Consider the following 115,445-nt stretch of genomic DNA (forward strand, 5'->3'; position numbering starts at 1 on the left):
TGCAGAAATGATAAGGGTGTATTTTTTTTTTTTTTGAAACAACATGCAATAATTGACTACTCGCATCAATTGGTGCACCTTTACTAACTTCTTTAATAAAAACTTAGCTTTGTAATTTCAACTAATGAATGTGACTTCACCTATTGAAAATCTCCGAGTAAAATAACAAAGTATACAAAACCTTGACATCAAATCTTAATCTGGATGACAATTGGTGGTGGTACTATATTGATTAATAAGTAGTGAAATGGATAAGGAAATATCTTCTTCTTAAATAATAGACACCTCCAAACAACTTAACATTAATGATTGGGTTAAACAAAGATTAAAAAAATTAACCAATAATTCAAAGCCCGATACTTCCTCTTACTATAGTTACTACTCAGAGAGAGAGAATCATTCAGCAGATTGTTTGTGTGAAGAGAGACAGAAAAGAAAGAAATTGAGTCAAAGAGACAATGAAATACTAACTTATATGGGTATTTTGATTTTGGCTCTTAAAAAGTTTCTGAATTTCACCAACTTCAGATTAAGAAGTAAAGTAAGGTAAGATCCAGAATTATTATTATTATCATTATCCATTTCATATGCTGAAAAACAAAAAAAAAAAGTAGTAGTAGTATATTAATATTATTTGATTGTTTTTAGTTTTATATTTTTTTCTGGAATTTCTATAATTGTGGTTGATTATGCTTGAAGCAACATTTGACTTTACTCCTTGTTTTGCCTCATTAATTTCTGAAAGTAAATGCTAAAATTAGTTGAAAGATTTGATTTTTATTGTCTGACATGCTGATTTCCTGATTAACTGGGTAATTTCCTTTTGTAGTTTTAGGGGGAAAGCAATTAATGAAATCAGGAAAAATCATCATTTTTTTTTTGGGATCTCTTTGAAAAACTGAATTAGGTTGTTGTTGCAATTGTGGGTCAGTCTCATGATGATGGTTGTGCAATGGAATTGATGGGGAGTGTGAAATATCCCAGTGATTTGCCCCTCTTGTTTAGGCAACTTGAAGGTCCCTTCTTTTCTGGGTGCAAAGAACCCAAAATGTCCTCATAATTAAACAATTGTCTTTTTTCCTCTGCCTCAATCAGATTGAGGTGCAATTGCAAGTAGTACCTGCAATACTGGTGGGACCAGCTTAACTGACCCCCCCATCTTCTAACCATTATTGTATTGCGTTTCCGAAAGTTCTTCCTACTTTGACCAATTCGTCTCACAAAAATATTCAAATAGGAACAACAAAAGAAAGTGGAGGAGGGAGTATAAAACAAGTGTTTTGTTTGCTCCCCATTTCATTTTCTGATATAAAGTTCTAAACCCAGTTTAGAGTTAACCCACCTCCTTTCTCATCATCCCTAAAATTTCTAAAAATCAAAGGATTTGTGATTGAGGTGATTTTTTTGGGATTACTGTATGTTTTTAAGTTGAGGATGGAGGTAATTCTTCTTATTATGTTTCCTTTGCTAGTTAATTGTCGGATTTTACACTACACAATGGTAATTGATTGATTTTTTTTTTTTCACTGGGTATGCCGACATTTGAAAGTTATTGATTGAAATTTGCTGGTAATTAATTATTGTTGAGTTGTACAAGGGAAATTAGAAAGAAGGAAGGAAGAAATGTAGGTAAAACAGTGGGTTTGTGGTTGAGCTGTCATGTTTTCTGATACTGATTTCCTTGTTTTGATGTTTTAAGGAATTAATTATTTCACTTTAGAGAGCTGAACTAGAATTGGAGATACAAAATTGTAGATTAGGTGTCTTTTGCTTAATGGTAGATGCTATTTTGAAAATGGGAATGTGGGAAAGTTTTACCTTACCTTTGCTGTTTGATTTGAGAATTGAGATCTGAGAGAGTATTAAGTGTAGAATCATGCTTCCCTTTTATCCTGAAACAAAGTAATTTTGAAAAATTTACTGAAAGAAAGGGATGGTAACAATCAAAATGACAGTAGAAAGTTGAGTGGGCCTGTAACTATACTAAGTGCTGTCATTTTCAGGTAGGAATTGGTTGTTGTTGGACCCAAAAATGGCATTTTGAGCTCTTTATTTTTTTTAATGAAATTAAAAATATCTATCTTCGACCTACTGGCTTCTCTGTTTTTGTATTCTGTTTCTATACAGGTAGCACTCCAATGCCCTAATTGTGTCTTGCCTAAAATTCGATTACTTTGTTTATGTTTCTGTTTTTATTTGAGTGAGCTTGACACCATCTATTACTTAATTCCACCTGTCAATAATTGTATCTGTGAAGTCATTACTTTTGAGATATTGTCCAAGGCATAACGGAAATCTGTTTTCATTTTTAATAAATAGGTCAGCAGTTCACATGACTCCAATTTTTGAGCTGTAGTCTCAGTCATCTTTGATTCTTCCCTCGCTTTGTTTGTGGATTTCATGAATCTGGTTGGATGTAGTCGCTATTCACTGGTCAGCTCGAAATCCTTTGAGTCTGTCCCTTCCGTGCTTATGTATCTTGTTTGAAACATCTGATTCTCATGGTTCTAAATAATCATTGGCATTGGTTCAGCTGAAGTAAGTTTATCTACCTATTTCTTAGTTTCTGGATCTCGTGTTTTCAAAGACCATATCGGCCCTTGTGTTGCTGCAATTGAGAATAATTATTCAACTATACAAGCTGAATGTTTGAGAGTGGATTCAAGTAAGATTAGATGACTGTAGACGAAAAGGGTGATGGTGGTTTTTGGAGTAAAGAGCAGGATAAGGCATTTGAGAATGCCATTGCTACTCATCCCGAGGATTTGGAAGATCGTTGGGAAAAGATAGCTGCAGACGTGCCTGGGAAGACCGTAGAAGAGGTCCAGCACCACTATGAGCTTTTAGTTGAGGATCTACAGCAGATCGAGTCTGGTCGTGTTCCCTTGCCTTCCTATAGTTCTTCTTCAGAGGGTTCTTCAAGTCTTGCTGCTGAAGATGGTAATGGGAAAATGGGTCAATTTGCTAATGCAGGAACTGAATCCAATCATGGAAACAAGGCATCAAAGGCAGATCAGGAACGAAGGAAAGGGATAGCCTGGACAGAGGATGAGCACAGGCAAGTTTACTACCTGATTGTTGTTTACTTAGTTGTCGCTTGACATAAACAGCTGTTTCTATCTTGCTTTAGCTTTCTGATTATTGGTCTAAATTCAAAGAAATGTACAACCTTTGCATTAGCTTTTAACATGCTTCATTCATACTCTTTGCTGTGACGAGTTGAAAAGAAAGCACTGAAATTTACTTTGTTTTCTCCCTTTCTTATTGTAAAGATATGAACTGGAGCGAATAATTGAATCATGTCTTCTTGTGCATATGAGAGTCATTCGTTTAGCACAAATAAGACCTAGCAAGGGTATTTCATGTAACACTAAAAAATGGTGGAGTGACTGGTGGCTGACCCCTTTTTCTCATCACCCAAAGAAATATGCCCATTCATTTATCCTGGATGACCTGATGTGTGCGAATACCGATTGTTTATGCTTAATTCTCCATGAGAATAAGTTGATGAAACAACTTAGGCTCTGTTCTTTTGGACTGAATTAATGGAAATTCAGTTTAGTTAAGACGAATTTAATTTAGTTTAAGTTAGTTTCCTCTCTCAGATTTAATATAGTTCACTTCAGACAAATTAAGTTCAGTTCACTTCAGACAAATAAAGTGACAAATTAAGTTCAGTTCACTTCAGTACGAAAGAATAGAGCCTTAAGTCTGTAAAGTTGAGCGAAAGGTATATTCATATATGTGTCTGTCTCCAATCTCCATGTGTGCCTGCCTGTCACGTCTTTATAGAATCATATATTCCATTTCTTCCATCATCTAGAAGCTTCCACATGTTTCCACCGGTTCTAGAGAGCAAGAGTAAAGATAGTTGAAGTTTACCCCATACCCCTGTCCTTTTTCTGGCAAAACCGTCGGGGGGGAGGGGGAGGAGAGGGAAAAGAGTCATATTTGTATCACAGAGTAGGTCTTCTTTTTTCTCTTAGTGTAATCCTATATTATCCAAATTTTTTGCAATTCGCTCATGCCTTTACCTGCTGCTGGTCTCTACGGGATACAGTTATTAAAGCACCTTTAAACTCTCCCTGTCCTACAGAATGTGTCCATTTAGAGTAATCACAAAGTTTAAGTAAGACCTGAACAGTTGACTTATCTTGTTAGATATGCATAATTATATATAATAATGCACTTCCTAATGCTGTATTAATTTCTGAATCATATTTTGTGTCTATCATTGTTGTGGGAAATAACAAGGTAGTACAGGTAGCACAACAGCCCAGGTAGTCCAAAAAACCAAAGACAATCACTTTCAGAATACTTTTAGTAAGTGAATACTATTATGAAATACCCAAAACCGGAGGTGGATCTTGTGAAGTAAGGGAATATACTAGTTAGCTACCGGAGAGCTAAAAGCTTAGCAGTGGATTGGATAAACACTGGATTTTTAAGCTGTCTGCACCCAGCACTAAGAACATCGCTGAAAAACTTGAGGCTCTAGCTATTAACCATAAAACATAGATAGTAGCTAATAATTAATTTGAAACCTTTGAGGTGTTTGAAATGCCTTTTTCCTTTCCCCCCAAAGGTTCTGCAAGTGAAGTTTTAGAGTTTATGCAGTATTGTGTTGATCGGTATAAGCCTCAATCATATTCCAATTCTTTAAAAATTATTGGCTTGTAATTTTCAAAATGCTTGTACAGTTCCTAATCTATATTTCACACTTTCCTATAATTTCATGTTGTGACTGATAAGCTTTATAGTTTGAGCAATCTGGAATATCTCCCTTGTTCTTAGTTTTATACCATGGTACTTTTTCTAGAATCTCGGATTTGTCGTCCAAATCTTGGTTGATAAGTCTGTAAACGAATCAATACCAACCTTCCACAGCATCTCCAAACTTCAATAAGGATATTATGGCCAGCAACTTTCCTCATTTTCACTTTCTTTAGTGCCTTGCATCCTTTATATTCTGATTTCTTTGCTAATAATACTAATTGACTTCCTGCTCCTTAATGGAGATGTATCCTGTAGCACTTATTTCATTTCCATTGAACAAATCAAATTATTCCCGTCATCTATTCTAGGTCTTCTCCATCTTGGACCATAGGCATTTGGTTTTCAACCTTCACACGTATTACCATACAAAGATCCTTGAATCCTTGTTCAACATGTGTCATATTTTAATTATCTTATAGATATGTTTTTCACCATCACTCCGAGTCTAGTTTTTGTATCTCGTGTACCTCTAGATATATCTGTGACTTTGCCTATCGGACAAATTATTTTGATGTCACTTTAGCATTCTTATGGTTCACTATACTTTTTCAATTCGTACATTTTCCAACGGCCAAGTAGCATTTACTTTTCTTCTTAGCCTCTATTTCTACTTCCTCTCTATAACATGTTGTGCCCTTATGCACCAGTCTATTTGTGTTCACTATGCTTTTCCCATTGATTCGACTAGCCTATCATCAGTAAGCTACCAACTTTTTTGTATTCTTTATCTGCTGATAAATTTGGCTTTTTCTCTTGTCCATTTAGTCGCTTGAAAATCCAAAAGTTTTGCATCTCTTCTCTTCATCACTTCTATCAACCTATTAACTCACCTGGAAGGACTTTATGTTCCAATAACCTATACACAACTTAGTCTTAATGTACTTCTTTGATCCCCCTTGCCTAGAACCTAGAAGCCCTTGCTCATCTAACTCGAAGTATAATGCGTGAGTGAGTATGGAAAATACTCAAGAAACTACCATATTGGTTTATGCTCATAATATGACAAGTCTTATGCAAGTCGTTACCTACCACAACCCTCCTCCGTTCAAGGTATGAGACTGGCAATATTGGATACTCGCATGGATTCTCCATACAATCACCTTTTGCATTTATCCAAGAGTTTTCACTCCTTACTCTATGATTCTTCAACCAGACATGGTCTTAACCATTTTGCCTAAAATCACTTTTCTATAATTGTTCATCATAGATAATAAACAAACCAATGAGGATAACCTTTTTAAGTAATACATGAATCTCGCATCAACAAGGGAAAACTCTCGCTACGAATTATATTTATATGAGCAATTTAGTGCATTGATTTTGTAACGGACAAGAATTTGTTGATGGCGCATTTTGTTTGTGATTAGTTGTAATGAGGTTTCTTCTGGAATTTTGCTTATGTTGGAAGTTACAGGAGCCTTAATTTACTAATTCATTTGATTACTTGATTGGACTATGTGAATATGTAGAGTTGCCTTACAAATTTTATTAATAATAATTTGATCTTGTTAGTTTAAGTTTGTCATCGTATTAGCATTTAATGGATAAGAAAGGAAAGAAGTGTAGAAAAAAGAAATTTATTAATGTTGGCTATATCATGTTTGCATTTACTTCATGATGAAATGATGAGGGGAGATGAAAAGAACCAGTAGGATGAAAATCTCAACGCAGAAGATGGATTGGGTTAGTTGGTTAGCATAGATCAATATCGGGTGTTGTTGCTGTGAAGGATGCTGAATTGTGATAAATTTTTTGGAAGTGTCTGGATTTTATTTTGGTTTGGTTGTATCATGTTTGCATTTTCTTCACAATGAAAAGAGACTATCAGCTTCACAATGTTTGTCCTAGTTGACCTTTCACAATGATTAGTGAAGTGGAAAGGAATTTATGAGATAGGATTTGTCCACTGCAGGTGTGTTCCCAAGTGCCAAACTCGGCAATTTTTTGAGAATTTTCCATGATTTTGGCCCAAAACGAAGTGTCGAAGTGACTATACCTATGTTGAAGTGTCATGAATCTGACACGGGTACTTAAGATGAACTGAAAAGTTTGAGTAATATCGATTGAATGCATAAAGTGAAATCGATTTTTATTTTTTAGTATAAGCAATATGGGAAAATAGTAAAACAGTAGGAGAATCATTGTGAGAAAGAGGGAGGATCAAAAGCTGTAAATATGAAACTGGATGCAAGAAAAAGATAGTGGAGAGGGTATGTGGCAGGTCAGAAAGAGGAAGAAGCTCAATTTGGATAGGTGACATAGCTAGGTGCTTTTAAATGCAAGAAAAAGATAGTGGAGAGGGTATGTGGGAGGTCAGAAAGAGGAAGAAGCTCAAGATGGATAGGTGACATATCTAGGTGCTTTTAATCTTGGCCTCCTGATTGACAAAAAACCAGAACAAAGAGAAGTATAAATCATTTTTTTAATGAGAGGTTCCAAATCAATTGTGAACATGCAGGAATATGGATAGATAGCCAGTATATTGCTACTAATTCCTCTATTAAGTACATTGAGGAGAAAACATGTCAAGGCACTAAATATTATACTTCCCCCGTTTTTTTTACTTGCAACACTTTTCCAAAAGGGAAATAATTAATTACTTGCAACACGTTCTACTTTTGCTTTTCCTTTCTCTCTATCTCTCTCCAATCACATGGGGATTTCTCTTTTTTCCTCTCTACCTCTCTCCTCCACAAATTTTGCATAGTTGATGAAAAAAAAGTGTTGCAAGTAAAAAAAACGGAGGAAGTATAATAAAGGAGTCTAGGAACTGAAAAGGGCAAGACACTAGGGCTTTGTTTGGTTGGATGTAAAGCATTTTCAATGTAATATGATTTTTCATGTAAAACATTTTACAACGGAAAATTCAATTGCAAAGCTAATTTTCCTTTGTTTGGTTCAATGTATAAAAAGCTATGGAGAAAAGAAAAATGGAAGGGGAAGGGAGAAGATGGATAAGAAGAGAGTAAATGGTTGCTATAGAAGGGGGAGGCAAATGTTTTTTCCCTTCTTTTCGAAAGGAAAATGATTTTTACCTATACAAGAGCTCTTTCCCTCGATGGAAAACTTATTTTACGCCCCTTACCAAACAAAACAACGAAAAATGAAGGGAAAACGAAAACTCATTTTCATGGAAAACATTTTACACCTTACCAAATGGAGCCTAGATTTGTCATAGTTCTTCTCATAAAAAGCATTTGTTTTCATTAGACAAAAAAGCATGATAGGCATCATGCATCTTCACTAATATCTGTAGTGATTCATGGAGATTGTAGATGCGTAGTCATGATATCACCAAACATAGTCATTAATTCTGGGAACTAGAATTTTATTTGACTGAAAAAGACTATGAATCATAAAATTGACGAAAGATCTAATAAAGTTCAAGATGGTTATTATTGTAGAGATTTGAATGTGGCTCAGCCAGCATGTATATAACTAGGATGTAGATCCAGTCTTTCTGTTTATTGTTCCACAAGTGCTTAATCAGAATTCTGATCTCTCTTCTACATGTGGCTGATCTCATGAGTTAGAGATGTGTGGATTAATGACAAGAAACTAAGGGAATGCTTAGCTAGGAGGAAGGGGAAGGAAATGGATCAAGAAAACCTCAAAATTCTTCGTGTTTGACTCAAGAGGAGAAAGGAAACAAATTGCTTTTGTTGCTATTTGGTGTAGTACAGAAACAAAACTCCAACCTTCTCCATTGAGTTGCCTCTCTTCCCACCACCATATATTTTTGTTCTCCTCCACCGTTGGCACATGTATTATTAATCGCAATTCCACTGCAATCTTCTACCGTAACTTTCCGATTTGCCACCATGACCACCCACTTCCACCTATGGCATAGCATTCCTCCACCCACCAGCAAATTTAGTGGTGAAATCCTCTGATAGAAGTTCTAGATGTAAAGATTAATGGTCGATTTTGCCCATTACGGCAAGTTTTGGTGGTCCATCGGTAGGCCATTCTCTCTTTCTCTCTCTCACTTTTTTTTTTTTGGGTGGGGCGGTCATGGGGTGAGGATGATAGATTGGTGGTTCTGGTGGTCGTGGATTGAAAGGGGATGAAAGGATTCGTGATTGGCAAGGTTGGGGATTATGTTATACAGGGTAGTTGGATCGAGAGGGGAGTTGAGTGGTGATATCGGCATTTGGGGCTGTGCATTGTGTCATTTGCGCGATTGGTGGTTTTGTGGCTGCTGCAACAGTTCGGTGGATGGTGGCTACTGTTGGTCCTTTGGTGGGGATGATAGGGGTGGTGGTGAGGTGAAATATTGCTGGAGGTGGGGTTAGTGTGTCTAAGGTGGTGTGTAGCGAGGTTCATAACAGTCTAGTGGGAACTCGGTCCAAAGGAGGGGTAGGAAAAGGGGAAGGGGAAGGGGAAGGGGAAGGGGAAGGAAATCATGTTGGAGGAGTTTTGGGAATTCCAAAATTCAAATAGAAGGGGGAAAGGAAAATAGAAAATCCCAACCAAACACGATTCAAGGGAATTAAGGGTACTCTTTCCCTTTATTGACATTCCTAAACTGAAGAGCCCCCTTAAAAGTCCTTTTGCCTAACACACATTCATTTCTATTTGAGTTTAGTTGTGAGATCACTTTTTCTCCTTGATAAGTGCCGTTTACTAGTTACTTGCATTGTTTGACAAAATGATGGGGAGTCGAAGTTCTATAGTCGCAAGGAAGTTCCATTGAAGCAGCATTTCCATTGTACAAGTAAGCTTTTTGAAAATCAAGCTTTGCACAAATTGTTTGGTGGAAGAAAATCCATGTTAACCTTTTGAATCCTGGAAACCATTGTAGTTAATACCCAGTTTGAGGGGTTGGCTCACCGTGGAAGAAAGCCTGATGCTGATGTTTCAATGAATTAGCCGCCTTGATATCTGTCAGCCGTCTGGTAGTAGTTCAGTTACCTTTGAAATCAAAGGTCTTGAGAAAGTTGAAGGATAGTGTGTCATTTCATATTATAAATTCTGGAGTAACATGTTTATTTGAAGTAGTAGCTTTATTAACTTGTAGAAACAAAGTTGAAGGAAGCACTTTTACAGTTTATATGTCGCTTATATTTGACAGTAAGAAGAGTAGTGATTGAGCATGAAGCATGCTTATCACTCTTTTTACGTTTGGAGAGTTCTCACTTAATGTGTATGCTGGTCCCTTAATTTTCATTTTGTTAATTGTGATCTCACATTAAAGTGTATGGTGTGTGATTTGTAATGTAATCAGGTTATTTCTTCTGGGGTTGGAAAAATATGGAAAAGGAGATTGGCGTAGTATATCCCGGAATTTTGTGGTGACAAGAACACCAACGCAAGTGGCAAGCCACGCACAAAAGTATTTTATCAGGTTAAACTCTATGAATAAAGATAGGAGAAGATCGAGTATCCATGATATCACTAGTGTAAACACCGGGGATCTTTCAGCAGCCCAGGGGCCAATTACTGGTCAGACAAATGCAGCTGCTTCTGGTGTTCCATCTGGAAAATCTGAAAAGCAGGCTGCTCAGCCTCTGGCGTCTCCTACAGGAGTTGGCGTGTATGGTACTCCAACTATTGGACAACCGATTGGTGGGCCGTTGGTTTCTGCCGTTGGAACTCCAGTGAATCTTCCTGCTCCTCCGCACATGGCTTATGGTGTACGGGTCCCAGTTCCGGGGTCAGTCGTTCCTGGTGCCCCGATGGGCATGGCTCCTATGACATACCCGATGCCACATACATCTGCTCATATGTAAGATAGATGGATGATCAGCTCTTCTTTAGATATACAAAAGGAAAGAATATGGTTGCCTTGCCTGGTAATCCCAGTTGTCTTGTTGTGTACCTTTTGTCACTTATCTCATTCTTGTACAGACCTAAAATAATGCATAATTGCATAGGATTGTGAAACTTTGTAGGGGTTTTGTTATTTTATTTAATGTATAGTCAGTTGTAGGTAATTGCTGTTTTGAGGTGGGGAACGATATTTGTATTCCCAAGTTTTACAGAGATTGTCATTGAACTGTAGCTATTAATTAGCAACTAATTACTGATAATAGTATGGGAAATTCCCTTGGCCAATGTTCAATTATGTTGATTGTTTGTTCCCTTTAGACGTTAACAATCTGATTGACAACAATATCTTATTGTAAAAATTATTAAAAGAGACGGTCTAATTTTAATATAAAAGTAGACCTAATAACTAAACTCGTTTGCTAAACGCCGTCCTGAAATATCCTATTAACGCCCTGTATAAATACATATACTTCACTCTCCCACTCTCACTCTCATCACCACTCTCCCACTCTCTTTCACTCTCTTCACCTTCTCTTAAGGATTTTTAATCAAGATCTCCGGTAACGAGAACTCCGGCGACAAGAATTCCGGCGACAAGGATTCCGGCGAGGAGAAATCCGACTTTCCGGCGGTAGTGACTTAGGCGCCACACCACCACGGCACCACCACCCCCTTCTCTCCTGATTTTTCTTCACTTTTTTTGATTTTTTTTTTAAAAAAAGGGAGGCATCCACCATGGACGCTCCACCGGTGGTGGAGGCGCCTGCCATGGGCGCCTCCACCGGTGGTGGGGCGTCCATGATGGACGCCTCCTTTTTTAAAATTTTTTAGTTGCCAGTTTTCAAAATCATCATGTTTCTAATAAATTTGACTATTTTTTTTTCCATTGTAAAACATTTATCATATAATTTTTAAATACAGAAAACCAAAAGACTAAAAGTCACAATAACACCGAACGAATCCTAAGTAATTTGATAAAAATAACACAATGTATAAATCCCATATAAAATTCAGGCTAAATCGTCTTTCTAAACATATTGTAGTCAGGGGCGGATCCAGGATTCTAGACCAGGGGTAGCGCAACTTTACACTACTAGAAACTCAAAAAAAAAGTTCGTAATTACTAAATTCAAAATGTTACAAAATCCTAAATGTTACAAAATCCAAATACAACCTTGAAATCAATAATAAAAGAAAATTACAATTGTTCACGTCGGGTCCTCAAATTTTGGAACCGATTTACAATCGCATCAACTTCAACATCACAAAACAAATCTTTTTCAAGAAAAGTAACTAAACAATCATTTCACAAAATTCAATCAAAATTCAACCTCACAAGTCACAATCAAAATTTCAACCCAAATTCCACAACAATGAACAACCAAATTCCACAACAATGAACAATTCACAAACTACTAATTCCACAAATCCACATACCACAATTTCCACAAATTCTGAAATTCAGCCTAAAAGAATAAAAAAAACTGCCAACAATTTTAGAGGAAAAAGAAAGAAAGTTACCTGTCGCCGTCACTACTGTCGCCGAACTGTCGAAGTGCAACTATGTGTCTACGTCGCTACTGTCGCCATCACTCTCGCCGTCGCCGTCACTATGTGTCTAAGTCGTTCGTCGCTACTGTCGCCGTCGCAAACTATTTCTGGAGAGCCGACTGCCGAGATTCCGAGAAGAAAGAAAAAAGAAAGTTAAGACTTAGGGGATTAAGATTTAAGAATCAAAGTTAAGAGGAGACTCTAATTTAGGGCTAGATCTAGATTCTAGTTTATAATTCGCGGAACAATAAACATACCATTTTCTGGAGACCTCGGTTTCTCCGACGATACGACGACCGAGACTGAGTACTCCGGCGACTGGCGACTGGCGACTGGAGAAATTCGATTTTCCGAATTCCGACGACACATCACCGAGAATGGGAGTTGAGAGTTTGAGATTAGAGAGAGAGAGAATTGAGTTTGAGGAGGTGAGAGAGTGAAATTTCCAAATGAAACGCGGTCTTCTTTTTTTGCGATTTTTTCCGATTTTTTGAATTATTTTTTTTTAAAAAGCAGGGGTAGCACGTGCTACCCCTTGTTACCACGTGGCTCCGCCACTGATTGTAGTGTAGGCTGTAGCATAGAAAAACATGGTCACATGCCTAAGCATGTAAGCTAGAAAAATTAAATGATCATAGTTGTAAAAAATGGATAAGGTACATAAGAAATCTTATGTGGATTCTATGAAAGGAGGTGGGTGGCATCAGAAAGTTGCTCTGCCAGCACAAAAAGCTTTAGTGCTGATGTTAGAATGATTAACACAGACACACAGTAATACAATTTATCCCAACTCACTCCCATAACTGCCGCAAGTGCTTTTACAAATTTCATGCAAAAAGAAATACTTCAGATCTCTTTATAGGAGTAGCATGCATGCATGGAATCTACTTTTATGTCAACAAAGATCATCAAGCTTTGCTGATTGTCTGTTCGTAAAGTGGGCTAGACATGACACAGGCCTAAACATAATGTGAATATGAAATCTTCACTTGTCACTTTGAATTTCTTTTCCCTATTTATATTTGAGTCACACTTTGCGCTTTTGAATTGAATTAATGAAAATTCAGCTCAGTTCAGATAAATTCAGTTTCGTTTAGACAATTCAAGTTCAGTTCAGTTTAGTTCACTTCAGTCAGCAGTTCAATGCAGCTCCGACAAATTTATCATCTTCTTACCCTCCTTCTCTTTCTTTAACAAGGAGTTAACTCCTGTTTAGTCATTTAAAGGAACATTGGTATATTTGTCTGGTGTTATATGCGCAAATTATCTGGCAAATATCTAAGGCTTTTTCTTATTCTTGAAGATACAAAGCTGATGTGATATGTCTTAAGATTTCAATATTTATCAACCAACTCCTTTTGCTTTCCCTCTTATACATATGTATATATATACCTCCTCCTGACATGTTCTCATCCTCCAGTACCCATCAGAAAATATTTCCTGCTCTCTATTCAATCAGTTGCACAAAACTTTTAGATATATAAACAGCATAAAGTTAGAATAATGAATGTTCCTGAGAGATTCACTTCAAGAACTATGAAGAGTTTGCTTCAAGATACCATGCATGGAAATCAATCATCAAGACGAACAATGTACGACTACGATCAGAAAAAGAAAACACCCACCATGAAATCATTACACGGACCTTCGATCCAAGGCCACGAATCTTCGAGATTGGCACAAAGCAAATTGGTAGTTAGCAAAATGAGAAAACAGGGTGAAAGATCCCACAGATTTGCAAATGGCATTAAAGAACATGGTAACCATCCTTTTACTATATGATAGATCGTTACATATTTTTCTTTAGACAAACTATATAATATATGTGCACAAACAGCTTTAACTATGCTCAATTTTCTTTGAACAATCTTAACTCTTGATGACCTATATTAACTTGCTATACATGTCAGAAAAGTAGATCACTACTACCTCATTCATTTTTAAACTGGATGCACAGACACTCTCTAGGAGTCAACGTGTCGCGTTTCCGACACTTTAAACGTTTCCAACACTTCAGGACACTTTAAGACACTGTGAATTTTTTTTGGAGATAAATAATGGTTAGAGATAAAGTAGGATACTAAAAATATGATAAATATCTTTAGGATATATTAGTACTTAGGATATAATTATATATATCCTAAAGATATTTATCATATCTTTAGTATCCTACTTTATCTCTAACACCGATATAGTTTTTTTGTTAGTAGAAGAAATGTTTTTCCTTTCAACCTTACTTTTTCCTTTCAATATCTCTAAATCTATCAAAATATAGCCTAATCTACTATCAAAACTGTAAAATATCGTGTTCTCTAACTTTTCCCCCGCATTTTTTCACTTTTAGAATTTGCGTTTTCCCGTGTCTACGTGTCCCCGTGTCCGTGTCAGTATCCCGTGTCCGTGCAACTTGATGTTATGTCATGCGTGACAGATTATAGTTGGATTGAGTACTGTCAAATTCAGTTTATTGTTGTTGATAATTAACGATTCGAAGGACTAATAGCCCTATTTTTAATGGAATTGCAGTGAAGGGAAAGCTTAGTTTAGGAGCAAAATTACTAAGACTAGGGAGTATGGAGAAAGTGTGCAAGCAAGTTTTCAGTGTAAGAGAAGGCGAGCGATTGTTGAAGGCTTCGCATTGCTGCTTGTCAACTACAGCCGGTCCTATAGTCGGCCTTCTCTTCATCTCGACAGAGAAGCTAGCATTTTGCAGCGACAGATCGATTGTGAAACTCTCTTCTCCTACAGGAGAGTTGCTTAGATTTCGTTACAAGGTATATTTTACACGCACATTCAATCTCTGTTCGATAGTTTTTGCTATTACATTATACTGTTCTTACATAAAAAGAGAAGTGTTTCACTTATTTCGAAACGTAGGAAGTATATTATTGGATGCTGATGACAATTCTTTGTTTTCCATAAACTATGAATATTACAGGTTGTTATTCCATTGAGAAAGATTGAGAGAGCAAACCAAAGGGAGAACACAAAGAAAGCGTCTAAGAAATACCTACAATTAAATACCACTGATGAGTTCGAGTTTTGGTTCATGGGATTCCTTAACTACAAGAAAATGTTTAAGTGCTTACAAGAGGCCATTGATCAAGCTCTGGATTATTAGCATACAGAAGACTTAGAGCTCATCATGTCGGGTCGAAGTACAGGGCTGGGATAGGGCGGGTCACATTTTAAGTCCCCCCAAACCTGGTAAAATGAGATGGAAATAGGATCACGATTGGCCTAATGGCGGTGAGGCTCTCCTTACACTTCTATTCTATGACAGGGTTCGATTCTCACCCCTTGTCCCCAATCGCTTCCCTGGAAAAAGGACAGTGTATTGAGTAATTTAGCACAATATTGTGTATGTGTAGTATAATCTTGTATAGTTTATTATCAGCGTACCACACCCTATGCTGCTTTAACACATGCTATGATGATATAATAGTTTTATTTTTTTTGGCAGAGGAGTGATATATAAATAGCTTTCAATGAATGTGATTTTGCAAAACTAACCAGTTGATAATGTTATGGCTAGCTTTATTAAGGAAATCAAAAAAGGTCCTTAAAATTTGTCAAAGTGAAGGGAAACTAAAAAAAATTTTTTTTTTTTTAATGTTATCTCAATAGGTAAATACACAAACAATTTTTGATCTTTTATGATATTGACCTTTACTGTTTTTTAGCAACTAGTTAGAGTTGATAAATATTTTTAATGTCAGTACCTTACTTAGAATTTCCGGTCAAAATAGTCAATTATCGACATTGACTATGTATTTTGCTAAATCTTGCGCGTGAGTTGCAAGTCTCAATGAAAGTGAACACAATGGCCCTGTTTGGTGATTAGAGTTTAGAGGTTAGAGTTTATAGTTTGTGGTTAGATGATTACTTTTTTGTTCAGAGGATTTGACTGCTGATTTAAATAATTATTGTGTAAAGGTGTTTGGCAACACTTAGCCGATTGTTTAGAGTTTTGTACTTTTTAGAGCATGTAAAATGACATTTATGGACATATGTTTTTTTTTAAAACAAATTTTAGTATTAATTATATGGACAAAATAGTCATTTGTTTTTTCTCTCTCCAAAACTCTCATGAAAAAGCTCCTCTACCCAGCTTTTTCAAAAGAGAGTTTTGATCAGAGTTTTCGGTACAAAACTCTCTTTAATCCTCTCTCTCACCAAACACCCAAGTTAGAGTTTTTACTGGTCAAAACTCTAAACTCTCTCTAAAACTCTCTCCCCCAAACACCCCCAATATATACCACTCACCCCTTTTGAACCCTCTCGTTTAAAACGCAAACTTCCCATCTTATTCAAATTCTCTCATCTCAAAGGCAGTTCAGATATGGTGAATTGAGTTTCAAGGTAAGTCAGCTTCAATTTCAAGACTCTGTTTCCTCAATTTATTTGTGTTTTATAAGAAAGAATTATGGCTGAATTTGTTTTAGTTTAAATGGGAGGGAGTGACTGACTCAGTGGAGGGAGGGGGATGGTAAGGAAATCTCACCCCAAAAAGCCCGTAATGAGATTCGATCCCATAACCTTGAAATTATAAGGCCAAATCTTTACCACTAGGCCAAGCTTTATGTTTTTTTATCTTCTATACTCATAGTCTATCCCTCCCTATCTCTCTCTATAGTCTATCCTTCTCCTATCTTTTAATCTTTATTAATCATTATATATATTTCAACATTACAAGTATTATATATATAAATGAGTTCATATGAGAATGCATACTTATATGAGAAATGAGAATGGATTTTACACGCTATAACTCTTATGAATAAGTGATGTAACTCTAATGAAAAAGTGATATAACTCCAAAAACAAAATATTTGAAAAAAAAAAATTAAAAAAAAACAAATTTGTTTTTTGAATTCAAATTTTTTTAGAGAGATATATCTCTAATGAATAAGTGTTGTAACTCTAAACCAATCGTGTTGTTGAGATTCATTCTCATTTCTCATGTATCATGTATGGAGCATTCTCATGTGATCTTGCCTCTCTCTCTCTCTCTATATATATATATATATATATATTACCTCTATTTTTTTTAGTTGCAACATTTGCTTTTTCACATTTGCCGAGACGATTCTTTGAACATTAATATCTCTTTGGGTGTAAGTAAAAATTATAAAAATTTGATATTTGGAGTTGTCGCATTGAGACGAATTTAACAAGACCCCACTTGACTATGTTTTTTCTTAGAGTTCGTATTGTGTCGGACTCGTCCGACACAATCAGCCCGTCGGACCACTTCACTTGAGTTTCAAGTAGTCTTCATTTTTTTTTTCAGGTAGTCTTCATTTTTTTTCCAGTTAGTCTTCATTCTTTTTCAGTTAGTCTAAATGAAAGTAAGTTACATCTAAATGAAAGTAACTTAGGTCTAACTGAAAGTAACTTAGGTCTAAATGAAAGTAACTTAGGTCATTTTTTTTTCAGGTAGTCTTCATTTTTTTTCAGGTAGTCTTTATTTTTTTCCAAGTAGTCTTCATTTTTTTCAGGTAGTCTTCATTTTTTTTCAGTTAGTCCATTATTTCTTTCAGTTGGCCCATTATTTCTTTCAGTTGGTCCATTTTTTGTTTCAGTTGGTCCATTATTTGTTTCAGTTGGTATACATATTACGAAACAAAGTCCAACTGAAACAAAACAAAGTCCAACTGAAACAAAACAAGGTCCAACTGAAACAAAACAAGGTCCAACTGAAACAAAACAAAGTCCAACTGAAAAAAAACAAAGTCCAACTGAAACAAAACAACTTGAGGTGAGAAATGTGAAAATGAAGGAGAAACCTGATTAATATGGTTACAAGATCTGGGAATAATAGCATTACCAAGTCCAGGTTGACACTGAACAAGCTTAACATTTCTCCAATTCTTACACAACAAAGTCACATAAGTAGCCTTCACTTTAGTCCTCGAAGCAGCAATTTCGATACTTATGCGCCTATTATTCAATTTTGTTGTGTAAGAATTGGAGAAATTTTAGTCCTCGAAGGAGAAACAACTTCATGTATCAATTACGCCGTTGTCTTCAGCAATTTTGATATGAATTGCGCCTATTATTAAAGACCGTTCTGGAACTCAACAAATGGGCCCACCGACGGCGAGTCTCCGGCGTCGGTGAGGGTGGGTTTTTTTGCTGCGTTTTTTGAGTCCCATTTTTTTGGGTTGTTATGGAGGAGAGAGAATGTGGGAAAGTTAGGGGTTTTGGGGAGGTGAAAAGTGTTGGGAAAATGGTGATGATTGAGCTTTGTGAAGGGCCAAAGGAGACGGTGTTTTGAGGTCACTGGGTCAGCCCGTCTGACTGTAAGTATTAATTGGTCAGACGGTCTGACCCAATACTTTCACTTTTTCTTATATAATAATGCGAGATAGTTCATCAAAGTTAGTTGATGAATAGTGCCACAAACCAAATGTTGCAACTAAAAAAATACGGAGGTAGTATATATATAATTTAGGACAACATCCGATAACTACTTAAAAGTAGATAATATTTTGCACACTACTTGAAAGTGACCTTCATATGTTCATTCAAGCATATAGTAGAGTTGGCCATGGGTCGGGCCGGCACGAGGGTCGGCACGACACGACACGATTTGAGCCCGGCCCAGCACGAGCCTGCTATGAGCACGGCACGGCACGGCACGACACGACACGCTGGCACGAGTGGTGGGCCATGGTCCATGCATGAACAACATTCTAAAAGTTTGGCACGAACCCGGCACGAGCACGACGGGTCGGCCCACAAGTTGGCACGCTTATTTTGGTTAAAATTTCATAATATAAATTAAAATTTGTATAAGGCACGATGGCACGACACGAGCCCGCCCGGCACGGCACGTGGGCCGGGTCGTGCATGGGCCTTAAATTTTACAACTTGGCACGAGCCCGGCACGACACGAGCATTTCTTGGCCCGTTTTGGCACGAGGCACGCGGGCTTGGCACATGGGCCGTCCCGGCAGCCAAGCGGGCTTGGCACATGGGCCGTCCCGGCACGGCCCGTGGCCACCTCTAGCATATAGTATCAGACAGTTTTGTACGTATGAAAAAGATATAAGTGCCTACAAAGGCTCTAGCATACTTACCTATGCATGATTGATTAGTACATACATCACTTATGACCCGTTTCTGAGTTGATTATAAATGGTGATAATAGAAATAAATTTGTGTGCAAATTTATAAAGAATATTATTGTCTATTCCCATAGTAATGCTAATTTATCCTAAAGTGTCTACTTTTCTTCTTGAATTTGCATTCCCATCCAATACCACCTTGTAGGTGTTAATGAATGGTAACGAAAATTGCTTCCTCGTGGAGACAAAAACACAAATTTTGGGGTGAGATTGCTTGTCCATAAAGAAAAAATGTCTCCCCATGGAGATTTTAAGGGTGCTTACCTAATAACATTACACTTAAAATTCATTTCCATTACAACAATTTATTAACGACTACCAAACGAGCCGTTAACGCCCACCAACGTTACTCGCTAACTTTTAGTAACTACCTACACCCGATCATCCAACCAAAGAAAATAGATTTAATCCCGCCATAGAAGAAAAAAATAAATTAAAGTGTTAAATATGGGCCTGGGCCGCGCCCATCACAAGGAGAGAGAGTCCACTTCACAACACAAAGGAGGTTCCACCTTAAAATCATATGGTAATAAGGGGAGTAACCCCTCTGCATTATAAAGTGAACTCATCTCTCTTATCTAATCAATGTGGGACACTCACATGTGGTGTGCGCTATACATCATAGTTTCAACACTCCCCCTCACATGTGAGGTCCCTTTTTCAATTGGCCCAGAGTAATTAACGGACCCTCTGTGGGACTGGCTCTGATGAGATAGTCCACTTCACAACACAAAGGAGGTTCCACCTTAAAACCATATGGCAATAAGGGGAGTAACCCCTCTGCATTATAAAGTGAACTCATCTCTCTTATCTAATCAATGTGGGACACTCACATGTGGTGTGCGCTATACATCATAGCTTCAACATAAAAGGAGACAAAACTTTACTAAAGTAGATTATTTGGATCCACAAGATGCCTCTTTATAGAAAGCCAGTATCATCTTCTTGAATAAGAAATCAAAACGGTTGATGATCCACAAATGACTCATTATTGCATCTAGAAGATTCTTTCTCCTTCTTGCTTCCATTCTTTCCTATATAGAATAAGGTTAACTACAAGTCTACCATAGGCATCCTACCTAATGGCTTCTCATGTCTATAGTAACTCATATTGTATCTTGCAAAAAGAAAGTTATCGAACTCCGATCTAATCCTATAAAGAAAAAATGGATGGTGCGCGCAAATGCTATCAAATACATATGATGTATGGCTGAGGATCAATTTGACAATTGACACAAATGGGCTGTCTAGATTAACAACAAACGATCAATATAAGCCTATGAAATTATCACAAGCAACATCTAGCCATTCAATCGAAATAAATCTGAATAATATGAAACAAAGTAAAAAAATCTAGTTACGTATGTCCGACTAAGTACTCCCTCTTTATTTATATTTCTCTATATATTTTATACTATATTTATATTTTTCTTTTAGCCCCTATTGGGAACTCCTTGGTAAGAAAAAGAACCTTATTGGACCAACACCTCGCTCAGGTTAGTCAGCCCAGCTACACATGTCAACGCTTAAGAGTAGAGGTACATAAGGGAATCCTTACTCCCAAACATAAGTAGGCAGTGGGGTTCGAACTTGTGACCTCCATGCTCCAAGTTATAAGATGAGTTCCCCATCACCTCCACCAATCAAGTTTGGTTCTATACTATATTTATATGCATGCTTGTATATTTATTAATTTTATCAACTCACATGCTTATTTTGCTAAATACAATACCTAAATAAATATTTTAATGCTAAATTCGGATAATATGGCACTAGAGGAAAAAAAAACGTCAAAGACTGCAGTTAAAATATCTCCAAAGAATGCGTTTTTGGCCCGCAACCCTAGGGCAAAAAGAACCGCATCCCTTAATGCGCATAAAGAGTTGTGATTTTGACCAAAACTGCAACCCTTAATGCACATAAAGGGCTGCGGTTTTGACCATGACCAAAACCGCATCCCTTCTGACCCCAAAAAAATAAAAAAATTTTTTTTTTTTTTTTGCACTTTTTGTCCTAAAGTATCATAATCATTCCATAGTTCTGTCTTGCATGCAAAACTTCTTCGTTAAGTGCGTAAAATGGATAGTAGTTGTATATAGGCCGATAGTCGAGAAGATTAGTCAAACAGTAAATAGGAATATATAGGTAAAAAATAAGGTCCATGATTATAATATTACTCCATACATCTTGTGTGTTTCTTTTGTAGTTAAAGAAATTAGTGGGTGGCATCAGAAAGCTGGAGTGCCAGCGCAAAAGCTTAAGCGCTGATGGGATAATTACACGTACATTTGACCCCAACAACTATAGGCGATGAGCCGATCATACTATATTTGCGTCAACCCTGCCGACAAAAAGACTGATGTGCCGGTGTCAAATTGACAATATGAACACTTGCTGACGAGTTTTGCGCGCCTAGAACTTTTATTCAAAATAAATTTATTTATTATAGATACAATAAAGTACTTCCTCCGTTTCTAAATAAGTGCAACATTTCTTATTTTCACGTTTGCCAATGCATTATTTTAACCATTAATATCTTCAATTATTAATAAGTAAAAATTATAAAAAGTTGATATTAAAAAAATTCACATTCAGACGAATCTAACAAGATCCCACATGACTATATTTTTCCTAAAATGTAAATCACCAAAGCCACTTAAAGTTTAAACTGTGAATAGTCAACACTATGCAAATGTTGCACTTATTTAGAAACGGAGGAAGTATTATTTATGAGAGTAGTTGCTTAGATATTCAGTCTGCTGCTCTATTTTTTTTCTTAGTATAAACATGACTAGAATTCCTAGTGCTCGAAATGTTGAATAAAGTAATTTGATGTCGGTAATAATGTTTCGAATTTTCCGTGGAGTGTTTGAGTGACATTTATTAGAGTTTTTTTTTGACAGTGACATTTATTAGAGTTAACCACTTGTAAAGTATCATATTCGATTATCATTCTTGAAATGTCTTGACTGATTGCAACTTGGAGATCTTTCTAAAGTGCTAATGCTTCGTGCCTAAAATACAAAAGTATATAATCAAAGATCAAAACTTCGTTCTTTCAATAATCAAATTATCTAAAATTCTAATGCTTTGTATAAGAGTTTTTAAGTGAGAAACGAATTTGATCAAGTAAATCATTCACCAACATGTATCAACTCATTGCTCTCGCTTGAATTTTACTTTGTGGAAATGAAAGATTGCGACCTCCACTTATCACCTAAACACGACCCTTTAAATTAAAATTGATTCTAATATATGTTATATATAAAGCCTATTTCAAACTCAAATTTCGTTTTTCGTTGTTCCATAAATGTTTCATCATATGTACTTATGGATTATGTTAGTTATGCCTTGAATCCGGTCAAAAGTCATTTTCGTCGGCTCACTCAGTCTGGTCGGGCAGCCTCGCCCGACCAGGCTTGGTTACTCGTTTCAGCAGTTCGTGAACACAAGGCGTCTGATTTGGCGACCGTTGCGAATTACGATTGGGCATATGTCGCCGGATCGGGCCCGATACGTTAGCTGGTTTGATGAAATTGGTCGTCCGTTCGGGGGGATGTCGCCCGACTTGATCGGGTGACAGGGAATTTGACGCGGGTTAGCGATTATCTTTCATGATTTTGTGCGGAGTATATTTTAGGGTTTTGTTTGGGTTTCTTATGTTATAAAAGGAACCTCTTGGTGTTCATTATTGACACACACAACTTTAGCCATCTAGAATTTTAGGTTTCCTTGTAATTATTCTATCTGTTTTTCTCCATCATAGTGAAGAAGCTCTCGATTCCCCCACCTATGGACGTAGGTCTATTTTAAACGAACTACGTAAATCCCTGTATTCTTTTGTTTATCTTCTTTATTGATTTTCTCGTTTTTATTATTATTTAATTTGTTTCTCATTAACTAAACACTACACCACCCTTTCCTAACATATTAAATTTCCTTCTCTTAATGTTTTAAATCTAAGACCCAAAAATGAAACTTCTTTTTTGCAACCAAATTACCTAACAACAGCATGGTGTATTCTCCTACTATATTGGCTACTTTCAAGCAGATAAGGTTAGTTATTATATACCCCCGCGGACCTTTATAAAAACCTTTTTCTGACCTGGTCAATAGTGTCAAAAAGATCGATCGTGGGTGCATGGCATCACAAAGTTTCATTGCCAACTCAAAAAGCTTCATTGCTTACACATGAATGATTCACATGATATCCTACCCCACTTTCTAATCTCCCTTGACATTGGATACAAGAAAATAATAACAAAATTTATAAATCAAATTATTCCATGTTTTGGACTTTATTTTTACTCTAAAAAAGAGGTATAAATCTGCTTTCTTATCCCCAAAATGGAATGATAGATATCCACTTGGTTATGTTAAAAATTTCCCTATTCTACATTCTGATCATGCAGCTATCTTTTACCAGACAGAGCCACCACCCCAAGTTCATCGTCGGCCATATCAGTTTGAAAATTGGTGCCTCATACACTCTGATTTACCTTCCATTATTTCGTCTGTATGGCGCATTCCCATAGCTGGGTCAACAATGTACCGATTCACGAAACATCTATCCATCTTTCGCACTCAGATCAGGCGATGGTGTTTGGATCATAAAGTTGTATGGGGGATTGATTGGCAAGAACTTTCTACAAAGTTAATGGCCAATGCGACTGGAATTTCTTCTCTTCCTCAAGGGAATGCCTTTATGCACCAACGTCAGCAGGAGTTGGATAAATCTGCTTTGGCACACTCTTATTGGTCGCAACGATCTAAAGATAAATTCGTTCAAATCGGAGACCTCCCAACCAAGTTTTTCTATAATAAGATGCGACAAAAACAACGCGCAACATATATATACCTACTACGGATAGCAGATGACCAATGGACAGAGGATGGTCCTACCATCGTGAATACTATTTTACATCATTTCAAGGATGCATATGGGCCGTCTCAGGTGCCTCTTGCCTCTGCCCAGGTCCAAGATGAGGCCATTGATTTAGTACTTCGCGACTTAAATTTACCTCATCTTTCTCCTTCTCAACAACAACAGCTCATTCGACCCTTCTCTAAGGATGAAGTGCATGAGGCCATGTTTGGTATTGGTCAGGGCAAATCTCCTGGGATGGATGGTTCAACGGCCGAGTTTTTCAAACATCACTGGGTTGCCCTCGGAAACGAGGTGTTTCAAGCTGTTAATCACTTCTTCACAACAGGCTTCATACTTCATGAATGGAACCAGACGCTGATTGTTTTGTTGCCTAAAGGACAGAATCCTGAGGATGTGACACAATTTCGGCCAATTAGTTTATGTAATACCATTTACAAATGTGTTTCGAAATGCCTTGTCAATCGCTTACGGCCATTGCTCTCTAATCTTATCACGGAATTTCAGAGTGCCTTCATACCGGGAAGGCATATGGATGACAACATTTTGATCAGTCATGAGTTAACTCATGTTCTTAATAAACATCGAAATGGCAATGTTCATCTCGCGGCTCTCAAAATTGACATGAATAAGGCATATGACCGGGTTAACTGGAGGTTTCTCTTAAAAGTTCTTCAGGCCTATGGATTCCCTGCCCAGTGGATACAGTTGATTAGTCAATGTATATCTACAGTGAAATATCGCATCCTGGTTAATGGACAGGTCACTGAGTCCTTTCCTTCCCATTGTGGACTCCGTCAGGGTGACCCACTATCTCCATATCTGTTTTTGTTCTGTATGGATATTTTCTCTCGTATGATGATAATGGCTACGGATATTCGACTATTCGATGGAATTCGAGCTCACAGGTACGCTCCTGCTATATCCCATCTGTTTTTTGCTGACGATGCTCTTCTTTTCTTTAAAGCGTCGACTACTTCTTGTACGAAACTGTCCAATCTACTTGGCCGTTCTGCCATATTTCTGGTCAAATGCTCAGTGTGCGAAAGTCATTTGTTAAATTTAGCCCAAATGTTTCCGAGGCCATGGGTCAGGAATACAAAAGTATCTTGCAATTGAATGCCAATGTGTCTCTAGGCACATATCTGGGTACTCCGGTGGATATTCAAGGGAAGAAAACTCAGCACTTCACTTTCTTACTTGATAAAATTTCTCAGCGTATAACTGCGTGGAATTATTCACCAATCTCGCAAGCTGGGAAATTGATTCTCATTAATTCAGTTCTCATTGCTTCCATAGCTCATATCCTATCCGTCTTCTTAATTCCAACAACAATCACTAATAAGCTGGATGCGATGCTAGCACGATTCTTCTGGTCCAATTGCTCAGGTAAAGGAATTGCTTGGAAAAGCAAGGAGCTCTTGCATTTGCAAAAAGGTGCTGGAGGACTTGGATTACGGAGTATTGCGTTGCACAATCGTTCCCTTCTGCTTAAGAAAGTATGGCGTATTCATAGGGATTCCAATGGCCTCATCAGTAAAGTATTTGCCAATCAAACTTTGCACCCTGGTTCTTCAATAGCTACACTGCGGCCTATGCGGAGTCAATGTTCTTGGGGTGCGCGCGGGTTACTTCAAGCTGAGAAGGTGCTCCTGACAAATTATAATTGGAAAATTGGATCCAAGTCTAGGTTACGTGCTTGCAATGAGCGCTGGGTTCATGGAAGGATTCCCCTCTTTCGGGATAATGTCTCTCTTCACACTGCTGCTACTGTTTCCATTGCGTCCCTCTTGTTGCCACACCAACAAGGATGGAATGTTTCTCGGCTTCATTCACTTTTTCATTCTAGCACAGTTCGTGATATACGTGCTCTTGAAGTGCCACGACTCACAAACCAAGAGGACCTTTCTATTTGGCCGTTTACTACTTCGGGCCAATACACTACCAAATCTGGTTACTATTTCCTCTCTCGAAATACCGATATCTACAGCATGAACTCCCCTCTCAATTCGGAGTTCTTTCGAATTTTATGGGGATTGCGCATCATGCCAAAATGGAAATTATTCCTCTGGAAACTGTACCATAATGGGTTAGCAACAACAGCTAACCTTTCGTACCGTGGTCTGGCTAGTTCAGATGGTTGTCCAAACTGCAATTTGGAACCTGAGACATGCCAACACCTTTTCCGCTTTTGTCATCTATCCACCTTAGCATGGCAAACTAGCCAACTGAGTATTAATTCCAATGTAACTCCCCTTGTGAGCTTTAAAGACTGGCTCATTGCATGGATACACTATTTCTATCAGCAGGATGGATATAATGGCCATCGTCTTCCATTGTTTGTGGCTATTTTATGGGCTATTTGGCAGGGACGGAATCAAAAGGTTTTCAACGGAACAATACCTGATCTGCCTCTAATCCGTTCACTTCAGGACAAAGGTATCCAGCAACACCTTACCTTTCTGGCTACTCCTACTCCTCAGCTTAAGATCTTACATGAGGCACCAGGTCCTCCAGGGTTTCTTTTTGCACATTTTGGGTTAACCTTCTCCGGGGTACCACAGTTACAGATACAAGTGGATGGGTCCTGGAAGAAGTCTTCTCCTTTGGCAGGTATTGCCTGGGTTGTTGATAACGTTAGTAATAACGCAAGGGAGGGCCAAGGTAGCTGCATTTATGCTGAGTCAGGCCTGGTGGCTGAAGCCCGGGCTTGTCTGGGGGCCTTGCTTTGGGCTCAAGCTCGGGGTTATTATCAAATTTTGATCTACACAGACTCCGAAATCTTGGTAAGGAGTTTGATTCATCAAGCCACACAACCTATTTCAATTGCCTGGACTCTCAACGACATTCGAATCCTGGGACAACAACTCCGATGGTGTCGGATTATCAAAGCTAATCGGCAACAGGTGCAGAGGGGCATGAACTGGCCAATCATGTTCGCCTAGGACAGATACCAATGGCCACCCTGTAGATGGTTAATTTGTTTATGTTTTTGTATGTTTTACCGATGTCCAAAAAAAAAAAAAAAAAAAAAAAAAAAAAAAAAAAAAAAAAAAAGAGGTATATCATTAGATCTCTTCGTCATTATTTTGATACAAAAATTATTAAAAAAAACAGTCTAATTTTAATATAAAAGTAGACCTAGTCACTAAATGAATTAAACTAGTCACCAAAAGAAATTAACTTAGTCATTATTGCGCTAATTTTCTTTTTTATATTGGGGCATACCATTGCTTAATTTTAATTTAAAAGTACGCGGTCTTAGGGTCTGTTTTCCCCAGCTTATTTTCAGTTCAGTTTAGTTCAATTGAGGTCAGGTCAGTTCAGTTCAGATCAGTTCAGTTCAGTCCAACTCTTGACAATACTTTTACTCTCACATATTACTATTCATTTCAGTTCAGTTCAATTCAGTTTAGTTCAATTCAGTTTAGTTCAATTCAGTTTAGTTCAGTGGTTTTATGCCGAAGAGAACATGCGCTTACAAGATAAACTTATTTTGATAAAGCAAGACAAATATGTATTGATTCATCAACTTACTTAGCAAGAAATCTTGTCTGGTGGCCCTCAAATATAAAAGATAATAAAGAGTTATATTTTCCTTTTGCTGACCCATGAATGACTCATTCTTTCAAATTCCAAAAGTTTCCACGAAATTCTCAACTCCTTTATACGATTTATATATATACACCTCTACTCAAGACTCTTCCCACTACCAACCACCAAACGTTTTTGCTATATCTTTAAGAGAATTAAACTTCTTGTATCAAAGAGAAATTCATCATCATAATTAAGCAAAAATGAATGTTTCAGAAGCATTTAAATCTAGGAGTATGAAGAGTATGTTGGGAGATCATCTCCTTAGAAACGGGATTTCATATGAACAAACAAGAAAAACATCTTCGATCAAATTACTTACTGGACCTTCTTCAGGTCAAGTTGGTGATGGGTCATTGATCACTTCGAAACAACGTAAAGTTGATTCAGTTTTCACCACCATGAACAAGCTTGGTACGTATATATATAATTTACTACACATTATTAATTCTTTAACGTACATAACATTTTGTATGATTTTCACCTAACCTACTACCTATATAATATACTTCCTCCGTAATAGTGACACTTTTATTTTTGGTAAAAACTTATCTCTATCTCTATCCTGTCACATGAGACTCTTTTATTTTCTATCTCTATCTCTCTCCTCTCCAAAAATTAGTTAAAAGTCCGTGATTTAAAAGTGTCACAACTAAATTGAAACGGAGGAAGTAAGTATAGATCAAAGTTGAGTTCTAATGCATGTTATATCAATATAATGCAGTGAAAGGAAAATTAAGCTTCGTAGGAAAGGTTGACAAAGTTTTCAGACAAATCTTTAGCGTACGAGAAGGAGAGCAACTGTTGAGAGCTTCTCGTTGTTGCTTGTCCACCACAGCAGGCCCCATCGCTGGCCGCCTCTTCATTTCGACAGAGAAACTCGCCTTCTACAGCGATAAACCCATCGCTAAAGTCTCTTCACCTGCCGGAGAACCTCTTAGGTTCCACTACAAGGTGAGACAACTACTCCCTCCGTCTCAAAATATAGTTCCCATTTCATTTTGCACAGTCTCCAAGACGTACCATTGACCTCCGATATCTTTTATTTCTTATTAGTAAAAAAAATATAAAAAGTTGATATTACGAATTTACACATTGAGACGTATCTAACAAGACCCCTCATGAATATGTTTTTTGTATAAATTATTAATAAGAATATTTGGTCAAAGTTTTAAAATTTGACTCCTGAAATAGAAATGAAAACTATATTGTGAGACGGAAGGAGTATTAATAAATGCCCTAATGAGTAGTCAACTAATGATTACTAGCGCTCTACATACGTGATTTTTATCAAAAGAAATTACTCTTACCTATAAAATTGACTAAAACTTACTTTTGCTTATTCGAACTGTCAAAGGACCAACTCAAGTAAAAATTTAAGCTGATGATTGAAATTCCAAAAATAGTTTAATATTGTATCACGAATCGATTTTTTTTATTCTCTAGTATTTGACCCTTATTTTTGCTGAAGTTGAATATAACGTAAATTATATATTCTTGTACATGCAGATTGTGATCCCGTTAAGGAAGCTTAAGAAATTCAACCAAAGCGAGAATATGACAAAGCCGTCACAAAAGTATCTACAAATAGTGACCACGGATGAGTTTGAGTTTTGGTTCATGGGATTCGTCAGTCATAAGAAAACTTTGAAATGTTTACAACAAGCAGTCTCTAAGAGCTTAATTTGCTGACTGCAACAATATTTACTGTGATTAGGATTTAATTATAGTTTAGTGTATGGTAAGTTTTGTAAATACGGTGTACTATAGGATGGAAAGAAGTTTTTCCACTCAAATCCTTGATTATATAACAACGAAGCTTATTGTATATTAGTGATTTGTTAATTCAAGACAATTATGCCTTTGCATTATGTTAGAAATATTATATGATGGATCGGAACAGTTTATGGCTAAGATTCAACTATCTTTAGTAACTTAATATAATAGCAATTAATTAGCTTCAATGGTATTTCAATACGTAAAATTTCTAGCCACTATAACAAAATTCAAAGCAGATCATGTATTTTAAGGAATTAAACCCAACTTACAGAAACCAACCAGAGTTGTCTGAATCCTCCAGAGTTGTAAAATAACTCTACAAGGTAGAGTTTGAGAAATATCAACCATTAAATACAAAATCAATAGCTTATATATTCTCTTTCCAAAATCCCCCTATTTTTTTCATCAAAATCCATCCCCTACTTTTTCTCTCCCACCAATAAGAGCCATTGATTTCAGATTTGACTCTACCTTGTAGAGTTTCACCAAAACTCTAGAGGATCCAAACTCGAATAGGAAACTGAATACGGGGTGAAAATGATGATGAATAAAGGAACCATCAAGTGAGTGGAAGGAATCATCAAGCTAAGTCAGGGGGATAGCCTGAAATTCTCCATCTCGTTAAATAAAGGATAGTTGGTAATTTCAAATTACTAAGCTCAAAATTGCAAAAAGAAATACCATGAGAGATTTAATAGCATCAGTAACTGAATCCAACTTGTATCATAATAATAGCCTAAGTCCAATCAATTTGAAGTCAATAAAGACCTTTTTCCATACAAAACTTCACACAAGAAAAAGAAATACCAATCATAGTTTTGATCTGGATCAATCAGTAAGTCCAACTAGTTCAAGAAGTAACAAAAAGTGCACCCATAATAGCATTAGGTTCTCAGTTTCTAGCTATTTTTTGCTCGGGTGTACCATGCTCATAGTACAACCGAGTGTATGATAAAGATTGTACATTTCTTGCTGTTGAATTTTCACAGATCTCATTTCTGGATTTCTTTGCTCCCAGCCCCCAGCCCCCAGCCCCCAGGCTAGATTTATGACCATCAATTCCCAGTGTCAAGATGCTTGTGAGACTGGACAGTGCACGACACTCCATGATTCTTCATGCACAATGCAGAGTGCAGACAGTAGAGCCTATGTTCTCTGTTAAACTTGAGCCATCTATGTTACTCTAGTCTTGAGTGGCATAAAATTATGTACACAAACTTATACATTGCTCAATAGGTTATGCTTCAGCCATATGCAAAAACAAAGCACTTCCTAATGGCATTCTAGAATTTACACTCCCAGAGATCTGCAATCAGCACCAAAATTTATTGTTGCTTAAGATAATTAACTTCATATTCTTGTAACAACGGTATGTATTAACTTCATCAAATAGCAATGCAAATGTGAGTCTCATAAAAACCTCATTGCCCCACTATCAACAAAATGATAAAAGGGAGGAAAGTCATAAACTCATTGTTAAACAGATTAGAAACACAAAAGTGGAAGAATGAAAGAAAAAAAGACATACAGTAAACAGTATCTCCATATCTTGCTGAGGCAGAAAATTAACAGCTACCAAAGGAAAAAGCAAAGTCTCAATCCAATTAAACTGTGACTCATGCAGGAGAAATGTCATACTAAGATCTCAATTATATGGCGACATACATAACAAAGGATAGCAATAGCAGTGAAGTACAGAAATATGTTTATAATTCTCTAGTTGTAGCAATTTGGAAAGAGCAAAGATATTACCTTGAGAAGTTTAAGACCAAGAATGTTCACCTCTAAGATATGATACATTTTGACGATATAAACCCAATGCTTCTATCTATCCAAATTTCGCCAAAATGTGTCCAATAAGCTGGTATGAATCTAAATTTGCTTGGTCACAAACGTCTTGAATGGCTACATAACGATTTCTTTGGTACACAGACATTGAATTTTGCTTCCAGCAGTTCTCAGCAAGGTTCAAAAAATCCACTGCAGCATTGTTTGGAGGATCTTGTCTGCTCATAATATGACCATTAGTCCATTACCCTGAAATACAAATGAAATAAGAGGAATTGAACCATTTCCTAAGAGAGTGCATTTCATTTCCATTAATCGTTAAATCCCCACAATCATGTTCATGAGAAAAGCTTGTAGCCCGAAAGGATGAACTAGAAGGAAGTTCTTCAGAATTTCCAGAATTCTCTTTGTATGCAGATGTGGCTGAACTAAAACTAGCAATTGGCATGATCTGCTTCTCCTGTACTAGCTACCTCTTCACTGAAATCGTCAAACCTAATCTGAACCACATCCATGAAGCATATAGGCAGCTTCTGATCATAGTCGTCAAAGATATCTCCATCACCGCTTTCTTCAAGTTCTTCCATGTATGCATTGGCAAATTCTTGGTCAAGTTTATCAGCTGGAACACAAGACCATTAAAGATGCTTGATATGAGCACCCACATTCAATGCACATTCCACCTCTTCTTCAATGAACTCCTTCAAAGAAAACCTACATGTATTGCTCGACTTTTTATTAACTAGACTTATATGCATGCTATGTGCGCGAAATTTTATCAAATTCAACTAATTAGCACCATGATTACATCTAGTAATAATGAGTAAGAGTGATCTACAAAGTTTTCATTCAGGAAAACATTTTTATAGTACAACAATATAATAACAAACAAAGTAAATGAACATCTAAAATATTGGTTTTCAATTGCGTAAATTTGATTTCATGGTGCTTGTTCAACCACATGTACTACTCCACCCAATCGACATACAACAATTAGCTAATAGTATAAGAATGTTTTGGATTAAACTCTCCAATCGGTGGAGGTGACAAGTATGAAAAAACTAACTTTATATTCAAGATAATACATTGTCCATGACTCAACTACATTAACAGCATAAAAGTGTACATTTTTGTTAAACGTAATGTGGACTTAGAAAATCAGAATAGTAATCAATTGCAATGTCGAAAACTATATCGAAAACTATATTTGGATAGTTTAATAGACGGAGAACGTGCTAAAATATTAAGTTTATGTTCGTAGTTGAGCATCCCAAAATACGTTGTGCAAGGTCATGAAGTATTGTAACTCATACGGTACCACTTGTGTCACATATTGTAAGTCGAACCAACAATTTTTTAATAAAATAAGTTATCAGTTCATTGGATTCATTAAATCTTACTTGTTTAATAATAGAGATATTATATGAGATTGAGAACTAACTATAGCTTGGAATGGTTACAACATTAAAAATATCGCAAGACTCACATTTAGGAACTCTTTGAAAAATGGCAACCATTTTTAGCAAACGATGACATGCTTCATATACGATATGTTCGACATGCATTGGGACTCACTCTGCAATATTGTACCTGCAAAGGAATCAAAGTAATTTGTTCATGTACAAGTCTATGTTATTTTAAAAAATAAATACTAAGGATTTAATTATTCACTTTTCTCACGGTATGAAAGGTAGCTAATTGGATTCAATTAGCATTCGAAATACTCCTATCAATGGATGATGGTAAGGATAATGAGTTGAATGAAACCAAACAACCCTTTTTTTTCGCTAATTTGTAAGATTTGTATATGTAAATTTAGGAGATAAAGTTATTCAATAAACATAGTATTAATTTAAAATAGACATGAATAAAATTATGTTGAGCATGCTAGGTAGATAAGGAAATAGTAAAGTCATTCACTAAGTTAACATAAATCCTGGTGTGATATCCTGTCGCAAGATATATCCAACCAATGCTTAGGAAACACATAAAACCACTATCACATATGGTATTGATATCACATTATGAAATATTTAAATAAATTGCATATGGTGATAATTCATGTACTTCAATAGTGTACCATAGAAACTCTTTACGTAAAGACCACATGCAACAACAACTGAATAAAATTTAGCTTCAGTATTAAGATGTTCATCTCCAAGTACGTGTACAAACTCATTCTAAAGGGTTAACTTTGTAACTGTCTAACTGCGAGTGTGAAAGCAATAGTTTTAGGAATATTTTGGTTTAAACATATATAGAGATGCAATGCAAATAAGAGTTATTTAATAAGAGCAGACTTACGTTTTATGTCTTATTGCCAAATCTTTTTTCATCGAGTTTCCTCCCGCAGACTCAATTGGCAAATCCCATAGAACTAATCTCATTGCATTTAAAAATAATCAAAATTGCATAATTAATTTTAGCTTTTTTCAAGATAAGTAAAATATTAATTTAATTTAGATAGATGGTAAGTAAAAGTAACAAACACAATATCCGTACGATTGATATGAACATGCAACCGGTTTAAAGCAACTAATTTTAGCTTTTTTCAAGATAAGTTAACCTTTGAAAAGAATTTGTGCACGTACTTGGAGATAAACATCTTAATACGAAATCTATTTTTTTGTCTAATTATTGTTACATGTGGTCTTCATATAAAGAGCTTCTATGATATACTATTGAACTACATGAATTATCACCATATGCATTTTATCTATATATTTCAAAGTGTGATAACTATATAAGATAGTGGCTTCATGTGCTTCTTAAACATTGTCCAAATATATATCTTGCAACACGATATCACACCAGGATTTATGTTAACTTAGTGAATGACTTTACTATTTCCTTATCTACCTAGTATACTCAACATAATTTAATTCATGTTAATCTTAAATTACTATTTTTATTAAATAATTTTATCTCCTAAATTTACGGATACGAATTCGATAAATTAGCGGATAGGTTTCCTTCAACTCCTTTCTCCTTACAATCATCCATTGATATTTTGAATGCTACTCAAGTCCGATTAATTATCTTTCATGCCATGAGAAAAGTGAATAATTAATCATCCATTGTTTTTCTACGTTTTACGCTTGTGTTTCTTCAATTTCTACGTTTTACCCCAACTTTTTAAAAATTCTACACGCTACCCTCAAGCTTACCTTTTTTAATGCACGATGCCCAAACTACTGATTATATGTCATTAATTTTATTTATTTTTTTTAAATTATTAAAACTAATTTGACTTATACATAGTTTAACCCTTAGAAGGTTATTCACTAATTAGATTCGTTCCGCCGGAATATAAAAAATAGACGAAATTAATGATGTATAATCAGCGGTAGGGGCATTGTCCGTTGAAAAAGGTAAGTTTAAGGGTACTGTGTGGAATTTTGAAAAGCTTAGGGTACAACGTAGAAATTGAAAAAATACGAGGGTATAACGCAGAAAAGCCCTTTATTTTTTAAATAACATAGACGTATACATTAACAAATACTTCATCTGTTTCACAATAAATGAAACACTTTCCTTATTTGATATATTTACAGTAAGTCAAAACCAGCTTTAATTGGTAAAGAAAATCCACTTTTATTACAAATATGCCACCAAAAAGTAAGAGGAGACCAAAACCTATTTGTTTGATCACTCTACTTAATTGTGTTCCCAACTTTCTCTCTCTATGTCCCTTTCCGCCTTTCGTATGTTATTGTGAAACGGAGGAAGTAACTTTGATTCATCTTGCAATTACAATATTGCCAATGCATATCGTCATGAACATGTTGGAAATTTTGTATATGAAGCGTGTCATCGTTTTCTAAAAAAGGTTAGCATTTTTCAAGGAGTTCTTAAATATGAGTTTTGTGATCTTTTTAATATTGTAACCATTCCAAGCTATAGTTAGTTCTCAATCGCATATAATATCTCTATTGTTAAACAAGTGAGATTCGACTTACAATATGTGACTGAAGTGGTACTTTGTAAGTCACAATATTTCATGACCTTGCAAAACACATTTTGGATGCCCAACTACAGACATAAACTTAATACTTCAACAGGTTCTCTACCTATTACAAACTATCCAAATATAATTTTCGACATTGCAATTGAATACTCTTCTGGTTTCTAAGTCCATAATACAATCACGATAAATGTGCACTTTATGTCATTAGTGCAACCAAATGCACGCAGTCCAATCATGGAAAATGTATTCTCAAAACTTGAATATAATGCTAGCTTTTTCTCACTTAATACCTACACCGATTGGAGAAATTAATCCATAACATTCTTATACTATTAGCTATTTGTTGCTTGTCGATTGGATGGAGGAGTGCATGTAGGTGAACAAGCACCATGAAATTAAATTTACGCAATTGAAAACTAATATTTTGATGTTCATTTACTTTGTTTGTTATTATATTGTTACACTACTAACGATGTTTTCTAAATGAAAAATTTGTAGATCATTTCTCTTTCAAATTATTACTAATGTAATTATACTTTTTATTAATTTAATTTTGATAATGATTAGTCTGAACCTATTGTAATTCATCTATACTTGCTTAAAATTATTATACCAAAAACAATGATATACTCATACAAATACCAAGACAACCAAGTACCAAAGTACTAACTTTCAACTTGCAACTTGCAACTTTGATTTTCTTCTTGATAAGGGAGTAATAGAAATGGAAAGTTCCACATTTAGCATCGATATTAAACTATCTTTAGTTCTTTACCATCTTTGAAAACCTTCGATTACTTAAAGCCCAAAAGAGTAAGGTAACTCGACTACCGATAGAAGGTGCTTCACCACTTGGCATTTAAATACGTTTCATCCTTAAAAGCCCAAAAAAGGAAGGAGTGAGAATAATTATCTCAAAGGCTCAAAGCTATTGTCTATTCTAGCACAATAACATGTTCTACACCTCTCCGATGACTTGGGTTGTAATTGACGCTCGTTTAATTTTCTAATCTAGTTTCCGTTTTCCTTCAGTACACATAGTTTTTGTTTCTTCAAATTATGTTCCATTAATTAAGCTTCAAACATGTGATATAGGCCTAGATAACTCATATAGTCATACGAAATTAAATGTACGAATAAAGGCCGGTTAGTTGTATATATATATATACTAGAATTTTTTGAACGCGATGCGTGCTTGAATTTAACAAAAACCCGATTTTTTTCGGCATAAGAGTTAAAATTTGAACATTAGACATATGAAGTAGAATTGTTTTTAGTTGCAAAATTTGATTGGTTTAGTTTCTGTCACTTAAGTCTCTCACCATTTTTATTTTATTTTTTTTTACTTTTCAAAGTTAAATTCTGATTTCACTACAAATACACCACTATTTTTTTTTATCATGACCCACCATTAATTGTGAATGGTTCTTGAGAATAGTGATTTGTAAGTAAATTTTTGTAAATATTTTTGTATGTATTGACGTTCTAGGTTATTAGTTTTAGTTTGTATGTTAATTTTAAGTTTTAATAGAGTTTCCTGATTATTTGAGTGATTTGCGTGATTTTCTCAATTGTATGAGTGATTTGTAAAATTTCTTCTTTTAAGTGATTTGTGAGTGAGTGTTGTAAATTAATTTTCGGTAGTTTTCTTTGAATGTCGATTTTGATTTTGACATTTCTTTTGTAATTTAGAAAGGGAAGAAGGGCAAAATAGGCATTTCAAAAGAGGACACCATTGCTCCCCCTTCCCTTATATAATAGAGATATAGGAATAAGATCTTGTGAAAACCACCTTTGTAACTGAAAACTGAAAATTTGGAGCGTTGATTTTTAATCGAACGGTTCACGTATCTCAATCTACCCTCCCGTAGTCTCGTGTACTCTTTATCTCACCTAACCTTTGCATCTCTACTCTCTTAACTCCTCTGCTTCTCTACTGATACATTCCGAAACAACAACTCCAGCAACACCACCACCAACAACAAAACCAACAACACTCACACACCACATGGAAGGGAAAGTACCTTTAGTACTTTGTCGAACCACCACAAGGCGGCAGAAACAACGCCAACACATGGGAGTCGGAGCAGTAGGTGCACCACGAACACTTCAACGATAACATGTGGATCGAGAGCAGAGAGACACAAGCTTAAATCAATTCCTAAAGTGGCGAAAATAGTAGGTGAAAGATGTCCCGAATCTTTCATAATCCTCTCTTTCTTTTGTAGGCCTTTTTTGGAGTTTTGCCATCAATTCATCATCTCCTCGAATTTTAGGATTCTTCTTCTTGATCTTTCCCTATATTTTGAGTATTCTTTCTCAAATTTACTTTTTCGACTCTTCAAATTATCTTTGTTTTGAATATTTGATTGAGGTTGAATAATTTTTAAGTTTTGTGTTTTCTGGTTTGAGAATTATTTGGTTTGGTTTGATGAGTAATTGTTAATTTTATGATAATTTTAAAGCTGATAAATGAACAATTCAACAGTAGAAATGAGCTCAACAAAACAAATTTAAACATGCGAAAAACAAAAATTAACATATAAGGTTAACCTTTGAAATATATAAAGTTACTCTTAGACATTTTGAAACCAACCACCAACTAAATCTAAGGATTTGGCTTTCCATTCACGTTATTTCCGTTTCTTAAACCCTTTTCCTTTCCTCTTAATGAACCAAACATTCCCTAAATGTGAAAAAAGTTACTCTTATACTCCATCCGTTTCCTAAAGATCTTCCCTCTTTCCGTTTAAGGGTGTTTCCAAAAGATCTTCCATCTTTTGCTTTATTCCTTATTTGGCAAAACAAATTTCCCCATTACCCTCTCATGTCACTATCATATGGTCCACCATTACATTATTAATTCAATTTTACTCCCTTTCTCTCTCCTACTTAAACCCCTTTTTATTTGTTTATTTATCTTAACCCCTTTCTCTCTCATACTTTACTCACACCATGCCCCACACAACTTGATTTTCCTTGGTATCTGTAGGAACAGTAAGTCGGAAGATCTTTAGGAAACGGAGGGAGTAGCATATAAATAAAGTTACCCTAAAAGTGTTAAAAGTTACCCTTAAAATAATATATATATATATATATATAAGTTATCTTAAATTGCTAAAAGTTAATGTAAAAGCGCTAAAAATTTACCCTTAAAATATATACAAAGTGTGTAATTGCTAAAAATTACCCTAAAATTGACAAAAGTTGCCATATTTTCAATTTTCAGGGCTGTTTTCAACAAATCCCACCCCTATATATATATATATACTCATTTTATCTTTTCAACGGATCTGGCCTTTTTGCTCATTTTAGCAATTTTTCGCTCATATTACGAAATATTTGCTCATTTTCCAAACTTTTTGTTCATTTTATGTTTTTTTTTTTTACTCATTTTATGTTTTCATTCATTTTAAGAAACTTTTGCTCATTTTACAAATTTTTGCTCATTTTATGTTTTTTTTGCTCATTTTACTTATGAAAAAAGTAAAATAATGATCAATGTTGCTAGTTTGGTTTCTTAAATTAAAAATGTAACAAATAAAAAAATGTAGAGAGATTATCTAGTTTTTCCCAAAGAAAAAAAAACTTCCAATCTTAAGGGAAAAATATGGGAAACCAGATAATAAAAAGAGCAGTCCTACGTCACTTGCCACAACACATACAGTCTGAAACTATTAATTTCTAAAAACGGCAACCTAGGAATTGCCACACGTCGGTGATCTATTAGTCAGACAACCCTTTTACTTTCAGTAGCCAATGACATGAAATATAAATTGATTCTTATAGGTGATTGAGCACAAACACCCAAAAATAAGTGTTTTCTGTCCCCATTTTAATTTCCATTTACGTATAAAAACTAAACACTTTCCTTTTATAGCTACTAACCACGATTTGAAATCAAAAATCAAGCTCAAAGGGAAGTGAATTCCAGATTGCAGCAAACCTCAATTAGTATTAGCAAAGGTTTCTTTCTTCTTTTGTCTGCCTTTTTACAAGTAAGCACAACTAGTATTTCTATTTATAGCTCCTTCTTTAATTCCCCTAATTTCTTCAGCTGTTCCTCAAATTCCAATCATTTTTGTTCCTTTATGTGGTAAAATACATACTAAATTCTTATTTTTTTTCCATCTACCCCATTCTGTAAGGTTGGTTCGTCCCAATTTGATATAAATATTATTTTCTCTTTTTGATTTTCTTGCAAATTTTCCTAAAATTTTGTGCAATTTTCTATCTTAGGCTGAATTTTGTGAAATTGGTGAACAAAATGGGAAGAGGAAAGATTGTGATTCGGAGGATCGATAATACTACAAGCAGGCAAGTAACATTTTCGAAGCGAAGGAATGGATTGCTGAAGAAGGCAAAGGAATTAGGCATCCTTTGTGATGCTCAAGTTGGGGTCATTATCTTTTCCAGTACAGGGAAACTCTATGAATTTGCTAGCAACAGGTTAGTGGTAACCTCCCCATCTGTTTGAGTCTCTCAATGCTATTGTCTAAAATTACCTCTCATGCTAGATTCCATTGATTAGCTCTATTTTATTAAAGAGTCTTATTTTGCAATTTTAATCTCCTTACGGTTGATTAAGAATAAGCGGTTAAGATAAAGAATTCACTAATTGGTAGATTTTACTTAATTACTAGAAATTTAACACACTAACTTTAGTTCAACATCTCTTTTTTGGGAGTATAGATGTACAAAGATCAATAGGTTTGACTATAAAATTAACCTAGGTATCCCCTAAAACATTACCATATAAGCAACACAAGTGGATCCTGCTTCACAATATTTATCATTTTACTGGATGTGGAAATCTTAAATCATTACTTATTGAGGAAAATCAGGACAATGGCTCAAAATGAAGAACATGGTATGCAATAAAATATTATATTAGGAACTTGCTTGGTTTCCTAAATGATTGAATCGGAAAAGAAAGGGAGCTAGGGAAAAGAAGCAAACAAAGATAAAATGTACTAGACATATCTTTTAACTGATTACTGAATTGCAATTTGTACTGAAGGAATATTATTATCAATTAAGTTTTTTCCCGATAGAAATAAGTAGTATTAATGTTCTTTTTTCATTTTAAGAAACAATGCCAATAAAGATGGAAGTTTATATCTGTATCTAACAGACAATTTATGGTGGATAATAAAAGATGCATTAAATTAGTACCATTTGTAATCAGAAAAAGGAAATAGTACCAAGTTTAGTGTGTATATCACTTTAGCCTTTGGCTACCTTATCTAGGTTAGTACATTGCCACATGCTCTTTCGACAGTGGCAACTTAGGATATAATGCTGGCCCAGAAAAGATGAAGACTATGCTTTTTAATTGGAGTTTGATATGAGAGGGCCCATGCGGCGTCACATACAAATATTGAAATATTAGGTATGATTCTTCTCCTATACTAGAAATTTTAACACTCTAAAGGGAAGCTACAGACATGGGGTTTTCTTATCTTACGACCACAACTGGAATAGGAAGAGACACATCTTGCCAACAAAGTGTTTCATCAACTTTTTCCCAATATAATTTAACAAGGCCATCACTAATAAAGTACCCCAAAAGTTGAAACACAAAGTTTGGGAAGTATTAAAAGTTGTTTGGCTATCTATGTGAAATAGATATGGATTACCACGACACCCAATATACTACCATGTATTGGGCTAAACTCCTCGGAAACTCCACAATTTATAGTCACTTTAGTCTTGAGGTTGAGGTGGTGGAGTAGTGACAACACTTCCTACCTTGTATGTTTGAGGTTTAGAGATCAAACATCATAGGACTCATTTGAGAAATTTCTCTTATTCCTTTCAAGTGAGCCCATTTCATCTTACCTTAAAAAAATAATCGATTTAGCCAGCAAAAAGAACTTGGTAAACATAGACAACAAATCAAAATTCTTCGCAATCAGTTTGAAAGAAAATGTAGCTAGAATAATACAAACTTTGATCGATTATTCCAAAATAATACAAATTTTATACCTACTTTTCCCTAACTATGTCAAAATTGAATGCAACATGATAAACAGAAAAACACAATTAACTTCTTCCTAAGCATATCGAGTGCAGCGAAAACATTCAAGTTGTTGATAGTAATTGACCCCTCTTTCTTCATGCTTCCTCTACCCACCATGTTTCTCTCTTCTTCAACATTTCAAAACAATTATACCCACAACTTTTTAAGCTAATTCAATCACCTAAATAAAATGGAACAATTGTTCAAGATATTTTTTTAGGAGCAAGTTTAAATATTGAGAGATTTTCTTTTCAGTGAGATTATATTATATTATGGTTTTTTTCCGAACAAAGAACAAACCCAAAAACTATTATACAAACACAATAAAGAAAACATAAAAATATTTTTCGATTTTAAAACAATCATATAATTGGGTAAAAACTTGATTTTCAATTTAAGGAAAGTGGGATTAATTGTGAAGCGATTGAGGAAGCAACGCAATAAAATTGGGGGATTCGCTGTGCAAGCATTGCAAGCATTATAGGGGTGCTGGAGGGAATGGTGGAGGTTGACGAGGGTGGGGGACTTAGAGCTGATCAAGAATCAAGGTCAAACCGGAATATGGAAAGTTGATCAAGGATCAAGGTCAAACCGGAATGTGGAAAGCTGATCAAGGAACACGGTCTAACCGGAATACCAGAATGAACCTGAAAAACCTATTTCGGATTTCCGGTCCAGCCCAAACCCAGAAAATCGATCGGCCCCGGTGGACCACAATTATGCTCTTTTAGTTTAAAAAAAGATTTAAGGTTAAAAAAGTTTCAAAAGTAGAAAGCTGAAAACCTATTCTTTATTGCCTTAAGAATTATTATTGTTAGAATTATTAAATTCTAATGTATCTAATTCATAAACATGTTCAAATCTAAACAAAAAAATTCTTTTTAAATAAAATCAATATTCCGGTCCAACGGGTCCAAAATTGAACAGGACCGAAAAAATTCATGTTCAGATCGGACCTGATCCGGTCCTGGTCCGAAGAATTTCCAAATTCCGATCCACTGGTCCAAGTGGTTCCGATTCGATCCTAGATCGGTGGTTTATGGGGTCGACTATAGGGTTTGATGGATTTCGAGGGTAGGGAGTGGAACGTGGTGGTTTTGGAAGTAGAGGAGAGGAAAGGGTGGTTTCAGGTGGGTGGGAATGGGGTGGTGGAAAGGAGGGATGGTTTCCGGTGTATGGTCGTGGGGAAAGGAAGGGTGATTTCCAGCGGGTGAGCATGGGGAAAGGAGTGGTGGTTTCCGGCAGGTAGGGGTGGGGGGTCCGGGCGGGGGTGGGGAAAGGAGGGTGGTTTCCGATGGGTGGGTGTGGGGTAAGGAGGGTGGTTTCCGATGGGCGGGTGGGGGAGGAAAGTATTTTTTTAGATATTTTTTTCCTAGTTTTATAGGTTCAAGGTCAAACTAGGTCACTTAGTTTGAATTGTTGTCTGAAAGATGGGAATAAAGTTTTATTTCTAGGAAATAATCCAAAGATTGTGTTATTTTGGGAGAATCAGCCAATGTTTGCATCAATTGTCACATTAACCCAACATTCATAATAAACAAACGAGTCACTATGATTCCCCTAGATACCAGTAAAAAACACTCGTCTCCTTCCAATCATATCATCACAACAATTTTTATACATTCACTTAGATGAACATTTAAAAGATGCACATCATTCTACTATGGCTAATAATTGTGAACGTCAGCTTCCAAGTATACTGACATTAAGCAGGCAGATTTTCATGATGTAAATGTAGGGCAGCATGGGTGCAAGTTGTTCATGTGGGTTGACGAAGGTGACTAGAAAGTTATGAGCCATCTATGACGAGATTCACGACTTACCTCCTAGTCCACTGAGGATGGACCACCACATGTCGGCCTACTGCTTGTATCCACTCCATTATCCAAACAATATTACAGATTTAGTAGCTAACAATGAATAGACCTCATGCAACTAACTCCACCCACCATTTTCGACATCCTCGTGTTTACATTCTTTCCCATATCAGGATTCTTGACATACCAAACTCAAAAAATCTTTCATAACTAAGCTTTACTTCCACCTTGACAACCTTCAAAAGGTTACCTTAAAATAGCTAGCAATGACTAGACCTCAAGCAACACCACCCACCATTCTTGACATCCTCGTGTTTATATTCTTTCCCATAGCAGGACTACATATCAAGCTCAAAAGATCTTTCATAACTAACCTTGACAAACTTTCAAAGAGTTGCCTAAAAATTTGACCAAAGTATACTTGATTGCCTCTCTGGCCTCTGTTCTCAAATGACAACCTACAGAAAACGGCAATGGAGCCACTCACAACAGATCATACTCCCTTGTGCTTTTAATATTCCAAGCGCACCCATTAACCTATAGCATCCACTCAGCTTGCTCAGCTGGATAGATTAAGAAAAATTTCTCTTAGTTTAATCCTATGGAAACCGTTTATAAAACTAAGGGAGGGGAAAAGTCATGAGAAACTTCATTCCAGATTGCATTCCCTTCAAGTGTTGGTTTCATCCTTCTCTTCCTATTTCTCGAACTTTCCCTAGTCAAACAGTCCAAAATCCAGTACTCTTGACACAGTTCATTTCTAAAACACTTTTTGTTTCAAAGCTATTCTCATGACTACAAGATCAGATCCACAAAGCATAAAACCACCGACACCATTGCCTAACTTCATCTCAACTTGATTATCACCACGTTGGATTCTAAGTAGTCTTTTTTTTCCAAGTAACTACAGTCTACACATAATTAAGGACAAATGATACCTTTAGTGTGCCCATGACTTCATTTTACGAAGTTGTTGTAAGAGTGTCTTGCACGATAGCCCCTCCACTTGTTTTCACACATCGGATTTCTTCCTTGCAATCGTATGCAAACCTGAGAATCCTAAGTTTCTCCTCATTCACCACAATACCCTGTTTTCCTGAGCTTAAAACAAGTATTTCGCAACAAACAATTTTAATCAGCAAAAATCATACTGTAATTAGCAACAAGAACTTTTAACTTCATTAATAAAATTAAATTGAAGAAAAGTTCCCCAAACTAGTTTGAAAGAGAAATCTAAGATTAAACCAAACAAAAAGCCGAAGTTCAAAAAAATGAAGACACACAGGAAGGACAAGATTTGGTCCACAATGAATGGTCCAGTTTGGGCTAGTTGGGGACCTGAATTTACATAGCCCTAAACTCAACTGACACTACTAGTGCGTCAAGACGAAACTATTCTTCCCCACTCTAGCCACCACAGCCAACCCGACTTCACCACCATCACCCTCTTTACAAGCAAAATCCACAAAGCACCACGCCAACGATGATGGCTAAGCTCACATCCAACAAAGACGAGTAGATGCAACAATATAGTAATATGAAACAACACAGTAAGCCTATGAAAAGACAGGACATCATCCAAACATAAACTACTAGTAGCCAAGAATGACGCCAACGACTAGTGAAGCATTACCTTCTGTGTACCAAATGGTTTGAACAATCCCATCATGTTCGAAAGATGAAAAAAAGGTATTGAGCAATCGAAACTAGCGATGGTCCATCATGCCTATTATCTCACTTACACTTTTCACGATATCCCTCCATGTACTATCAATTATCAAATTACCTAATATGACACAACATTATCCTGCTTCTTAAATCATACATCTACCACCAAGGCTATGAGAGATGATCAATAACTTCAAAAGAACCATTTGACATTATCTCGCTTAACATTAGTTCCTCAAGATCTAGGACATGTTCAAAACATATGTAAAGGATTCGTCGAGTATTTCCCAACAGCAAGATATTGTAAATGGGATATCACCAAGGCTCTTTTCCACTCTTAGACACTTCCATAAATTTCAAGGTCACTTATGCTAAAACTACTCCAAATAGTAATATATTGTGATGAATGAGCAAAAGGAGAATCTTTTGAAAGGGGAATTCATACTTAAGAGACTGTTCCAAACCATTATGTGAGATTACAAAAGGTAGAGGGAAGAGGGTTTGATAAATTGACTTTTCAACAAAACACTTACTTTCATTTCTAGGGACAGAAAGAGGTTTAGTGAGTTATCCTTGTACCTTTGTTTTCAAACTCGTGGTCAATTCTTTTCTAGAATTAAATTAAGGATTAGTTAGGGACTCTATCACCCATAATCTGAAGACGAGATACACCAAAGAGGGGAAGATTTGGTGTCTAGCCTAAATTATAAATACACCCTCAAATATAAAACAATCAAACTCAACTTTAACAATTTTTTCAAAATAAAAAACAAGGCCAAATTACACGGCCTTTCAAATTCCAAGGCAAATTTAATTTGCTTTCGCACGTATCGCGTGCATATAAGATTGTATAGCAATAGTTAAATGGATAATGTTATAGCATCTCACTTTAGGTTAATGCACGTTTTAGGAGTTAAGACATATTAATCTACAAAATGTCATAGTAAGCGTGTAAGCCTAATAGTTCAACACGAGACGACCCCAAAAACTCGAGGTGAGTTTGATCATTGTGAAATAGCGAAGTTAAGGCGAGAAGGAAACTGGAAGATAGGAAATATCGTGACCGATGAGAAAGAGCAAGAACTTCTCTATAGGCCCGCATGTCTGTGCACACCTTCACACGTCCTTGCAAATGTGAGCTTAGTCCCCATAACAAGGATTTGCATTTTATGTTTAACACTTGATTGCGACAATTGTCAATATCCTAAATCCTTCTAGATTTTAGCATTTTATTCCAAATTAAATGTTTTACTAGTTTAGGAATATTATCATTAGGATTTTAGGCTATCCTAAAAATATTATTTAGGGGTAAAACTACCCCATGTTAGAGTAATGGTAGGATTCCAAACTTCAAATAAATAGGGCTTGAAGTTATTATTTTATTATAGGACATAAGAATGGGTGAAAGATTAACAAACATTCACAAAAGACTTGCCAATGTTCCTCATAAGGATGGTAGTGCTTTACGAGAAAAAGAACACCACAATAATATTGTTTTATTCAGATTGAGTAAATTTCTATGTTTATACATCGCCTCTTTATTTTAGCGCATTAGATTTGTTCATATCTCATTATTGTTGTCCATGCCTACCTTTACAAGTGGTATTAGAGCCTAGGGTCGATCTTAAGAAGGATGGACAAAAGTTAATGCGCTAAAAGAAAGAGGTGATGAAAGATATAAACATAGAAAAAGTTAAGATAGAGTTGCTTTCACGATGAGAAGTGCACTCAAAACCCTTTAAGGATGAGTGAGAATTATTGAAGTAAAACCAATTAGATCATGGGTGTTAGATTTGAGATACTCATCTTAGGTTTACTTGAAAGAATAATAACTTGTGTTTTTTGGGAAATGTGGACAAGAAATTGTGAATCTACCACATACAGAAATGGAGAAGGGCTCCGCATGACCATGCTCGTATCTTCTAAGAGAAATATGTCAATGACAACTTTGATGCTAAGCTACCATGGGGAGCTATTATGATTCTATAGCAGCGAAAAGATCCAAAAAGCAACACCACACGCAAGAAGCATCTTTGTTCAGAAGCACACATAAGTACTAAGAGGTCTTAGCTTGAGGGGAGACATTATCACACAGACAACAATGCAAAAATCTTGGTTGTTCATAGAGTGAGTCGAGAATTTTAATTGTTTAAGCATAAGCGAAGGTAATTGAGTAATACGAGGTGGGCCCTCTTTTATGAGTTTGGTCATGGAGAAATAACAAAGGTAAGGCAAGAAAAGATCATATTTTGCACAATAACTAGCAAAGAGCAGCACAAACTCTTTCGAAGGTGTGGACATTTAGAGAAATTTTCGCACGCTTAAACGAGGTAAAAATGGGCCACAAACGTAGTTTATGCTGTTTATTGATTCCTTACGATGATCATTGAAGTATCCTAGCCCAAGATACTAATCTTTTACTCCCTCCGTCCCCAAAAGATTTGAGCACGTGTTACGAGACTTTAAGGTGATAAGTTGTAGTGTGATTATCAAATGTTATTTTATTGAAATAGTAGATGTGATAAGAGTTTGTGGGATAATTTTTTTGAATGAGAGAGAAAGTTGGGTAACTTTTTATTGATAAAACAAACGTGTGGGCCAAAGGAGTGTAAAAGAAATAATATAGTAATAGTGAGTCCATGCCAAAAATGGAAGTGTTCACACTAATTTGGGACAAACATAAAAGAAAAGTGTCCAGATTGTGAGATGGAGGGAGTATTTTTTATTTCATTTATGTTGGTTTAGGTATAGATGTATATTATTAGTTTCTAGTTCATCGTTGAATATATGAGGCTAGAATAATTTCTTACTTTAGTTTGGGTGAATCTTAAACCTCTACGTGAAGAAGGGTTTTGAATCATTGTTTTGTAAAGCACACAATAGAGAAGAAATTGCAAACACTCTTATAGATGTCGTGTAGGTGAGTTACTAACACTCGTTAAATTGATTAGTCAAACGAGAGTACTTTAGGTAAAATGGTTTAATTTTACATACCAATGGCAATATTAGCTCACATAATACAACAGATGAGCGGGATATTGTGCCATAGTAGCTTACCTCTAAGGTTAGAGGGAAAGCTTTATAGAATGGTTGTCAGACTGATGTTATTACATGTGTAGAGCAAACATATAGGAAGGATCATATTAGGTAGATAGGGGATGTAGAGATGTGTATACAACAACAACAACAACTAAGCCTTATTCCCAAGGTGATTGGGGTCGGGTCGGCTAACATGAATCGTCAACTGGAATCGTGACCAGAGGAGATGGCATCGTCAAGAGTGATAAAAGTTTTTTTTTTTTAAAACAAGGTTTACACCAAAAAGTGTTTAGAAAAGGTTTTTAGCAAAAGGTTTTAATACCAACACAATTGAGAAAACAAATAAATGCAGTAATCAGACCCCTTCCTCCACTAGATACTACCCCTCCACCCACTTCTATCCAACGTCATGCTCTCCTCAATCCCAAGTAACCTCATACACTTTCAATTACCCTCAGCCAAGTCATCTTAGGTCTTCCCCTACCCTTTACAATTTGATTACTCCTCCACTCTTCAATTCTTCTCACCGGTGCATCTCCTGATCTCCTTTTCACATGACCAAACCATCTTAACCGATTCTCCCTCATCTTTTCTTCAATGGATGCAACTCCAACTTTTTCCCGGATCACTTCATTTCTTAATCGGTCCTTCCTTGTGTGGCCACACATCCACCGCAACATACGCATCTCCGCCACGTTCATCTTATGAACGTGGCATTGTTTCACCGCCCAACATTCGGTGCCATATAACAAAGCAGGCCTAATTGCAGTGCGGTAGAACTTTCCCTTCAATCTTTGGGGAATGCCGGAATCACAAAGGAATCCGGTGGCACTTTTCCACTTTAACCAACCCGCGTTAATTCTATGCGCCACGTCTCCATCCAGTTCTCCATCCTTTTGGAGAATGGATCCTAGGTAACGGAAGACGTTCGATCCTTGAACCACTTTGCTATCCAAAGTGACCGCCCCCGCCTCGCTGCTTGTAACCCCACTGAACTTGCACTCCATATACTCCGTCTTACTTCTGCTCAATCTAAAACCACGGGCTTCTAATGTATGCCTCCACAATTCCAACTTACTCTCAACACCTTCCTTTGTCTCATCAATCAACACAATATCATCCGCAAACATCATACACCATGGTATATCATCTTGAACTGACCTCGTTATTTCGTCCATGACTAGAGCAAAGAGAAAGGGACTAAGTGCAGAACCTTGATGCACTCCGATCGTAATAGGAAACTCTTCTGTCCTCCCCACCGTAGTCCGCACACTCTTAGTTGCCCCCTCATACATATCCTTGATGATATCTATATATTTCAGTGGAACACCTTTTCTTGCCAACGCCCACCAAAGTATGAGGTTCATCAATGTGCATCAAGGCCATCAACTACAAATATAAACATACACATGATACCTAGCATGGGTTATGACAGACCGAGAGCTCCACTAGTATGGTAGCAGCCATCACAAGAGATGTTAGCAATACGAAATCGCCAAGGTGTATTTCAATGAGGCTTCAACTTCCTATTGTGCGTAGTGGGATGAAAGACCAGCAAATCTAGTTTTGCCTATAAGACGAGGCATTGAACAAACGAATAAAAAGATAACATTTAACACATTATGAGAGAATCTGAATTAGCTTCAAAAAAGGAAGTACAAGTTATATATGAAGAGCTGTTGCTTAATTCAGAACTTTGTAAATTATTCTTTATCATATAGAGAGGGACTCTCTGTCCAGAGATAATGCTCATTATTCAAGGATAAGGCTCTGATACTGGTGTTATTTCTTCACCATCAATGCTTCTACTTCCCAACAACACTTAAGGATAACAAGCACCTTGAGACACTAGTAACACAAAGATCTAAGTAATCCTTACTGCAGATAAAGCCATTGTGTACAAAAACAGAGCCCAATGCAGATTAAACTACGACTATTATTCTCATCCAAATTAATGACAGAAAGCATTGTGGATTTTGAAAAATATTTGACAGAGGCAAAGAGCATACCTGGAGACATATATGCATATAGATTTCAGCTTAAACGATATTAGGGCCTCCAGATAGTTCTGTTATGAACTGTTGCAGGTAATAAATTTCTGAATAGAAATTGCTGACGGCTCTTGTGTTTGCTTTGCCAGCATGACATCAGTAATTGACCGGTATAATAAAGCTAAAGAGGAAGAGACTCAAGTGGCGAATCCAAATTCTGAGATAAAGGTACGCTTCGCTATCTATTCTTGTTTTGGATGCAGACAAAGTGCATTCAACAAATAGGTACACATCCTAATTATTATCATATGTGCAATGCCAACTGACCTTGCAAAAACTCAGTAAAGAGTTCTCCTTAAAGCAATGAGCATAATATTTCTTTCCAGGGGAAACAGAGAATGCATAAATTATATAAAATATCATTTCCTCCTATTTATATGCTCCCACCGAAGTGAAGGCATAGTTATCATGACTCATAAATTCAGCAGGCGATCATTTAAAACTTGCAGAACTTTTAGAGAGTTGCAAGTTATTAGACCAACCTTACGCATACCAGAAAAATGTAAATCACTAAAGTTATCTTCCAGACTCCTTTAAAAAAAAAAATTGTCAGAGATATTTAAATCTTTCTGGAAGTATCATGTACAAAAAAAGCAACTTTTGAAAAATATACAAATAGAATGAATTTATGTTCTTCTTTGATAGGATACAGATCCAGGTTACTTGGCTATTGAGTCATATTCATCCTCTTGAGTTTCTTCAACAAGCACAAACTACTAACCAAGACAGCTTCTTGGTAAAAGAGGCACATTAGAAAAAAATCTCACAGGAAAGCTCATTTTCAAACCACCCTTACAACTAGAAAGACAGAAAGTGCAACTACGACCAAAAAAAAAAAATCTAATAGACACAGTATTTTGATAGATCCCGCTGAAGATGGGATTGAGACTTGACAGATGTCAAATCTCAAGATGTAAGCAATCGCGCCTTAGATAATCAGAGAGGGTTTTTGCGACGAAAAAAGTTTCAGTACTGCACAACAAACAATAATGAAGAAAGGTGAAAACAAATGGTGCAAGTAATACAAAAGGTAAAAAATAAAAATCTGAAGTCTCTTAGTATGAAACTACAGTTGAAACTGAAGCAAGGCCCAATCACCAAGAACTGCATGTATTTCTCTTCTAATCTTCATATTCACCCTCTATCTCCATTCATAACTAATTTCGCCTCCCTCTTCTATTATGACCGTGTTTGGTATAAGGATTTTGGATAACGTTGGCTTTTTGCTTAAAGGTAATTGAACTGATCATAATGATATGTTAGGTAAATGGATTTAACAAAAAGTTTGTTACTTCTACTTCTATATAGTAAGCTATAAGCCAAGAAGTCAAATTTTTCATAACTAATATTGAAACTGACTACAATCTCTAACTACAGAGTTCAGTTTGGGCATGTAATTGGTTCAGGGATCAACCTCTAAAAGCTCAAATTCCAGATTTGTCCAGATTTGCCTTAGCTAAAGAGGCTACCATCAACAAGGTGTTAGATTGGAATGGTAGCCATAAGCAATGAAATGTTACTTTTTTGAGACTTTCTAAAATTTAGGAAAAAGATTCATGCCCAAGATTTTCAGAATGCCGTTGGGTTTGAGAGGCGTTGAGGAGGAGAATGATGAGACCACTTAGGAAATGTTACCTTTTCTGTTAAGAGTTTCTGTTTCTCCCTTTGAAAAAAAATCTAATATTAGGAAATCAAAAGCTATATTAGAGCTTGTTTTTTCCAGCAGCCCCCTAGTGAGGATGTTCTAAGGAAGGAACTCTACTAGTAATTGCAGTTTGTGCCTTCGAGGAGAATTCTATAAATCATTTCCTCCTCCTTTTGTCTTGGTGTTCTTTTTCTTTGGTACTAATCTTTAACTTTGTCGGGAATGAGCTGGGTCCAACCTTGTTCAGTGAGACATGTTCTAGTTGTCTGGCAAAAGAAGAGAAAAGGTTGGCTTGCCGAGCTCTGAAATACAAATCTTTTGGCACTTTCGGCACACTTCGAAGGAAAGAAACCAATGGATTTTTGAGGGTTGAGTTTCAACTCATGGAGGTTTCAAGTTCCAATTTTTGAGACATCTGTACAGCTGTAGTCAAGTTAGTAAGTGAGCATCACTTGGCTTCTCCAGATTTTGTAGATAGATTGCTTCACGATAGCTCAAGGGTTGCGCAATGTGTCGTTATCCCTCCTTTTGTAAATGCGCAATACCCACTTGGTGTCTTTTTAATCTACTTGTCCAAAAAAAAAGGGAAAAAAACCTACTACAAAATGCAAACAACGACCTGGTCAAACAGGCAAGTGAACCAACTAACATCTACCAAACACCACAATTTTTCCTAACCATCAGTTCTATAACTTCTGTCAAGAGCTTCTGTTTAGGACAGCATCATACCAGAATATAAATAGTTGTAAAACAGGCAAGTATGATTATCTCCCTTCTAATCCATCCTCATTTTACAACTTTCAATATTTTCTGCTCCAGAACTATTTAATTTCTTTGTAGTATTCATCAGTAACTTTAGTCATGAGATGTCTAGATTTCCAAGTAGAGCAGCTTGTCCAAAATGTTAAGCTTGTATGTTTTAAAGTTGTGCTCTAGCCATCAGGGATGTTATACAGCTCAAACAAAACATGCTAAACTAAAACTTTAGTGGAGAAAAGAGATGCAGGAACAAAATTTTATGTGACAGTGGCATCCAAAATGAGACCAGTCGTGGCACCCCCTAGATAAATAACAAAAAAAACTTGAATGGACCGGGTTCACAATAACTTATTGTGTACTGAAACCATATGATATAGTCAGTTTTCATTGGATATAGTCAGTTTTCGTCTGATATAGTCAGTTTTCGTGTGATATAATCACCTTTTATAGTCAGGTTTTGAAAAATAGTCAATTTTCGTATGATATAGTCGGGTTTTTTTTCTAATACAGTCAGTTTTTGTATGATAAAGTTAATTTAGATTCACAATAAATAATTGTGAACCTGACCCACCCAAGATGTTTTGGATAAGTAAAAGGTCAGCTTCTAATTGACTAATCACTACAGCAAACTTACAAAAAACCTAATCAAAATAAATTCTTGTTACATTACACTTTCTAATATTGATTTTGTTTCCAAATACTAATATAAATACATGCATCTGAAGCAAGAAGTTTGCAAGAAAAGCAACCAAGAGTATCAACATAGATTATCTGAATCAAGACCCGATCCCTAGGGTAAAGATTACAAAGTAATCAAACAAAACAGAAAAAGAGAGCAAAAATAAACAAAAAATTACATCACCTTTCACCACACATCTTCCGTCGAGTGCTCCAACAAGGTAGAGTAGCACAGGAAAAAGATAGGGGTCCAAGTGTATGCAAGAAAGTTTTGCAACAAAGTAAAGAGGAAGAAGCAGCCAAAAAAGGATAGGGTAAATTTTTTGAGACAGCCCAAAATGGAAAATCGAAATATAATTTGGTGACACAATGAGTAATATTCTGATATTTTGCAAGAAAGCACCTCACTGTTGAGAAATTTGAGAATAGCTCAGATTCGAATAGCCAAAGACAGTATACCAAATGACCAACTTACTGCCTCAAAATCTGGTAAGAAATCTAATCCCCTTAAAATAGGTTGCTATCTCCACACCATGCTTGAAAAACATAAATGAGCAAGCTACTTTACATATCAATAAAGAAAGACAGTACTCCCTAAGTTTCATCATGTTTGCCCACTCCGTACCCTATACCTCACGTTGGGTTACAGATTGAGAAGTGGCAGAACATTTAGGATAGACTGAACATTTGTGTGCAAATTTATTATAATATAAATCCTAGAAAGAACCATGAAAAATGCCTCTTACATTTGTGTTGAAAAAGGGTGCACCACATAGCAATTATCCCATATCTTTGGCTTATTTCATCAGCTTTTTTCAGTAATATCTAATAGACAGCTATTTTTGGTAGTTTTGGCAAAAGGAAGTGGCAATGTTAAGGCAGCAGCTGCATATCATGCAAGAAAGCCATCGGTATGTTTTCTCTCCGAAATAGATTATCTACTTAGCATTTGAGGAGGCAAAACTTACCTTGGATCCCAATATGACATAAAAAAATAGGAAAATTTGTCAGAATAAACCTTATAAAATGTCCACTTCGCGAAAAACAACCTTATGAAAATTTTATAGTGGCTTAGAACCTTTAACTTCATCTTTTTTCCAAATGAAACCCGAGGCTTCTTTTCCGGCGTTTCCCGTGACTTTCTGGCATCAACCCATATATTTCCTCTTTTTCTCCCCTATTTGTCCTCTTATTTCCATCTAGACTCATTAATCCAACAAATCCCTCAATTCTATATAAAATAAAATCCAAGTACATAAAATCCTTGATCCAAAAAATATGACTTATTTCTAGTCTTCAAATTGCTAAATGATGTTGAACTTACTCCCCAAAGTAGAATACTGAGCAGATCTACCAACTGACTGCACATAAAACAGTAAAGACTCAGAAAATCCCTCTAAGCAAGAGTACAAAACGGAAACAAAGCGACCACCCATCTCACAAAGAGACTCGTGAGGGATGTTCCTACCAGAAATGTTACTCTCTACATCACAGAATAGTCTGAACACTTTGCCTTTTCGTTTGTCCTAAATTATTTGGACATTTCTATTTTTGGCACGGCTCCACAATTATTATATTAGTTTTCTTACACCCCTTTGGCCCACATTCTATCTCAACCAATAATAAAGTACCCAACTTTCTCTCTCTTTCAATAGAAAAATACCCGCACCAACTCCTATCACATCAACTCTTTAATAAAGTAACATTTGATAACTAAATTATAACTTATCACCTTAAACTACATGATGCAACAAGTGTTCAGATCTTTATGGGACAAAGGGAATATATTATTTCTTTCCAACCACAACACCCGCAATATAGACAAAAAAGAGAAAGGCCAAAAGGATCTATTACCCATGTTTCGAGTTTCAACCGTCACATTAAAAAATACAATTACAACCATGAAGTTGAAGTATCCTCCCTAAGAAGAAGAATGAGAGCAAATCTACCAACTGACTATACATAAAACCATGAAAACATAGGATAGGCCTCTAAGGAGTACATAGAGAAACAAGGAGATAACCCATGTCACAAAGAGACTCATGAAGGCTGCTCCCATAAAAGATGTTATGTGGCTTCTTTTGAACCATAACACCCACAGAATAGACAAAAAAAGAAAGAAAGGTTGTTAGTATCTAATAGGTTCTACCTCGGGCCTCCAAGGAATGTGCCGTCCTATCAACCTCAATTGCTGCACCTGCAATAGGTCCATGCTTTTAAAAAAAAAAAAAGAATTGCAAAGCAGTTTGGACAGGAATAAGTTTTCTGCTCCAATGAATAGGAAAGGGCTTTATGTAGCTTGAAGATCAAGGCAGGTATCCACGCATGACTATAGGAAAAGAGAAAGTTGCTATTGTGATATATATTAACACTAAATACTGCTCCAGACATATCTTAAATGATATTATTTCTACAAGGTCAACCAATCAAGTTATATGGATTAACCTCCATGGTCATACGCTTCATTGGATGGAGAAAAAAGACTATTCATCCCAAAAAAGCAAGAAAATATGACTTGTTCTCCATCTGATGCTGTAGGCAAATTATGGGTGAAGAGCTCTCAGGTCTGACAGTCAAAGATCTACAGAATCTTGAAAGCCAACTCGAAATGAGTTTACGAGGAGTCCGAACGAAAAAGGTACTGAAGCAAGCTCCCTAACATCAAAATTGCTACTCCACTTTAAAGGAGGTCACTCATAAGTCTTTCTATTGCAGGATCAACTCTTAATATCCGAAATACAAGAGCTAAACCAAAAGGTCGGACTCCAAAAATTGCTGTGTACACTTCTTGCTTCACTTAAAATTGATCCATCTTATCATTACATAAACAGTACCTTTGTTACAGAGGGAGATCATCCACCAAGAAAATGTGGAGCTCTACAAGAAGGCAAATCTAATTCGTCGGGAAAACACAGAACTGTACAAGAAGGTAATTGTTTCCTCAGCAGTGTATTACATATAAATAATTTTAAAAAAAATTGTTGATAATATACAATTGAAGATATTGATGGTCCACGACTCCACGTTATGCAATCGGCAAGTGTGCAAAGTCAATATCGTGCAGAGGCAGTATGGATTAAAAAAAAAACTTTCTTCATGGATGAAAATTTAATCCCATGAGTCTCTTTTACAGGTATATGGCAATGGGGATACAAGTGGTGTCAATGGCGCCATGCCTATTGAAAGTGAACTGATAAAAGAGGGCTCAAATGGACCTGTCCATCTACAGCTTAGTCAACCACAGCAGCAAAATCATGCATCAGCAGGAGCCATCAAGTTGGGGTATATGACCGAATGCACATTTATCTAACCTAAAGTTCTTATTCGTCTCACAGAAATTTGATCCAAAATTTTTCTGTTTTATTTTGCTGCAGCAGACTACAGCTGTACTAGCAGGAATTTTCAGTAGGAAACACTTATCCTGGTCAAAATTCCCAAGGTCAAAACGTTTTGCTCCTATTACTAATTAGTGGTATAGAACCACAGACAATATGAGATCTAATTGGTTTGTCATGCAGCAAGAGAAGTTTGCATGTGTTGGATGAAAAGCTAGACAAGATGAGAACCTCCCACAAAAAAAAAACCCAAAAAAAAGTTGTAGCCTGTATCATGTAATAAAGAAAAGTACATGGAAGATAATGTATTCCATGCTTAAAATCTTTGATTCCCATTTTTCGATCTCTTTGTGCAAGAAAGTCAACACAATAACTATCTAGCTTTTATAACATGGAGCGAAACAGCAGCATTTAGCATTCCCCTCGTGAATAGTATCCAAGGATATGTTTATTTATTTATGACAGCATCAGTAAAGGCAGTTGCTGAACAGAGACAGGGAGACTGGTGAGACTTAACTAAAACAAGATATGCTTCCCGCGAAGAAATCAGATTGTCATTCATAGTGCACAAATCAGCACGTGTGTTATAGAGACAACTATAGGCATGGCATAGATGACAATAGAAATACTGAGATACTCCCTCCGTCCCAGAAAAATCTGAACACTTGTTGGGACATGTATATTAAGGTGATAAATTGTAGTGTGGTTATCAAATGTTATTTTTTAAAAAAAGTAGATGTGATAGAAGTTGGCGGGGTATTTTTATTAGAAGAGAGAGAAAGTTGGGTAACTTTTTATTGATAAAAGGTAGAGCGTGGGCCAAAGTGGAGTATGAAAGAAATAATATATTAATAGTGGGACCATGCCAAAAATGGAAGTGTTCAAACTAATTGGGGACAAAAAAGGAAAGTGTTCAAACTATTCTGAGGGAGTACTAAAAAGAGAAAGAAAAGAGACCAAGTTAATTTCTTAAAGCATGAAAAATTCTATGCAAAAAGGCATAGGCTTATGCATTACCAGATAACCCCACATGCAACCTGTGACTATAACTTGAGAGTAGCAGACTAAACGACACATATTCTAACACAAATGAGCAACTGTGGAGATTCAGTCTTTGATGGGACAAATCAGCCAAAACGGGAATTCATTGCTAATCCAATGAAAATCATACCATCATACCACAGAGCATGATCATAAAGAAAACTCATTGAGCTTTGTAATTGCATGTAAATACAGAAGGGGACAATAACTGCGTAGAACAACATTATGCCCATGTCACACTCCCACAAAAGTCAAACCTTAGCAGCATCTAACCCGTATAGGGTGATAAATTTCAGAGAACAAGATCTACTTTCATTTATATACAATAGTATATTTGTTTCAAAAGACTTGTATAAATTTAACACGAGCTTGGAAATTACAGGTACATGGTCCGCAACTCCACATGCACAAAGTGTAAACACTGACCAGTGACGAGGACAAAGATCATACGATTTCAGATTTATTAAAGAGTCTGCACGCGGGAATTTGTTCTTAGCATAAGAGGTATGACAGTGTAGCAATGCTGAGCTTTGTATTTAGAATGTTAATAAGTTTCAGGAAAGAGAACTATAATTTTAATATATTCTACTGTTTGTACAAACTTTGCTTTCAGTTGAACCAAGCAAAATAAACACGTTTACATTTCTACTCTCTTTTTCTCCTCTAATTCTTTCTGTTTTGATTACTTTGAGTTGGGTTCCCGATTTTTTGAGTTTTCACAGATCACTACATGGTTCGACAATATCCTCCCAATATAAGTAGGCAAGATCCAGTCTGGAAAGCCCAGTGTACACAAACATACCCCTAGATAGTCCAACTCCAACTTTCAAAAAATAGGGCAATTCCACTTCTCATCATAAGGCTATGTGTTGGAATGGAAAACAATTCAGCTTGTTTGTATATAGAGTGAACAACAAGTACATTTTCATTGCCATCTTATCGCTATCGAGATTACCCAGAGTCTTTTCATTGCCATCTTCCCACAATGACAAATGATAATACAAAGAAGAATGACCTTTGCCTTTTCTCCTCTATATCAACGTCAATCTCCTTAAGACTCAAATAGCAAACGCACAGCCATAATTTTCCATCAAATTACTTCGAGCAGTAAATACAACATTTTAAATTTTTGCTTCAAACGACTCAACCATCATAAACAAATATCACACTCCATAGAAATTTCAAGCAGAAAATACAACCTCCTCTATTAAGACACAGCCTTGAGTCCAACCTCCTCTTACATCTTTGCAAATCCATAACAATATCCACTCTCACTAACCACCCTATAATGTGGGCATCAAAATGACCAAAATGTGGAACCATAGAGCATATCACAATCTATGTCGTAGATCTTAAATTAGACACTCTCATATAGTCTCTTATCCCGTATCCACATGCATGTTACTCCAACTCTTTCTATAACTCTACATTACTCGGACTCTTTATTTTAACTAAAAGACTTGAATCGGATCAGCGATACTTCATTTTTGGCCCAGATCATGGAGATCTTCCGAAAACATAACCAAGTCGGACTCGGACACCTACCCATGACCGACAAGAGTACTCGAGTCCAAGTAACATAGCTTTTACTATGTTTGATATGGAAATTTCACATTTTTCAAAAACATAGCCAAGTTTGACACTTGAATACGAACTCGCGTCTAATATCAATTTCCCATGCGAAGAAGATATTTCCACATCATTAGTTGCTTAGGGTAAATTACATGGTCAATGTCTCCCTTTGTGCTTCAATCCTTTCCGAGGACTGAAGTGTCGGGTATAGGTATGGATCCGAGTGTATGGTAAGACACTTCCAAAAAATCAGGATATGAGGACTTTGAATTTTGGACACGGGTACGGGTATGCGAAATTAATATTTTATAATATAAAATATAATAATGAATCTGGTAATTTAGATTTTATAACTAATAAAATTAAGGTGATTGTTTAAAATGAACAACAACTAAGAAGAGCAAAAACGATAAAGAAAAGAAAGCAAAAGGAGAGAAGGAAAAAGAAATAAAAAGAAAAAGAAAAAAGATAAGAAAAGGCAACAAGTCACGTGTGGACTCATAAAGCCATAAAGGACAAAAAGAAAAAGAAAAAAGATAAGATGAAGTGAATAAATTATTCAAATTAACTACGGGAGATGGTAATTTTTGGTTGGGAAGTGGGAAACGTATTGCAAGACAAATGGAGAATCAACTATAAATAAAAAAAATTATTTTATAAAGTGGCATGCTTGTCCAATTATGTGGCCTCTCTATGCTCTTTAAAGTCAGAAAATCCTCTTTCACAAAGATCATAGATTATATTGTTTCAAGTACATGATATTATCTAGAATCAATGAAAGGTTTTTGAAACCAAAGGTGCACTTTACCTATGGATTGCACGCACCTTCACCTCGGGCATTGTTTTGGCCATATCTCTACTAACAACATCCAACCACCCATCACTTGGCCTCCTTCCACCAATCACTAACAGCATCCTACATCCCAAAATCTCGTCTTTTCCATCAACTACGGCCACCACAAACCCCCAAAATCACAACTCTACCATAGGCAACCCCACGAATCCCATAAGACCAGCAGGATCATCAACCACCTCATATATTTATTTCATTAGTCACCTAACACCAACTCCAATTCCGCAGCAATGAAGAGAGAGACAATGAGATATAGCCAGAGAGAGAGAGAGAGAGATTCAGCAGCTGCAAAGAAAAAGCCACCAAAGATCCAAGCTTGGATCTCAACAGTGGCGATAAGACTGGAGGTGCATTAGCAGTAGGTGGCATGATAAAGAGGCAATGATGGAAGGAAGTAGGTGTCATGGAGTGGATCTGAATATGGGTCCTCGGGAAGTGAGAATTTGCACTGAAGATATTCCCGAGAAAGTGAATTTTGGGAGAGAGGATGAAGGGGAGAGAAAATGATCGAATGAGGAAGAAATATATCTCTCTTTCACCCCTTTCTTTTTACACATTGTTCAACATTTATCTTCTATATTCACCTCCTAGTTCCTACACAACCCTTGTATTACCTCTATTCTTTTTTGTTGTTCCCACTTTCCTTTTTGGAGTGTTTTTCTTGTTTTTCCCACTTGACCTTTCTCCTCCCAACAACTACATGTGTGACACTTATGGCCCACCATTAACCCTTGGAATCTTCCGAAAAGTAATTGAGAAGAGGAAAAAACAGAGGCAGTAATGATTTAAAGAAATAGCAAAATGAATCAAAAAAAAGGAATGAGAAAGGACAAGACAAAAACCTAACTGAACTTAGTGCTTGATTGTGTTTGCTTTAGTGAAACAATGGTATACTATCCTTTTTCCTTTTGTTCATCTCTAAAATTGAAAGAGATAGAAACAACAAAACCTAGCTCATTCAACCCTCCATCCAGAACCACCCACTAAACTCACCCTCCCACTAACAAGAACCTTCTCAAGTTATCCCTAACTGCTGTTTTTTTTCTCCCACACCAACCCTAACCTTCTGTAGTGATGTGGTCCTCTAATGCTATTTTCTCCTCCCTTCATGCAAAAGTTGCCGATGACACCCTTGTGATCACCATCCCATATTCCCCATCCTTAAGAATTATAGTCCAAGCACATAAACAAAGCCCACCACCATTTCTTCCTCTTTAACTGTCTTATCCTAGCTTTCTCTTCTCAAGTCTTCATACCACCCCTACCTCTTCCGGCAAGCCTCAATTTAAGCAAGTGAAGCTTTAATTCTTATTATTCATCGTTTTACACTTTTCTTCCTCGTGTTTCATTCTTGTTTTCTTCTCTCCACCTAAACCTACCTTCCTTCAAACTCTCTATTTGAGATGGTACAACACCTATGGTAAATAATGACCAACAAGATTGAGCTAGGAAAGAGATGCGTGTAGATACCAAGCAATTGGTAAAGAACAAGGATTCTCATGAAGTGGATGGACAATTTAAGTTATTTCTATTTTCAAATAGCCAAAAATGAGTGGTCGAAGACCAAAATTGGTAGTTGCCATTTTCCATGTGTCGGCATGATCCTGCCATCTCCTCCAACCTCTCCTCCCCACCCCATCAACATAACCTTTATGATTGGCAGGTAGAACCGTAGAAGTATTAGATGAGGTCAGTCGGTGAGCCATGGAAGTGAATTTGGTGGTTAATAAAAAAAATTATATGAAAAGAGATTGTGTAGTTTTACTGTTGAGCTCTCCAAACAGCTTGTACAAAAACCTTAACCTAATCTAACCTTAGACTATTAAACACTATAATTGGAGACATTGGAAGAAAAAGGAAAAAAAATTCTACAGGCGTTTATGGAAAGAAAGGTAGCTAGAGATCCATATGAATCTGCCGACAAAGTTTTTCATTCCACGGCATATGAAAGAATGATTTCCCTCCATATCCATAATCTAAAAGAAAATTATTAGTTTTTGGTTTGGATTAAATGGACGGAATTCGAAAGACTCATTTCACTATTCGCAATTTCGCACCCCTAAAGTCAATTCATTCAAGATCAAGTATCAATTGAATATAGCCTCCCCAATATTACATGGGGGTAAGACTGTGTAAAACTAAATCCATCCATCCCTCCATGGGCAAGAGCTACTTTAGAGAAATTAGGGTGATGTCGATCTTGACATAGAAGCAATAAAATAGCAAGCATCAATTTGGATAAGTATTGGATATTGCATCTCTCTATTTCTAGCCTTATCCCATGCATCCCCTTTCTATTTCTCTTTATCTCTGTCCTCACCTCAATTAATGTGCCTTCCCCCCTCCCCCCTCAAATGTTGCAACCAAAACAAAACAAATGAATTATACAATAAACACCAAGGGAGCATCACCCTTGCACCAGATTAAGAGCTAGAACCAAAATATTATGGACAATAGAGATGTGATAGAAACCATGAAAGGTAATTAAAGAAGACAATCGTCAAATCCATGATCTTCCCGAAAGAAAATTCTTATTCGCAAGTAAAGATTTGGCCTTGAATTAACTATACCACTCGCATAAGACCAAAGTTTTGAGGGCTTAAAACTTGATTAAATGTGGGGTTAGATAATAAATTACAAATTATCCATATCATGAGGCAACTTTGACAAAAACGCTCTGTCACTAAGCATTTCATCAAAAATTTCCAAATAGCTTTGCAGCTTTAGGATAGCTTATTAAAAGTCTATCGTACCACTCTTACACCGTTAGACGTATAGTAACCTAGGTTTCAGCTTCCAACAATCTTTAAACTCTAACTTGCAGCTAGCTTATCTATTTCAACTGGTGCATGTAACTTCTCCACTTAACTACCTAACCTTTCAGCTTTTAGCCATCTTTTCAATTAAACCTCTTAGCTTCCTATTACCATTTTAGCTACATTTTCAACTAACTAATCAGCTTCCAGCAAGATTTACAAAATAAATCCTGAACCTACTAACTTGAAAGAGAATCTAATCATGAAGAAAGTGTCGAGCTATTATTAAAACATATAATGATTAAAAACGACGGAGTCAAGAAGCAAAATATACCAAATGCATAAACCATTCTAAGTAATGAAAACACATAAGTCGTAACATTGTAATAGTTGACACCACAAAGATTTGCCCTAAAGACGAAAGAGTAACTCAATAATTTATTATCAGGGACGTAAAACGTGACAAAGATACAGCATACAGATTATCTACTTTTACCAACAACATACGCTAATATGAACATATTTTTTAAACAAGTCAGTCGATAAAAATTAATCATCACATCCATGTTTTACACGAAAATTTCCAAAAGGGGGTAGGGGGTAAGCATGACACGTCATGTCATTGTAACGTACCTCTATCTGTCAGTTTCTCCCTCATCTTCTAACAATCAACCTTGACACCTTTGCTGAACCATCTGCCATAGGTGAATAATAACCATGAAACGAGAAACGGAACATATCTTCAACGGAATTAGATCAACAGTAAATAAGTTAAAATATTCTAGATGTGTAAATTGTTAAAAAAAACATTCAGGGAATGATCATCATTATAAGATATATTATAAGAAATATTCACCATGATAGGACGTCAAAACCATGGGAGATAAATTTCTGCCAAATATCACTACAACAAGACCTTATGCAATTCCCAATGATCATCCAATACATTGGCATAACAATGAATAATGGTAGCCTGCATAACCTTGAAAAGTTCCCACACCTAAAACAGTTCTACTAATGCATGGACGTAGTTATATAATTAAATCCATTATTACCCAAAGTTTCAGCATTTCCCATCAGTGGCACTTAACATTTCAATTCAACAAGCGCATACACGTAGCTCATGATTGTTTCCAGATAACAAGGATCCATATGAGGTAAGCCTATGCCACCAAGATTCCCATTAATATAATAAAACAAACAACACTTAGCAAGTTTATGCGCCTATAAGAGCCAGCGAAGCTCAAAAGTCGAACCTTTCATGCTATTTGAAACAACAGCTTACAAGTATCAACTCAGCAGAATCACTAACTAATTGTAAAGAAAGCATTCCTCCAAGGTACAATGTCCTTAACCCTATCCTTTTAACCATTACATATCTCGACTATAATCAGCCAACGGAAGCCAAAGTATGACCATCAAATCAACAGATCAATTTCAGTTCCACCATCGGGCGGGGGATATCTAGGGTTTGGATCTTAGAGCAATCATTACATTGATTTACTCACAATAGCATTCGAAATACTAAGATATTCGAGTGAAATCATTCATCACAAGATTAATCATTTACAAGAAAATCATCTACGAAGACTCCATTTTTGGAGTCTAAGATATGTTAACAATGAACTCGATCAGAGCCCCCTTAAATTTCTATTACCAGCTCTACCAGCAATCTAATTTCCATATAGGGATGTTGAAGATACTCAATTGTAAGCCATCTTCAATGCAAAAACTATTGTGCTATTCAATGCAGCTCTCACTAGCACTTAGTGATGCTAAAGAGAATGTGGTAAATAACCAGTAAAAATCTTATTGACAATGGTCGTCGCTTAAGAAGCATCAAACAACAATAAATTTTAACATATGGAAATGGAGATGAAGGTAAAGGGCAAAAGTGAAAAACATAAAAATTTAAAGATACGTTCCTGCCATATAGACATCATATGTTCATCAGCAGGTATATGACAAAAACAATCGCTGACTATGATGAAAATCAAAATAAATTATATCAAAGGAGGCACAATCCTACAAACTTGATCATACTCAGGAAATGCAAAGAGAATTATAATACGAAAAAAACAAATAATTCAAAAAGAGAATTACTAGTACTCGGATATGAAGAAAGAACGGGTTTAGTATGTTGTTCCTCGTTATTAGCATATCATCCCACAAGAAAGAAATATCTTACTTTTGTTCCACGGATTTCATATACGCTACAACAATTAGATGAACATATTAATCATTCTTTAACAGACACTTGTGCAGAAGCTTCAGCCTTCACAAAGATCTAAGTGATGAGGAGATATAGCATGCTGAATCAAGGTTCCACACACACATCCTTGACAGGTTTCATACATTTTATAGATTGCTTTCGAATAGCAAATGCATATGGACACATATGTTCATTTCATATTTATAATAAGTGCTGATATATTCATTGAAGATATAAACTATGCAATATGCATGGATAGATCTTATTAGCAGTCACCAAAAATATTCCGAAAATCAAAATTCAAGTGGGATCAAATGATCCCACACCTGCGATGCCATATCACTCCCACTTATTAGTAAATGTGGTTAACCGTTGACGATCCAAAAGGACAATAGGGTTGGCAATTATGTTTCCCATAGGCCGCAGCCAACTATTAGAAAAAGGACATAAAATGGACTACAAAGCTCTTCTATCACGCCGAGGCACCACTTAGAGGGCAAAAAATTGAGCATGCTTGTTGACAAACGAGCTTAAATCTGTGTCTCTAAGCTTGCTCATTGATGAAATACTTCTAAGATAGAAGCAACATTGGCATACAATGGAATTAGTCCCATGAGCAATATAGAGAGCAATTTAAACTTTGCTTGAAACTAAAGTAACCAAAAAAAAAGTTATTGGACAGTAGCAATACCACTTTTCCTAGTCATGAAACACAAAAATCTATTCAAGTTCCTATTTACATTTAGAAGCACACTAAATCCTCAAAACCATATGTACAAAACCACGTAGAAGAGGATGTAAGAGCAACAAAGCAAACCGTAAGAGATTTTGAGGATAAAAACAATCATTCATGAGTCTCCCCACCCTTTACGGCCTTACCACACCGCTCACACTCTTAATGTCCCGCATATTTGGAAAAAAAAACTCACCATAAAGCCTACTTCATATCTACAACTCATGCTCTAAAATTGCCTGAAACACAAAATAATAAAACAAAAAATTGAAGGGGACATCATAGAGTAGAGGCTGATGATGAGGGTTATAAATACATTGTAATGAGCAAAAAGATGATTACATCATAGAGATTCAGAAAAGTAATGGGAGAAAGATGAAAAATTACCAAAATCCATAAGAGAACTAACAATAACCTAATACACATTCCAACCAATGAGTGTTTTAAAGAAGTTAAGATATTGAGTCTGGTAAAATTAGCATGTGGACTATGTACGAAAGACGAGAACTTAAAATTTCCAAAATCGAGGGTGATTAAAGGAAAAAGCACTAGAGGTAGGAAAAGGATAAGAGTTCTTGGGATCTATAAATTATGGAAAAGTTTCAAAAAACTACCTTTTATAACCAACTTTTTTCAAAAAACTGCCTTTTAAAAATTTTCTTTTAAAAAACCACCTTATATAACATATTCCTTTCAATATACTACCATGTTACGTTTATGTTTAATACTAATAATTAAATGACAATCGTCCTAGGTGTTGTTGCCGATGGAGTAGCGAGAAAAGAAGAGAGAAACGATAAGGGAGGAAAGAATAGCAATTTACGGTGACTCAATTATTAGTGATTAAACCCCATTTGTGGTAAAATGGTAGTATATTGAAACAAATTTGTTATATAAGTAAGTTTTCCAAAAGAAAATATTTTAAAGGTTGATTTTTGAAAAAAATTGATTTTAAAAGGTATTTTTATGAAATTTTCCCTAAAAATAATAATAATAATTCATATTAGTGACAACAACTGTAATACTAGCAGTAATACTGTTTTGATAATACTAGTCTCTGAAGCACAGAAACTTCTGGAACGGAAAAGTCCCCATTGCTGTAACATGTTTGCTCCGAAAACCCCTAGCCTTATGGTGCTATGATGCATGACAATGGCTAAAACATATCTGTTTCCTGAACCCCATCCCTTATAGTGCTACATAGATACTATAAATCTTTATTAAGTATAAGTTGGCACCAGTACAGTAAGGATCTCTAAAATATAGAAAAAAGATAATTATTAAAGACAAGGTACCTAAACGGCTAAACGCAACTCATAAGAGAAAAAGGTCGCAAGAAGAATGACGATACATAGCACTCATTAGAAGCAAGGAACCTCAATTGCATGGAGCCATGGATCTGGAGAAGCATCATTTACTATATCTCTCCGACAAAAATTATTATTTATAAGCTTAAAATGGCTCAAAACCCCACTAATGACCTTCCTTATATTCTTCCATTTGGCGGTTCTCTTTCCAATAACCCAAAAAAAATAAGAGGAGCTTGCAAAAGTTAAAAGGCTTGTGTGTCAGGCCCCCATCTACATAGATATAGCGTTTACAACTTCATAAAATCTAAGGTGGAGAAAAAAATTCAACATAGTACATAACAACTTCTTATGGTGAAAACAAAGGTTATATCCATAGAGAAGAGAGGTGAGTGGAAAAAAGAAAACTACCAAAGCTAACATCACCTTAATATAATGAACCAGATGCAAGCATCTCATCCGATGCCCCAATTACAAATCCACGACAAAGTCAAGAAGGAATTATTCTTGGGGGAAAAGACAATATATGTTTTAATTTATCAAGAGTGAGATGCATAAGACACCTAAAGAGCTTAATTTCTCCTAATTCGTGGCATCTTGAAGGCGCACCTTGTTCGTACCATTAAATACTTCTCATTTGAAAATTACACAAACTGATGAGCCAAAATATTTAATTTTATGAAGCAAGGATGAAAGAAAAAGAGTGAATAGAAGAGGCATGGATAATTGGCGAATTTATCATAGTAAAATAATGTATAATATGGCGAATTTATCATAGTAAAAGTTTTAAGATGAGAGAGGGCAAAGTTAACCATATTCTTGTTGGAGATGATATTTCCTTTTCTCTTGAAATGATATGTTTTAACGTGTTTACATTATTCGGAGGTTTTTTATAGCTGGTTGTAATGTTGAAAACTAACAAGGGAAGTGGAGTCTCTAATCAATATGGAGAATTCTTCTCTTGATGAGTTTCCCTTTTCTACTAGTTGTTTTGTCGAAAGTCTCCCTCATACCTACCTTTGATGTCCATTACGAGCTATATATTAGTGTACCTCTTTGGTAGTAGTTCCTCTCCAAGCTTATCTTTCTCTAGAGGGTCGTGCTACCCCCATATCATAGCTAAGATTCCCATTCAGATACTGTTTCACTATTCCCCATGAGGTATGTGATCTAGAACACCAACCATGTTAGACACCGAAGGGCCAACTAACTAGTCACTTAAGGAGACAAGAAAGGTTGGAACTTTAGGAGGTCAAACTAGGACTCTTCTTCGCTGCGTTAGCAAACCAATTTGCATGGACGATTAACTTGCTCAAACTAGATTTTCTAGTGCCATTTTCATGCGTCATGTGCAATCTGCAAACATGATGCAATTTCATTTTGGGTTCAAGGTAAAAATCACATTGAACTACAAATTTCCTTTGTTTCTCTTATCATTTCCCTGACTTATTGGCCCTTCTTTCTTATACATCCTATGTTACATGGACAAGAGAGCGAGTATCTCCCAAACAAATACGGATACAAGTGTCAGGTACATCATTTTCAAAAAAAATTGATACAGGGACACCGTCCTAAATTTGGAAACGGATACAGGGATACGACAATTACAAAATCATTTTAGAAAAATATGTCTTATAGTTTCCATAAATATAATCTTAACTAAATTGTATTACAAGAATCTTTATTCGTCCAAGTTACTATAACGTTAAAATATTTAAAAAATATACGAAGAAAAAAGGACATTGGCTATCTTATTTTGAATAGAACAAAAAAGGCAGTTGAAAAGTCAAAAGCTCCACAAATTATGTAAAATATCAAAAAGAAAAAGTAATAAATGATGGGAGACCCTTTCCCACGTGGTCTACCACTCTACCCCCATCCCTCTCCCACGTTAAAATAGAGTAAAAGACTAAAAAATTCACGGACTTTTTGTTTTCTAGTTTTTGTTCACTCTATCTCTCTCTTATGTATGTCTCTCATCTTCAGTTTTGTCATTGAACTTGTCACGGCGTCGCAAATTCAACCAATACACGCGACTTGTCTTAACGTGCAAAAGCCCCACTATCTCAATTTATAATTCGATGGTTTCACCTTCAATTTACAAATCTAGGTTTTAATACTCAAACCCTAGATCTGAAATAATTGAAGGTCATATTGTTATTATTTGGTACAAATAACCTCCAACTCTATGAGTTTGAAGGCGTAGAGCAAATTTGGTAATAGATCCCGTATTTTTTCTCTATCTGTATTTCTCTTTTGTTAGATCTAGGATTTCTCTTTCTCCCTCTTGCACCTTAGTCGTACGAGTGCAAAGTGATGGATCTGACCCGTATTTTGTTCCCGAATCCATGTCGAAATTGGTACACTAGCCAAAATATCGTGTCCGAGTAACATAGTATACATCTCCACCATATAACTTTATACCAAAAGAGCTAAAAAATAGGATGTTTAAAGTTTACTACTTCCTGAAGTTTGTTACTTCTACCATTTCTACTTTGTACATTTGCCAACGTACAACTTTAGTATTTATATTTTTAATTGTGTACAAGTACAAACTATAAAACGTAGATGTTTTAGAAATACATACCTTAACAAATCTAAAAAGATCTCACATGCCTATCTTTTTTTATATATATAAACAATACAACAAAGTCAATAGGTAACATATAAATAGTGACAAAGTCTGGTAGAAGTAAAAAAAAATAAAAATAAAAAACCATTGAAGTATATAACCTCTGACAAATTTATTGTGAATGTAACTTCACCATCGTAGTAAGAGGGGAAGCACATTAGGAGTTCTAATTTTCAAACTAGTTATGTTATCTGTAATGCTTTAGTTCACCAAATTATCTACCAAATCGAAAGTATTATGAGAGGCTTCCTTTGGTCAATAGGCGGGGAATTGACAAAGCGAACAAATATTGGGAGGAACGTAATATTTAAGCACATGGGTACGCATAGATTGTGGATAATCCAACATATATTGATAGCATGCATAAAGAGAATGATGATGGGAATAGGCGATGATAAATGGAAAATTCTAGTGATTGTATAAGAAGAACGGGAAATATTACCCTCATTTTGGAGGTAATAGTTGTCCTAAAAGGGTGGTACCCCGAAAATGAGGTAACAATTACTCCCTACGTCCCAGAATACTCTTTACACTTTCCTTTTTTATCAGTCCCATAATACTCTTTACACTTCTATGTTGGGATATGACGCACTATTATATTAATCAATCATTCTACCTTTTAACTATTGGCCCACACTCTCTTTCCTCCAAATAAAATAATACCACTCTTATTACCTATCAACTCTAACCATGGCCCCACATTCTCTCTCCTTAAAATAAAATAATACTACTTTACTAACTATTAACTCCTATCACATCTACTTTTCGATAAAATAACAATTGATAACCAAACAACAGCTTATTATCTATAAAACTATGTGCCTTGATAAGTGTAAAGAGTATTTGGGACGGAAGAAGTACCTCTTTCCTGCCTCCTCACACTTACGGCCCAAATACAATCATTTTTCTTATGACCCCATCAATGAGTCTCCCTTATCCAGCCAAACATTTGACAACCTCGAATGAATAGAGGAAATGGCTCGAATATTACACATCCTTATTCCAATCCATGGGAGTTTATACTTCTTCCATAACAAAATTATAAAAAATAGATGTTACACTTCCTTTTTAGGCAATATTCTCTCTCTATCTCTATCCTATCACATGGGTCTCTTTTTTTTTCTTTCTCCCTACCTCTCTCCTCTTTCAAATATTTGCCTATAAAAGTGTGTTTTGAAAAGTGTAACATCTATTTTGTTACGGAGGAAGTACTTTGTATTCATATACCAATTTTGTTCTTTATATCGTTAGGCTTAAGATAGAATGGCTACACAAATAAGATTCTTGATAGTATTTTTAAGAAAAACCTTTTCGGTCACTTTCTCGACCCTATAATCTTCTCACATTAAGTGCTTTCTGGATTCTCTACATGTGAGGGAGTACCGAAGTAGGTAGGGGTTGTAATTGGTCTTTTAGAATCCTCTATAATAATTAGTTGAAATTCTCACCTTAGCTTGTGCTACTTTTGCCGCATGCTATCAAAGGAAAGTTCAGGTTCAAAAGAGGTGAAAGCCTTTGCATGGACAACAACATAATTTTCAAATACGGCAACCTTATAATGCCTTTTCGCTACCGTTCTGATAATGTTATGCCAAAGCTCTGATACATCTTTTCTTCCGGTATGAAGTTGTATAATACATCTACAAAACCGGTTGAGTAGGATCACGGGTGTCCATTTCATCTCTCCAAACTCTATTCTCAATATCCCATATGCAAGACACTTTAGAGAGAAGTTTAACTTTTTATGCCTAATAGTTGGGCCTCGTACCATTTCTTAAGGATCTCTTTCGAAGATGTCAAGAGTGATTCTTACTTTTAAAAAGTGTGAGGCAAAAAGGGTCCAAGGAGCTAGGCAGAAGATGCAGGCGAAGGTGTGGCATCCCATAGGCGTGGTACACCTTTTTTCTCCTTTTTGCTTTGTGGTATTGGCTTACAGTAAATGGGCCCAAATCCATTTCAAAACAAAAAAAAAAAAAAAAAGCATGTCAAATACTTACTAGTTCAAAATGAGTGATAAAGATAACAAACTTTAAGCGAAAGCCTTATCAAAAGTCAAAAAGAGAAAAAAAAAATATATAGAAGTGGGAGGGACTCACACGTGACTAGCTTACCATGAAAGCAAAAAAGAAAAACAAGTGTGTAGAGGTTGGAAAAATAATTGAGAAAAAATAATAAAGAGATTGAGGTTTATCCAAGGTTAGAGATCGAAAAGGAAGAGGGAGAGAGAAAAAGACAAGAACGAAAATGGTTACTAAATAGGATGATGAAGAGAGAGAAAGAGTAACAAGAGAAATCCAGAGAGAGAAAGGCCAATTGAATAAAGAGAAAGTAAAAGCATACTTAAAGACGCATCACCAACAACAACCATTGAAGGCCTCGGTGGCGAATCTCTAACCTCTATCATAACCCACCTATTCGACCTCTACTCAAATATGCGAACTAGGGTTTTTGTCCAAATTAGGATTTTTGGCTTAGACATGGCAAATGAAGATATTAAGCAACTTAGTGAACGGTTTTGTCCAAGGTGGCTCACGCACTCAACCCAAATTTGCTAAAACGTTTCTTCCGCTTGAGTTCACCTTGCATGTAGGTTCACATTTTCAAAAACTAAGGCATCATATTTACTTATTGATTTTTCTAAGGACATCTTTTCCTTCACCGTTGCAGGTTTTCTGTCTTTTGTAATTTTTAAGCTAACTAGTAAATTTGAGTCTATAAGATAGTATTTTCTAGAGTTCATATACATGATAAGCTGAATGTTTCACTAAATTACCACTTTACTCCTTAATTATATCTAGGAGAAGATTCGGATGTGTTTGGAGTCGAAGTAAGATGGAAATATGCCTCTTTGCAATTGTACGGTCAAGACAAAAAGAACTTGTATGCAAATAAGCAAGAAATATTGCATTCATCTAATACCCTTACCCCTAGGCAACAACAACTGAGTTATGGAAGGTACACACATTTTTTTCTCATAAAGCTTTACACCTCAACCTTTCTTACTCCGTGTATCTAATGTTTGCACTTCCAAATGATTACAAAGTTCATAACTATTGGTATCGCCTTTTTTGTTCATAACCTTTTTCCTAAAGTCTATTCATTCACCATCTTTATAAAGTTTATAAATTACGGTGATACTTTTGTTTTGACATGCATAATATGTGATTCAATATAGAGCATTTGTGGTTTCGTTTATATCTTACACTTGTTAAATATACAACTAAAAAGTGTTGTGAACAAAAATTGTTTATATCGGTTATGTACTGCACATTCCTCGTGATTACAATATTTCGGAGCAAAAATGAGCACTTTGAGAGATGTTTCGTTCCTAACTGGTCATAGAGATTAAGGGTTGAATCCTTCATTCGTAAATTATTAGTTGCAATATCTACTTGCTACGGTCATAAATGTACAACTTGGATCATTAATATCTTTAATTATGTATCATTAGAATTAAGAAAATATATTTTAACTATTAACATTAAAATAAATCATCCTAGATCCCACATAATAATATTTATATATTTTAGTATATAGACATGCACTCAATATTTGTGAAGTCTAACCACCAAAAGGCAAATGTTGTAACTAATAAAAAAACTTGCATAGGTATCAAATTTCATCACCAAGTCAAGCAAAAACGAAATTCAAATCCTACTCATAGTACCATAGTTTTCATTCTCTACCTCTTATTGTGGAGTTTAATTTAAAGTTTGCAAGTTAAAGGATTAATGTTATAGCATTGTTGTTGTCGTTGTACGGGATCTTACTTAATCGAGATGTTCATTTAATACTCTTGTTCTTCCTTCATTCCTTGGAGTTCTTTTTATTTTTGATTTTTATTTGTTCCATGAAGTTTTTCCTACTTTTGCTTTATTCAATAATTGGTAAAAGTGTCTCTTTTCACCTTACCTTTCCTTCCTTGTTGGACCAAGTTAGACACACGCTTTTACAAACACATTCTCTCTCCTATTTATAAAAGAAAAAAAAGGAAGAAAAAAAAGACTCATTTACGCACTATATTTCTCCTTGCCTTGGTTTATGGATTTATCATAACTAGGAAAGATATGGAGGCAATATATCATTTGATATTAATGTCATAAGAGTATCTTTAGCACCATCATTTCCATGTACATTGTTAAAAGAAGTCAAATCCCTTACTTTAAATGGGGTTTTGAAAGAATTAACATATAGTACATGCTTCAAGCAAGAAGGCTCGACAAGATCTTTCATTTAAAAAATAAGGTCTTATACAAATCGTTACAACATAGTATTACATTGTGTCTAACTTTTTTATTGTTATGCAAATGTACGAATTTATGGTCCGCAATGGCACTATCAGTGGGTGGGATCCCCGGCCAACTTCTAAATTTTCCTAAAAATTAAAAATGTAAAATTTTTAAATGAAACAAGTTAATTTTTAAATTTTTGCCCCCTTTAAAATTACAAATCATATTTTTGGTCCCCTCTAACATATATTTCTGGTTCCAACCCTAGGCACTATGTCACTTCACTTGTAGCCATCAAAGGTAGTTGGTTTTGGCATGGCTAAATATGGGCAAGCCAATAGGGTGTGTGGTTTGAAGAATTCTAAGGTGAATTGACTAAGTAGCACTCTATGTACAAGTGAAACCACTAATGTCATTTCCCTGATTACCACAAAAACATTGGCAAGTAGCTAGGGTTTTGGACACGTGACATTTTAAGAACAAGGAACCTAGCGTCGTAGAAGTTTCCATGCTTCATAGGTGGCACTCCTTCAAGCCCCTCATATAGTACTTTATTATATCAAGTTTCTAATGAAAAAAGTCATTAATCCTACTTTAAAAAAATACTTTGGCTAATCGTGTATAATTATGAAAATGTGGTCGTATAGCTTAAGTTATTTTGTAAGGCTGTCTAAAATATTCAATGGACAATCATGTTCTAAAGTGTGAAAATAGCCACACCGCCACTTTTCGCATGACACGTTATGCCTAAGCTATGAGAATTCTAAAATCGCGCTCTTTAAAACACTAGGCTTTCAAATAAAAAAGAGGGATTAGCATAAAGCAATTATGCACGCCCTGTCACCCTCATCCACGTCTCCAAGTGCAATGACTATATGGCGTCTTTTTGCTCAAAATCTTTGAATGGTTCTGTTAGGTGTTCTTGCTCATACTTCGAGGGTTCTCCGATGGTGTCTTCTGCATTCTCTACATTCAGCCTACATGTGGTTTTGCAGCTTAACTTGCATTTCACATATCTCCATAAAGGAGAAAACTCAAAAATGCACCACCACACTAATACTCCCAAGATTCATATCAAGGTTCCTCTAACCCTTTTCAGTGCTATGAATATAACAAGCCTAGTACAAAGATAAGAATCTAATTCTAACACTCGTTTTAGACATTTGTAAACAATTGGGAAAGTTATAGCTATTTTGGAGCCAAAAAAGGAAAACGAAAAACAATATATATCTTTGTACTAGATATGGAGGTTGATCATCAAAATTAAAAAGAAAGCTTTAAAACTTGTGCACCACCCAGGGAAAAAAAAATTGGTCGCGGGAACGGTCGCGTTTTCGCGGGAACGGACTATAACGGGGAAATAGAACGTGTCGCGGCCGTCGCGGCGTGAATTTTTAAAAAAAATTCACACAAGCTTTGTTTTAACTTTGTTTTTCTTATATTTTATTTTTATAGTATATCATGTCCAAAACAGTTATAAATACACTCTTTGGGGGTACTTTTGATGATATTTGAACATACAATCCATTACAAGAGCTCGTGTATAAGTAAAATGGAAGACAACCACTACCAAAAAGAATGGTGCAATTAAAAAATAGTAAATGTGTGACTGAGGGTGGGAATAAAAAGAAAAAGAGAATAAAAAGAAAAGAGAACAAAAAATAAAAAAAGGGAAGAAAAGAAGACAGAGAAAGAGATATTTTATCTCAATTCTCACATGAATAAAAAGAAAAAGAGAAGAAATAAGAAGAGAGAGAAAAGAAGAGGAAGAATCAGATCGACAAAGAGGGAAATAGATCACTAACCTGCTTCAACGACTACCGCCGTCCACCGGCAGCCACAGGTATGTCAAAGACATTGCTTGGCGTGACCGGCGAGGTAGGGGACGTCATTTACCTCCCACAGGCAATTAGGGTTTTCTATAAAATTAGGGTTTCCATTTTAGACGGCAATGTGAAGTAATTCAATGCAATTACTTTTGGGGTTTGTGTCGAATTAGAGTTTAAAGAAGCCAGGTAAGATTTAATTTGAGAAATTTAAGTCAGATTTATGCTTTTGTTCTCATATTTCCTTCTCTCCCTCGCGTTTTTACACAAAGCGGCCAAGAAAACGTTCTAGAACGCCGCGAATCCGTTATGTAACGGCAAAACGGCCGAGTTTGGTGTGAATTTCCTCGCACCGTTCTAGAACGGGTTTTCTCCGAACGGCAACTCTCAAACCCGTTACAGAGCGCCCGTTCTAGAACGGAACGGGCGAGTTTTTCTTCCCTAACACCACCATCATATAAGTATCTTGTACACATATGGTGTGTAATGGCCTTGTAAATATTTTAAAAGATAGATCACATCGGTATCACTTCAATTATATTCTTAGACTAAAGAAGACTTTTGGATTAAGTCTGTATCCTAAAGTAGTTTGCTCCTAAGAGTAGCACTATTCAGATGTCTATACATGCATGCTTAATTTAAACATATCAATCACATATTAATTTCCATGGGGCTACTTTTTCTTTGTATGTATCTCACTTCGTATTCTTTGTTTACCGCTCCAGATGTTAAGCTCATAGCAAAATGGATGGAATAAAGACTGTTCCATGAAATTCTACCTCAATTCACATATCAACCACATACTAATTTCCATGATATCCTATCACCTTTGAAGAGCATCATATCAATTGTTAACACTTAATATGGATGTTTCACAATAACCTTAACATCTGCATATTTACCTTAGTTGGGGTTTGTTTCCTCTCTCTTACTACATGGGCTACTTTTTCTTTCTAAGTATCTCTCTCCATATTCTTTGTTTGCAACTCCAAATGTTAAGCATATTGCGAAATGAATGGAATAAAGAATTTTCCACAAAATTCTACCTCATTCACATGAGTATAACTACTATAAATCGGCGAATTACTATTTGCTTTATGCTAAGCACCATCAAATTACAAGGATGAATGAACTTTTCCAACACTATAAGAGAGAAACTAGGAAGCCTGGACATATAATTTAAGCAGTTAAAGGAGAATAAGACTATGGCTGGCAAAGATTCCACTAAAATTCATAGAGCCATATATCAAGAAGAGAAAGAACATGCTACTTTTGCAGCCAGTGAATGACATGAGCTAGAGTTTGAAATTGGTTATATCAATATTTTATGCTTTTATCACCAAATTCCCAAATGAGAAGCCACCAAAAATATACAAGTGCAACCCAATGAAGTACTATCAGCAATTTCATTTTATTCACATAGTACATAGGAATCTAAACCTTCAAAGATATTTCAGAGTTTAATATACAAACTTTCAGTTTTACGATAAAGCTATGAACAAGTTGAATAACAATAATCCATATTTTATACTAAACAAGAAAGTGAAGGACAAACTAAATAAAGAATAGCCAAAAATTACTAACCTTATAAGCATCAATAGATATAGAAAGCCATATATGATTCAAGTTGCATTTCCTTAAAACTCTTTTCATTCACCTTCATTACAAATGACATAAAGAGTGTCAAGAGTGATAAAAAAGAATTAACATCATAAACACAATGTATAGACAAAATCTTGACGTGCTGCATTAGCATTACCAACAACAGACCAAGTTTTCCGAGCTCGCAAAGAGATTTAGATGATAGAATTCCTCAACATGAATCCTGTTTCCACAAAATCCAGAATTAAGTATTCTTCCACATTCATCTCTCACCGACAACAATTAGAAATAAAACACTACCTCAATGCAAAATCCATCGCAATATGCTAAACAAAATTAATGTGAATGAACGAAAAAACTAAGTTAAGCTAACACAAACTCACAACATATATACAACAATAAATAACTTAAATCATCACCTAAATACGAAGAAAAAAAAGGAAATAACTTAATTGCAATGGAGGCAAAGCATATGAACAACTGCAAATTTTCAGTAACAAGAAAATAATGATTGAATAACCAATAAATGCAGGTAAATTCACTCGTTAAAACAAATCGAGAAAATAATTGCCCTAAAATTCCGATTGTTATGAAAATAAGGTTGAAGTTTGCAAATAATCAGAAATAATTATCACAATGAATCGAATTTTGTGTGAAATTCAAGAAATGATAATCAAATTCGTAGTTGAGTAGAACAATAAAATTGCGATCATTGAAGTGAATCAGCAAAACTCAAAATTGAAACGAGAAAGAGGAGAGAGAATAAAATGTCTCCTTAGGTGAGGCATAGAGAGAGAAACGTACCTATGTGGGTTTGGAAAGCGAAAGAAGAGAAGAGCGAGAAAAAATATCTGAATGCTTTCCTTATATATGGGGATCCGTCTTGAATTCCATCGCTTACGTACGTAGCTTGATGGGTTGATTACCGCCTAATTATGTGAGTAACCCATGTTCTTTTGAACTATTTTCAGTTTATTTTATTTCAATACAGTTAATTTCAGATCAGTTCAATTTTTCTCTATATTTTAGGTTCTCTCAGTTTCATTCAATTTAGTTCAGTTCAGTTTAAATACTCTCGGTCCAAAAAAATCTAAATATTATTAAACTCGGACGATATTCTACGTTATTTACGGTAAAACATTGTATTATTTGAGGTTGGCCTATTGTTACAAGTAGAAATCATGGTGGTTGAATAATGAAGTAGGAAGTTAGAATTCGAGACAAATAACAAAAAGAATTTTTGGCGTAATGCCATGTCAAATGATGATGATGAATAGCTATTTTAAAATAATATATAGTGCTATGCTTTTTTATTAACATGAACCAAACATGATAATTAAAGATTAATATAAGAACAAATTTGTATTAATGTTTGTTCAACATAAATATAGAAAATACAACTTCATGAGAAATTGACTCACCAATTCCACATTTAAGTGGAAACTGGCTAGGAAAAACTAATTCCTAAAATCAACAACTTTTTATTTTTTTCATAAAACAAACTTCCTTAACTTAAAGGTGTGGATAAAAATGTATATACACTGGTTCAGTACTACTTGCGATTTCTTATTATGTTACTCTAAAGTTTACGGGAATATATTCCATAGCTCTAAAGTAAATCTAAATGTCTTATTGTCTTGAGTAGGTTGAATCCTACTCCGAAGAAAAGTGAGAGGAGCTCGGTTTCGACAAACCAACCCTCGAAAGTACAAAGATAGGAGGCATGCCCAAAGGACAACGACAACTAGAGATGGCAATATCCAGTGGATCACCCGACCATCCGCTCCACCCGGTTTATTAAGTGGGTGAAAAACCCGGTTTAAACGGATGATAGTCGGGTGATGGATAATCGGGTGATGGATGTGGGTCGGGTTCGGTGATATTTTTTCATCCATCACCCGACCCATCATTCGTTTACCACCCGATCCGTCACCCGTTTAAAGTAAAAAATATATAATTTTTAAAATTTTTGACTTTTTCATTTTTACAGCTTTATTAATCTATAGCCCAAAAGTTACAAGATAATAATATAAGTATATAAATGTTAATAATGTGGATTAGGGTTAGTTTGGAGACGGTTTTACATAGTAAGTAGAATTATATAAATGGATTAGTGGTTCTTGTTAGTAATTTTTCTTACTTCTCCTTATACTATTTGATTTCACCCGTTAATCACCCAATCCATCCGTTTAACCCGGTTACAAATGGATGGATGGATTCGGATGGAGATGGATGTGGGTGATGGATGGATCGGGTGGAGTGGGTGGATGCGAGTGATGAATGCGGGTGACGCTCCACCCGCCCCGAACCCGATCCATTTACATCTCTAACGACAACAGTGTGGCTCCTTATCTTCTAGGGCATGACCCCTTTGTGAGCTCATGAATTGTGGGACTCAAAGTGTATCAAACTCGGATCTTGCTCCATATCATCATCAAGTTTTTTGGATGAAAGTTTTAAGTCGTACTTTTCTCAAGAAAACAAAAAATCTTGTATATCAAAGAATATTTGTTGTTTTAATTAAATTCAACATAACTATCACTTTCATCTGAACTTAGATTTTCTATTCAATTTGAGAAAAGTCATAATTCGGTAAGGGCTCTTATTCGATAATATGAAGGCAGACATGAGAGTGATTGACCTCTCATTGACAACACACATGTTAAATTCTTAGCAGGCCAATATAAATAGATATTTGGACGAAAGTAATAAAATATTGATTTGTTAGGTTTTTAGATTTTTACAAATTTAACTATTTAAGCAATTGGGTGTGTAAATTATATATTAATTTTGACATTTTTACCTAGGAACAAAAGAATAGGCCTATTGATAGATAGAAATCAAATCGAGATAAAATAAAAACAATTGAGATGAGATAAAAACAAAATTATAGAAAATAATCTATTTTATTTATTTTTAATAAGGGTTTTTGATAAATTTGATATGACTGAAAATAGGCCCAGACAACCCAATACGGAGGAGGAAAGTTCCGTCCACATATAAGCCCAAAGGAGGTTTTATACTAAAATCAATTGGCAATAATGGGAGTAGCTCCTCTAATTTATATTGTGATACTTTTTTTTCTTCTTTCTCCAATATAGGACAACTCACATGTGCATAACAGCATAACATACACGGATTTCAACAGTTTTGAATTTGTTGATGTTATCCACTTATAACTGATGGACCAGATTATAACAAGTCTTGAGAATTTGAGACTATTCATTATTTATTATTGGAAAACAAATGCAATAATGCATGATAGACTTTGGAAAGGCTTGGATCAATTCCTTACACCATCTTGAACAAATGAGAAAGATACGTAGAAACACGTGTCAACTCTAATGTAGGATCAACTAGGCCAGCAGCCAAGCACACTCTTGAGAACAACGTAATCATCAAATCCAACTTTGTTTAGGCACCTAATTAGCTTTTTGACCTTTATCAAAGAAATAAAGACTCCTTAAAAATTAATTAAATCGTAACCTAATAAGAGAACCAGGGATGACCACGTAGCTCTATCTGACTATCTCCCCATGTTTTGAGGTTTAAATAGTATTTGAGCCCGGCGTTGCTCCGGGTTGGTATTGTTTTACAAATTTGATATACATTTTTTTCCATTCCAATAAAAATTATATTAAGGAAAACTCAACATTTAAAAGATACAAGTATAATAATGTGGATGCTTAAAACATGACTAAAAGTTTGTTGAGATGGTAATTGTGTCATATATAATTGCATGAGGTCACAGGTTCAAATCTTGTTGGAAGCTAATTTTACTTTTGTTAATTGACATGGCGTGTATACATTGCGTGGAGGTGCCATGTGGTATGTATATATTATCACACACGCCTTTTAATATATTTGTATAGATACAAAATCACAATTATACTGAAACTAATTAATTAGTTTAATAACAAAAAAAAGCTAATTATGTAGATACATTCTTTTTTCTACGGTACTAAAGATGCATTTGCCGACATCTAAGTAGCATGTGTCACAGTTTAATGGATTTAACTACGAGAAATACTATTATTATACTCTTAATAGTACTGTACGAGGATTGAGTCATAACAGAAGATTTAGGAAGATATTTTTAGCTGATTATTGATTATTAATCACTTTTCCCACAAAAAGGTAGGGGAATGATGCTTCTTTTTTGGGGCCTCGTTTGTCAAGTGTCATAATCGTTGGAATGCTGCAGAAAAAGAGTGGGGAAACGTATGAATAACTAATTGGATGTTGCCTCTTGGTTAAATCAAGATGAGCTAGTGTTTGCCATTTTTTGCTTTGTTGCCGACGTGTGGCTGAAATATTTTTAGCATGTCGATGCTAAGATCATCTGAGTTAGATGCATGCAATGCTAATTAAACTCTTTTTTTAGTTATGTTTTTTTTATCCATACGAGCCGTATGACTTATCGTTGACAACACCTCAATCTTAACCAATAAGGCAATACATCTTTGGTCTCTTTAGTTATATTCTAAATTGAAAATCTCCAAGTTTTGTGTTGTACTCCTGTTGTCTATTTGTTTTAAGTTCGTTTCAATGAGGCCAAGTTATATTATTTTTGTTATTTTATAAAAAATTGGTGAGAAGAAATCCTCTAGAAAGATATACAAGAAAAACATTTGTAGAAAAAATGTTCATTTTACTTGCACATTAAAAGACATGTTTTATTCAATTTATTTTTACTTATCTAAACTTAACAACAAAATTTATATGAACTTATTATACCTTATTAGTCTGTATATTATACTATATCACAACTTATTTGAACTTAATAGACCTTATTTTGTGAGAATATTATACTTTATTTTTGCTTATTTATCTGAACTTATCAGAGCTTTGTAATCCTTGTTAGAACTAACTTGAACTTTTTTGAATTTATGTAAACTTCTTTTTTCTGATAGAGACAAAAATAAGGTGAACAAAATAAACCCTAAATATGATAATAGCATCAAGTACTCATGTATGTGTCCAACGCAATGGAATTTGATACAAACACGACCATAACATGACACAACACAACTTGTTTACCATCCTTACCTAACCCACACCAAAATCTCAAACAATTGGGTTCAACCAAATCTATGACTCATAAAGAGCCCATAGGCCATGAATGACAAATCTCTACTCGTATCACCTTATTCTCAATTTCACATATCAAACATAACATCGATAGAGAATTGAGAGTGAGGAATAGCCTAGTGGTTAGAGTTTCCCTCCTGATTTTAGAAGATCCTGGAATCGATAAGTTGAAATTCCCTTTATTCCTTAACTTGTCAAGATTTCTCCTTATCTTATTAAAAAAAAAAAAACAATGGTACAATAACAGTGATAGTCTGATAGAGAGTACCAGGACAGAAGGACCTCTGATTTTTGAAAATCAAGTTTAATACTAGAAGCCCAAGCACCATTCCGTTCTCCTAACTAACAAATTGAAGGCCCTTTGGCCTTTGGGCCGCAACATTTGATAGCCACAAAGTCTAAAACAGCGAACATATACTAAAACCTCAGCAAAATCTTACCTTTCTGCCTCCTGTCACCTTCAAACACTCTTATTCTTCCACAATCCGCAGTAACAGCCTAAATTGGATAAGAAACTCAGGCAGCCTTCGCGCAAAGTAAGCTTCTTTCCTCAAACTTCTCCCGTCTTCTCCTACAACTAATTATCCCTGAAATTGTTCAAATTTTTTTGTAGGTATTTTTAGTTTCAAACTTAGTTCTAACTTCTAAGTAGAGTGCTCATTTCATTTCTGTGCAAAATCATGTGGTAAACAATCATATAATTACATTAATAAGGTTCAATTATGGATGTTATGATACCTACTAAGAAAACTCATGATGGGTTTTGCTCATTTTATGGTGTGCAAAATAATAGTTCAAGAAACAGTGGTTTAAGAGCTAGAGTTGGCACTAGGGTTAGTTCAGACAAGGTTTTTCTTACCTCTAAGATAAGTTATATTGATATATCAGTTGATTTTCCTGATTTGAAGAAAAAAAGGTTGTGTAGAAAACAGAAGAAAAGTTTGGTTTGTTGTGTTTCTAAGAATGAACCTTTGGCTATTAATGGTAGACGTTCTCACTATGAAAGGAACTCTCGCGAGCAATTTGATGTTGATAGTTCATCTTTAGTTTCTGCTAGTCCTACTTATGATGAATTTGAGAGTAATAATCATCTTCGTCGATTGGTTAGGAATGGGGAACTTGATGAGGCTTTTAGATATCTTGAAAGTATGGTTTATCGAGGCGATATCCCTGATATTATTCCATGTACTAGTTTGATTCGCGGGTTTTGTAGGGTTGGTAAAACTAGGAAGGCCACTAGGGTATTGGAAATTCTCGAGGATTCGGGAGCTGTTCCTGATGTGATAACTTATAATGTTTTGATTAGTGGGTATTGTAGAGCTGGGGAGATGGATAATGCTCTCAAGCTTCTTGATCGGATGAGTGTTGCTCCAGATGTTGTGACTTACAACACCATCTTGCGTAGTTTGTGTGATAGTGGGAAACTAAAGCAGGCAATGAAGGTTCTTGATCGGCAGATGGAGAGGGAATGTTACCCTGATGTGATCACTTACACAATTTTGATTGAAGCAACTTGTAAGGAAAGTGGGGTTGGCCAAGCAATGAAGCTTCTCGATGAAATGAGGAGCAAAGGCTGTAAGCCTGATGTGGTCACCTATAATGTTCTTATAAATGGGATTTGCAAGGAAGGAAGATTAGATGAGGCGATCGATTTTTTGAATAACATGGTTTCACTGGGTTGCAAACCAAATGTGATTACGCATAATATTATCTTAAGAAGCATGTGTAGCACCGGAAGGTGGATGGATGCTGAAAAATTGTTGACTGACATGCTTGGAAAAGGTTGTTCTCCTAGCGTTGTTACCTTCAACATACTGATTAATTTCTTGTGTAGGAAGGGTTTGTTGGGTCGGGCAATTGATATGCTGGATAAGATGCCAAAACATGGATGTACCCCCAACTCTTTGAGTTACAACCCTTTACTCCATGCATTTTGCAAAGAAAAGAAGATGGATAGGGCACTTGAATACCTTGGTATAATGGTCTCTCGGGGGTGTTATCCAGATATTGTTACCTACAACACACTTCTTACAGCTTTATGCAAAGATGGGAATGTTGATGTTGCTTTGGAAATTTTAAATCAATTAAGTAGCAAAGGTTGCTCACCTGTACTGATTACCTACAACACAGTGATTGATGGGCTTGCAAAGTCGGGGAAAACAGAACATGCTATAAAGCTTCTGGATGAGATGCAGAAGAAGGGTTTGCAACCCGATATAATAACTTATTCTTCACTTGTTTCAGGGCTTAGTAGAGAGGGAAAGATCGAGGAAGCAATTAAATTCTTCCATGAGATAGAAGGGCTAGGAATACAACCTAATGCAATTACCTATAACTCTATCATGTTGGGGCTTTGCAAAGCTCGAGATACTGCTCGTGCTATTGACTTCTTGGCATTTATGGTATCAAGAGGTTGTAAGCCTACTGAAACTACATACACCATTCTTGTTGAAGGTATTGCATATGAAGGTTTAACTAAGGAGGCTTTGGAGTTATTGAGTGAGTTGTGTGCTAGAGGATTTGTGAAGAGAAGTTCAGCTGAACAGGTAGCTGTGAAGATGTAGATCAAAGGAATCTAGTCCTAGTAAGCTATGTTCCTTCCTTTTGCTCAACATCGATTGTAATTCTATGCTCTCGTCGTTTCTTTAATTTTGTTGCTTACCCCGCTTCTCTGAAGTTAGTGATGTTGGGATTCAATTTTGTTTGTGGTCTTGAATATCCTTCTGCATAGCTCAGATATCAGTATGTCTTATGTAAGTTTTGATTATGATTAATGAAGCTCTTTTGTACTAAAATGTATCATCTCCCTGCTTATCTGTGTAATTTTGAGCTGATGACCTCTATCTTACTTGTAAACTCGTAATTAATTCTTTTTCAATTCAGATACTCCTGTTATGCCCATTTTATGGCTTACAAAGTTAAGAAGTTCAAAAGGGTAAAAAGGAAACAGGGATTTTTATGTTATGTTATTTTCTACGTACTTGCTCAGCGTCGGAGGTTCTGTATCGGGGACATTGTAGTTTGATTGGGCTTTTACAGCTTTGATTAGCCTTTTGAATTTTGATGTTCATACTGATAGAGTATTAAACTATTCCTGAGACTCCAACCATCAGATTGGACTCTCGCGTGAGGGGGAGTGATAGAGTATTAAACTATTCCTGGGACTCCTTAAGCTTTTGGTTGAGTTGGTCCTTTGACACATACTATATGTATGTGGTAACATTTGAGAAGTTGAAAATATACATTCAAGAACATGAACGGGAATGTAGATTTAGAAAGGTAATGTCTTGTAAAAGATAGGGTCCATTGAACTTATTTTCAGTTCCTGTAAGAAAAAGTAACTTAAAATAAGTTAAGAGAAGTTCAAATAAGGTTTAATAAGTTTAGTAAGTTTATTTCAACAATAGGAAAATGACGGAGGAAGTATACAACGGTTGGGTTACAATGTTACATGTATTTATCAAGAAGTCATAAGTCATTGTTTCCTGTAGTAACATATTTATGGAAGTGCAAAATTGTGTATGGTTAATGATCTTGGGAAGTAAAGTAATTCCATTTATTTGGAGAGACTTCGATAAGTAACTTCTTTCATCTTATCTTCTTATTGGATGTTGATTTCTTAAAGTGTGTCATTTCTAAAGTTTTTGTCAACCAAACAACTCTATATTTTTCAACTTTTTCGGAATATCTACCTCCTTTTTTTTTTGCGTCAAACGAATAAACACATATTATTCACTCTTTTTTGATAGTTTTAACTCTAAAAGGAGCATGAGAACTTGGAGAGCATTTCATAGATTTGACTAGTATGATCTTGCATATATTGGACATATTTTATGCCAATTTATAAAAGAACACGTAATAGATTTATGAAATAACGTGCAGAGAACATATATAGCGTAAGCTCTAAAAGAACTTCATCTAAATGTCTCGTTCTCTTCTTTTCTTTTTTCCAAATCATAATTTTTTTTAAGTTGTTTTTTATTCATTTCACAAATGGATTTCATTAAAGCATCTCGCAAGGCATTAAAACAGAAAACAAAAGAGAACAAAAGAAACGGTTGAGTTGTAGGTTTACGGTAATAAGATATTAACAGCGCCTGTAGCTCAGCGGATAGAGCGTCTGTTTCCTAAGCAGAAAGTCGTAGGTTCGATCCCTACCTGGCGCGTTTTTTTTTTTTTTTTGGCAATGGAGCACTTAATTACTCCATCCGTTTTATAATACTACCTCCGTTCTTTTTTAGTTGCAACGTTTGACAAATTGCACTATTCATGTTCTCTTATTTGACCACATTTATTGATTTATATGTTAAACAAAATATAGTCATGTGGGGTCTTGTTTGATTCGTTTCGATGTAAGCTTTCATAATATCAAATTTTTATAATTTTTACTTACATACAATTAGAGATAAAACGATTTGAAATTGTACATTGGCAAGCGTGAAAGTCAAAATGTTGCAACTAAATAAAAACAGAGGTAGTACAATGCTTGTTTCTATTTTACATGGTCTATAAGACGTAACTTTGACTTTTAATATCTTCAATTCCGTATTAATAAAAAATATAAAAAGTTAATATTTTAATAGATAATTCTATGAATTATGATGATGATTATAATAAATTGGACTACGAGATAGGAGTAATATAGTAGAATTATGGTAAATTCTTATTTGTGAGGAATCTATACTAATATATTAAAAGGCGTTCCTAAATACGGAACGATGTCACGTGACGCCTTCGCTTGGAGAATTTTATGCTATGTAATCCACATACACTAAAAAGTTAGAAAATGCATTATGTAAGATTCGATCCCGAGATCACAAGCACATATACTAATGTCTTAAACTACTAAACCAAGTGATACTTGATGTTAATATTTCAAAGTAAAATATTAATAAATGAAAGATATAATTACCTGGGGCGTAACCCGAGCCTAAAAACTAGTTGGAAGTTAAACACAAAACACTTCCAGCCAAAATCCTTGTCATCCTTCCTCCAAAACAATGCAGTCTATTTTAAGTTTCAACAAGACAAAAAAAACAAAAATATCTACAATAATAGTAGTGCATTAAAACCAACTACTACTAATAATGATCAGCATTCTTTTCCCTTCAAAAGAAATTAAAAATAAAAATAGTAATGATCAACATCATGAAATTCAAATAATAAAATTAATAATACTACCTTTTCCTCTACCACACAATCAACATCTCAAAACAGTGATGCTCTTACATCCTCACAATTTGCTTTGTAGTTACTACAAATATTAATAAATAATGATACTTTTTAAAAAAAATCTTCTTTAATTTCTTCATATTCAGCAAATATAAAAAATTCTTACAAAAATTGTACTAATATCTAACAAAGTGATATAATACATGGAAAGAGATTCATCAACATCTCCAAGTAGAGATAGAAGTGAAGGTGAAGGAAGAGTAGGATGTGGGGGATGCTTAATGATGAAGCTTCCAATCAACTATATAGAAGTATGGAGGAAGAGCAAAAATTACATAAGAAAGAGTAGTAAAAGTTGCACTAGTGCAACAGCAACTAATATTTGTGTTGGTCAACCAAAACAATCCAAGTTTCATGATGATTTCAGGTATGATCCATTAAGCTATGCCCAAAACTTTGATGAGGGTGTAGCTGAATATGATAATTCAGAAAATTATGAGCATGGTTTCACTTCTAGATTTGTTACTCTTCCAGATTCTAAACCCAATGGGCAGTTGTAATTGCCAATTCTTTGGGATTTTTGTTATCACGTTACCAGTTCAAATTACACTATCACTATATACCGAATGATTCGAGCGCAAAATGTATACTTATTCCTCCGTTTATAAATAGTTACATTATTTAGATAGTATTTACTTTTCACATCTTACACTTTGATTATCTTTGGTAATTTATATTTATAGAAAAACAGTCATATGAGATTTTGTTAGTTTCGTCTCAATGTATATTTTTACTCATTAATAATTGAAGATATTAACGTTTGAAACCACGCATCAGCAAATGTGAAAGCATGAAACGGTGCAATATTTCTGAAGGAAAGGATTATATCTTCGAACAGAGGAAGTATAATCTTTTGTACCTTGATATATCTTCCATTAGTAACTATGAAAGTCAACAATAAAACCCAAAGAAATCTTATCTTTCTACAAAAGTTACTACAAAGCAAGAGTGCAATATGAATTTATCTCCACAATATGAACATTAAAATACAGGGCACCCATCAGCAACAATACCTTTAGCAGTAGGACAAGTAGCAAGGTCACAATATTCAGAACCAGAACCACCCCACCATGAAATACCTCTATCACTTCCAAGTGCAAAATATAGGAGCACAGTTATAAAAGCCACACCAGCATCCAAGGCTGCAGAGAGAATATAGTTGTACTTCTGCCACCAATTCTTCCGGTAACGCAAAACCAAGTAGTTGAAGATAAAACCAATAAAAATCCAACTGGTGAAGTTGATAGATGAAGAAGGGGGCATGTTGCCTGTGGCGCCAAGGAGCACTGGCAAGTTGATGAGCGGAATCCACTTATACTTAGGGAATGCTTTATGTAATGACCATACTAGTAGAGGGCCAATCGCGCCTCCTAGGAAGAACCAATTTATGCTCCCATAATTTCCTAAGGGTCCAAACATCCTTCTTGGTCCGATCAAACCCCAGATCACAGATGCATCGAAGAAAACGTTGTCGTTTGGACATGTCCAAGTGCTTCCTGGAGGGAGGAGTTGGTCTTGGCATATGTTTTGGACAGTGTTTAAAAAATACCATGCTGCCATTAAGTTGGTTGTTCCTGCTATGATGGTTCCAATCAACTGTGGTACATAAACAGAAGAGGTCAAATATCAGGCATACATTTAATAGAGGAATGTTATAGAATAGTTCTTTAACAAGACTTCTGCTTAATGCTATGTTCAGTTCAACATATTTTATCTGATCTATCTTGGTCTGATGTTTTCCAAAATAAGCATTCAGTGCTAAAATAAGTTGATATCCATCCTTGATGGTGCACGAACTTTTTATGTTACTCTGACTTTGCTACTTTATCAAAAATTTACAAATTTTGGTCCTAAATGAACTGTTGAAGTGTTCATGTACCTGAACCAAGAACATTGATCGCGGAGGGACCTTCATGTAATGGCCAAGCTTGAAATCGTTAAGGAAAGATACGGCCTGTGCCATACTGATATAACCATAGGTTTTGAAGCATACATTAGCAATAGGTTTTCCTGGTAGAATCAAACCCATTATATACTCTGTGATGACATTTAGCCCTGGTGTCTGCATGTGGAAACACCAACAAAAGAATACATGTCTTAGGCATATATTAATGAAGTTCCATGCAAATACTATACTGGGTGTATAGTAATTGACTATCACACATTCATAAACAAGCATAACTCAAGTTATATATAAAAAATTTGAGGTGAATAAACCTGTTGTATACTACAATAAACCTGTTGTATTGTACAAGTTCAATCTGTAGTGTTGTGTAATTAATTGGATCTTAGAGAAGTGAAGATGATGCTCACCTGATTAGTGGTAGCAGTTATAATACTAACTGGAAGGGTGAACGACAAAGCAAGGCCTGCAGCAAAGATCAGGGCCCACCATGGCATTTGGATTTGATCTTTCATGAAGATGCAAAGCACCAAAGAAAGAGCAAGTGACACTATTAGTAGTATGTAAAACCACCAGTTAGGAATGTCCCTGTATTTCCTCATTAACCTGGTGTGTATGTCTACCTCGCGGCTTGATAATGCTCGAAATTGCCTATATATGTCTCTGCAAGCATATAAACAAATAATGTATGACTTGAGATACAGTAAAAATCAGTTCAGTAGATACAGTAAGAAGAGCATGGCTTTAATTCCTTAAACTCTAGTAACGTTCTTAAGGATCAAGTGCATATATTGAAAGTGTAACACCATGACCCCTCGAACCAAGGCATTATCGCATTATCATGTCATAACAATAAAGCAAGAATTATATTAGGCACACTTCTCCTAAAAAGCTCTCACATAAAAAAGGAAAAAGGAAAAGTGTATCACTAAAACAGAATCGGAGGAAGTATATACTATATACAAACTTCGTAAAAATGAGGATCAAATACTTACTTGCCATGGAACAAGGCAACATGAGTTAGGGTAGCCACAACAGCTGCGAATCCAAAGCCATAAGTAAGCGCGAAGAACATACTCAAGTTAACGCGTCCTTGCTTAGCGTAAGCAGGCAAATCCAGTTCAAACTTCTTATTCACAATGGCTCTAACATCATACCTCTTCCCAGCAGGAGTAAACAAATGGGAGGAGAAAAAGGGAAAAGTCTTGGCATTATACAAATTTAACCCCCAATATGATATTGGAATAACAAGGTACATCATTAGAGCATAACCAACTGCTATGTTAGCAATGGCGAAAAATGGAGTGACAAGAGGGCTTAAGTTGAAGGCGGCCACGACGTTCCAGTCAAAGGAAAATGCACCAATGCCAAGTCCTTGTAGCCCTGAACCAATTTGGTGGGCTAGGATTGATTTTGGAAAAGCTAAACATATTATTGCAAGATTTGATATTGTTGGGAAGAGGTAACTTGGGACTACTTGCCAGCAGAAACTGCATACTAGTGCTATTGCAAAGAATTGGCCTTTTGTAAGGGTTCTATCTGTTTTCCTATCTTGCTTCTCGTGTAGTGCCCTGCAAAATGCAAATCATGAATTATAATGAGGATGAATGGTAATAATAAGAAGAGCAAAACGAGACGGAGGAAGTATGTATATTGTTCTCATTGGTGAGATGTAGCCATTAGTCCATTACCTGAAAAGTGAAACTTGAACAAGAGAGCTTGGCCACCACATTTCAGCTGGATCAACCACATATTTTCTTAGTATTCCAGCCCAACCGTACCCAAGTACCTGCATTTATTTGCCCAACAATGATCGTTACTTCCCTCACATCTACTCCCTCCGTTTCATTTTAATCTACACACAACACACTTACACTTTTTACGCATGCCAATGCAAAATTTTGAGGACATATATCTTTAGTTTTCTATTTGTAAAAATTACAAAAATAATTACATGTTATGATGAATCTAACAAGATCCCAGATGACTATATTTTCTGGTAGAATATATGTAACTATAGAATATTTTCATAATCCTTGTATTTAGGAAAGAGATTAATTCCTTAATTTGATAAAGATTACAACCTCAAGATATATACTAATTACATAGCTAACTATTAGGAACTAATTATGCACATTTCCTAAATACAAGGATTATGAAAATATTCTATATTTACATATATTCTAACACTTTCATCCACGTATAAATCACAAATGATGGTCAAAGTGAAATTTGTGAATAGTGTAAAATGTCAAAGTGTGTAAATTAAAATGAAACGGAAGGAGTATATGATATATATGAAACAGAAGCTACTAATAAATCTGGTTTTGTTTATGAATTCTTCTCCCAAATATGTCAGCTACCCAAGTTATTACAAACGATGCATTGGAATTGGAAGCATGGCATTGTAGCATATTAATCAATAAATAAATTCTTAATTGAAAATTACGGATAAAACTTGGTTGACCAATTTAACGTAAGGTGAAATTCAAATTAACATTAACAATTATTTGTTAATGATCTATTAGGAGTGGATAATCTACTTAGTGGGTGGATATAATTATATCTGAAAATTAGAATTTTGTATTCCTGATCAATTTTTTTAAAAGAAAAAAATATCAAATATTGCTTTCTTGATTAGAATTCTCAGATTTTTAATTGGTTATTAATCAACATTAAGTTAGTAAGGTTAATACTCCCTCTGTCTTTTTTTATTTGCTACAAGCACTTTTTCACAAAGACCAAGGAAGGAGTGGGGACCATTGACATAAATGGAATTAACAAAAAAGCAAATAGGTAAATTGTGGGACCTATGTATTATATATGGAAACATTTACAAAATCAAGAAGGGAGTGATGGCAAATTTGTAAATAAAGTGTGGGACCTATGTACTATATATGGAAATGTTTGCAAATGTAGCAAATAAATTGAAACACCCCTAAATGGCAAAATGTAGCAAATAAAAAAAGACAGAGGGAGTATACACTACTATGATACTACCGAAAAGGCTTTATTTGTTAGACAACACAATAAACTAAAATATAAAATCAGATAAAAACAAAATAAGTTGAATTAGACGAGACTGTTATATAATCTCTTGTCTCTTCTCCCTATTTTGCCCTTTTTATTCCTCTCAACAAAGGTCTATATAGAAGTCGGCGGTTAAAAATACAAAATCTTTGTGAAGCAGTATTTTTGAACGGTTTAAAGAGTAGTACAACAATTCATTGAGTTTATGCCAAATTTCAAATCAAACATGAATTATATTCCAATATATCGGATCCATCCATTTATTGTTTAAAATATGTGTTAGAGATATATGAGTTATAATCAGTATCGAAAAATATATGTATGATATATTTTTCATATTGATATTATCAAGAGAATGATATAAAACCTAAGGTAACATAAGATAAGAAATAATCTTCCTAAAAGATATAGAACCATAATCATAGATTATTCTCTTAATAATATCAATATGGAAAATATATCATATATATTTTTCGATACTGATTATATTTCATATCTCTAACAATATGTGTTGAAGTTATGAATATACTCAAAATAGTATTAAAAAAATTACTCATTAATAAAAATATACTACTAAAATATGTATTGAAGTTATGAATTTTCTCAAAATAAATCTATATACTCACTTTCTCATTAGAGGGAAGATTTTTTGAAAACGTACTTAAACAACGAAAAGAGGGGAGATCTTTAGGGAACGGAGAGAGTATATGCAACAAAACAATGAATAATGTTGATAATGGTGAATCATAGAAGTAAAACAAACCTGAGTAGTGATAACAAGGATCCAACTAGCAAGAAAAGAGATCTTCCTCATATAAAAAACCTTGATAATATCAACAATACTAATAGCATAAGCGGTTCCACTTCCAAAAGCAGAACCAGCATTAGCAAACATAGAAATCAAAACATGTTCTTTCACATTAAAAGGTCCAGGATTCAAACAAAACTCCCATGATCCCAACTTATACTTAGTAGTAGGAAGCACACGCTCCATCAATCTTCCGATAGGAAGTGTCGCAACTTGAACAGTGATCATGGTGATGATCAAGGGTTCATCTTGATAATTAAAGTATGTGTTAAGGAAAGATAATAGTACACATGAGATTACACCTAGGAACCACATTCTGAAGGTCCATACTGGTAAGTTTGGATCATCTGTGTTGGATACTGTTAAACGTACTTGCTCTATTGGTGAGGTTTCTTCTTCTATAACTTCAATGCTTTCGATTTCTGCCATTGTTATTGTTGGTGTATGTAGTAGGCCTAGAAGTTTGTATGATTTGTTAGGGTTTTGAGATTTGTGTTTTGGATGAAATAGATAATAAGGTAGTTTTGTAAGTGTTGGAAAGGATTCCTAATTCAGAATGGAGTCCTTAGGCAAGAAAGCTTTGTGAAACCGAAGATAATTTACTAATCATGGACGATCCATGTAAATAATTTTTTTTTTAAAAAAAAAGTAGGAAAAAGGAAGGTTAGGAGATCCTCTGCACGAGGGAATATCGTACAGTTGTGCTAATGTATAGTCTATATTTTTGAAACGCACATATATCGTCTATTTGTCTTTATCTTTATACTAGATTTTGAAGCCGGTGTATTATTGCACGATTTTAAATTAATGTGGTTGAATTATATTTATTTCATAAGCTTTGTGATAATAAATAAGATAAATTGAATATTTATTGAGATAAATCAATATAATTCCTAATTTATGATTATTATTTATGCAAATCTCAAACTATATTCAATTATGATGAAATTGTGTATTTTTGTAAGATGTAGCAAAAGTTAAAATACTCAATTGTATTATTGATTTTTAGATAATTTCATTATAAATCAAACTCTATTTTCTGTTAATAATTCTAATAAAACTTCTATTCTTAGCACAATCATGTAGAACCTCTTATTATATTAAATTCATACTCTTCTTTTAACTTCTTTATTATAAGTATATGATCCAACACATAGGTTAAAAATAAATCACTCATTTAAAATTGTTTATTTTATTAGTTGTAAGCAAGTCCTAATGATGTAAAAGTAATAATTATTCGAATTATGTAGCAAAAATTATACTTAATTTTTATTGTATAAATTTTTTAGGTTGTTTAGTCAAAATCAAACTTTAACTTTCCGTTATATAAAATTATAGATGTGTATTTTTTTTATCTTTATATGACTCAGTTTTTAAAAGTATGATTTGGAAAGACATAATTTCTATTATCACATATAATACGGTTTTTAATAGTTAATTATTCTTATATGTATTTGAAATGAAGTAAACAATATGTTATTGTTCATCTAAATAAATATATTTTCATAAGTTGTAAAATTATACTTTATACAGATCTTATTTCGAAACATACTTCGAACACTATCAGATAGTAAAAAAATTATAATATTGTGAATTATGTAGCAAAATTTAAATTCAATTTACTTACTTATCTAGAAACACCTTATATGTATTTATATCTATGTTGAACACTGTTTTTTTAAAAAAATATAAAAATAAAAAATAATGACATGATATGCTTAAGTGGAGCTCTATATAATATGCAAGTTGTTTTTTTAAAATCAAACTCTAATTTATTCATCATCCAAAACTATAATATACTTCATCCGTAACAAAGTAGATGTTACACTTTAAAAAAAAACACTTTTCAAGGCAATTTTTTTTTGGAGAGGAGAGAGATAGAGAGAAAGGAAAAAGGGGACCCATGTGATAGGAGAGAGATAGAGAGAGATTGTTGCCTCAAAAGGAAGTGTAACATCAATCTTGTTACAACCATATTTAGAAAGTGTAACATCTTTTTTTTTTTTACAGAGGAAGTATATATATGTAATTTTTATTGCTATATACTCCCTCCGTCTTTTATTAGTTTACCCCTTTCTTTGGGGCACATTTGTCGAGATACTAATTTGAACTTTAATATCTCCAATTTTCGATAAGCAAAAATTACAAAAAGTTGAGTTTTGGATAATACACATTGAGACGAATCCAACAAGATCTCACATGACTATATTTTTACTTAAATACAAATTACAAAAGATAGTCAAAGTCATGTATGTGAATAGTGTCAAAAGTCAAAAGGGGTAAACTAATAAAAGACGGAGGGAGTATTTTACTTTTTGTTGTAACAACAAAGTTTCCTTAATGAATTTTGTCGCAATACTAAATTATTTTGGTTCAGTTGAGTAAGGTTGAGGTCTTGAAAGATAATGTGTTTAATTCTATAAGTTGGACCTATGATCAAATGCTATGATCACATATAATACACTATACTTCTAACTATTATTATACTTATCCAAAAGAAAGACTAAATAATGCCTCACAATTCATCTAATTATATATATATATAATATATATATATATATATAATATATATATATATATAATATATATATATATATATATATATATATATATATATATATATATATATATTTTCATGACTTGTAAAACTATATTGTAAATGGATCTTCTTTTGAATCATATTTCAAGCACACTCTCCAATGGTAAATGAATTAAAATGTTTAGATTATGTACAAAAGTTATATTCGATTTACATAATATAATAATTTAATTTGTTTATTTAAAACCAAACTATAATTTCCACCTATCCAGAACTCCTTTTTACGTATTTACATATATGTAGAACTCTATTTTTCAAAAAAAAATAAATCCATATAAAACTTGATGACATGATAATCCTACGTGGCGCTCTATGAACTCGAAAATCTTGAAGAGTTTCTTATGCTGTCGAAAAGTTCATCCTTTATATATATACTACAAGAATTTGATTTAGAAATTAAAGATAGAAAAGATATTGAGAATTCAATGGCAGACCATTTATCTAGAATGTAAATTCAAGAAAAAAGTAATGAAATTCTCATTAACAATAACTTCCCTCATGAGCATTAGCTGGTTGTTTCTAACCCCTTGGTACGATGATTTGGTAAACTATTTGGTGTATGGTATTATTTTTCCGTGATTTTAGTTATCAACAAAGGAAGAAACTTAGGTGGGATGTTACGCATTACTTCTGGGAAGAACCTTTGTTGTATTCTTGAATTAGGCGTTGTATTCTTGAAAAAGATATATAAGGAATACTACTTCATTGTCATTCTTTAGAGTATGGTGGTCATTATAGTACTAACAAGACAATAGCTAACTTTTGGCAATTTGAATTTTATTCACCCAATATGTATAGAGATGCAAGAAATTTTGTTCATAAATGTGATGAATATCAAAGAGTTGGTAATATATCTAAGAGAAATGAAATACCTATAAATATTAAGAAAATTTGATTTAATCAGTCTTAACTATGGGCGTTTTGACAAAAACAGTCCCAACTATCGTTTTTTATTGTTCAGTCCCAACTTTGAAAGGTGTTTTACAATAGTAGCCCCAGCCGGTAAAAAACCTGTTGTAGCAGGTAATTTGCCTTTTTTTTTGCTATCTTCTTCCTCCTTCCATCCTTCCTTTACTGCTCCCTCCTCTTCTCAACTGCCACCCACCCCTCTCACCTTCCACCCCACTACCCACTACCCCATCCCCCACCTCCCCTAACCCTTCACCCGCCAACCCTCATCCTGCCCCGCTACCCACCCCCTTCCCCAGCCAATCCTCCCCCCGCCACTCATCCCCTGCCCTAGCCAACCCTCCTCTCGCTTGTAAAACTCCCTACACCCGAAACCCCTCCCCTGCCACCCCTCCCCCTACTCCAGCCACCCTCCCCCGAAATCACTCATTCCTTTAGCTCCCCTGCCATAGCCACCCATTATGTCCCAAACCCCTCCCCTGCTCCAGCCACCCCTCCTCCGCCCTAAAACTCACTCCATTGTCCCGCTGCCACCATCCCCGAAATCACTTCGAAATACCTCCCCCACCCTCGAAATCACCCACGGAACACCTCCCCCACCCCCGAAACACCTCCACCACCTTTGAAGCCACCTCTCGAAAACCCTTAAAGATGAAGGCGAGAGAGAAATAGGGAGGATGCATGGAATTGGGTTAGGGGTTAGAGGGTGGGCGGACATAGTACGGTGTTCTAGGACTACGGGGTGGGGGCTGGGAGAAGGATGCGCGAGGAGAAAGACTGAAAGAGGGGTAAAAAAACTGGTGAAAGTAACATAAAAATAAGGGTTAATTCGATTTTTACCGGCTTAGCAAGTCACCAGTCCACTTGGACTACTAGTGTAAAGGTGGGATTAAAGTTGGGACTGAACAATAAAAAACGATAGTTGGAACCGTTTTTGTCAGGACGCCCATAGTTGGGACTGTTTAAATCAACTTTTCCTAAATATTATTCTCAAAGTTGAACTATTTGAGCTTTGGAGTATCGATTTTATGGGCCCTTGTCCTTCTTCTTTAAACAATATATACATCTTAGTGGCCACTCAAATTGATAATTCAAAGGTTGTTATCTATACAAATATATTAAAAGGCGTGCGAAAATAAGAAACTGTGTCACATGGCGCTCTCTTTAGGGAGTCTTAGTTCATGTAATTCATGTACAATAAAAAAATAAAGAAATTGCATAGTATAGGATTTGATCATGAGACCTCAAGTACATATACTAAGTTATTAGTTATATATTTTAAATAACTTAAAAAAACGGGTAAACGAATTCGGGAAATAATTTAAAACCTGATCCAGATTCATTTAAAAAAAAAACTAGGATCCAGATCATAATCGGATTCGTCGGGTCAAAAATTTGAGGATCCAATTCCGCTAAAAATGGATCTGGATCTACGAATCTAGGAAGGGTCCATTACCCACTGAAATCCTTACCCGCCACCACCATTTTGATTTTTTATATATAAAATAATGGGTGGAACGTGTGGCTTGAACATTCCAGCCATGACCCAAACTTGGCCATGACGTTTCAGCCATGATCCAAACGTGCCGACCAGATGTCTAGGCCATGATTTGGAACATCTAAGCCAGATGTTCCAGCCATCATTTAAAAAAAACCAGTTTAGCACATGAAATCTTAGAGTTAGTGGCGGTATGGTTGGTGGTGGTGGCAGGAGATGGACGGTTGTGGAGTGAGGTGGCTGGTGCTGGCGGAATTTGATTTAGGGAAAAATAAAGAAAAGGTTATAATTATAATTTCAACTTTTAATGGGTTAATTTTAAGAAGTTTTGGAGCGATGTTTAACATTCCAGTGATTATATGCATATAGAATCTCAAGAAGATGGTTTACACGTGGACAAGTAGTATAGATTTGGAAACTAATGAAAATCAAACAAAAAAACTCCAATCGAAGGCGTTGGTCCCACCAACAACCACCGCACCGATTCACCAACCCACTGAAAGTAACACAAGTGCCTGAATCCTGATTGCTGACATATAAACCAACTCAGAAGCTCCGCCTCCTTTCCAATCAACCGCCACAAAAACTCAGAGGAGAGAGAAAATCAGTCACTTAAGGAGTGAGAATTTGCGGCAATAATAGCTATGTCAATGGCGCTTCGCAGACTCTCTTCTTCTTCCTCCTCTTCCATTCGTCCTCTCTTCAATGGCGGTTCTCATTACTACATGGTTTTAATTCCTGTTCATATCATCCTATATTGAACTATCATATCTTATTCAATCATACATTTTATTTATATATTCTGTTTCGCGTATTTTATGGCAGTCTTCTTTATCAAATGAAGCTACTTCGCAAAACAATCGATCTCGTGTCAATGTAAGTTATATTTTCCGAGTTTTTACGATCTTTGACATAAATTGATGTATTTATTGGTCGAAATCTGTTGTGAATTGGTAGATTAGGGTTTGGTGATCATAATACTTTATGTTGAAGTTTCTGTTTTTATATCTATGATTTTAGTGGATAAAGCAGCTGAATGAACCGCTTGAGGTTATTGATCCTGAGGTTGCAGACATTATTGAGCTGGAAAAATCTCGGCAATGGAAGGTAAATAATTGCGCATTTTTATAATTTTGTTATTATTATTAGTAAGTTTATTTTGTTTTCTGAAGGAAAGTTCATGTTTAGTTTCTTAATTGTGTTTATTAAGTACTACAGCTTATGATCACCATGCCGTTTGTGAGAAATTGATTTAGACTCAATAATAGGAACTGCATTGTGGTTTCATTTTGATTTGGCTTAGTTCTAGCGAGCCGCCTGGATCTGATAAGTGGATTTCAGTGATTCGTTGTGCTATGCTGATTAATTTTCACCGTTCTTATGAACGTTTAGGGTCTATTTGGTCGGTGGTAGTGGTCTAATGGATGATGGTTATTTGTGATAACGAGTTTATGTGTGGTGTTGCATCATCAGGACAATGGTTTTAGACTTTCTTTGTGAAATTACAAAAATCAGTATTATTACCACCTATCCAACATGCTAATGTAGAATTCCTGGTTTCCAGTCTCACATTCGAAATTTATGGGTGCGTACAGGGGCTTGAGCTTATACCGTCAGAGAATTTCACCTCTGTTTCTGTAATGCAAGCTGTGGGGTCTGTCATGACTAACAAATACAGTGAAGGATATCCAGGGGCTAGATACTATGGAGGAAATGAGTATGATAAGCTCCATTCTTTTCTCTATCTTACGTTTCCATAACCTTCAATGGGGTTACATACAGTATTAGTGTTGTGTCTCATGTTGAGTAAATTGCATCTCAGGTACATTGATATGGCTGAGTCTTTGTGTCAGAAGCGGGCACTTGAAGCATTTCAGTTGGATCCTGCTAAATGGGGAGGTGAGCACATGTTGAGAAGGGTCATTGCATTGTTCACCTTTCTTATTTACAGTATTACTGTATGGAATTGGTTTAATCAATTTTAATTTTATCTGAACTATATTTGATTAAATGGAAGAAAATCATGAGACATAGGATGAAGGGATAATTTACGACTATTGACTACTGTCTGTTTAGTATATTCTGAGGTGCCTCTGTTTCAAGAGAAAACTCTCTGGCATCTTCTTTATTATGAAGCATGACGATGACCAATATGTTTGGTTGCATACTTCTGCCGTTTTTGGTTTAGTGAATTATACCATGTCATTTTCTGGTAAAAGTTGACCAACATCCATATTGCACGGATTTTTTTATCTAATTTAGTAATTTACTCTATAATTCGAATCACTTGTCCTCTTTCATTCAGTTGCCCTAAAATATTCTTTCTGTAAGTTGACGAATACTTTAATCTAGCTTTATGTTGAAGATGCGATGTTTTCTATTGTTTTGCAGTTAATGTGCAGTCTCTGTCTGGGTCACCAGCTAACTTTCAAGCTTACACTGCTCTTCTGAAACCTCATGAGAGAATCATGGCACTTGATCTACCTCATGGTGGGCATCTTTCACATGGTTATCAGGTGCTTTAACTTCGTTTGTTGAAGCTTTTTTTGAGTTTCAATTTACCAAGTTTTGCTAGTTACCTCTTTGCATATCTTTTGTTGTGTGTTGGATGTGAGTTTATTTGTGAGGTCTAGTCAAGCTGCAATAACTAGGGGGATATCAACTATCATTTATCAGATATTTATGGATTTCAATCTCTACATTCTACTAGGTCCGGAATAATAATTATGTAATGTGTATACCTTGGTGCTTGAAATTAAAGTCCAAGCCTAAATTTCCTTTCGTTTTTTTATTCTAAATCGTGAAGTGCCTATTGCTGTGGGAGGAAGTGACCCTGGCAGATGTGGTCCATTTGAAGTCATTACCTGGATCTTTACCTTATTTATATGGAACTTGCACTAATAATGCTAACCTACAAATAGTTCATTTTGGTTCAAAATAACAACCATTCTGCCGATTGCAAACCTTTAAGTCTTTGTTAAAAGTTACAATTTGGAAGTAACTGAGTATTGTTGTTCAGTTCTGATAATGTGAATGCATCCTAATATTTCTTTATGGATTATCAGCAATTGCATATTTTATCATTTTGAACTATCCTGAATCGACTTAGCTATGGCCTTCGTTGGCAGGCACAATTTATCATTTAAAAAAAATTATCTTTCTTTCGTCTCACACGATAAAAGTAGTATAGAGATATATTCCTAACCGTTCCTCGCTTTTGTAATTTTTTTGGATCTGAAGCTGGAAAATTGTTCAGTGGAGACTCTTTGAGCCTCATTGAAATAGAAAGAGGTGTTCTGTGTATATACTGTTCATTTATCGTCCATCCCTCTCCAGATTGAACAATCCATATAGTTGCAAACTTAGTTGATTGGCTCTGCGTTGAGGCGGCTTAATGTCTGAAATGAGACAATTATTGTCTTCTTTCTAGTGTACGAGCTTCCTTATGCCGATATAGAATGCAGGCTCAACCATCCTTTTTTTTACTTGCAGACTGACACCAAGAAGATATCAGCTGTGTCCATATTCTTTGAGACTATGCCATATAGATTGGATGAAAGCACAGGGTACATCGATTATGATCAGGTATCCTCTTTCTGAGCTTCATCATTTCTCTTCATGTTGCTTCTAATGAAAATTTTCGTTTGCTTAAGGATAGATGAGAAATGGATTGAATTCTTTTGGTCAGAGTTAGATGTCACTTTGATGCGTTTACTTTACCAGGATTTTACAGATATATATATGTACTTGTTAGATATTTCATTGATGCCCATTTTTTACTGAAGTCCTTGAGATATAGCATCAGTTTCGTTCCATTGATGAACGAGTTTTTCTGGCCCATGAGTGAGGTTTTCATGTGTAATTTGTCATACTATATGGTTCCTAAAGTTTATTGTGGAGAAGTTTCGACTGACCTATATATGGAAAACCTGTAAAGTATAACTTGTTCTGTTTAATATGATTCATTGCAGCTGGAGAAGAGTGCTGCCCTGTTTAGACCTAAACTAATAGTTGCTGGTGCAAGTGCTTATGCACGCCTATATGATTATGCACGCATCAGAAAGGTGTGCTTTCTCACTTTATGCTTGTGTTTCTTGTGCTTTCTTCTTTCTCCATTGGTCTGTGTGCTTTGATATATCTCAGAATTAATAGTATAATAGTCTTTCTGATTGATCTAATAGGTTTGTGACAAGCAAAAAGCTATTTTACTAGCAGATATGGCGCATATTAGCGGGTTGGTTGCTGCAGGTGTCATTCCTTCTCCTTTTGAGTATGCAGATATTGTGACAACTACAACACATAAGTCCCTCCGAGGACCACGAGGGGCAATGATTTTTTTCAGGAAGGGTCTGAAGGAGATAAACAAGAAGGGGCAGGAAGTGAGTATTTATTCTCTGATGAGCGAAGTCTTCATAATAAGTTCATCTCAGGCGTCAGCATCGTTTGTGTCTTTGTTTTCCCTGTCCCACATAATTTGGACTATTGTGACTTTCCTATTCTATTTGCATTTTGCTCTAATAGCTAAATACTGAGTGCGCCTTCCATTCAGGCTTATTTTCAACTAATTTTTCGTCAGAAACTAATTCTATTTTGACTGGAGAGTTGTTAACCTGTTACTTCATCGTTGAGAAAAGTGATGCATGAAATGCTGAGTATTTGAGTTCTTTTTGCAGGTAATGTATGATTTTGAAGACAAAATCAATCAAGCTGTCTTTCCAGGACTTCAAGGTGGACCACATAATCATACTATTGCAGGCTTAGCTGTTGCATTGAAACAGGTTTATCTTGAATTTCTTATGTGAATATTTCCAGATAGAAGGTGCAATTTCCATTCCGTATTGTACGCTGATCTTCATGACGTACTCTCCATATACCTTGCAATGTGCAGGCTAGGACTCCAGAGTACAAAGCCTATCAAGAGCAGGTACTCAGTAACTGCGCTGCATTTGCCCAGGTACATAAACACAAACTGCTCAAAAGTCCCTGAGTAATTTGCTTCATATCTAGCATGTCATCGCTACTGTGGTGCTTAATTCGCTGATGAGGCTTCTGTTCCGACATTATTGATTGTGCAGAAGCTAGCTGACAAAGGATATCACCTGGTGTCTGGTGGGACTGATAACCATCTAGTCTTGGTAAATCTGAGAGACAAGGTAAAGGATTTCCCTTATTGTGTCTCTACTATTTTGTCCTTTAAATAGTAATATGGATTACGGCTGATGGCTGTGTTATTTTCCAATTGTTAATCTACCTTGAGTTTCATCTAGCTGACATGGTTGATGGTTAAAGGCTAGAACCTTTAACTGTTGTTGGGGGTTTATCCCTCAAGTACAGGACTAGAATATAATTAACAGTATCGTTAGTTTAGATTATGGCCTTGTTTTTTTTTGCAGGCATGTTGACTAGGTTAATTTGCATCCTTCTACTAGATTCCTTGTGAAAATAACATGCATAAATTTATGGTGTTACTTGGAAGTTATACATTATCTGATTTTCCAAATTCCATCCACCAACTCATGGTAGGATTCATGAACTGGTAAGGTTAGGTGCATTAGGTAAGAACGAGCAGGGTTTTTAAGAATGAGAAAGTTATTTATTTACTCTGTTTCCTTTCTTTTTCTCCTACGTAAAGGGCATTGATGGATCACGGGTTGAAAAAGTTTTGGAAGCAGTTCATATCGCAGCTAATAAGAATACAGTTCCTGGTGATGTGTCAGCCATGATTCCTGGAGGCATTCGTATGGGTAGGCCATCACCAAATATTATACTTTCAGGATTTCTGCGTCCATTGTCACCGTGTATGTAATTCATCTTTTTTTGTTGTTGTAGGAACCCCTGCTCTAACATCTAGGGGATTCATGGAAGAGGATTTTGCAAAAGTGGGCGAGTTCTTTGACGATGCTGTGAAATTGGCATTAAAGATAAAAGCTGATACGAAAGGTTGGTAATTGGTATGCTTTTGTGCTTCAAATATTTATGCACCATATCTAGGCATCCACATGAAAGGGAATAATGCATGTTCTAAAGCTGTTCGTCTGAAACCTCTTTTAAAGGGACAAAGCTGAAGGATTTTGTGGAAACTATGCAATCAAATGACAAGTTTCAGTCCGAGATAACGAAGCTACGTGGAGAAGTTGAAGAGTATGCAAAACAATTTCCAACAATTGGTTTTGAGAAAGATACGATGAAATACAAGGAGTAGGCACTGCTTACAATGAAGTACGACAATAATGCTCAGATAAAATATTCAGCCAATTTGTAGGGGATAATATTGCACAATATCAAGGTTGAGAAGGGCGAAAGAAGCACCAGATTGGAGGAGACATTCTGAGTACACAACACTTTGGTTCCTAAGCAGATTAGCGAAATCAGTATTTGATGCATATTTGCGCTAGGCATTTATACATGACAACGACATAAATCATTGATTGCGACAAATTTATGTCGTCATTATTAACAGATACTTTACACCTTTCATATCTTTTTTTTTTGGAATCAAGACGAGAAGAACCTTTTCGTTCCTTGATAAAGAAAGCTTGAAGTACGGCCTTGCATTTTTTTTTTCTTTTCTTTACATGGAGAAGTTAGAACATCCTTCTCTTAGTAGAACTGCATGGCATTAGAGAACTGCATGGCATGTTATGTGGTAGAGGACTTTCTAAATTTTTGATGTCTTTATCTAAGTTTCTCATATTTGAACTTATAGCTGTGAATTTCATTTTTCTAAACTTATTAGCCTAGATCAAACTAGCTTATTGTAATGATATCTTATTATTGTGATTTGTAACCCAATCTGGATTCTGAATTAACTTATTAGAATTTATTTGTCCTGAATATACTTATCTGAATTATTTAACCTAAAAAACGTGAAAATAAGCTGAGAACAGGACTAAGCAAACAGTTACAATAGAAAACAGCAAAAGAAACAAACAATGCTTAACATATCCAGGACAATCAGCTCACTCATATATGTATAACAAGCTCAAATCACGAGTTCAGAGTTTAGCATGTGATCTTACTATATTGTATGTTGTAGCTTTTCAAATACTTCGTAAGAAAGACCAAACGATTTTACAATCTATAAAATACAGTAAAAAAAAAATCTACAGCCTTTTCCATCTAAGAAAGATCTATAAACATAGGTTGAAGGTGAAATTTGCTCCATCTCTACTTGGCAACTCATCACCTTTCTGTTAAGTTCTCTTTTAGTCTTGACACTACCTTCACAACGAATACAGCTGATGATATGCAGCATTCTACAGTATTACGATACGATTATACGAATGCCTCCCGAGTCACTCTGAAGTTGAAGAAATGCTACGGACGCTTTCTACTCTTGTTCTTGCCAACCCTTGATATGCCCGAATCACCAGGAGGCCTCCAAATTATATCTTCAAGATTTTCACAAAAGCTTTTGTAGAACTACAATTAAAAAAAAATTAGTTTTGTGATTCTAAGAAGAATGCAGTAGAAATGAAGAATTCCATTCTGAAAATTTTGTCAGTCATTTCCAGCAGAGATGAGCAATAAATGGCTTGAACAGCAATCCGGAAAAGTAGAATCATTGCTAAGAATCAGGCCACCATCAAAGTAATAACCAACGTAATAAACAAGAGTTAAAACACTAACATTGAGATACTCGTTAAGATCACCAGCAGCCTTTTGAATATCCACCAACAAAAGTGGGGGCGCAACTTCGAATACCTGAAAAAATGATTATTATTAATTCTCATCAATAAAAAATATTTAGAAAATACTATTCAGTGACTACAAAGGAGCTTACTTCTAGGATCACAGTGATATTTCCAGTCTTATTAGCTGAAAGACCTTCTATCCTCATCTGGCGTAAAGATAGATTTTAGAGAGACTATTTCGAGTAAACATAAACATCAAACATAGACTACAGCCACCAAGAAGTATTACAAATAACATATCTTTAACATAAGTTGTGAAAGATTGCTGAGAGTTACTACCTTATAGTTCCGAATATGTGTTTTGAAACCCATTGATTGCGCAACTACTTCCATACTTGATACAACAACTTTTACTGGCTTTTGTGAAACAAAGCGTGTTTGATGTTTTACTGAATCCTGTTGGAACTATAAACTTAGTGACAAAAAGTAATAACAAGGTTTTTCAAATCGAAGAGATGATGAATTTCAACAAGAGGAGACAGCTCCACACACACCTTGCCTTTATCAAACAAGGATTCAAGGTTTAGTCCTTGTGATAAAATTATTAGGTCAAATGCATTAAGAATCAATGGTCCAACATCATCATTTATATGCTGCTGATAATCTTGTTGATTCTGCAATGAATGTTACATGTTAGATCACATTCAGCAAACATGCTCTAGCATAAGGTTTTTTCAAGTAAAAATAAAATGAATGAGCCTAGTTTGATCACTGTCTTATCAAGTTATTAAGAGTTCGATCAACCTTTTTCTCAATGACAAAAGATTCCAGGGGAAGACAAACACGACTAAGATGGAGGTACAGGAATCATTTGACTTTGTGAGAAAATACACAACGTAATTTCCAGATATAACTTTCGGTTTCCCCATGGTGCAATTAGCCAAATATTCACACTATGTTATTTGTTGGAGTACTTTTTCAAAGCCACGAGCCAATGTTCCTCATTCCAAATTTTCCATAATGCCAGTCAACAATGCAATGCAAATCAATTAGGGAAAAAATAATAAATTCATTTTTCATGGAGATGCATTGCACAATTGAAAATGTTAAAAAAAAAATCCGAAATGATTGGTCCAGACTTTCATTTATGAATTTCATATGATCAGTCAAAGGAAGACAAAAGAGCAATAGCTTAATCAGTAGTAACCAACTCTGCGCTTACCTCAGTCTCATCAAAAACAGCATTTATGTCATCCAGGTTCACATCTTCATACTCAATGAAATTAACAGGTGTATACCCTTTTTTGAACCATTCATCATCTTTAATATCTTCCATCCTAATACGCTGCAGACGAAAAGAAAAGAAAAAGACAACTTAGCAGTAGTCAATAGTCACTTAGAGCCTATGCACTCTGTAGACTATACTCCCTTTTTTCAACCACTGTTTGTGAAGAACATCAACTTTTCTTGCCCCGTCAATTTGCTAAGTTACAGAAATCAAATGCTTTTTTCTCAGATATGCACAATATTGGCTGCTAAATTGAGTAGAATCGTGGAAGAGATAACTAAAATTAGCATAGCCATTAAACTATAACAAGAAAAGACATATTCAGAGTCATGTTAACATATGATGTCCAAGAACAATCACGTGCTAAGTTTGACAACTAGTAAGTAGACATATTACTGTTCAAACTGTAATCTATACGGGACGAGCAAAGAAGCATTCCAAAATTTCAACTAGAGCTTCAAATTCATCCGTCAGTCACACACGATATCATCATTGCCATGTCTACCAACCAGGGCCATCTTAAAAAGGATGGAGGCCTTGTGCTAATATGACATTAGTCCCTTAAATTAAATTCATCATGCATAATTATAATATATATGTATTTATTATTTATAAAGTTATCATATAATATTAACTTTTACAAAAACAAGTCTCTAAAGCATGAACATTAGGATCATGTGAAAGTAAACAATAATTTTCAAATTTTGGGACCCTCTAAAATGAGAGGCCCCATGCAGTTGGTTTCTTTGCACGCCTTAACAAACGGCCCTGCTACCAACACATGTCACATTTATAGAAGAACTTGAGAAAATTATGAACTCAGTTATCAGAAGTAATTTCCATTTACAGAATATGGGATATTATTGTGATTAAGGTGTAGTAAATATAAAGCTGCCAGATGGAATTTCAACACCACAAAGAAGCTGTTGAAAACACTCTATAGTCTTTACCCTTGTTGTTCTATCCTACAATCAAGATGCTATGATACAAATCAATACAAGGAAACTATACATTCAAATCATATAAAATTAAAAACAAACCTACTTCCTTTATTCACTAAGCAGAACACTTCTTGGCTTACACAACTTGAGTTTGACAAAAAAAAAAAACATACACTTTGGGGATTTGGGTCCAATATTCGCTTGATTAATGATTTTGCCCCCATGGAGAACCAAGATGGAAATGAAAAGTCAGCATGCTCAATCTGCAGATCAGAAAGGAAAAACAAAGTGTCAAGATAATGAACCATGCCAAATAAGTCTAATATTTTTAATACTTGCGCAAAGTGTTACATCGGAGAAATCATCAGTGGCCAAATTATCTTGAATGGGAACTAGCGCATCCCAAAAGGAAAAGGACCAAGTATAGGAAGGGTCAATGCTACCAAAAGTGTATATACAACAAAGAAATCATGACGATTCCATTCGTAATGTTCATGCCTTACTGTATAGTGTTGTGAGATCAAGTTCATCAAATGGGAGGTAACCCGCCATCAAGACGTAGAGGAGGACCCCACAGGACCAAATATCTGCTAGAGCACCATTGTAGCCCTTGTGACTGAGAACCTAGGAGGAGATTAAAATAGAGATTTTAACATAAAAACATCAAAATATTTTTCCTAGGACATAGGATAACGATATTTTTATTCAGTAGTCTACTGAAGCGCCATATTTACCTCTGGTGCCACATAGTTAGGAGTCCCACATGTAGTCCTTAAGAGACTAACACCCTATGTAAAAAGGCCAATTGAAAATCATAAGAGTTCAGAAATATATAACATCTCTCAACTAGGATGAAACAAAATCAAATATTTACCTCTGGAGGTTGTGCACTTAGTCCAAAATCGGAAATTTTCAGATTTCCTTGGGAATCTAGGAGAAGATTTTCAGGCTGGAAAAACAATAGAAGAGGATATTTAGAATGTTCACGAGGCAATACCAGCAAATTGACAATTTTGAGGACTATACCGAAATTACCTTCAGATCCCTATGGTAAACCCCTTTGCTATGGCAGAACTCAACACCATCAATCAGTTGCTGAAAATATCTACGAGCTTCAAGCTCACTGAGTCGTCCATGGTGAGCCTGCAAAATTAGGAGGGAGTTTATATTAACTATTCTAACTGTGAGCATGGAGTGGGAGAGATGACCATGACAAGTTCATGTGTCATGAACATAACTTGAAGTAACTTACAATTTTATCAAACAATTCACCACCTGTGATATATTCCAATATGATATAGATTTTGGTGCGACTTGCTAGGACCTGCACAGCTCACACCATCAGCTTATTACAAGGAAATCTACGCATTCTCACATAACACAAAAGCAGTAATTATCTACAATAGTTATCCTGTTTAAGTGTTAATTCAGGGGGGACCACAGTCACAACACAGCCTATAGAGTTCTATCACAACAGTCCTGATCATGAATCCAGCTGGAATATACACCCTGACAAAAGCATCCTTACCTCATGTAAACGAACAACATGGGGATGCCTAACAAGTTTCATTATGGATATCTCCCTCTTTATCTGCAGGAAGATTAATTAAATCAGTGATCAACAAGGATAACAAAAACAACGAGAAGAAATGCAGGGATGTACAAATTAGCAACATGGTCATACCACAATCTAGAATAAATAGAAGCAACTGGAAACGGGAAGGGGTAGGAGAAAGAAATTAAAGTTTAATAGAATCTTAACAAAAATTTAGACCAATACTGCAATACATGCAAAGTCAGTGGAATAAAACACCATAAATTGACAAATTAAGCAGCAGAATATAAGAGCCTGACTGAGACCAATTGTATGGATATAAAAATTTATGTATCCACTGAATCTATTATGTTAGTGTTAATATCAAGTTCAGGGTAGTAAGACCAAGAAGTACATGAAGTTATAAAACACCCTAAAGAAAAAGGAAAAGAAAACCATTAGGTTAGGATCCAGAAAACATGAATAGTGGAAACGAATGAGAACAAATAAACGCTCTTGAACAGCATTTCAGAGATGTTGCAGAATGGGAAACTCTTTGGACAAAACAATACTACTGATATTCAGTTTATATTTCTGGAATTCATAGTAACTTGGTATGCAAAATACCTAACAGAGCACCAAGTTATGGGTGAGTCCTTAACATTAAAATGTGCACAATGAAGGATAGGCTGGAGGTTTCGTATAATGGTGCGAGGAGGTAACAACGTCGAGACCAAAAGTTAACTAATATTGGGGATTCATTCAAATATACTGGATGCTTAAGACAATTAGCGGCATGGCAACTGACCCCATGCCTCTCTCTATGTACAAGGTCTGATTCTGGCACATTCGTCTCTGCTTGTTGAGTTAGGCAGCTTCCAAAACTTCAACTAATCTGAATTGTTTCAAACTATTCACCTATTGGACTAATTGGATAGAATGAAACTGGTTGTGGAGGCACATAAATTATCAAATCAAGTAATTTGGGTAATATAAGAGTTGTATTAATGGAAATTGAACATACAAGATAGTAATTTCCCAAAAATCCCCATAAAAGATCCTACACTTGAAATTCGAAAATACAACTTACTCCACCAAAATTCAGCTCTTTTAATTTCTCTTACAATTTTGAATTCTGGGATTTAAATTATAATCCAAAGCATCAAGTAGTAGTTGCATCACACACCACAAACTTCAATAGTAAAAACACACAAAACATCACAGATAAAAAAATTTAGCCTTTGACTACCCTTCTAATGTCAATGCAAGTCTCCATCTATATACAACTCCAACTATGCAAAATCAACATAAATTATACAGAAAATATTACATTCCACATCAGTCAAAAATTAACCCGATTTGCAACTAAATTACAGCAAATTAAACTTTTAACACATACCCAGAAGAAAAAATCAAAAATTTATCTTTTCTCCTCTTGAAAACCTGATGGATCCCCAGTTCGAATCTTCTTAATTAAAAATTAGGAGAGAGAAAATCACCTGCTCAACCATCTTATGCTTAAGGATAGTACTTCGATCAAGAACTTTCATGGCAACACTTTCACCAGTTTCAGTATTCTGAGCAAATTTCACCTTGGCAAAAGTTCCTTCTCCTACTGTTCTTCCTATCTCATACTTACCCACTTTTCTCACCACCATCTTTCTCTAGAAATTCAATTCCTCAAATGGGTAAAGCTCAATTTTCTTCCTTTTTTTAGAAACAAGCTAAATAAAAAAAATTGAGAATTTAGAATTTTTTTTTTGGGTGCTAGGAATTTAGGATATGGAATAGCATAAACTCAAAGAGTATTGGAAAAGTTTATATTGATTCTCCATTGATTTAAAAAATTAATCCACAATGGAGAAATTTGATTGAATAATACCCAAAGTCAGAAAAGCAAACAAAGATGGGAGGAACAAAAAAAAGTGCTGAAAATGGAGTAGTTGTTGTCTTGCAAAATGCTGATTAGGTTATTGCTGCTATAGGTGGAAAATGGGGAATAAAGAAGGGAACTTTTTGATTGTGAATCAAATCTTGTTTGATGAAGTGTAGAAAAAACTTGAAATGAAAATGGGGTTTTGGTTTTTATAGGTTGAGGCAAAACATGTTGTATTTACTCTTTAGTAGCCTATTGTTAGGTTGGATTTTGGTAGATATGAAAGCTTTAATAAATTAAACTAATTGAGGAAGATTACAATAAGATAATAGTGGAGGCCTGGAGGGTTGTGGGAATTGGTTGACAGCAGAACCCCAAGAGATTGACTAGTGTTATTGATTATTATCATTATGAATATTAGGATACCCTATTCTAATGAATGCACTACCTGTCTACCACAATATTTGTCTACTTTACGCTGCCTTTAGCCTCTCAAGTCTCATATTCATCATTCCCCACGCCGGCCAATTCTTCTTGTTTTATTTTCATGAAATATAGGAACCATATGGCATATAGTTATTGTATTTGTTTTTAACAAACAATTAATTTAGAGCTTGTTTTGAGTTTATTACATTGAAGCTCAGATTTTAAGTTGAATTGATCATCATGGGCCCGATTTGAAAATGGGCGGTGGTTTTAGACACGATTTTTAGGCTCGCGTTCGAACTCGATCTGATCCAATTTTTCGGGAAGAGGGCCACGAGGAACTTAAATATGAAAAATCAGATTGATTTTTGCCCGACCCGAAAAGCCCGCATGGTGCGGTCAGAATTAGCGGGAATTTCGGTCTACGACTTGGCCCGACCCGAGGCTTTAGCTCGAAACGAGCCACTTTTTTGGGCCAAAGCCTGACCCGGTCCGCCATGATCACCTCTAATTTTAAATCGAGATATTTTGAGGTGGAATTTTTTAACTTTTTTTCACTTTTCAAGATGTATGGCCTCAAATTAGAATGAGAGTATCAACAAGTCTCATAAATGAAGAACACTAACATTATTCAAGTAAAAAAAAAATTAAAAGCAATTTAAAAATTAGGGTGTATGGGGTTTTTTTGACAATTGATTATTGGTCGTGTTTACTTGACTGATTTGATAAGCTTTTTATATATTTGATTATTAGTAGTTTATAAAAGTTCCGACAGTTGTAAATTTATAAAACTATATGGTAAATCAGTTGGTGGTGTTGGATGTGTTAGTACAAAATGAATGTGAGAAACAAAAGTCAATGGAAAAACCTACTAAAATCATATTTAGGATGAAATGTCGGCTTTTCAACAATCCAAAATACCATTTACCAAACATTTTTGTTGTTGTTGTTGATCACATATGAAAAAGGTAGATTAAAAGCCAATGCTCTATGCCAAACAACCAAGGTTTTTATCTATTATATATGTATATTTATATATGAAGCCAAATATTTTCACTTAGAAATTGACACCCGTAGCATCTTTTTTATGCACACGGTATCTAAATAAAAATATAACAAAAATAGTATATTTGTAATATACTCCTAAATCATATAGAATCTTTCGAGATTTTATATGTGATAATCTTAGTACTAAGAGCAATGTCATTGGTGATGAGTTTGTTCACCAAATTTCCCTACTTACTCATGTTTTGTTCATTTTATGAACAAATGTATCACCTCAACTCCACTCATGAACAAAAAACCCATTCACTTTATCTCTCCTACTTTTCACTACCCAACCTCAACTTTCTTTCTCCTATTTCTCTTTCCTACTTCAATTAATAATATAATTTACATATTAAAAATAAAAATGGATCATCTTATGATCAAAGTTATTAAAATCGCGATTCAAATCTTAAAAATCTTACGATTTTACGATTCAAAATATGGTAGACGATTTGATTCGCGATTCTAGACGATTCTATACATTTCTGTTGACTAGGGAAAACCTCGCAAGTTAAAATCATGCTAACAAAGAAAACAAGAGATATATATTGTTAGTTATTGCCAATATAGTGGGTAAAAAAAACTATTTTTTTTAATTTTTAGGTCTTTGAACTTATTAGCATATTCAATGAAGATTGTGTGTGATATCTTGATTTTACATGTTTGTAGAATCTTACGATTCTATGATTCGATTTTACGATTCGAGTCTAAAGGTCGTTTTCGATTCAAACTAAAATCCCGATTTTAGCAACATTGCTTATGATTACTTAAAATTATAATAATTAATTACCAAAAATTAATTATCATTATTGGGAAATTAGTAAAATAATAATTAATTACAAAAAATTAATTATTATTATCGCATATGTCAATATGTGTATCATTTATTAGAGAGAGAAAGATTGAAGAAGTGTTTTTTTTGTTCTGAAATATTTCAATATGGGTATCATTTTATAGAGGGGAAAAAAATATGAATTTTGGTATTTTTTTTTTGAAATATGGATTTTCTAGAAAATTCCATGAAAATTTCCACAAAATTTCCCAAAAATACACAGCAGCAACCACGTGGCAGCGTGCCACTGGCTTGCTGTGTGTCATGCTCCAACCTTTTTGTCATAAAATAATTTCAAAATCCTCCTTTTCTCTCAATGGACCGTGAACAAATTGTTCACATGATGAACAATGACACAATTTGTTATTTAGCGAACACTTTTTTATCACCAATGAGATCCAACTTTTTTTTGTTCAATCCAAAATTTCAGATTTTGGTGAACAAACTCATCACCAATAGCATTATATAGAAAGTATAGTTGATAATGCTAATTAATCATGTAGAAATATAACCATTTTATAGTTTATATTTTCGATCAATTATTGTATAATTTAATTGTTATTTATGATTACTTTATTTTGAAGTTTTAACTTCTATTAGTGTACAATTCATTACTGCTAGCTTCTGGTTACTTTATTATAACGCAAAGTCTTATAAAAGACGGTCTCACGTTAGCTTAACATGAAACCGTCCAAGTTCAACATTGAGCTAGGAAAAAAGATGGAGGCGCGACTCAAGTGATTTTCAATTGGCGGCGAAGTTACACGGTGATGTCAGCGTCGGCAAGTGGATAAAGAAGAATCCGTTTCTGAAAACAGCTCACGGTGACAATGTGCACGCGTAGTGGCGACGTAAAGATAACAGAGGAGAGAGAAAGATGTAACAGAGTACGAACAACTCGAGAAGACCAATTATAGCAGCAACAAAGCGGCAACAAATAACATAATAGGTAAATATGACCCAACCATGGCGACCACCGCAACGCAACCGCAACAACACTACACAGCACCGCAGGAGGACAAAGACATACGAGAGAGAAAAACAGGGACCAGTGTGCTAGCAGAAGCAATGGCGAAGCAAGGAGGAATGGTGGTGGCAACGAAACGAAGCAGCTACAGTACGGGGAGAGAAATTTTTCTAAGGAGAAAGAATGAATATGGGGTTTTTATTTTGTTGAGAAGGTGTAAGTAATTGACAACAAAGCAAAATTGTGGCTTCTCCCTATTAAACCAACTTTAATTGTTCTTTCTAATTCTTCTTTCTAATTTAGTCATTTTCAAGTTATAGTTATAATTTTTCAATTAGTTAAGGAGTTTTAATAATTAGCTACATAATTTTGGCTCTTAGTTATGGTTTTTTGATTCACAGTTAGCCTTTAATTACTTAATAGTCATGAAATTCGGATATATAGTTATGATCTTTAGGTTTTTAGTTATTGATTGTGGTTAATAATTATGGTTGATAGTTGTGATTCTGGCTATTAGTTATTGTTTTATGATAAATAGTTATGATATTTGGGTGTATATATATTTTTTTTTTACATTAGTTACGACTTTTTGTTTTTTTAGTTTCGATTTTATGGCTAATAGTTTCAATCTAGAAAATAACTGAAAGATTATAATTATAGCATATCAATAATTATTTATTAATTTCATGAGTAATAATGATGCATGGTTTTATGGTTATAGTTTTGATATTTTGTTAACAATTATACTTTAAGGGTTGATAGTATGGGCAGTCAATAGTTATGATTTTAAGGTCATTAGTTTTATTTA

At 35.2% G+C, this 115,445-nt stretch overlaps 10 protein-coding genes, 1 long non-coding RNA gene and 1 other non-coding gene across 24 annotated transcripts; 8 read left to right on the forward strand and 4 right to left on the reverse strand.

Annotated features, from left to right (window-relative positions):
- The first annotated feature begins 302 nt into the window (after positions 1-302).
- Positions 303-10,840, forward strand: LOC104888062 (transcription factor SRM1). Of its 6 annotated transcripts, none has more exons than XM_048638739.2 (4): positions 303-546; positions 2,320-2,433; positions 2,564-3,058; positions 10,004-10,840. In XM_048638739.2, exons 3-4 carry the CDS (start codon positions 2,676-2,678, stop codon positions 10,506-10,508), a joined length of 888 nt encoding a protein of 295 aa, XP_048494696.1. In that variant the 5' UTR covers positions 303-546; positions 2,320-2,433; positions 2,564-2,675; the 3' UTR covers positions 10,509-10,840. The 6 variants fall into 6 exon arrangements, with proteins under 6 accessions (XP_048494696.1, XP_010671218.1, XP_010671196.1 ...); XM_057395252.1 differs by lacking the exon at positions 303-546 and adding an exon at positions 1,245-1,440; XM_010672916.4 differs by lacking the exon at positions 2,320-2,433.
- Positions 10,841-13,355: 2,515 nt separating this feature from the next.
- On the forward strand, positions 13,356-15,592 carry LOC104888052 (GEM-like protein 4). The gene is made up of 3 exons (XM_010672885.4): positions 13,356-13,858; positions 14,626-14,873; positions 15,038-15,592. Exons 1-3 carry the CDS (start codon positions 13,603-13,605, stop codon positions 15,218-15,220), a joined length of 687 nt encoding a protein of 228 aa, XP_010671187.1. The 5' UTR covers positions 13,356-13,602; the 3' UTR covers positions 15,221-15,592.
- Positions 15,593-23,778: 8,186 nt separating this feature from the next.
- Positions 23,779-27,062, forward strand: LOC104890473 (uncharacterized). The gene is made up of 2 exons (XM_057392373.1): positions 23,779-25,025; positions 25,085-27,062. Exons 1-2 carry the CDS (start codon positions 23,779-23,781, stop codon positions 27,060-27,062), a joined length of 3,225 nt encoding a protein of 1,074 aa, XP_057248356.1.
- A 719-nt stretch (positions 27,063-27,781) lies between these two features.
- Positions 27,782-29,544, forward strand: LOC104888046 (putative GEM-like protein 8). Its single transcript, XM_010672872.4, has 3 exons — positions 27,782-28,125; positions 28,436-28,665; positions 29,221-29,544. The coding sequence occupies exons 1-3, from the start codon at positions 27,915-27,917 to the stop codon at positions 29,401-29,403; spliced, it is 624 nt and encodes a 207-aa protein (XP_010671174.1). The 5' UTR covers positions 27,782-27,914; the 3' UTR covers positions 29,404-29,544.
- A 9,333-nt stretch (positions 29,545-38,877) lies between these two features.
- Positions 38,878-58,118, forward strand: LOC104887978 (MADS-box transcription factor 23). Of its 6 annotated transcripts, none has more exons than XM_010672805.4 (10): positions 38,880-39,243; positions 39,485-39,694; positions 49,932-50,010; positions 53,774-53,835; positions 55,463-55,562; positions 55,640-55,681; positions 55,770-55,853; positions 56,058-56,206; positions 56,299-56,363; positions 57,683-58,118. In XM_010672805.4, the coding sequence occupies exons 2-9, from the start codon at positions 39,513-39,515 to the stop codon at positions 56,315-56,317; spliced, it is 717 nt and encodes a 238-aa protein (XP_010671107.1). In that variant the 5' UTR covers positions 38,880-39,243; positions 39,485-39,512; the 3' UTR covers positions 56,318-56,363; positions 57,683-58,118. The 6 variants fall into 6 exon arrangements, 3 of the variants coding, with proteins under 3 accessions (XP_048494629.1, XP_010671107.1, XP_048494647.1); XM_048638690.2 differs by having other exon boundaries at positions 38,882-39,243; positions 56,302-56,363; XR_007271050.2 differs by having other exon boundaries at positions 38,878-39,211; positions 56,058-56,363.
- Positions 41,133-77,914, reverse strand: LOC104888031 (uncharacterized). 2 transcript variants are annotated; one of them, XR_789407.4, is made up of 6 exons: positions 77,827-77,914; positions 77,180-77,245; positions 77,005-77,077; positions 63,115-63,176; positions 44,023-44,180; positions 41,133-41,448 (listed from the first exon to the last, which is right to left on the reverse strand). It is a non-coding gene; the product is annotated as an uncharacterized LOC104888031 (long non-coding RNA). The 2 variants fall into 2 exon arrangements; XR_007271058.2 differs by lacking the exon at positions 77,827-77,914 and having other exon boundaries at positions 77,180-77,318.
- On the reverse strand, positions 44,108-49,201 carry LOC130591648 (uncharacterized). Its single transcript, XM_057395259.1, has one exon. The coding sequence runs from the start codon at positions 49,156-49,158 to the stop codon at positions 48,226-48,228; it is 933 nt and encodes a 310-aa protein (XP_057251242.1). The 5' UTR covers positions 49,159-49,201; the 3' UTR covers positions 44,108-48,225.
- A 4,555-nt stretch (positions 77,915-82,469) lies between the features above and the next one.
- LOC104887967 (pentatricopeptide repeat-containing protein At1g09900) lies at positions 82,470-84,995 on the forward strand. Its single transcript, XM_010672761.4, has one exon. It carries the CDS (start codon positions 82,836-82,838, stop codon positions 84,675-84,677), a length of 1,842 nt encoding a protein of 613 aa, XP_010671063.1. The 5' UTR covers positions 82,470-82,835; the 3' UTR covers positions 84,678-84,995.
- Positions 84,996-86,206: 1,211 nt separating this feature from the next.
- On the forward strand, positions 86,207-86,279 carry TRNAR-CCU (transfer RNA arginine (anticodon CCU)). The gene has a single exon. It is a non-coding gene; the product is annotated as a tRNA-Arg (tRNA).
- Positions 86,280-88,084: 1,805 nt separating this feature from the next.
- On the reverse strand, positions 88,085-93,515 carry LOC104887946 (oligopeptide transporter 2). The gene is made up of 6 exons (XM_010672739.4): positions 93,042-93,515; positions 90,940-91,037; positions 90,244-90,819; positions 89,659-89,911; positions 89,225-89,407; positions 88,085-88,941 (listed from the first exon to the last, which is right to left on the reverse strand). The coding sequence occupies exons 1-6, from the start codon at positions 93,513-93,515 to the stop codon at positions 88,327-88,329; spliced, it is 2,199 nt and encodes a 732-aa protein (XP_010671041.2). The 3' UTR covers positions 88,085-88,326.
- A 5,055-nt stretch (positions 93,516-98,570) lies between these two features.
- LOC104887957 (serine hydroxymethyltransferase 2, mitochondrial) lies at positions 98,571-104,795 on the forward strand. Its single transcript, XM_010672749.4, has 15 exons — positions 98,571-98,820; positions 98,918-98,968; positions 99,113-99,199; positions 99,688-99,809; positions 99,915-99,991; positions 100,484-100,608; positions 101,585-101,677; positions 102,064-102,156; positions 102,274-102,471; positions 102,766-102,870; positions 102,981-103,046; positions 103,168-103,245; positions 103,725-103,836; positions 103,922-104,032; positions 104,146-104,795. Exons 1-15 carry the CDS (start codon positions 98,737-98,739, stop codon positions 104,292-104,294), a joined length of 1,551 nt encoding a protein of 516 aa, XP_010671051.1. The 5' UTR covers positions 98,571-98,736; the 3' UTR covers positions 104,295-104,795.
- Positions 104,796-105,036: 241 nt separating this feature from the next.
- LOC104887930 (CBL-interacting serine/threonine-protein kinase 8) lies at positions 105,037-111,767 on the reverse strand. 2 transcript variants are annotated; one of them, XM_010672722.4, is made up of 14 exons: positions 110,989-111,767; positions 109,484-109,546; positions 109,208-109,279; positions 108,991-109,098; positions 108,830-108,904; positions 108,690-108,743; positions 108,454-108,579; positions 108,129-108,218; positions 106,949-107,071; positions 106,281-106,400; positions 106,066-106,191; positions 105,876-105,932; positions 105,722-105,796; positions 105,037-105,514 (listed from the first exon to the last, which is right to left on the reverse strand). In XM_010672722.4, the coding sequence occupies exons 1-14, from the start codon at positions 111,145-111,147 to the stop codon at positions 105,410-105,412; spliced, it is 1,353 nt and encodes a 450-aa protein (XP_010671024.1). In that variant the 5' UTR covers positions 111,148-111,767; the 3' UTR covers positions 105,037-105,409. The 2 variants fall into 2 exon arrangements, with proteins under 2 accessions (XP_010671024.1, XP_010671031.1); XM_010672729.4 differs by having other exon boundaries at positions 106,066-106,182; positions 110,989-111,763.
- Between the last annotated feature and the right edge of the window lie 3,678 nt (positions 111,768-115,445).

Source organism: Beta vulgaris, chromosome 1 (genome assembly GCF_026745355.1).
Source record: "Beta vulgaris subsp. vulgaris cultivar EL10 chromosome 1, EL10.2, whole genome shotgun sequence".
NCBI lineage: Eukaryota > Viridiplantae > Streptophyta > Magnoliopsida > Caryophyllales > Amaranthaceae > Beta > Beta vulgaris.

What these genes read in the sequence shown, in the direction of transcription:
- LOC104887930 (XM_010672722.4), bottom strand. Translation starts at nt 111,147, where the DNA reads ATGGTGGTGAGAAAAGTGGGTAAGTATGAGATAGGAAGAACAGTAGGA. An exon ending in AGCATAAGATGGTTGAGCAG is followed by an intron (nt 109,547 to 110,988) that starts GTGATTTTCTCT and finishes ATCTTCCTGCAG; the next exon opens with ATAAAGAGGGAGATATCCAT. An exon ending in GTGAATTGTTTGATAAAATT is followed by an intron (nt 109,099 to 109,207) that starts GTAAGTTACTTC and finishes CTAATTTTGCAG; the next exon opens with GCTCACCATGGACGACTCAG.
- LOC104887967 (XM_010672761.4), top strand. Translation starts at nt 82,836, where the DNA reads ATGGATGTTATGATACCTACTAAGAAAACTCATGATGGGTTTTGCTCA.
- LOC130591648 (XM_057395259.1), bottom strand. Translation starts at nt 49,158, where the DNA reads ATGAACCTCATACTTTGGTGGGCGTTGGCAAGAAAAGGTGTTCCACTG.
- LOC104888052 (XM_010672885.4), top strand. Translation starts at nt 13,603, where the DNA reads ATGAATGTTCCTGAGAGATTCACTTCAAGAACTATGAAGAGTTTGCTT. An exon ending in AAATGGCATTAAAGAACATG is followed by an intron (nt 13,859 to 14,625) that starts GTAACCATCCTT and finishes ATGGAATTGCAG; the next exon opens with TGAAGGGAAAGCTTAGTTTA. An exon ending in TGCTTAGATTTCGTTACAAG is followed by an intron (nt 14,874 to 15,037) that starts GTATATTTTACA and finishes TGAATATTACAG; the next exon opens with GTTGTTATTCCATTGAGAAA.
- LOC104890473 (XM_057392373.1), top strand. Translation starts at nt 23,779, where the DNA reads ATGTACCGATTCACGAAACATCTATCCATCTTTCGCACTCAGATCAGG. An exon ending in GATGGAATTCGAGCTCACAG is followed by an intron (nt 25,026 to 25,084) that starts GTACGCTCCTGC and finishes TTTTCTTTAAAG; the next exon opens with CGTCGACTACTTCTTGTACG.
- LOC104888046 (XM_010672872.4), top strand. Translation starts at nt 27,915, where the DNA reads ATGAATGTTTCAGAAGCATTTAAATCTAGGAGTATGAAGAGTATGTTG. An exon ending in CACCACCATGAACAAGCTTG is followed by an intron (nt 28,126 to 28,435) that starts GTACGTATATAT and finishes AATATAATGCAG; the next exon opens with TGAAAGGAAAATTAAGCTTC. An exon ending in CTCTTAGGTTCCACTACAAG is followed by an intron (nt 28,666 to 29,220) that starts GTGAGACAACTA and finishes TTGTACATGCAG; the next exon opens with ATTGTGATCCCGTTAAGGAA.
- LOC104888062 (XM_048638739.2), top strand. Translation starts at nt 2,676, where the DNA reads ATGACTGTAGACGAAAAGGGTGATGGTGGTTTTTGGAGTAAAGAGCAG. An exon ending in TGGACAGAGGATGAGCACAG is followed by an intron (nt 3,059 to 10,003) that starts GCAAGTTTACTA and finishes TAATGTAATCAG; the next exon opens with GTTATTTCTTCTGGGGTTGG.
- LOC104887946 (XM_010672739.4), bottom strand. Translation starts at nt 93,515, where the DNA reads ATGGCAGAAATCGAAAGCATTGAAGTTATAGAAGAAGAAACCTCACCA. An exon ending in GTTCAAGTTTCACTTTTCAG is followed by an intron (nt 90,820 to 90,939) that starts GTAATGGACTAA and finishes TGCATTTTGCAG; the next exon opens with GGCACTACACGAGAAGCAAG. An exon ending in GTTGCCTTGTTCCATGGCAA is followed by an intron (nt 89,912 to 90,243) that starts GTAAGTATTTGA and finishes ATATGCTTGCAG; the next exon opens with AGACATATATAGGCAATTTC.
- LOC104887978 (XM_048638672.2), top strand. Translation starts at nt 39,513, where the DNA reads ATGGGAAGAGGAAAGATTGTGATTCGGAGGATCGATAATACTACAAGC. An exon ending in TATGAATTTGCTAGCAACAG is followed by an intron (nt 39,695 to 49,931) that starts GTTAGTGGTAAC and finishes TTGCTTTGCCAG; the next exon opens with CATGACATCAGTAATTGACC. An exon ending in ATCCAAATTCTGAGATAAAG is followed by an intron (nt 50,011 to 53,773) that starts GTACGCTTCGCT and finishes TATTTTTGGTAG; the next exon opens with TTTTGGCAAAAGGAAGTGGC.
- LOC104887957 (XM_010672749.4), top strand. Translation starts at nt 98,737, where the DNA reads ATGTCAATGGCGCTTCGCAGACTCTCTTCTTCTTCCTCCTCTTCCATT. An exon ending in AGATACTATGGAGGAAATGA is followed by an intron (nt 99,810 to 99,914) that starts GTATGATAAGCT and finishes ATTGCATCTCAG; the next exon opens with GTACATTGATATGGCTGAGT. An exon ending in GATAAAAGCTGATACGAAAG is followed by an intron (nt 104,033 to 104,145) that starts GTTGGTAATTGG and finishes CCTCTTTTAAAG; the next exon opens with GGACAAAGCTGAAGGATTTT.